This window comes from Pinus tabuliformis, chromosome 8 (assembly GCF_031772625.1).
Source record: "Pinus tabuliformis cultivar Carrire ecotype Pingquan chromosome 8, CPIR1, whole genome shotgun sequence".
NCBI lineage: Eukaryota > Viridiplantae > Streptophyta > Pinopsida > Pinales > Pinaceae > Pinus > Pinus tabuliformis.
In genome coordinates this window covers 1801368363-1801512541 of record NC_142294.1, presented here as the reverse complement: position 1 = coordinate 1801512541, position 144179 = coordinate 1801368363, and positions in this window count along the sequence as shown.

The window sequence follows — 144179 nt, the reverse complement described above, 5'->3', positions numbered from 1 at the left end:
GGAGAGAGGATGAGTCAGCTTGAGATCTGACTAGTATCCTCTCCCTCTGTCAGTTCTTGCTTCCACTTGGAGACTAAGAGCCTCTTACTCATCACTAGTCGAATTCATTGAGGCAAGTGTCATTGGAGAAGATTCTGGAAGCTTCCAGGGTCTTTCCACCTCGTTGAATGAATTTTCCATTTGTCATTTCCCGCTCAGTGCACCCTAGTAGTGCTTCTACCTGCGTTGCAGTGCACCTAGCCAGTGTAATCTCTGCATTTCAGCGCAGACAGCTAGTGGAGCCTCTGAATTGATCCTGAATTGACTTGTTTTTGAGCAGTTTCTGGTGGAGAACTTCTATGAATTGCTGTGGTTTGTTAGCCTTGTTCCTCTAGGGGTAGGAACAACATGTTTAGGGACTTTGGATCCCTTGGATTATGGACATTTCATGCTTATAGCTGTAAGGCACAAAAATGTCTATAACACCACCCACCACAGAACTAACCATATGTCATTTATTGACATAAGGAGAGCTCATGTTAATCAGTGACTGACCATGCATACCTGAAAATGGAGGGGGAACTGTTACATTCCCGACTGGTATGTGAATATTGGGAGTGCCCCTAGATACTTGAATCTGGGGCTTTGAACTATACAATGGATGCCAACCATATTGTTGGTTGAGGGGACTCACGCTAACTGTGCTATATTGAGCATTATAAGGAGTGTTGTATGTAGCACTTGCCGAAGGTATATAGTTTGACACTAAAGGGGTGGAACCCAGTAGAGGCTAGGTTCCACTCGTGGAGGGTGTCATGTGAGGGTTTGTACCTGGGACAAATGGGATAGCAGGGTTTACCATTAATGGTGTGGTAGTGACTATTGACTAGGGAAGTGGTGGGGGATCAAAAGTGTCCATAAAGTTCCACGACCTGTTAGTCATCAATGGGATGGATGGAAATGTTCAAATTGAAGACACGGGGGTTACAGGTGCCACACGAACCAAGAGTGGGTCCAACGGATTCGTGATCGGAGGGTTATAGGGAGGAAGAAATCCTATAGTAAAGAAATCCTCCAGTAATCTTGAATCTTCGATTGTCCAAACAGATTTTGTATGAGATCTTGGAGACTGATTTCCCGAAGATGGGGAATCTGGTTCACTAGAGCTTGGCAGATCTTCCATAATGAGTGGAGGAAGTCCTAACAATCGTCTATATTGATGACGAGGTCCGGGTGTAGCTTCGGTGATTGTTAATTTTTATCAATAAATTTTATCATGATATTTGTTAAAGTCTCAATGATAACACCCAGGTGCCTAAAAAATGAAAAATAAAAATAAAAAACAAAAAATATACTAAGTGAATCAATCAACAAAGAGAGGGAAATGACCCTATGTGATAAGCACCAATCACTGGAGATGAAACCTAGTATCTCAATGAATAACAGAGAAGGCTAGCCAGATGTACAGTTATGGTTACTCTAGAGCTTCACCCGAACCTCAGATTGAGGGGCCAAGTACTCTCGTGAAGATGATCACCCTCCCAAAAACTAAAGACAGAGTAGGTCCATCTGTGTTAGGTACCAGGGTAGCCCGCCCTAGTCACCTTGTGTAAGTCCTTAAAAATTTGGCAACTAAGGATACCTTAGATCACAGACAATACCAAGGGGGGACATAGTCATAGCCAATACACTGTGTGGGTAGGATACCTGAGTCCCCGACTCAGCTCTGAAATCCCCGAAGGGATCTCCAATACACAGAATACCTAAAGGAGTTGTAAGAGAAGGCGGGCTACCTTCACTTACATTCCAATGTTGTCTCGTATTTAGCTCCGCTTTTACTGGAGTGGTCTGGGTAGTATGAGTGTAGAAGGAATTTTTTCTCTTTTAATGACAATAATGTTGGTTTATGATCTTGGGAGGTTTACTCACATTTCCTATCCCAAGATCCTAGCCTAAACTAATGTTTGTTTGCTCAATAAAGAGTTATTGATTTATTTTAGGTAAATTTTGTTTGTACTTTTTTAGTGTCTTTGGTAGGGGTGTTGATGTATGATATGTGGTGGGACTCTGACTCAAAATCATGCAAAAGACAATGCTTAAAAGATATTCAATTCGATGAAATAAGCTGTATTGTACAAGTGAGTGTCTTTCATATATTCATATTTATTCCATGAATCCTAGTCATTATAACACATGCATAACCAACATAAATCTTTCCAGTGCTTTCTAACAACTATTTGAAACCAAAATAATGTAGATTTTAAGCAGATAAGCAGAAGAATGAATAAACAAATGTTGATTTTTCCCTTATAATTTTTTTTAAGGAAGGAACATAAAACTATTTCCTAAAATAAAAATCGTTTAGGACACCGATCTTGCTAACAAAATATAGCTGCAGATCATTTTTCAGTCCATGAGTAGGTTTCCCATCCCTTTGAGTTTACAGACATAGCTGCATGTCAAAATTTGGGTGACTAATGCTCTGTAGAAGGGGCCACAGAGAATTAGTGGCTCCACTAATGCATTGTTTATACAGACACAGAGGTTTATAAAGCTCTGTTTACTCTGCTAACCTGCGTTGGTGTGGGGAAAGAGTTCAAAATAGGGCTTTGGGGATCAGATCCAAGGTTGAATATGTAAGGGAATAATGCATCAATGTCTTGATGGGACAAAAAGGGAATGCAGAAGTATAGGGAGGTCTTAGAAGGATGAGGAAACTGAGAACTGTCAGGGTGAACCGGGAACTAGATGTATAGTCCCTAGCGGAGTCGCCAATTCTGCTATAGGATAAAATGCACAGTGTATGGAGAATGGAGATACCCTCAAAGGTATTCCCGGGACCTTTGTCACACTGTAAGATTATCTGTAGTTTTCACAAAGTTACATGCATGTCCATAAACAATGACTAACTATCAAAGAAAGATAGATTGATTACCTCAAGCCTCCATGTAGATTTGCTAGAGAGCGCAATGCAGCTAGGTGGGAGTCCCCTAAGCCGGCTTCAGATCAAGTCCTGCACATAGAAGGGACAAGCATAATCACATCATACAACCTTGATAACTAATACATGAATATATAAAAGACATCTAGTTACACATAATTAAGCTACTCATGCTAAAAGGTATTGGACAAACAAGTAAATGAATGATAGTACCAACATCGTGGAGTAGATAGTACAACTGTAGTTCTATATTAATGTCAGAAGAGTGATTACAACCATATTTTGCATCAGCCTTCCCTTGCTCCTCCAGCTCCTATCTCTCTCTCCCTTCTTACCAACTTCTTATGCTTAGATTTGAGACTATGCTCAACAATCAAGTAAGTTATCCTTTCAAATGATCTGACCTCTATCATCATAGCCCTACCTTTGCTTATGTAGCAATCGAGTTAGGGTTGCCAAGTTCCTCCATGAGTCTCTTAAGCTAAAAGAAATGATGTTGCCATGCTTTTGAGCTCTTCCCCATTTGCCTCCTTCATTAGGATTAGAAATCCCACAAATAGGTTGAACTTTAGATGTTTCCTTGCTTTTCTGAGTAGATTTAGGAGGGAATATAAATATATTTATGAGTCAATTCACTCCTTTAACCTCTAGATTCTCATTAGGATCCACTAACATTGTCCCCGATCCAACAAGTAGAGTTAGTAGGGTCACTAACACTCCCTTAGGCTTACAGAGAAGCTTTATAAAGCATGTTTTTAGTGTTTAGCCAGCATTAGTGTGGAAACAAGGCTTGTGATCTTGGTCTTTTCTACAGCTATCATGTATTTCCCCTCTGAGCCGGTGAGGGGGTCATTTTGCTATATAACAGGGGACAATGAGAATGATCATGGTGAAGAATAAGGAGAAAACCCCTCTATTTATAACAAAATATTGAGATAGATCTAGATTTAGAAAATTAGAAAATATTATAAACTAAATCAAAATCTAGCTATTATGAATATTTTTTTATATTTTTGAGAGGGAAATATTCTTTGAAGTGATCAAATATCTTTATTTATAATCTGGTTAAAGTAATTAACAAATAAAAAAGTAGTTATCAATTACTTTATTGGGATAAAGTCAAAATAGATTTGAAATAATTATTTAATAATGGTTTAATAATTATCTCAAGAGAGAAAATAAAGGATAAATATGGAATAATAAATAAATAATGATTTATTTAATTATTCCAAAGTGGTTGGGTACAAAATGATTAGAAATAATAATTAAATAATGTTCTAATAATTATTTCTAGAGAATAATAAATAAATTGTGATTTATCTAATTATTCTCATGGGGTTTTTTATATTTTAACGAGAAATAATTTAGGAAAATGGTTCGCTAAATTATTTCCTAAGGTGAAAGGAGGTTTTAATGTGTAAAACCCATCCTACATGGTGTATTTCTATCAACAAAGTAGGAAATGGATAGGTGATCATTTTTTGGGTGATAATAGATTTCCCCCCAATGTAAATTTGTCAAGAGCACAGCGTATGACATAAATACGTTGTAGGTTCACTTTCACAAGATAACGAAGGGGAGTCATAGGGAGAAATAAATATTGTTGAAGAAATGAGAAAGACTAAAAATGGAGGGAGCGAGAGCTACTTGTCAGATAGAAGTCTCCTTGTATGATGAGTACAAGATCTCAATGAGGTGTGGGAGGCATACCCATACCTACTGAGATAACTGAGTGCAAATAATAATGGTGTGCCCAACAATGTTGGTTTGAGAAACATAATACATGATACATGATATGTTGGCATCAATGGGCCAAAAAGTGATACAATGATATAATGACTCCCATAGACATAATTGCTTGGAATACAAAGGTCAAGACTGATATAATAAAATATGCTTATTTGAGTACATAGGACATAATGACCCCTAGTTTGATATGAGGGGATATTATAAACAAATAAGCCCTGTTGAATGATGAACGGGAAAACTGTGGTGAGGCAATTTCCCTTTCATTTCATAATATCCTTACGTGAACCTGTGGATTATGACCCACCTATACAAATCAAAAGCGTTTGAATGGCGTACGTCCCCTAAAACCTAGAAATTAACAAACAACGAATATGAATGGCAACCTGATAAAGAATGTAGGTGCCACTCTAGATGCCAAAGACCGGACTTCAAAAGAAATTAAACTCCTGATCATAATTCGTCGGGTCTGCTCTTTGCCAAGCCTTATCGGCTTCAATCTCTGTCATTAATCTGCTACCCAATCCGACGGTTTACGCTTAGCCTGATCACCAAACAGTCCACTCGATCTCCACCGTTCAATCAACTATCTCTGATCCAATGGTTAATAGCCATATCACATGAGCCACTTGCACGATGATTACCCAGCTGATAAAGAAGTTTCCTCTCTCCTGTGGCGTGCTACATGTCGAATGATAAATGGAATCAGGTCACCACCTTGAATTACCACTTACCACTTAGAGCCCGCGTGATAAACCATTTCTTGTTATGAAAGTACTTTTCTTGCACATTCATGCTCATGCATTTTACACACGCGATAACTGCCGATCTAACGAATCTGTTGATCTAACGATCCAAATCAACTTCTGGTGATTCCTCACCTTTCACCATTAATATCGGTCGATCTAAACGATCCGATGGTTCCCATTCTTTTTTACCTATGCCGTTGATCTACTGTGTATTGATGGAATTCACTTTAAACACGTTTATCTCTACCATCCTCTGGTTAAGAACTCTCATCACTCCTATTAACATTGGATCGCCATCGATCCTTATAGAGTTTGATGGTCGATTAATAATCTACAATATGAATTTTAACTCATACATCTAACTATAGATAAAATAATACACAGACACCCAGAAATTCACATAACACACACATTTTATTATACAAAATTAAGTTACAATCTAAGGCATTTCAGCCTTAATCACAATTTCATCCTTGACTACATTGTACCCAATCACTATCTACCTTTTTTAATCTATCTCTCTGTATATCACTGTCTGTTTCTCTATCACATAACAAAGACTCTTTATAGAGAAATTTTCAAAGTCATGGATCATCTAAGATCCACGATCTCCTCCCACAATCACTCAATCAAATCCCTAAACCTCCCTATATGCTTACATGGTAGATAATTACATTAAATTAAGCCTTGTAGAGACTTCTCAATTCCATCAAATTAGCTCTGTTTTAACTGAATTTTCCTCATTTTACAATGATGGTCCATGTTTCCTCTTTCATAGTTCAAAATTTGAATTTTGGTTAAAGGTGGTCAGATGCTCCTACATCAGACTCCCGAGGTACAAAAATTTATGACCTCCTGGCCATATGCTTCTCCTTCATCCCTTAGTAATTCTACACAACTCCTCAGTGGAATTGCCTTCATGATCTTTCTATGAGCTACAAAAAAAACTCTGCAGTAACAGTCTTCCCTACTACACGATACCTCACCAAGCTTTTCTCTTGGCTTAGTCTTTCGGTATCTCTCTGGTTCTGTCTTTTGTGAACCATTGGAGCATTCCATGCTCTAGGTTGTTTCAATCTTCTCGCCTTCTTCTAAATACCACAAACTCATCAGTATTCAACATAATTGTACCTCCTTATTTCACACACAAAATCTTCTTTCTTCTTGCAGGAAACCTTTCCCTTCTCTGATACCACTTGATGAACGGAAAAAATGCGTTGAGGAAATTCCCCCCCCCCCCCCCCCCCCCTGCCCCCCAAAACTCGGAAATTAACAAACAATAGAAATGCATGGAAAGAAACAATGAACGTGGGTCCCACTCTAGACGTTGAAGATCAGACTTCAAAAGAAATCAAAGTCCTGATCATAATTCGTCGGGTCCGCTCTTTCCCAAGCCTTATCGGCTTTAATCTTCGTCATTAATTTTGTTGGGTGTGGAACCTGATTATCTTTTGTATTCAAAGGTTTCAGCCGGATGTATACCCCAGGAAGACTATACACCCCTCCACGAAGGGGGGTGCTGGGGGGAACCCCAAAGCTAAAAATAGATGTAAAATTGCCTTGTAAAATTCTAGTAATTTATAGTCAATCTAGGTCATTCATTAGGCGGATGATATGATGGTAGAAGTTATGTTTAGTTTAGGGTTTTTTGCCCTAGAAGGAAAACCCTCATTATATATGAGGGAACTATATTGCGTCTATGGAGATCTGTAATCTAAGTGAGGAAGAGAGAGGAGATTGAGAGCGAAGAGGGTGTTACAGTGGATCTGTTGTAGGTTGTATCTCTTCAATTTGCTGGATAATATAAAAGGAAGGATTGGTTGTTTCTCCGTGGACGTAGCCCAAACTAGGTGAACCACGTATATTTGTGTCTCTCTTGTTTTATGCATTTTCTGTGTTTATATTTCTGCAATATTTTATGTATTCCATTGCTCTGTAATATATAATTTTCTAACAACTGGTATCAGAGCCGAAGGTGTATTTGGCTGATAAATTCACAAGAGAGAAGGGTTCCTAGTTCGAGTGGGAGCAATGGCAGAAGATGGTAGGTTTAGGGTCGAAAAATTCAACGGCCAAAACTACCAGCTGTGGAAGATGCAGATGGAAGATTATCCATATCAGAGAGATCTGTACCTACCATTGAGTGGAAAGACAAAGAATCCGATGAGCATGACAGACACAGAATGGGATATTCTGGATAGAAAGGCACTTAGAACAATATGGTTGTGACTAGCGGCGTCGGTAGCATTTAATATTTCAAAGGAAATGACAACACAGGGTTTAATGTTGGCATTGGCCAAACTATATGAAAAACCCTCGGCCTCAAATAAGTTATTTCTTATGAAGCATTTATTTAATATGAAGATGTCAGAAGGTGGATCTGTTGCAGGCCATTTAAATGATTTTAATAAAATTACAATTCAGTTAAGTTCTGTAGGGGTAAATTTTGATGATGAAGTTAGGGCTCTGTTATTTTGTGCTCATTTCCAGAAAGTTGGAATGGTTTAGTTATGGCCATTAGTAACTCTGTCTATGGATCTAGTACTTTAAAGTTTGATGATGTTGTTAGTGCAATCCTTAGTGAGGAAATGCGACAGAAAAGCTCTGGTGAGACATCAGGTAATGCTTTGACTGCAGAGACTAGGGGAAGAAAAATGGAAAGAGGAAAGAGCCCAGGATATTGCAGTAATTCAATAAAAGGAAGATCCAAGTCTAGATCAGGGATAGTGTGCTGGAAATGCAGGAAGAAAGGACACCAGAAGAAAGACTGCAAGTCTCGGAAGCGAACAGAAGGAGATGCGCAGCAAGAAACTAATCATGAAGCGAATGTAACAGGTGATGTGTTGCAAGATGCTTTGATTCTTTCATTAGAAAATATTATTGATGCTTGGGTGGTAGATTCAAGGTCCTCATTCCATGTCACACCTGATAAGAAACATTTTCATGATTATGTTCAAGGAGATTTTGGACAAGTTCGATTGGGTGATGATAAACCCTATAAAATCGTTGGAATGGGTACAGTTTTCATAAAACAGCAAAATGTAAATCAGTGTCTATTGAAGAAGGTAAGGCATGTTTCAGATCTGAAGAAAAATTTGAATTCAATAGGACAGTTGGGAGGTGAAGGTTGCGTAACTACTTTCACAAATAAAACTTGGAAGGTCACTAAAGGATCCCTGGTAATAGCGAAAGGAGAAAAGGTTGGTACATTGTATTTATGCAATGGTATTTATAATTCTGTTAATGTTTTAACCTATACAAGAGAAGATACGACATTGTGGCATCATAGGCTCGGGCACATGAGTGAGAAGGGGATGCAGATTCTTCACTCAAGAAATTTGTTGTCAGGTTTGAAGCATGTTGATTTAAAATTCTGTGAGAATTGTGTTTATGGAAAACAAAAGACAGTCAGATTCCTTAGAGTTGGGAAAGAAAATAAGAGCAAAAAATTAGAGCTTGTGCATACAGATATATGGGGACCTGCTCAGGTATCATCTCTTGGTGGCTCTTGTTATTATGTTACTTTTATTGATGATGCAACCAGAAAAACCTGGATTTATTGTATTCGAAATAAATCTGATGTATTTGATACTTTCAAGAAATGGAAAGCTTTGGTTGAAAATGAGACAGGGAAAAGGTTGAAGTGTCTCAGATAAGATAATGGAGGTGAATATTACAACAAAGAGTTTGATAGGTACTGTTTAGAGAATGGAATTCACAAAGAGAAGACAGTTTTAGGAACACCACAAGAAAATGGTGTGTCAGAAAGGATGAATAGGACAATCATGGAGCATGCAAGGTGCATGAGATTGCATGCAGGATTTCCTTTACAATTTTGGGCAGATGCTGTAGATATTGTTGTTTATCTAATAAACAGAGGGCCTTCAATTTCCTTGGATGGTGGTATTCCAGAGGAGGCATGGACAGATAAAATGGTAAACTACTCATTTTTAAAGACTTTTCGTTATGAAGCTTTTGTCCACATTAACAAAGAAAATAGAACAAAGCTTGAGGAAAAATCAAAGAAATGTGCATTTATTGGATATGGTGTTAATGATTTTGGTTATCGCTTATATGATTATGAAAGTCACAAAATCATTAGGAGTAGAGATGTAATATTCAATGAAAAGCTCTTGTATAAGAATCAGTTGTAGGAAAAGAAACAAGAAGAAGAAAATAGAGAATACATAGTGCTTGACGATTTCACAGGAAAAGCGATGGTGCTTGAAAATCATAATGATCAATAGCCAAAACAACAACCACAACAGAAACAAGCACTTCAAACACCTGAAAGTGGTGTTAGAAGATCTACAAGGATAAGTAGACCCCATGAATGATCCTCTCCTTCATTATATTATTTATTGTTGACTGATTCTAGTGAACCAGAATGTTATGAAGAAGCAATGCAGGTAGAAACTAGTAAGAAGTGGGAAAAATCATGAAAGAAGAGATGGAATCCTTAGCACATAACCAGAATTGGGACTTAGTCAGGTTGCCTGCAAGTAAAACAGCAATGCAGAATAAATGGGTTTACAGGCTGAAGGAAGAAGATGGAGGAAAAAAGAGGTACAAAGCTAGACTTGTAGTGAAGGGGTTTTCACAGAAGAAAGGTATTGATTTTTATGAAATATTTTCTCTTGTTAGAATGACTTCAATCAGAACTATTTTAAGTCTAGTAGTAGCTGAAGATTTGCATCTTGAGCAGTTACATGTAAAGACATCATTTCTTCATGGGGATTTGGAGGAAGAGATATATATGCAGCAGCCACAGGGATATAAGGTAAAAGGGAAGGAGAAAATAATGTGCAGGTTGAAGAAGAGCTTGTATGGCTTAAAACAGGCTCCAAGGTAGTGGTATCTAAAATTTGACAGGTTTATATCTGAACAAGGTTATACTAGATGTCACTCTGATCATTGTGTTTATCTCAAAAGGAAAAATGATGGCAGCTATATTATATTGGTATTGTATGTTGATGACATGCTTGTTGCGGGTTCTAAAATGCAAGAAATAAATGTGCTCAAAAGAAAATTGGCAAACTCATTTGCAATGAAGGATTTGGGTGCTGCAAGACAAATCCTTGGTATGAGAATAACTAGAGACATGAAGAATTACAAATTAACATTGTCTCAAAGTGAGTACATAGCAAAGGTGTTGAAAAGGTTTAATATGTAGAATGCAAAACCAGTTAGTATACCTTTGGCTAGCCATTTCAAATTAAGTAAGGAGGCGTGTCCCAATACTCAGGAAGAAATGGCTCATATGTCTAAAATTCCATATGCATCAACAGTTGGAAGCTTAATGTATGCAATGGTCTGCACAAGGCCTAATATTTCACATGTAGTGGGAGTTGTAAGAGGGTACATGAACAATCCAGGAAAAGAACATTGGATGGCAGTGAAGTGGATTCTTAGGTATTTCAGAGGTACCACAAATCAAGCATTATTCTTTGGTGGTTCAAACATTGCTCTCCAGGGATATGTTGATGCAGATATGGTAGGTGATAGAAATAACAGGAGAAGCACAACAGGGTATGTTTATACTGTAGGTGGAACAACTATTAGTTGGGTTTCAAAAATCCAAAGTGTTGTTGCACTTTCAACAACAAAAGCATAGTATGTTGCTGCTATAAAGGCTAGTAAAGAAATGATTTGGTTACAAAGGTTTCTGGATGAATTGGGCAAGAAGCAGGAGTTGGGCAGGTTATATAGTAATAGCCAGAGTGCCATACATCTTGCAAATAACTCTGCATTTCATTCCAAGACTAAACATATACAGCTCAAGTACCATTTCATATGGTTAGCATTGGAAGATGGACAGTTGAAGCTGGAAAGGATACACACTAGCCAGAATCCTGCAGATATGTTAACAAAAGTTGTAACCAGGGAGAAACTAAGAATCTACTCAGTTTCAATTGGTCTTCAAGTATGATGAAGAATATGAGAAACAACCAGGTCGAAAGTGGAGTCATTATCTAGCAAATGAAGTAGCGGTGGAGTTGTTATAATCAGTCTCCAAGTGGGAGATTGTTGGGTGTGGAACCTGATTATCTTTTGTATTCAAAGGTTTCAGCCGGATGTATACCCCAAGAAGACTGTACACCCCTCCAAGTGGGGGGTGCGGGGGGGACTTGTCCCCCCCACTGGGGGGTCTGGGGGCCAATGGTCCCCCGGCGGGGGTTTGGGGGTAGCGCCCTCGAAGCTAAAAATAGATGTAAAAATGCCTTGTAAAAGTCTAGTAATTTTTAGTCAATCTGGTCCATTCATTAGGTGGATGATCTGACAGTAGAAGTTATGTTTAGTTTAGGGCTTTTTTCCCTAGAAGGCAACTCCGCACTATATATGAGGTAATTGTATTGTGTCTATGGAGATCTGTATTCTGAGTGAGGAAGAGAGAGGAGATTGAGAGCGAAGAGGGTGTTACAGCGGATCTGTTGTACATTGTATCTCTTTAGTTTGCTGGATAATATAAAAGGAAGGATTGGTTTTTTCTTCGTGGACGTAGCCCAAACTAGGTGAACCGCGTATATTTGTGTCTCTCTTGTTTTATGCATTTTCTATGTTTATATTTCTACAATATTTTATGTGTTCTATTGCTTTGTAATATATAATTTTCTAACATATTTGTTATCCCAATCCGACGGTTTACGCTTAGCCTGATCACAAAATAGTTCGCTCGATCCCCACCGTTCAATAAACTATCTCTGATCCAACGGTTAATAGCCATATTGCATGAGCCACTTGCATGAGCATTACCCACCCGATAAAGTGGTTTCCTCTCTCCTGTGGCATGCTACGTGTCGACTGATAAATGGAATCAGGTGACCACCCTGAATTACCACTTACCACTTAGAGCCCGCACAATAAACCATTTCCTGTTATGAAACTACTTTTCTCACGCATTAACGCTCACACATTTTACCCACGCGATAACCATCGATCTAACGGATCTGTTGAACTCACCATCCAAATCAACTTTCGGTGATTCCTCACCTTTTTCCGTTACTGGCCATCGATCCAAACAATCTAACGGTTTCCATTCTTGGTCGTTCCTCTGTTGACTTATCGGTGGAATTACGTTAAACACGTTTATCTCTGCCATCCTCTGGTTAAAGCACTCACATACTCCATACAAGACTCAATCTATCATACCATATAAATATTGGATTGCCATCAATCCTTATAGTGATCGATGGTCAATCAACAAACTCATAACACTGAATTTAACTCACATTAAATGATATATCGGTAAACACAGACACATGAAATTCACACAATATTTCCATTATATATATACAGAACTAGATTATAATCTAAGGCATTTCAACCTAAGTCACAATTTCTCTATCGATTACATTGTATTCTCACTCTCTGGCTATGCTCTATCTATCTCACAGTACAAACTCTCTTTATATATTAAATTACATAAGCATGGATCATCTCAAATCCAAGATATCCTCTCACAAATCGCCTAAATCTCTCTATTCGCATACATGGAAGATAATTACATTAAATTAAGTCTTCTCAATACTTATCAATTCCATCAAATATGCTATGTTTAAACCGAATTTGCGCCATTTTACAATGATGGTCCATGTTTCCTCTTTCATAGCTCAAAATTTGAATTTTGGTTAAAGGTGGTCAGATGCTCCTACATCAGACTCCAAAGGTACAAAAAATTATGACTTCCTGGTCATATGCTTCTCCTTAATCCCATATAAATTCTACCAACTTCCTTAGTGGAATTGGCTCCATAAATTTCTGTGAGCTGTGTTAGTTCCAGTCTTTGCAGCTTGTCACTAGGGATCAACATGAGCTCTTACTATTTCTGGTTTTGTTAGATGTTTTGCACATGATGTTCAGCACAAAACATGTCACAAGTGTGTCCATTGGAAGAAGCTCGTAAAAATATTTCCAACGGCATATCACGCTCCTGTAACTGGCTCCCGGATTAGAAGATATGATCGAAATGAATGAGTGATTCTCGGTTATGCATGTTTTGAGATCTGTTGCTGCACACAATGACAAGTTTAGTACAAAATCAGTTTCTAAAATAATGGCAAGGAATTTTTCAAAAGTGAAAGAGGTTTTTGTTCATCACATACTAAATAACAAAAACCTCCTTCCGTTTATGCACAGGTGCTACTATGTGGGAGATATATGGTGATATTTGGAGCCTACATTAAAACAAAGCAAATTTTTCATATTTTTTACTATTTTAGTCATTTTAGTGTGGGGCCCTTTTACAACATATGGAAAGTAATTTTGCAAAAAAAATGAGTTTTTTTTTAAGAACAAGCCATATAAGAAAAACCTCTTTCATTTTATTCACAGGTGTCATGGATTCGGATATGTGACTAGATCTTTACAGCACATTTTCACAGATTTAAATTTTTAATGATTTTCTGTTTTAGAGATGATTTTGTGGAACCAATTGCAAGAAAATAGAAATGAATTTCCCAAATTTGAGAGAGTCTTTTCTCAATTATGACCTTATCTACAAAAACCTCTTTCAGTTTTGTAACAAGTGCTATGTGTTAGGAGATACTAGTTCATCTTCAACACCTAGTTTTAGAAATTCGGCCCAAGTTTAATGTAACTAATTCTATTTTGAAGAAAATGGTTGAGCTCAATCCCTTAGTAAAAGGATAAGAAAATGTATATATTTTATGAATTTAATAGTGTAGGGGTTGGATTTTGGTAGAGGGTTGGACTTTTGAGAAAGCCTTGAGCTTCATTGTACACTCATATTTTCGTTTTGGCTAAGGAATTGAGACCAGGATTTGCAGCACTCTTGGGATTCATGTGGCAATTTATCTTGGTACAGTGCTTTTCTTTGTAATTGTGAATTTGCTTATTTCATGTATGCCATTCTCTATATTGTTTCTTTTGAACTAAACAAACAAGAGTGTAAGTAGAATACATTGAAAGTGCAGTGCTCTACTTGAAGTTTGCTTTAGTTTCTTGATGTTTTCAGCTGTTTGGGGAGGATACATGATTGCTATTGCCCTCTTCAACACCTCACCTGTCTATTCCTTCCATCTCATTGAATTTTATGTGCCAAAAAAAATTGCCTACCTTGCCCCATTGAGATCTCTACAAGACTGAGCCTCAATCTCCGCACCCAAAATCAACCTTTCCATCTGAACCAACAAAAACATCATTTCATTCAATCAAACCTTTCCACACATATACCTAGCCTAAGATCAGTATTTCTATCAGTCATCTCAATCTCCCATCGATCAAAATTTTCTGAGATTGACCCGGAGAGAGCCCTCTCCTGACCTGGTAGGGCTAGCTACCAGGCTGAGCGTGGTTTGATGTTGGCCCTGGATCCTACCTTTTCAGCCTGAGGTAAATCTAGGCACTAACAAGCTGCAACAAAACCTCTGCAGTAACAGTCTTCTCTACTACATGATACCTCACTAAGATTTTTCCTCTTAGCTTAGTCCTTTGGCATCTCTCTGGTTCTCTTTCCTATGGAACCATATGAGCACTCCATGCTCTAGGCTATTGCAAGTTTTCTCACCTTCTGCTGCCAGGTCGACAGTACAAAAATCATAAACTCTCTAGTATTCAACATAACTGTACCTCCTCCCCTTTTGTTCACATCTTCTTCTTTTGCACGAAATCTCTTTCTTCTCACAGGAAATGTTTCCCTCCTCTAATACCACTTAATGAAAAGGAAAATTACGGTGAAGAAATTTCCCTTTCATTTCATGATATCCTTACGTGAGCCTGTGGGTTATGTCCCACCTACACAAATCAGAAGCGTTTGAATGGCATACTTCCCTAAAAATCGGAAATTAACAAACAACGAAAATGCATGGAAAGCTGACAATGAACGTCGGTCCCACTCTAGATGCCGAAGACTGGACTTGAAAAGAAATAAAAATCTGAATCATAATTTGGTGGGTCCACTCTTTCCCAAGCCTTATCGGCTTCAATCTCCGTCGTTAATCTGCTACCCAATCCGATGGTTTACGCTTAGCCTGATCACCAAATAGTCTGCTCGATCTCCACCTTTCAATCAACTATCTCTGATCAAACAGTTAATAGCCATATCACATGATACATTTCCATGAGGATTACCCACCCGATAAAGCAGTTTCCTCACTCCTGCGGCATGCTACTTGTCGACTGATAAATGGAATCGGGTGACCACCTTGAATTACAACTTACCACTTAGAGCCCGCGTGATAAACCATTTCCTGTTATGAAACTAATTTTCTCGTGCATTAACGCTCACACATTTTACCCACGTGATAACCGTCAATCTAATGGATCTGTTGATCTGATGATCCAGATCAACTTTTGGCGATTCCTCACCTTCTGCCATTAATATCCATCGATCTAAACGATCCGATGGTTCCCATTCTTTTGTACCTACGTCGTTGATCTATTGTGTATTGATGGAATTCTCTCTAAGCATTTTTATCTCTACTATCCTTTGGTTAAGCACTCTCATCACTTCTATTAACAATTGGATCACCATCGATCCTTACAGAGTTCAATGGTCGATCAATAACCTACAATATGGATTTTTTTTTAACAGAAACAGTTAGAGATTTTATTGCCAAAATAGGAGTGAGCTCCAGTTACAAGCAGTAGTAGCTTATGAAAACTATGCTTAATTTCAAAATTACATCGAATACTTTGGCTGCTTTTGATTTCTGTCGTGTTGTCTGAATATTGATTCGTATAGAATTGTTCTTGGTGTTTCTTTTGCTGGTTGTTCTATCAACATAAGACTTGAAATTCCTGTAAGTGAATTTCTGGAGTCTTGATGTCATTCCCAAACTGAAAAGAGGCCCCTAGGATCGATCAACTGAAGTGTGCCTATGGCAGGGGGTGGTTCGAGTAGGGTCCTGCATTGTGTCTGATAGATCCTTCAGATAACAAGCAGCCTTTGTTTGCCATGGAGTTTGTAAGCTTATTGAGGTTCCGTAGAATATGATATATTGTGATAGAGTCAAAATATTTCATTGTATTTTTTATTCTCTGTAGTGTATTATTTAAAACGACATTGCAAAAATGGTTTTTAGATTTTAAGAGCTTAATCAAGAGCTCCAAATCTCCAAAGATTTGGATTCTTTTATGTCCTAACTCCTTCGCGATTTGGCAGGCTTTTAGGAGGCTGTAGCTTTCAGCTTGGTTGTTTGTGTTTATGCTAAGGTGTTATAGACATTTTTGGGCCCTACAACCCCAAGCATGAAATGTCCATAAACCAAGGGCTCCTAAGTCCCTAAAAGTGTTGTTCTAACCCCTAAAGGAACAAGGTCAACAGATTACAGCTTCTCCCAGAAGTTCTCCATGAGAAACTGCTCAGAATTGGTCAAAACAGGATCATTGCAGCTACTCCAGTGGCTAAGTGTGTTGCATCTCACCCAAATACACTGTGAGGGTGTGTTGAATTTAAAAAGTCCCTCCTATGGGGTGCGATGGGCGAGAAATGACAAATGGCAGTGTCATTCCGTGAGGTGGAGAGGCAATGGAAGCTTCCAGAATCTTCTCCTGTGACACCTGCCTCACTGAATTCGACCAAGGATGAGTAGGAGGCCATCAGTCTCCAAGTGGAAGCAAGAACTATCAGAGAGAAGACACTAATCAAATCACAAGTTGACTCATCCCCCTTACAGATATCTATATAAGGATCCCTCATCCTAGAGATCCAGAGGCTGGAATTTTTCATATTGTAAGGAATTGTTGTTGGTTTCTTGAGACAAACATCAGACTGTTGGGTGATCTAAGCTTTGTTTGAGGTGAAGAGGGGCTTCTTTGCTGGGAGGTTGATGCTGGGTCAGAACAACTGGTTGTAACTCCTCTTGGCACTTTTCTTGTTTATCAATAAAATCTATTTGAGTTTTCCTCCATGTTTTTGTGTCATTGATGCTTGTTACATTTGTATGGTCAATTTACATCTGATCCTAGATTGTTTATGATTATAGATCCATGTCTTTGTATAGTGCTATGCTTCTGTGATCTTATAGGCACTTTGTGAAGCTGGGTGTGCAAGGGAGCAGGTAGCTGAGGACTATCAAAGAAGAGAGGGATCAAATCAAGAGATTAGCGCAAGACAAAGGTTGGTCTTTCTGTTCCTCTCTATCTATAATTCATAAAGGAAAAACAAAAGCAGCTTTTCTCTATTTGTTTCTAAGGTAGCTGTCACACCTTAGTGGGATAGAGTAGTTCTATATAGACACTTTCCCTGTAACAAAATGGAAACTCCACTGGGGAGCTAATTAGCTTGTTTGTTTATCATTCTTTGTTGTTTGTTTCATAAACTTACAAGTAGCATTCGAACTGCACTTTCCATAACAAATGCAAAGTAGACAACTCCTACTTCAATCCATCTACTGGATCTGTTTATGATTTAAACAATTGATTCACAAACTATCTGATTGCCCTTGTGATAGCTCTTAGATCCTCCTTAGATCTACCCTTGGTTGTTGCATTACTGATTACTTTTTGCTCGGCCAAAACCCAAGAACTGAACTACAAACTGTGACCTGGAACCCGAACAGAGTCTCATTTCTGGCCCAGCGCAGGTACTATTCAGAGATTCTGAATTTCAGCACACTTCCCGAGTGGACAACTTGCGCTGCATTTCAGGTTCTCTGTGTTATAGGTGCGTTGATCAGACTAGCTCTGTGCAGTTGTGGCTTCTGTGGTTCATTCTTTCCAGTTCTATTCCTGAATTTTGTTGCTTGTGATCAGTATATGTCTGTTTGAAACCCTTTTTCCTTACTGTTATTCCGCCTCCTTTTTACAAAAGAACTGTAGATGTTTTTGTGTGTTTGTTGAGTCATTTACAGTTCTCCTTTGCAAAAGTAGCGTAATCGTACTGTCGTCCTTTGATTTGAAACTGTCCCAAGTGTCGATTTCAATTGTAGGAAAGAGTTTAATTGCTGTTGATGGTTGATTATCCTGTTACTATTGCTTTTGGTCTGAATTTGTAATTTTCTAGTGTTAAGAACGAGTATTTAGTTCAAAATCGTAAAGTGTTGTGATCATCTCCATTTTTTGATTTCGAAAAGAAACTTGTCGATATTTGTCGCTTGAAAAGAAATTCAGATTTGTGCATCAACTTTCTTTTTAGCATTCATATACTAAGAAAGTCGAAAAACAAATACATGCATGTGCATTTGCATATAGACAGTCTGATTGGCTTGATTTAGGAAAGTGCATTTAGAGTGTGCTCTTTTCTCTTTGTGAAAAGATTCTGTCTTTCTTTTCCCTAGTAGCTAGGATTTTCATTGCATAAAGCAGATAAAAAGTTTGTTTATCATCTTAGATTGCATTTTAGGAATTACATCTACATCTCGTGGTGAACCCGAAAGGAAAACTTCATAAACAAGATCAACTTAAAATAAATTCAATGAATCTAACAACGCTTTGGAACTTGATGCACAACATTTAGAAGTCTAGGCTAGAGACGTATTCTGGTGTCGTAAAGCCTGGTAACTGTTGTTCTCACTGATGGTTGGGTGATTCCTCCACTTTGAGACGATAAGTGCCAGTACGGACTTGTGCTCCCACGTACCGTCGAGAATATTTTGGGAGACCCCAATAGGCTTAATCCTTTATCCATAGGAAGCCGTGTCTGCAGCCCTATCGATCGCAATGCACTGAACACATTATTCGGGAAGATTGACTGCCGTACCGTAAAAAGTATTCTGCAGTTTTGCGATTGGTTTGGTAATCCCTCTACCTAGATTTCTAGAGCAGTCCCTTTCGTTCCTTTTCAGACTCCTTAACGGAAAAGGTCCATCTGAGCACTTGTCACTTCAGGCTCATTAAAAATCGAAGGAGACTAGAGTCATCTTTTGTTTTTTCTCGACTGTTAAAAATTGAAAAAACAAGTTGTGTCAAAGCGTCTAAAATTTATTTTAAACGAAATATTCATTACCCTTTCCTACATTGATCTTGGGCTGAGAAAATGGAATCCACCAACCAAGGAATTCCCCTTGGAGGAAATCCTAGTCCCTTCTCCTCTTGGGGAGATGTTGGTGCACCCCATATGGCCACATTGTCACTTCCAGGACTGACAATTGGTTTACCTGTATGGCTCTTCTCAACCTCTGTTGTTCAGAACACCACAATTCCTGAACAATCGAATCAGCAACTAGACGAGTCCAGAGTTACCCACCAACCTTCTACTTCCTCTAATTCTTCCTCTCCTCCTTCCTCTTCGCTTGATGGGGCTAGTAAAGCCAAAAGTCAAGTACCTAAGGAGAAGAAGGAAAGAAGAAGAAAGAGAAGAAGAAGAAGGAGCCAAAAGCGAATGGGGGCAAACGAGTGTCGTCTAGCGAAAATCCACACACTGCACCGACCAGGCCTAAATCGCCATGTGTCATTTGCAAAGGAGACCACTTTCATAGAGATTGTCATTGCATCCCTCAGATCTTAAGGGACTGGTCTCCTCGTTTGCACAACCCGGTGTCGTCAACCTCTGATGATCATGTTGAAAACACACCGTCGACTAGTGAAAGTGAAGCCCCAGGACAAAAAGGAAAATATAGATTTCCTTGTAAACTGTGCGAAGGCGATCATGTCGTCCACCATTGTCCCTTCTTAGACGAAGCTAAAAGAGTTTTGGACGATTGTCCGGTTTCACCATTACGACTTCCTCCTGGATATAAAAAACTCTTGCCGAGTCCGTCACTAGTTGAAAATCCGGCTGACTCGCTCAGGTGGTCGGCCGAAGCATCTGTCATTGAAGATAAACCATCTGAACCCATACCAGACGAAAGTCAAAAGGTCGAGGCGGCAGTTGACCCGGTATTGCCTTCAGAGGTTCCATCTTCAGATGATACAATCATCGAAGATAACAAGGATGACACCGTCCAAATTCTTTTCATAAGCACAGACTCCAAGGAACATGGGGGCAATTTACCCGTTCCTTTACCGCAGGAAGGAAGTTCATCAGAGTCGTACCCGGCCGTCTATTCGGTCCCACCTCCAAGAAACCTAGTTGTCTCCTTCGACTGGAATCATCTAGGCAGACCCCGTTTACCGGCTAGTATACCATTCAGAATCATTGTTCAAATATATAGAATGGTTATGGCCGGTACCATCATAGATGAAGGGGCTTCTGTGAGTATCTTTTCCTCCACTACTTGGAAAGCGCTTGGTTCGCCATCGCTTTTTCCTGAGATGAGAAATCTAACAGGCTTTGATAAAGGAACCAGTCGACCGTTAGGGATCCTTCCCAATGTGCCCATAACATTGAGAGGGAAAACCGTTCACATGAATGTGATGGTAGTTCAAGGACCCCTGGATTACAATCTACTCCTTGGACGAGACTATATTTATTGCATGAGAGCCATTGTCTCATCACTCTTTAGAGTGATGTGTTTTTCGCACGAAGGAAGAGTGGTCAAGCTCGTAGACCAGCTTTCATTTCCTGGATCACGCATAGCAAATAGTCATATACCATCCCTGAATGGTCTTTTCACGCAAGAAATGTCTGAATCCCCAGTTCGTCCACCCGATGAGCGTGAGTGATTCGGGGGACATGACTGAAACCCAAGGGGCATGCACCCTGGTCTGCTTTGGCAGGAAAACTTCGGGTATAGGGTAGGTTTCCGCGAGAAAATATGACTAGTTTGTACTCCCGTCCGTGATTGGAAGAGGGGGTTATTCTAGAACAAGATTCTCTTGTCAAAGTTACGTGAGTGGAGTAACCTCCTCTACTCACCTTTATCTATTTCGATAGACATCGCCGAAGAAGTGTTTTGTTTGTGCTGTGAATAGAACAATCTTTGGGTAACCTGTAAGAGGTAGGCCTCTCTCGGTAAAACAAATGCTTTAACGGACTGAAGAAGAGGTAACCTTAAAACTCTGTTTTATACCTGGGGGCATGAAAACCTTTTGGCGTGCAAGAGAAGAGCGACTATTTATTTTTTAAATTTATAGGACCTCTAACACTTTAAACTCGTAGGATTGGTCGTCTCCTAACTTGCATAAAGAAAGGATGTGGGGAAAAACTCTAAAAGTTGTCGTTTTATATGAGACATTCTTATCACACGACTGGATTAATCGAGTAGTTTTAGCACATAGTTCAAGCTCGTTAAAAAATAAACATAAGCCATGAGAAAATGTTTCCCCCTATGTTTAAGCTCATTAAAAAATGAACTATTCCCCGGTAAATAACCATCGTGAATGTAGTACTTCAGCCATTAAAGCCTTGGTCATGTTTGCACTGTCACCTCCACTTTTTCATTGGCCGATCATTCACCCCCATTTGATTATTTACCCATTTTGAGGAACAGCTGCGAAGAGTGATTTCACTAGCCATCCTTGTAACACTGTCGTGATTGGAAAATTCCAAACCTTACCTGGAATCAGCTGCTACTCATTTTATCACTCGTTCCTCAAAAGACGAGTCTCCTTTAAGCTCTTTTCAACTGACTCGTAAAATATGAAAAGATTGCCGAGCCATTGGCCTCTCCAGCTCGTTAAAGGGACAGGGAGTGCTATCCCTCCTCTAGATTTTAATCTTTTTGGACCTGAGGGATTATTACACAAAACGATCGAGCGCTTGTTTTGTTTGGCTCGTTAAAAGTATCGAAAATTCATACCTTCTGTATTGTTTTATACTTTTTCGGACTTAAGGGATTAGATGACGAAAAATAAATTTTGGAGTTACCTTTACGTTCCTTTTCAAACTCTCTAAAATTGAAATGGACCAAGTTATCTTTGTCGTTAAACTCGTTAAAAAGATTAATAGCGAAAAACTTGTCTATAGACGAGAACGAGTTTCACTGTTGCTAGGCTCGTTAAAACATAGCGATGCGTTTGCCCGAAGTGCAAATTATAGAGCAAGCATATGTTATCCTCCTCAAGCTTGACAAAACTAAAGAGGTACTGGTCAGCAGTGACTGGGGAAAATTGGGAAGAAAACTTGAAGAAACTTTGTTGGTAGCAAGTCGCTCTTGAACATGACACTTCCACTCTGTGTCCGAGTCGGGTTGGGTTGTTTCATTCACCGGTCACATCACCATGGTAACGCCATACCATCCACATTTGGAGTTAGTGCTACCAATCCATCACATCAGTGTCGCTGATATGTTCAAGAGAAGTCATTCAGTGAATTCACCTATGTCTCACCCACTACCATACATTATACTCCATTCTTTCATGACCGCCACCGTGCACCTTATATCACCAGATCGTTTTCACCTCCATTAAAATCATTTGCTCCGTTTCGTGTCATTGATGTGGGATTCATTAAGGCCCTCCTGTGACAGATCACTTCTTGTCGACATCAGCTCATTATCCAAGAAGTTGATCTAGGAACACCCCATTCAGTACTTTGAAGCTTGCATGCCTCAATGGCAAGTTTCTCACTTCCGGCGACAAGTTTACATCAATGGCCTTCGACCGAAAGATTTTGCGTGGTGTTCGACGCCAAGTCCTTTATTCACACCATGTGAATTGTACTACAGTACCTTGAGGGTCATTATCATTATCGGTGATTCCTCTCGCGCTTGTTAACAGTTTACATCATTGACTGGTAATCAAGCGATGTCTTTCCATGTTCGACTTCAGAGCATTTCTCACATGGATCGACTTGTACTTTGAGTGAAGATCGGATGAGATTGAAGACCTCGGATCTAGTTTCATCCATCCAGGTTGCGATATATATTCAAGGAGATAAAGACATTAAATGTACATCATTGTTTCACAGATAATCATCCACTCAAAAGGATGATGGCTCTATCAGAATCATCAGTCTACACTCAGACGATTGTCTGTCCTATGTACATGAAAATGAATTTATAAAGCTGAGCATGGGAATGCCCGCCTCAGCCAGATCATGAAAATATTATGAAGATAATGTATTGTATTGTATCTTATTACAGGTCTCCTCCCAGCATTGAAAGAACTTCGGATCCTCACAATAAAGCATTTCACCCGACATCAAAAGATTAACGGCCTCATGCTTTAGGGGGCAACTGTTATAGACATTTTTGGGCCCTACAACCCCAAGCATGAAATGTCCATAAACCAAGGGCTCCTAAGTCCCTAAAAGTGTTGTTCTAACCCCTAAAGGAACAAGGTCAACAGATTACAGCTTCTCCTAGAAGTTCTCCATGAGAAACTGCTCAGAATTGGTCAAAACAGGATCATTGCAGCTGCTCCACTGGCTAAGTGTGTTGCATCTCACCCAAATACACTGTGAGGGTGCATTGCATTTCAAAAGTCCCTTCTGTGGGGTGCGATGGGCGAGAAATGACAAATGGCAGTGTCATTCCGCGAGGTGGAGAGGCAATGGAAGCTTCCAGAATCTTCTCCTGTGACACCTGCCTCACTGAATTCGACCAAGGATGAGTAAGAGGCCATCAGTCTCCAAGTGGAAGCAAGAAATATGAGAGAGAAGACACTAATCAAATCACAAGCTGACTCATCCCCCTTACAGATATCTATATAAGGATCCCTCATCCCAGAGATCCAGAGGCTGGAATTTTGCATATTGTAAGGAATTGCTGTTGGTTTCTTGAGACAAACATCAGATTGTTGGGTGATCTAAGCTTTGTTTGATGTGAAGAGGGGCTTCTTTGCTGGGAGGTTGATGTTGGGTCAGAAAAACTGGTTGTAACTCCTCTTGGCTCTTTTCTTGTTTATCAATAAAAGCTATTTGAGTTTTCCTCCATGCTTTTGTGTCATTGATGCTTGTTACATTTGTATGGTCAATTTACATCTTATCCTAGATTGTTTATGATTATAGATCCATGTCTTAGTATAGTGCTATGCTTCTGTGATCTTATAGGCACTTTGTGAAGCTGGGCGTGCAAGGGAGCAGGTAGCTGAGGACTATCAAAGAAGAGAGGGATCAAATCAAGAGATTAGTGCAAGATAGAGGCTGGTCTTTCTGTTCCTCTCTATCTATAATTCATAAAGGAAAAACAAAAGTAGCTTTTCTCTGTTTGTTTCTAAGGCAGCTGTCACACCTTAGTGGGATAGAGCAGTTCTATATAGACACTTTTCCCTGTAACACCAGGCCCCAGCTGAAGCTAGTGTTGTCGGCTCTATATGGGGAAATGATCAAACCGCCTGTGCCTAAGTTTTAGGATTCCCCTTCGACGCGCCGTTGAAGAATATTGTGGCATTTAACGTCCCCTGCCACCTCGAAAGGAAGTCCTCTTCAGAGATACACAAGTGCCACGGAGGGTCTGTCATAGGTTTTCTGAGTGCACATTTTCTTTCTCCTGTCCTATTGTGGAGGTAAATCCTCTCCGCGGACAGAGACAATCCCTACTAGCCCAGACCGGGTCTAGCAACAATCACACAATGCTATCATGCAAGTTCCTAATTGCAAATACAAAGTGGATGGTGAGAACCTGCTTGGATTCCAACGCTAGTGTTCGTCGAAGAGATGTCGCCTCCGTTCCTTTGCCTTGGCCGATCACGATCCGCACGATCTCCATGATAGGATACCTGCACACGCAAAGAACAACACGAAAACAAGCGTAAAATCTAGTAGATGCAATTATATATCAGTCAGAAAAGATATAACTCAACATCAAACATGAGACAATGAGAGTGGAACCATAATGATAGTCATCTATTATTAATAAATAACAAAGAAGAATACAACCATTGTTCTGACGTCAAATCCTCCTTTGGCTGGGTGATCAGCTACACAAGTCTTACAAAGCTTGTTGGGATGAGGAACAAGCCTCTCTCTCTTTGGGTGACAAGAATCTCCTTACTTAGATTTTGCCTTATGGGTGCAAAGAAGGCTCTTGCAACTTCAAACTCTTAAACTCCTGGAACTATTGTAATTCTTCTGACTAGCTTGCTCAAGACATAGAGGCAAGCTTTTATAGATGGAGAGGGAAAGAGATAGGATCAACCATGTTACACTAAAATTTGTCACCATGACTATTTGCAGTTAGTATGGCTCCATCAACTGTCATACTATCCTCCTTGGCAAGCCTCATACCTCTGCTCTCCATGTCAAACTTCAAGAAAGAGAGAAAGTCATTAAAAATCTATATATCTCTGGGTACGCAGTTTCTCTTAGCCTTACCTCCGTGTACGCACTCCAAGTTCACAATACCTGCGTACTTGTACGCTCTGTATGTAAAGCAATGGGTGCGTACTCCTGTAAAGGTCAAAAGGCGCAAGTTTCACTCTAAAAAGTTACTTGTGGTGATTTCTAGAGCCTTCTAGAAGCTTGTTTGACGTGTATGAAGCGCCTCCAGATGGTTCATGTATCCCTACCAAAGAGGAACTTATCCCATCAAGAGGGGAGCTATCCCATCCAAAGAGGGGCTTATCCCATTGATGGTGGACCTGAATAACTTCCTCTAGAGCACTATAAATATAGGCATTGGGCCAAAGGGAGAGAGGTTGAAAGCTGAACATTCCTAAGGGTAGATGCTGCTCGAATTAGGACTCCCTTGTAAAGCTTGAGAGGAGAGATTCCCATCCTTTCCTAGCCTTATTTGAGAGTGGGTGAGCTGATCAAAGTAAAGGAAAACTCTTGCTGGACCCTAGGAGGGACTTGCACAACACCAAGGCTCAGGTTGTAATGGTTCCTTTTGTTACCTTTTAATGCAAATGAACTTATTTTTCTCAACAGATTGTTATTCATGGTTTGTTTCATATACTCCTTGGTCTATATGATAGATATGTATTGTTCTATGAGTTTATCAGGTGCTATTTAATCTTTTGGCTTGTTAGTGAATGCAGGTTTCGAAGAGAAGGAGGAGCTCATCCGGATCGGCGAGGCTGGACTACTACAAAGCGTTGGACTAAAGGTATGTTAAAGATCCCCTGATTACTTGTATTTGCAATGCATGTTTAGAGAAAGGTATCTTTATTTGTCTTGTTTGTCACTAGAAAGCTTTTTCTTCTAGGGAGGTCGGTTGTGTCCGCACTAACGAATCTTTTCGCATGACAAAATGGCGACTCCGCTGGGGAATCCATTAATGTGAATGTTTTTTCCTTTGTATGAACTTTTGATCTGAGAAAAGTTATTTGTTTTCTGGTTTTTGGCTGTCTGACTGTGTATTTGGGTGGGCTAGCTTAGGGTTAAATTATATTTTCATTTTTCTTTGTTTTGCTAGAAGTACGCAGCCTCTGAGTTGAGCACAATGCGTACCTGTACGCACTGTCGCTTTGTGCACAGAGCGTACCCGCACCTGTGCAAACAGGTCGCCTGCGTACCCCTGTCAAAACTAAGAAAATTTCATTTTCCTTCTTTTTTGCCTTTTACTTTTTGTTTTTAATTTGTTTTTCTGCCCAGATCCACTAGTTTTCTGCCATAAATCTTCACCTAAGCTTGTTTCGTCAGTGTCGAGGGTTTTAGTGAAATTCATAGGGATTTTGCCTTAGGGTTTGATTTTTAACTGGGCCTGTAGTGACTTTGGCGTTAGAGGTTGTCAAACTTTGGATCTCCTTGGTTTTGTTCAGTCCTCTTAGGAGTCAGGCCTGTCATAGAAATCACCCTTGTGAGAGACCTACCTTTGTGTCTTCTCTTTGCGAATCTTGAAAAAGTTTGTTGTTTGAACTTTGAATTTTATTCTTGAGAAAAGAACAAAAAGATTTTGATTTTTGTTTTGACTAGTTTTTGGTTCTACATTAACTAGTCCTTAGTTACATTTTGACTGAGTAAAACATCCAGGAATCATCTTTAGTAAGCTTTTGACTCGTTAGATTTACTTTTATATTTATTTCTCTTAGATTTGCTTTTGAGTGAAATTGAGTTGATTTGATTTCCATAGCTTTTTTAACTTTGATTTTTGTTAAAGTAAGTTTTACATGCTTTATTAATTAGGAAAAAATACAAAAATATCTTTTGAAGGAAAGTTTGCTTTGGTAGCATTTGTGTCTTTGAAAGAAAAAGGAATTTTCGTGAAGTGATTAGTGGTCATGTGTCGTATGTTTTGAAAAAGATAAAGAGTTTGTTTCTTTGTTTTCATTGCCAAGAAAGTTGTTTTTATATCAAGTTTGCATTCTCCAACTCTCTTAGCTAGGGAATTCATTGAAAAAGGAAAAATTAGTATAAATCATCCTAAGTGCATCTTTTTAGTGGATTTCGGTCGAGTCTACACACCATCAGTTTCATCTCCAGTACCTTTTGTCTTAAAGAAAGCCATAAAATTAACGCTTAAAGTAAAATCAACTTAGTAACTTTTATTTACTAGGGCTCTGAAACACCAATATAGATCAGGCTAGTGTCTTGCAGTAGGAGAGTAATTAACTCTCCAAGACAGCAAAACCAAACAAGTAGCTCATCTTGTGGTAGGATAAATCCAACTGTTTCATTTGTACTCTGGGAAAGCTCCTCTTAAAGGAGAAGCACGAGCTCGTGTCCGAACCAGTGAGGGGATCAATCCTCCCTCGTTGGGAACGACGCCAGACACGCACATATTACAAACGGTAAACCTCGGATTAACCATTGTCGAGGAGCCAGGGGTTAGTTGTCGGTAAACCTTGGATTATTGTCAAGGAGCCGACAAGGGGATTGAGCTTGATACTCTGCCCTTGCGTGCTGTCGGAGTGTAGACTGTTCCCCCAGGTGCATTTGTTGCTGTTGGTAACCTTAGTGACCATTATCTTTAGGATTCTACCGAGGTGACGGTGGAGGGAAGATCCCACTGTACCTGGAGCAGACGTCGGCTAGACTCACTTGGATTTTCCGGGGGGTTCACTTCACTCGAGATGGTTAAAGTGGAGGAACTTGTGTCGGTCTATTCATTAAGCAGGTTGCCCGGGTAACTGTTTCGCCCACCACTTCTGTACTGAATTCGGCGATGTTGGGTTTCATCTCCAACTAGTTTTTTCGGTCCGGAAGGCTACTGTTTGTGTATGGTTTGACGCCCTAGATTATTTAGGCGTGTGATTCAAATTTGCTTGGTTCTTTAGAGACTTTAGGTGGTTTGTTTTGAGATTTTACTTTGTTTGCGTGTGCAGTAGTTAAAAGTTTTTAACTGTGGCTGAATTACTGAGACAGTCCCGTAGACTTCGGGGCAAGTCTCCTGAGATTGTTACCGTGGCTGATTTGTTGAGGAAGTCCCGTAGATTGCGGGGCAAACCTCTTGAAGAGGTCCCGAGTCATTACGAAGGTTTAAAGGTCCTTGTAACTCCTAGTGGCAGTAAAGTAGGTTCACCTGAAGAAGGAGAATCGTCGTTGGTAGTCCATCCAGATTACCAAGGTCTAGAAACAGGTTATAATCCTGAAGAATTTGCAGTTTCTGAGCTTGCTGGTAGATTTTCATCTACTAGTGATATAGGCGAAGAACCTGAAGTATCTGAACCTGTTACTCCAACTTCTAGTGCACCTGATTCACCTAGGGTAGAAAGAGTCATCACCGAAAATCTTCCTGCTGGTTTGATAGCTATTGAAGAACTTGCTCCAGAGGAAGAATTAGGCGTATCTATCCTTGAAGATCAACCTACTATTAATCTAAGAGAGCGTGAATCTATCTTTTACAGTCCTCCTAGAAGTACTACTTGGTACCTTTCGTTAACCAATTATTTAGACAACTCAGGGATAAGTTTTTCTCCACCTCGAAATCCTTTTCCACCCAGAGGTATTTATACTCTTGTAAATATGTCTAGTCAGTCATCCGTGTTCACTCAATCTCCTGAATCTTTCTTGTACGGCGGTCCTTCTGTTCCTTCCGGGTATCAGTCACTTTCTGGTACTTTTGCGGGAGCATCTCCTCAACCCATTGAACATGGGTTATTAGCTGGAAACAATGGTAATAAACCGTTGGGTTTAGGGGACATTTACATGATGTCAGGTTCAGTTCCCGGTTCTCAACCTCAAGGTGGTCAATTACCGCCTGGGGGGCAGCATCAATTAACGCCTGGGGGGCAACCTCAAGGTACACAAATTGTGTTTGGGGGGAAACCTCAAGGACAGTATGTACCCATAGTACAATACATTCCTCAAGGTCAACCCCAACTTCAATATGTACCCCAGGATCAACCTCAGTATCAGTATTTACCTCAAGGGTATCAACCTCAAGGTCAAGGTCAACCCCAGTATCAGTATTTACCTCAAGGTTATCAACCTCAAGGTCAATACTTGAGTCAAGGTTATCAACCACCTCAAGGTCAATCATATGTTCAAAGTATGGGAACTGTGCCTTTCAGTTATCAATCCTATCTCAATCCGGTTATGGATCTCAATATCCTCAACCTGTCATGGGTGAATACCCCGGAATGAACATAGTGTGGGATCCATCGCAAGTTCAATAGGTATTGCAGCCAAGTATACAGTTGTCATCTCAAGCTGGACAACCTTTAGTTGCTGGTCCATCCCAACAACCAGTCCAGTCTAATGTTCAAACTTCTGTAACTTCGGTAGTTACTCAGCCACCAATTGCACCTAGTACTCCATCTCAAACAATGGCTGCTGCAAATACCACAACATCTGCTCCTTCCACCACACTTGATTCTAGAGTATCGACAACTCCGGTTTCTACTGTCTCTACAACTACTCCTCAGACATCTTTACCATTGTCTGGATCTACGATTCAAACTACGGTTCAGATGCCTGTACGACAACCTGGTTTAAGTACGGTTGTCACTAGTCAACCACAATTCACTTATAAACCGTACCAGGGAAAGTACCAATACAGGCCTGTTGTCCAACAGCCGGTTTACCAGTATCAACCGTATCCTGGGTACACTTATCAACAACCTCAGTAACCCCAGTATGGTCCGGTTAATCCTGGTTTTCCAGGAGGATATAATTCCTGAATGCGATTCCTATTCCAAGTTATCCTGGATATCCTCCTCCTGGGACTGGCCTTGTGACCCAGAGTTTTAGGGATCCTAATCGGCAGTTACCGTTTATCGCAACTTTGGATTTACTAGACTTGTCGCGCCTAACGAACGATCCAATACAATATCTTCCGTTCTGGCCGCCAATGCCAAATAAGTTGCCCAGTGATATACCCAAGTTCGAACGTAAGTCTAGAGAGGATCCATCCAATCATGTGATGACTTACCACCTCTGGTGTGCTTCAAATTCCATCTCGGATGATTCGATCCGCTTACGTCTTTTCCAGCGTACGCTCATTGGTCTCGCGGCCAAGTGGTACATTGAGTTACCATGGGCCTCTTTTTATAATTTTAGTTAGTTAGCTACCTCGTTTCTAACTTATTTTCAGTTGCTGGTCAGATATGATAATGGCACGGAGCTACTAACTTCACTAAAACAGTCGACATCCACTTATATTTCCGATCATATACATGAATGGAGACGTCGACGACAATTAGTGAAAGTTTTTATTCCGGACCAAATCTTAGCTGAATGGTTTGTTAAATCATTATTACCGAAGATTACTGAAGATGTAGCTAAAGCTGGAGTAGTTACTGAAGAGCAAGTAATTTCTCAAGCGCAGTACCTTGACTTAGTTTACACTCAGTCAGGTACGTCACATGAAAAGATCCCAGATCTTCCAAAGTCAAATCAAATCGCTGCTGCTCCTTCAGGATCTCATGCTGCTGATGGCATGATTGGTATGGTAAATACTAAAAGTAAGAAGAAATCTTCAAATAATTCTTCGCCCATTATAACCTTACCAGATTCCCCGACAGGAGAGTCTTCTCCTGAAATTTCCGCCAATATTCACGCTGTAGAGTCATCTACGACTAAATCAAAAAACGGTGGGAAGAAGAAGGGTAAGAAGAAGGGTAAAGCAGACAAGACTCCAAAGGAGAAAACAGAAAAGTTGGAAACCAATGACGAAAAGAGCAAACCTCGATATCCTTGTCTTATTTGTGAAGAGGATCATTTTACAAGAGATTGCCCCCATCGGGCCGAGGTTGTGAAAATCGTCAAAGGTTCCTCAACTCCTGCTGTTTTGAAAGATCTGTTTCCAAAGCAGGAGAGTAAGATGATAGGTTCTTCCTCGAGTGCCACTGAAGAACCCCATGATGATGTCTCATGTAAGGATTGCGACTCGATCTCACGATTACGGTAGTAAAAGTCCTGTTGATGGATCGAAAGAAGCAGAATCTTCTCATACAAATCCATCAACCTCAGCTCCCGGTTCCGATCCACTACAGATCGAGAAACCTAACCCTGACTTAGTAATAAAACCGCCCGCCAAGGGTGTACTTCGAAGGTCTGCTTTCAATCCACATGCGAGAGCGACCCAGAATTACAACATTGTTGAGGATTTAGCTGTTTCACCTTCAGCAATGTCGGCTTTAGAAGTGCTGCAATCATGTCCAGCACAACGAAAATTACTTTTGTCGGCTATAGGAGCTGTTGATGTTTAGGACCCAAACCTGATAATCTTTGATCTAGAAAATAGTACACCGCGTCTCCCTCATCAGATGGCTTTCCAGATTCCAATGATAGTCAAAAACATGCCTATTCATCGGACTGTAATTGATGAGGGAGCTCCACGTGTATTATGTCGATTCAGTGTTGGAGATCGCTTGGTTCTCCTTCGCTGAACCAATCCTCGACAATTCTTAAGGCCTTTGATGGCCGTGGGTTCCATCCGTTTGGCATTTTACAGGATTTGCCTATAGGGGTTGAAGGAAAAACCGTTAGTCTAGATGTGGAGGTGGTTGATGCCCCTCTAGACTACAACCTTCTTTTGGGTCGAAGTTGGTCTTACGCTATGACAGCGGTCGTTTCATCGGTCTTCAGAGTAATAAAGTTTCCACATAATGGCAAGATCGTGACAATAGACCAGCTGGCTTATTTTTCATCCGACCCAGCCTCTTCAGAGAGTATCCAGCATGTCGGTAAGATGACTATCCCTTATAAGGATGTTGGCGTAGGATTAGTTAAAGATTCCGGTTTACTGGGAACTTTTCCCTTTCCTCCAATCAACGCAGACCCTTCATTAGCATTCATTCATATGATTACGTCAGACACTATTATTTGCGATGATCCTTGGGTTGTCCCATCTGAATCTGAGATAGACTCATTCGGTGATGCAATGCCTTTGAGTCCATATGAAATTGCTTATGAAGCAGTGCAGTCTTTTTCCGACCCAAGTTCAACCCAAATCGACCAAATGAATGTGGTCCATGAGGAATCCCTTTTTGCGTCAACCTCGGAGTTAATAACATTTCCCAAAGTTGTGTCATCTGACGAACAACTTTGTGAAGTCCTATGTCTAGAAGATTTACCATGGGACGATCTCCATCATAGATCTTCGTTTTTACCTGAGGATGATCATTTTGAAAACGATTTCTCATAAATATTTACAGCTGAATATGTCAAAGACGCTTAGAGTCCAATGAAACATCCTGATTCAGAGCTGAATTTGGGAAACGTTTCTCGCATTATTCCCATTGACATTTCAGTGAAGCCTGGAATTGTTGAACACATTCATATAGGTGCCTCGTGTTTAGATGATGAAATTCAAACATACAAGGCCCTATTTCAAGAATTCCGCGACGTGTTTGCCTGGTCCTATGAGGAAATGCTAGGAATTGATCCCTCCATCGTTGTTCATGAGATCAAGACTTACCCGGACGCTAAACCCGTTCGGCAACGTCTGCGTCAGATCCACCCTCGGAAAGCGGCTGCAATTAAAGCAGAAGTTGAGAAGCTGTTGAAAGCAGGTTTCATTTATCCGATCCCGTTAACGGATTGGGTATCGAATATTGTTCCGTTTAATAAAAAATAGGGAACAATAAGAATATGTATCGACTATAGGGATATCAATCGTGCTTGTCCTAAGGACAACTATCCCACGTCCTATATCGATCAAATAATTGATGATTGTGCCGGTAGTGAAATATTTTCCTTTATGGATGGTTTTTCCGGTTACAACCAAATCAATATTCTACCTGCTGATCAACCAAAAACGACTTTCATTTGTCCATAGGGGACATTTGCTTATTGCAAACTACCTTTTGGACTTAAGAATGCCGGAAACACTTTTCAAAGGGCGATGTCTTATGCATTTCGTGACATCAAGCACATTGTGCAACCGTATCTCGATGATTTTCCCGCTCACTCCTTATGTCGAGCTGATCACCTTGTCCATTTACGAGCAATTTTTATGCGGTGTAGGCATTATCGTATACGGTTGAACCCACACAAATGTGTCTTCTGCATCGAAGTGGGACGATTGCTGGGATTTGTAGTTTCAAAAGCCGGCATTCGCGTCGATCCCTCGAAGGTCGAAGCTATCATCAAATTGCCTCCTCCTTCGAGTTTGCGCCAACTCCAAAGTTTGCAAGGGAAAGCAAACTTTTTACGCCGATTCATTCCTAACTATGCCAAGATTACCAAGGGTTTTACCCGGTTGTTGAAACAAAATGGTCAATTTTCTTGGGATGAGATAGCTCAGAAATCTTTCGATGCGCTAAAGCACGCGTTGACCCATGCACCGTTGCTCCATCCTCCCAACTACAACCAGGATTACTTTTTGTACCTCGCCGCCGCTCATTCCACTATTGGAATGGTCTTAGTACAGGAAGATGAATTCGAAACGGAACATGTGATATATTATCTTAGTAGGACGTTAAATCCAATTGAGCTAAAATATTCGCATGTGGAGAAATTGGCCCTGGCAGCTGTTCAGGCTGTCCAGCGTTTTCGTCATTACATTCTTCTCCGTAAAACTACAGTCATTTCGGATTGCAACCCTATGATTTACATTTTGACTAAACAATTGCTAGGGGGCAAGTACTCTAAATGGATTGTTATCTTACAAGAGTTCGGCTTGGAGTTTGAAAAATCTAAGTCTAAGAAATCTTTAGTTTTTGCGGAATTGATGTGTGACTTCCCGCGTGCTGACACGGAAACTGTGGCAGAGGAACCCATTGCGGACGAATCTCTGTTTCTCATCAGCACTTTAGATCCGTGGTATGGGGATATAATTGTCTATCTCCAAACCCAATCCTTTCGGCCCGAAGCTTCCAAGTCGGAACGCCGAAAAATTCGATTCCAGTCCCAACAGTACAAAATTATTGGGGATACTCTTTATCGTCATGGGGCGGACTTGGTTTTTCGTCGTTGCTTAACTTATGAAGAGGCAGAAAGGGTTATGAATGACTGTCATTCTGGAGCGTGTGGCGGTCACATGTCTGGGTATGCCACAGCTCAGAAGGTGTTGCGTGCTGGCTACTTCTGGCCGTCCATGTTTAAAGATTGTATCGTTGCGGTCCGAAAATGCCACAACTGTCAAGTGTTTGATCGCAAGATGCGCACACCACCTGCTCCTCTCCACCCTATAATTACCGTTGGTCCTTTTGCTAAATGGGGTATCGATTTTATTACATGTAACCCTCACTCGGCCAGGGGGCATGCGTATATCATCCTTGTGGTTGATTATTTTACTAAGTGGGCCGAGGCGATGCCTACATTCGAGGCTGACGGCAAGACAGCTGTGATTTTCGTATTCAATCATATTATTGCTAGGTTTGGTGTCCCACAAGTGATAATCACTGACCATGGGCGCCATTTTCGAAACATTATGATGACAGAACTTACAAGCCAGCTTGGTTTGCGTCATGATAGTTCTACTCCTTATTATCCCCAAGCAAACGGTTTGGTTGAGTCTATCAACAAAGTTCTAGTTATCATGATCCGACGAATCATTGGTATTCATCGATCGAATTGGCACAACATGTTATTTTCAGCACTTTGGGCGTACCGAACCTCAGTGAAAACATCGACAGGGTTCACTCCTTTCCAACTAGTTTATGGTTTGGAAGCAGTGTTGCCCATTGAATGCGAAATCCCATCACTTCAAATGGCTATCGAATTACTTCCAGCTACTTCCGAAGAGGAGAAGCATCTATTATACTTAGCTAAATTAGATAAGACTCGACGTGACGCTGCGTTGGCAATTGAGTCTCACGCAAAAAGGATGAAAGCTCAGTATGACCGCAACGTGACCCCTCGTAATTTTTCGGAAGGAGACCTAGTGCTATTATATGATCAAGCTAACGATAAATTCGGTGCTGGTAAATTCGTTCCTATGTGGCATGGGCCCTACATTGTCAAGCGAAAGCCCTACATTGTCAAGCAAAAGCTAGCAAAAGGGGCCTATGAGCTGGTAGATTTTGATGGGGACTCTTTGGGTAAGCCCAGAAATGGACTTTACCTAAAGAGGTATTATGCTTAAATGATGGGTATGGAGATTTAGTTAGGTTAGTTTTTTCTTTCTAGCTGGTGTGTTTGTTAGTATAGACAGTGTGCTTAGCTTAGAGAGTGTGTTTTTCGTCGTTATTCTGGCTTATCTTGGTTTTACTCTTGATATTGCAAATGTCGACGCCTCTCCAAACGTACATTGGATTTGCTGATGGTGCTTGTCGTAGTACACAGAATATCTCTTCCGCAGCTTGGGTTATCTATTCGCCCTCTGACGAGTTAGTTTCTATGCATGGGGTGAGCCTCGGTCAAACAACAAACAACATTGCAGAATACAGTGCAGTGATTGAGTTATTATCTGAATCTATTTCGTTTGGGATTCGGAGTTTGATAGTGAGGTTAGATTCTGAACTCGTTGTATTACAACTTAATAGAGTATATGCCATTAGAAATCCAGTGTTATTAAGGTTATTTTTGAGAGTGTGCCTCTTGGAAAGTGAATTTTATTACATTGAATATCAGCATATTCCAAGGTCATTACATACATTAGCAGATGCAATTGCTTCTCGAATGTTAGACATACATTTGCGATAATCATAAATGTAAATTTAAAAACATTTCATCATACATGTTTAACAAGATAAGCCGGTAATAATGATATATATATAGATAGGAGTGTGTCAAAAATATACATCGTCTTCGATCATAGGTTGAAAAACACCTTATGATCAGCAAAAATGATAAGTACAAAAAACCAAAAATGTCACATGTGTCTACAAAAAGTGACTAGCCAATCACTGGTGGTGCTCTCTATACAAGACCACTGCCCGCACTACCCTACACAGGAACCTCCTGAAAGGTCCTGGGACTGCAACCACATAGCGCTGAAGTCGGATAGGAATATCGTCTATAGTCGTCTCTGGTATGTCCGCCGTGAGACGCTCTAGGTCCTGTTCCAGCTCGGCTAAGGTCTCTGCGGCCGCATCCTGTGGGGTCGGTGCTGGTGCAACTGGTACTCTTCTCTCGAATGGCCGGAGATTGGCCAGATGCTGTGGACCTACATCTGCATTTTGAAATTTGTCACTGTCAGTTTTGAGACGATATAAAAAACAAAAAGTAAATAATTTAAAAACTTGTGAAAATGAAGTACCTCTGTTGTCCCATTGTTCTCCCTGTGGAAGAACCATGTCCGGATCACCGCGAAAATCTACTCCGGCATAAGGAAAATCCTGAATCGCAAAGACCTAGTCCTCCAACCAGTGAAAGTAACCCGTAGGAAATCGAACAACTCCCGCTCCCTCACCAGGATGCCGGGCCATTACCGTAACCCATCACATCATCTTTGGCTCCTGAGGAGGCCCAGCTGGAACAGTGAGATGCTGTGGGATCAGCATCGGAACCCTCTCTAGGGCAAAGCTCACAACTAGAGGCCCATACCCAAAGGTCTTTAATTGCCCGTTCTTTGCCCTAGTCAGTTGGCCCTTCATATTGGCCAACACAGCGTCACACCAGTTGAAAATGGTGCCTCGGTAGCAATCTATCGCCATCCGCATTTGGGACCCGGTGGTAATGTGCAAAGCAGCTGCGCCGCAAAGTCTGGTAACTGTAAAGGCAATTACCATAAGTTCAGGCAGGGATATGTATTTGATTTCTATCCCTTTCTCCTGGTTTTGATTGTTGCACCACTCTAGCCGGAGGCTAGCAAGGGATTGGCCACCCGGCCTAGTCCCGGACAAAGTTAGTTGCTCGCCCCTATTAGGCAAACCAGTGAGAAAATATATGTCAGAGGGCTCTATCTCGAGCTAGTGCCCTCCGATGTAGAAGAATTGATCCTGAACGTTCCACCTTTCAACCAGCCATTCTAAGAATCGCACCTGGGCCCTCATGCCAGGTATGGCCCAGTATTTGTAGAGACCGCATGCCTTCAAAGCATCAATGGAGGGTTGATGATCTATTGCGGCCAAATCGACATCTTCGTGTTCTCTTTCGCGCCAATCAAGCATGGTGGGCAATCTACACACCAGAAAACATTCATTAGAATTCATTAAATAAAAAATTAATGGTTTAGTTTTGAGATTTGGGGTTTTGAAATTGCTTTGCGCGGAGTACGCACCCCGCGTTCAGAAACAGAGCGTATGGATGCAGTTGTTCTGAAGGCAGGCTGCGTACTCCTGCCATTTTCCCATGAACGGAAATGTCGGGGTATGCAGGTCACCCATGGGGCACCTGCGTACCCCGAAAGGTGAATCCTAAAACCCCAAAGCCCTCAAAAAATCAAAATAGGGCTTAAAATGAATTTCTAAACGGATAAAAACAAAGAGGAGGATGTTGTGAAATACCTGAAAGAGACGGCACTCGATTCCGACGGTCGGATTCTCCGCAAAGTCCACGGGAAGTTTCTTGCCAAAAGCCCTTTTCTCTCCTTCAATAGTAAAATGGTAAAAATGACATGGTAAAAGGTCTTTTTATAGGTTTTTTGGATAAATGAATGCTAAGTTTGTTTATTTTTCACCATGGAAGGATATTTCTCAATGCATTTTTGCTTATCTTAAACAGGTATGAGTAATGTGTCGTTTTTGTGCAGGACAATAGGACATTCAAGGAAAATTATCATTTTTCACGAACCAAAACATCAGAGTCATCTTTTAAGCCCTTTTCTGACTCCTAAAATATGAAAAGATCGCCGAGCATTTCTTTTACACTCGTTAAAACGGAATTAAAAGACGGTCCCATTATAGCTCTTTTCTAACCATAAAAACAGGAAAAGGTTGCCGGGTTTTTGTCGTTTCAAACTCGATACTGGAACTAAAACGACGTGTCCTTGATCGCTTTTTACTTTTCGGATCAGAGGAACTAATCATGAAAGTACTCCTTGGTCGCAAGACTAAGCGGTTCTCTCAGGTATTATTTTATACATTTTCGGACTTGGGAGACACAACTTTATGAAAAAGTTTGACCTGGAGTCTTCTTAAGTTTTTTCAGACTCTCTAAAAATGAAAAACACCGAGTTTCTCCTATACTGGACTCGTTAAAATTTCACAGTAAAGGACCTGTTCGATTACAAACAGGAACGGACCACTCCTTCTTAGGGTTCGAATCAAAACTAAGTTGGACTCATCCGAAGGATGAGCTTATAATCAAGCATATGTTATCCTCCTCAAGCTTGTAAAAAATAAAGAGGTACTTGCCAGAAATGGTGGGGGAAAAGAGAGAAAAATGAGCCCATTTGTTATCCTTTATCTCAAAAGAAGCCTTATTACCACTCTTGAACACGACACTTTCATTCACCTGGGTTGGGAAATCCTTTGCCTCACAGTTGATCAAACACATTGAAAGTCTTTAGCCGGGTATTAACTTTGGGTCAAATGTCACCAAGCCATCTGTCGTGTCGTTATGTGTTCAAGAGGTCTCTGCAATAAACATTCATCTGCAAAATACTCGTCATCCATTTTGACCATCCCTGAGTTAGTCCTTACAGTTACATTTCTTCAACTTGATCTATGATTTCGTGTTGTGGGCTTGCCTGCAACGGGTCGCTTTCTATCGACATCAGCACATTATCTAGAAAGATGACCTAGGAATCGTCAGTACCTTGAAGTCTGCATGCATCAATGACAAGTTTCTCGCCTTTGACGACAGTTTACATCATTGACTTTTGATCGAAGGATTCCGTGAAATGTTCGACATCAACTCATTCATTCACATCTCATGGATTGTACTGGGTACTTTGAGAACCATTGACATCACTGGTGGTCTCTCTCACGCTTGTTAACAGTTTACATCATTGATTGGTAATCAAGTGGTTTCTACCATTTTCGACATCAACTCATTTATTCGCATGGGTAGAATCGTACCTGTTCAGGAAGTAGAAATGAAGACCCTGGATCTAGTTTCCACCATCCAGGCTGCGAGGAGTTTTGTATACATTATACAGTAGACTAACTATAAACAGATGACTGCGTCCATACTGTGTCTACAAAAGTCTATGATTATGATGTACTGCAGAATCATTCCTGTATCAGAGCAGTAGATAGTCAATTAGTTAAAGTTTTCAATCTGAGTATGGGAATGCCTACCTCAGCGGTGATATGATCTTATATATGTATTTTGTGTTGAATACTTGCAGGTTCTGACTGGGCTCTCCACAAGATAATCCTTGAAATGATAAAGTACTTCACCCTTCCTAGATGATATGAAACCCTAACCTACTACAGGCTTCGCACTTTAGGGGGCAATCTGTTACACTAAAATTTGTCACCATGAATATTTGCAGTTAATATGGCTCCATCAACTATCATACTATCCTCCTTGGCAAGCCTCATACCTCTGCTCTCCATGTCAAACTTCAAGAAAGAGAGAAAGTCATTAAAAATCTATATATCTCTGGGTACGCAGTTTCTCTTAGCCTTACCTGTGTGTACGCACTCCAAGTTCACAATACCTGCGTACTTGTACACTCTGTATGTAAAGTAATGGGTGCGTACTCCTGTAAAGGTCAAAAGGCGCAAGTTTCACTCCAAAAATTTACTTGTGGTCATTTCTAGAGCCTTCTAGAAGCTTGTTTGACGTGTATGAAGCGCCTCCAGATGGTTCATGTATCCCTACCAAAGAGAAACTTATCCCATCAAGAGGGAAGATATCCCATCCAAAGAGGGGCTTATCCCATTGATGGTGGACCTGAATAAATTCCTCTAGAGCACTATAAATACAGGCATTGGGCCAAAGGGTAGAGAGGTTGAAAGCTGAACATTCCTAAGGGTAGATGCTGCTCGAATTAGGACTCCCTTGTAAAGCTTGAGAGGAGAGATTCCCATCCTTTCCTAGCCTTATTTGAGAGTGGGTGAGCTGATCAAAGTAAAGGAAAACTCTTGCTGGACCCTAGGAGGGACTTGCACAACACCAAGGCTCAGGTTGTAATGGTTCCTTTTGTTACCTTTTAATGCAAATGAACTTATTTTTCTCAACATATTGTTATTCATGGTTTGTTTCATATACTCCTTGGTCTATATGATAGATATGTATTGTTCTATGAGTTTATCAGGTGCTATTTAATCTTTTGGCTTGTTAGTGAATGCAGGTTTCGAAGAGAAGGAGGAGCTCATCCAGATCGGCGAGGCTGGACTACTACAAAGCGTTGGACTAAAGGTATGTTAAAGATCCCCTGATTACTTGTATTTGCAATGCATGTTTAGAGAAAGGTAGCTTTATTTGTCTTGTTTGTCACTAGAAAGCTTTTGCTTCTAGGGAGGTCGGTTGTGTCCGCACTAACGACTCTTTCCGCATGACAAACCACATTATTCATGGGATTGGCTTTATCACTTAGAAACTTCCATGAAAGGTGGCAAACCACTTTCCCTTTTATGGAGATTCGAAGCCAAACCATCCTAGCTCAACATAGATTCAGTTGGTGAATGGGTTGAAGAGAACCTTTGGGAGTTTGGTCGTTGAAAACTTTACTCAATTCGGTTGGCGTGAGTGCGACTCTGGGACAGAGCGCCAATGGCACGCCCTTTATAGAGTATTTCCCTCATTGGTGCGGGCAGTGAACTGTGAACCCGCGCTAATGTAAAAAGAGCTATTTTCGTGAGGATTTTGCAGGAGATGTCTTCAGGGCAAATGAAGCTCATACTTAGAGGAATATGATGCAAGTGGTTTCAGGCCATGTCACTTCTCACAGGTCCTGGAATGAGTCCTCCAGTGTGTAGGAGAGGGGTAACAGGGACGGTGACAAATGGTGACAAATTGTTGTGTAACATGTCCCATGGGTTCCAAGCCACACAAAGGTTTCTACAGGTAACTTGAAGTCAGACTCTGTGTTGGCAACAATTTCCAGAAGGAGGCATTTGATTTTGGTTGCCATGTCCACCGCATTGGGAAACCTGTCATTGAAAATCCTCTCATTTCTTGCAATACAGACATTCCACCAAAGGCATTTGGGAATTGCTTGCCAAATGTTATTACACTCTACATTTTTTATTTTGAGCTCAGGATTTTGATATGCCCAGGAGGTGTAGAGAGAGACAACAGATATCTATGAAGGGATTAGGATGCTGAGGCCTTGGAGAACCAACTTCCAAACAGCTTGTGTGAAAACACAGTCAACCATCAAATGATCAGTAGTTTCGGTTGCTGAGTTGCATAGGTAGCATCTAAATGGACCATTAAACCCTCTTTTATTCATATTTTCTCCAGCTAGAGCCTTATTGTGCATGAGAAGCAAAGTGAATAAGTTCACTTTTGGGAGGCTTAAGGAGGACCAGACAGATTTCCAGACCTTCGGGTTTAGCAGAGGAGCATGAGTATCTTGTAAAGCGGAGAAGCGACTGTGTAGTTTCCTATTCTTCCCCACCCCCATTTATCCTTGGTTGAAAGGTGGATAGGGGCAAGACCCAAAAGAATCGAACACAGTAAATTTTTTTGTGGTTCTAGAGGGTCAGGGATCCTAGGAAAGGTCCACCCTATCCAATTCCCTTTGCTGTCCCAAGCACATATATCAGCGAGACGAAGGAAGCCTTTATTCACCAGCCACATCTTTAACTCAGAGCAGGAGTCAAGGGTGGACAGTGGGGCTTTCCCCTGAATGGAATCCTCCCATAGAAGAGTTCTCAGTCCATTACCAGGGATTCTATAAAGTTGTTGTTGAATATGATCAATGCTTCTTTTGGCTATTCCAAATTGCAGTTCCTGTAGGAGTAGAAGCAGTGCTAAGATTTCTAAGGGATCCTCCCTTTAAGTATTTCTTCTAGAGGATTTTGCTAACATGATGCTTTTTATCTGCATAAAGTTTCCATATGATTTTTCCTCCTAGAGCTAAGTTTGCCAAGCCAAGATCCCAGATTTGAAGCCCTCCTTGCTGGAGAGGTCTGTTGAGAATCTCCTATCTAACCAAATGAAACTTGCTATGGTTGCCTTTGCCCCCTTTCAAAAGAAAATCTTGAAGGATTTTGGAAATCTAGTTCATGATAGAATTTGGAGCCAGAAGAAGGGAAGTCTGGAAAATGGGAAGGGTGGAGAGGACTGCCTTGATCAAGACTAATTTCCCAGCCTTTGTAAGCCATTGGCCTCCCTAATAGGCTATTTTATTTTTTATCTTGCTAATTACTTCAGCCCACGAGGAGGAGCTAGGACCCAAGGTTAATGGGAGGCTGAGGTATTTGATCTTTTCCCATTTGTCAAACCTAGGGAATCCCAACAAGTAGGAAATTCTGAGCATAGTTGGGTGATCAACATTCCATCCATACACAACGCTCTTTCTTTTATTGATCAGGGCTCCAGTGATTAAGCAGAACTGTTGGAGAATTTCTTTGAAGGCCTTTGCAATCTTAACCGAGGCCCCTCCCAATAGGAGAGAGTCATCTGCAAAGAGGGCATGATTTATGGGATCAACACCTCTAGCAGCCTTGATCCCAGGGATAGCACCTGAATCCATTTCCACTGTCAATTTTCTGCTCAGCGATTCTGCCAAAAAAATATATAGAAAGGGAGACAATGGGCAACCTTGGCGGAGCCCTCTAGAAGCTTGGAAAAAATCAGAAGGTTTGCCATTGACTAGGGGCACAATCCAGGGTCTATGAGTGCAAGATTTTATCAAATTGATGAAATCAACACTGAAGCCAAACGAGAGAAGGATTTTATAGAGAAAAGAGAGTTTGACTCGCTTGAATGCATTGGACATATCTAGTGTAATGAGCATGCCTTTTTCCTTCCGAGAATGGCTAGAGTGAAGGGATCATGTTGTCTATGAGGTTCCTTCCTTTGACGAATCCACCCTGCAAGGGGGAGATCAGATTCCCCAACAAAGGTTTGAGTCGATTAGCTAGAAGTTTGGCAAGAATCTTGTAAGAGGCGTTGTAGAGGGAGATGGGCCAGAACCTGTCAAATGACTCTGGGTTAATTTCTTTAGGGACTAAGGTAAGGAAGGTGGAGTTGGTATTACCTCCCATTTTGGCTTCTTTTGAAAGGTTTTTATCATTCTGAGGAGGTAAGATTTTATAACATTCCAACACACCCTATAAAAATGGATGGTAAAGCCATCCAACCCCAGAGCTTTATCTGGTTTCATTGACCATATAATTTCCTCTGTCTCTTTTTCGATGAAGGGTTTCATAAGACCATCATTTACCTCTGTAGTGATAAGAGAGGGAATTTTAGACAAAAAATCAGTAGCCAGCTCATCATCGGAATTTCCTCTGTCTCTTTTTCGATGAAGGGTTTCATAAGACCATCATTTACCTCTGTAGTGATAAGAGAGGGAATTTTAGACAAAAAATCAGTAGCCAGCTCATCATCGGAAGAATCCTCCTCCTGAAAAAGACTCTTGAAATGGGAAGTGGCAGCCTGATGAATTAAGGCCTGATCTTTGATGATAACCCCTTCACTGTTTTTTATTTCTGAAATATGATTCTAGGAAAGGCGAGCTCTACATTGTCTATGAAAGAAAGATGTATTTTTTCTCTAGATTTGAGCCAGAGGCTACAAGACTTAAGATGCCAATATTCCTCTTCCTAGTGAAAGGAGAGAAAAGAGTTAAACTGGCCAGTTGGTTCTATGAGCAGCTGATCTTTGGTAATTTTAGTTCCTTCCATGCCTAGTTGAATCTTGACAAGAGCCTGAACTATCTTTTGTTTATTGCTCATAGGGGTGAAGAGACGTTTTTTTTTTTTGCCCATGCTTTTAATGCAGACTTGGTTTGTTTAAGTTTCTTCTCCCACACAAAGCTGGGGGATCCTTCAATAGTTTGCGACCAAGCATGGACCACTATATTTAGGAAGCCCTCTCTCGATACCCAAAGAGGATTGAATCTGAAGGGAATTGGGCCCAGATCCTCCTCTTTCTCTATCAACAACAAGATGGGATTATGATCAGAAGTTAGTTTGGGTAGAATTTTAGAGGAGATTATGTGCTTTCCCTCCATGAGAGAGCTTTGGACAAGAAACTGGTCTAGATAGGCTGGTATATTGGCTACACCAACTCAATTATTGGTCCAAGTATATCGACCTTTCTTGGGTTTATGGTCTAGGAGGTCCCATGCAAGGATCAACAACTCCACCATGCCTAGATAGGGGTGTTTACCCCATGCTCCTCCTTTCTTCTCATTTGGTGCCATAGTAATGTTGAGATCCCCTGCCAAAATGCTATTTGAGGGGGAGTAGGTTTCTAGGAAATTTGTTAGCGTATTCTAGCAATCCTTCTTTTCCATGAAGTTAACAGGAGCATACAGATTAAAGAGGGCTAGAGAGGTCTTACTTGGGAGATGAAGCAGGTCTATGTAAATCCAATGTTGGGTAGCGAAGGAGCTTTTAAGCTGGAAACTGTCCTCTGACCATAAGGTAGCAAGGCCCCCTGAAGTTCCACAAGCACTGATTGCTTTTCCTATGTTCTTTTTCCATTTAGTTTTGCTTGTAGATAGAAGTGCATCCTCTTCTATCTTTGTCTCTTGGAGCAGGAGAATGTCTGAGAATTCCATTCTAGTTAGATCTTTGATTGCTTCAACTTTCAATGGTTTTCCTAGACCCCTGCAATTCCAAGAGACAATCTGAATTATTTATTGGAGAGAGGAGGAGCAGGCGCTCCCTTTGGGAGACGGGTCCATGTATTTTTGCCTAATGATATTTCAATTATGAACTAAGAGTGTTGCATCTTTAATCGCTCTTCTTCTTCTTTTCTGATCTCCTTGTGGGACTTCCTTCCTACCTTTTTATTGGATTGTTCAAGGGGTTCATATTTGGAAGAACATGGGCTCTCTATCAGCTTTTTATTTTTGTTCATCTCTACATAGGATGGAGGGGAACTTGTAGCTAATGGAGCCCCCTGGATTTCTTGATGGATTGCATCTACACATGGGGTTGGTATGGCTTCTGCAAATTGTTCCTGAGGTCATTCATTTGTTCCATCGTCTATTACCTGCTCCATATGTTGTTGCACCTCTCCTTCTTCTAAATCTGGTTGATCTTCTGGGGTATGAAGAGCAGCAAAGGGATTTGAGAAGGTTTTCACATTTTCTTCTGCTTAGCCTTCTGATAAACTCATCCCAACAGAGGGGCCTCCGTTCTCTTGATTCCCTCCTTTCTTTTTTGTTTTGTAGTTTTGTTTTGTTGTGCTAGTTTTTCTGACTTGTGTCCACTGTTCTCCCTTTTCCTTTTCAGAGTCTTCATCAATTTTCTTCTTACAGTTTCGAGTGAAGTGACCATAGCTGTGATAAAGATGGTACTTGAAAGGAAGCTATTCATTGTTCGGTTCCTGAATATGACACCAGCCAGCTATGGTTAGCTTGATCGCCTTTGGTAGTCCTGTCTCTAGGTCTACTTCAACACATATTCTGGCACACGAATATTGATCTCTCCTTTCAGCCCTGTCTATGTATTTACCTAATTTATTCCTAATTATTTCCATTGATTCTGAGTTCCAACAGTGAAGGGGCAGATGTGGAAGCCTTACCCAGACTGGAATGGCAGAAGGGGTGTCCTGAGCGGGATCAAAGTCCGGATTCCACTTATTTAGGTAAAGCCCTTGGGGACCCATGAAATAAGTACTGTTTATGAAGATAAGGTCTCGATCTTCTGCAGATTTGAAAATAAAGACATAATAACCTCTGCCTACTAGATGATTTTGAATACCTTCATAGACAAGAGGCCTCCAATTTTGCTGGACCCATCCTTCAATAGCTTTTGGAGAGGGCCCGAGAACCGTAAATTGGCCGATGAGTCCTCTTTCTGCTATATTCAACGCAGTCCTACATGGTTGGTCTGGTGGCAATTTGATAGTGGGGATGGAGACTGATTTCTTGACGAACTTCTGTTGATTTGTGTTCAGTTTCTTTTTTCCACTGGAGGCTACTAGTCTTTTAAAGGTTTCGATCTCAGAGGGGAGTCACAATTTCTCTATCGATTACATTGTATTCTCACTCTCTGGCTATGCTCTATCTATCTCACAATACAAACTCTCTTTATATAGGAAATTACATAAGCGAGGATCATCTCAGATCCATGATATCCTCTCACAAATCACCTAAATCTCTCTATTCACATACATGGCAGATAATTACATTAAATTAAGTCTTCTCGAGACTTATCAATTCCATCAAATTTGCTATGTTTAAACTGAACTTGCCTCGTTTTACAATGATGGTCCATGTTTCCTCTTTCATAGCTCAAAATTTGAATTTTGGTTAAAGGTGGTGAGATGCTCCTACATGAGACTCCCGAGGTACAAAAATTTATGACCTCCTGGTCATATTCTTCTCCTTAATCCCATAGAAATTCTACCAACTTCCTTAGTGGAACTGCCTTCATGATATTTCTATGATCTGCAACAAAACCTCTACAGTAACAATCTTCTCTACTAGATGATACCTCACCAAGCTTTCTCCTCTGAGCTTAGTCCTTTGGCATCTCTCCGGTTCTCTTTCCTGTGGAACCATATGAGCACTCCATGCTCTAGGCTATTGCAAGTTATCTCACCTTCTGCTGCCACTGTCGACAGTACAAAGATCATAAACTCTCCAGTCTTCAACATAACTGTACCTCCTTCCCTTTTGTTCACATCTCCTTCTTTTGCACAAAATCTCTTTCCTCTCGCAGGAAACCTTTCCCTCCTCTGATACCACTTAATGAAAGGGAAAACTACGGTGAGGAAATTTCCATTTCATTTCATAATATCCTTACGTGAACCTGTGGGTTATGGCCCACCTATACAAATCGGAAGTGTTTGAATGGCATACTTCCCATAAAACTTGGAAATTAACAAATAGTGAAAATGCATGGAAAGCTAAAAATGAATATTGGTCCCACTTTGGATGCCGAAGATCAGACTTTAAAAGAAATCAAACTCCCGATCATAATTCGATGGGTCCACTCTTTCCCAAGCCTTATCGGCTTCAATCTCTGTCATTAATCTGCTACCCAATCTGACGGTTTACGCTTAGCCTAATCACCAAATAGTCTTCTCGATCTCCACAGTTCAATCAACTATTTCTGATCCAATGGTTAATAGCCATATCGCATGATCCATTTCCACAAGGATTACCCGCCTGATAAAGTGGTTTCCTCACTCCTGCGGCATGCTACGTGTTGACTGATAAATGGAATCGGCTGATCACCCTGAATTATGACTTACCACTTAGAGCCCGCATGATAAACCATTTCCTATTATGAAACTACTTTTCTCATGCATTAATGCTCACGCATTTTACCCACGCGATAACCGTCACTCTAACAGATCTGTTGATTTAACGATCCAGATCAACTTTTGGTGATTCCTCACCTTTCGTCATTAATATCCATCGATCTAAATGATCCAATAGTTCCCATTCATTTCTACCTACACCGTTGATCTACTGTGTATTGATGTAATTCTCTCTAAACATGTTTATCTCACCTTGCTTTGGTTAAGCACTCTCATCACTCCTATTAACATTGGATCACCATCGATCCTTACAGAGTTTGATGGTTGATCAATAACCTACAATATGGATTTTAACTCATACATCTAACTGTAGATAAAACAATACATAGACACCAAGAAAGTCACATAACACACACATTTTATTATACAAAATTAAGTTACAATCTAAGGAATTTCAGCCTTAGTCACAATTTCTTCCCCGACTACATTGTACCCAATAATTATCTACCTTTTTTATCTATCTCTCTCTATATCACTCTTTGTTTCTCTGTCACGCAACACAGATTCTTTATAGAGAAAATTAAAAATTCGTGGATCATCTAAGATCCACGATCCCCTCCCACAATCGCTCAGTCAAATCCCTAAACCTCTCTATACGCTTACATGGCAGATAGTTACATTAAATTAAGTCTTCTAGAGACTTATCAATTCCATCAAATTAGCTCTATTTTAATAGAATTTGCCCTGTTTTACAATGATGGTCCATGTTTCCTCTTTCATAGCTCAAAATTTGAATTTTGGTTAAAGGTGGTTAGATTTTCCTGCATTAGACTCCCGAGGTACAAAAATTTATGATCTCCTGGTCATATGCTTCTCCTTCATCCCTTAGCAATTCTACCGACCTCCTCAGTGGAACTGCCTTCATGATCTATCTGTGAGCTGCAATAAAACCTCTGCAGTAACAGTCTTCCCTACTACAAGATACCTCACCAAGATTTTCTCCTGGCTTAGTATTTCGGCATGTCTCTGGTTCTTTCTTCTGTGAACCATTGGAGCACTCCATGCTCTAGGTTGCTGCAATCTTCTCACCTTATTCTAAAGACCACAAAGTCACTAGTTTTTAACATAACTGTACCTCCTTCTTTTGCACACAAAATATTCTTTCTTCTCGCAGGAAACTTTTCCCTACTTTGATACCACTTGATGAACAGGAAAACTTTGGTGAGGTAATTCCCCCCCTAAAACCTGAAAATTAAAAAAACAACGGAAATTCATGGAAACCCAGCAATGAATGTCGGTCCCACTCTAGACACCGAAGATTGAACTTCAAATGAAATCAAACCCCCGATCATAATTCGTCGGGTCCTCTCTTTCCCAAGCCTTATCGGCTTCAATCTCCATCATTAATCTACTACCCAATCTGACGGTTTATGCTTAGCCTGATCACCAAATAGTCCACTCGATCTCCGCCATTCAATCAACTATCTCTAATCCAACGGTAAATAGCCATATCACATGAGCCACTTGCATGATCATTACTCGCTCGATAAAGCAATTTCCTCTCTCCTACGGGGTGCTACATGTTGACTGATAAATGGAATTGGGTGACCACCCCGAAATACCACTTACCACTTAGAGCCCGTGCAATAAACCATTTCCTGTTATGAAACTACTTTTCTCACACATTAACGCTCATGCATATTACCCACATGATAACTGTTGATCTAACGGATCTGTTGAGCTGATGATCCAGATCAACTTCCAATGATTCCTCACCTTTCACCATTATTGTCCATCGATCTAAACGATCTGACAGTTTCCATTCTTGGTCGTTCCTACATTGACTTATCAGTGGAATTAGGTTAAACATGTTTATCTCTGCCATCCTATGGTTAAAGCACTCACATACTCCATACAACACTCAATCTATGATACCATATAAACATTGGATTGTCATCTATTCTTATAGTGATCGATGGTCAATCAACAAACTCATAACACGGAATTTAACTCACAGTAAAGGATATATCTGTAAACATAGACACACGAAATTCACACAATATTTCCATTATATATATACAGAACTAGATTACAATCTAAGGCATTTCATCCTTACTCACAATTTCTCTATCGATTACATTGTATTCTCACTCTCTATCTATTTGAAAATACAGACTCTATTTATATAGGAAATTACATAAGCATGGATCATCTCAGATCCATGATTTCCTCTCACAAATTTCCTAAATCTCTCTATTCACATACATGGTAGATAATTACATTAAATTAAGTCTCATCGAGACTTATCAATTCCATAAAATTTGCATGTTTAAACAAAATTTTCCCCATTTTACAATGATGGTCCACATTTCCTCTTTCATAGCTCAAAATTTGAATTTTGGTTAAGGGTGGGCAAATGCTCCTACATCAGATTTCTGAGGTACAAAAAATTATGACCTCCTAGTCATATGCTTCTCCTTAATCCCATAGAAATTATACCCACTTCCTTAGTGGAACTCCCTTCATGATCTTTTTATGAGCTATAACAAAACATATGCAGTAACAGTCTTCTTTGCTACATGATACCTCACCAAGCTTTCTCCTCTGAGCTTAGTCCTTTGGCATCTATCTAATTCTCTTTCCTGTGGAACCATATGAGAACTCCATGCTCTAGGCTACTGTAAGTTTTCTCACCTTTTGTTGCCGCTATCGACAGTATGAAGATCATAAACTTTCTAGTCTTCAACATAACTGTACCTCCTCCCCTTTTGTTCACATCTCCTTCTTTTGCATGAAATCTCTTTCTTCTCGCAGGAAACCTTTCCCTGCTCTGATACCACTTGATGAAAAGGAAAACTACAATGAGGCAATTTCCCTTTCATTTCATAATATCCTTACGTGAACCTGTGGGTTGTGGCCCACCTATACAAATTAGAGGCGTTTGAATGGCATACTTCCCCTAAAACCTGGAAATTAACAAACAACGAAAATGCATGGAAACTTGACAATGAATGTCGGTCCCACTCTAGATGCTAAAGACCGGACTTCAAAAGAAATCAAACTCCCGATCATAATTCATCGGGTCTGCTCTTTCCCAAGCCTTATCAGCTTCAATCTCCATGGTTAATCTGCTACCCAATAACACAGTTTACGCTTAGCCTGATCACCAAACAGTCCGCTTGATCTCCATCATTCAATCAACTATCTCCGATTCGATGGTTAATAGCCATACCGTATGAGCCACTTGCACGAGGATTAACTGCCCGATAAAGAAGTTTCCTCTCTCCTGCAGCGTGCTACATGTCGACTGATAAATGGAATCAGGTGACCACCCTGAATTACCACTTACCACTTAGAGCCCGCGCGATAAACCATTTCTTGTTATGAAACTACTTTTATCACTCATTAATGAAAATATATTTTACCCACGCAATAACTGTCGATCTAAAAGATCTGTTGATCTGATGATCCAGATCAACTTCCGACGATTCCTCATCTTCTATCATTAATATCCTTCGATCTAAACGATCTAACAATTCCCATTCTTTTCTACCTACATCATTGATCTATTGTGTATTGATGGAATTCGATTTAAACACGTTTATCTCTTCCATGCTTTGGTTAAGCACTCTCATCACTCCTATTAACATTGGATCGCCATTGATCCTTACGGAGTTCGATGGTCGATCAATAACCTACAATATGGATTTTAACTCATACATCTAACTGTAGATAAAACAATACACAGACACCCAGAAATTCACATAACACACACATTTTATTATACAGAATTAAGTTACAATCTAAGGAATTTCAACCTTAGTCACAATTTCTTCCCTGGCTACATTGTACCCAATCACTATCTACCTTTTTTTATCTATCTCTCTATATATCACTCTCTGTTTCTATGTCACACAACATAGACTCTTTATAGAGAAAATTACAAAGTCGTGGATCATCTAAGATCCATGATCTCCTCCCACAATCACTCAATCAAATCCCTAAACCTCTCAATATGCTTGCATGGAAGATAATTACATTAAATTAAGTCTTCTAGAGACTTATCCATTCCATCAAATTACCTTTGTTTTAACAGAATTTTCCCTTTCTTACAATGATGGTCCATATTTCCTCTTTCATAGCTCAAAATTTGAATTTTGGTTAATGGTGGTCAGATGCTCCTGCATCAGACTCCCGAGGCACAAAAATTTATGACCTCTTGGTCATATGATTCTCCTTCATCCCTTAGCAATTCTACCCACCTCCTCAGTGGAATTGCCTTCATGATCATTTTGTGAGCTGCAATAAAACCTCTGTAGCAATAGTCTTCCCTACTACACGATACCTCACCAAGCTTTTCTCTTGGCTTAGTCTTTCAGCATCTCTCCGATTCTCTCTTCTGTGAACTATCTCACCTTCTTCTAAATACCACAAACTCACCAATCTTAAACATAACTATACCTCCTTCTTTCACACAAAAAATCTTCTTTCTTCTTGCAGGAAACATTTCCCTGCTCTGATACCACTTGATGAACGAGAAAACTACGTTGAGGCAATTTCCCCCCCTAAAACCTAGAAATTAACAAACAACGGAAATGCATGGAATCCCAACAATGAATGCTGGTCCCACTCTGGACGCTGAAGATTGGACTTAAAAAGAAATAAAACTCCCGATCATAATTCATCAGTTCTGCTCTTTCCCAAGCCTTATCGGCTTCAATCTCCGTCGTTAATCTGCTAGCAATCTGATGGTTTACACTTAGCCTCATCACTAAATAGTCTGCTCGATCTCCACCATTCAATCAACTATCTTCGATCAAATAGTTAATAGCCATATCGCATGAGCCACTTGCATGAGCATTACCCATCCAATAAAGCGGTTTCCTCTCTCCTATAGCCTACTACGTGTCGACTAATAAATGGAATCTAGCGACCACCCTAAATTACCACTTACCACTTAGAACCCGCACGATAAAACATTTCCTATTATGAAACTACTTTTACCGCACATTAACACACACACATTTTACCCACGCGATAAACGTTGATCTAGCGGATCTTTTGATTTGACGATCCAGATCAACTTCCGGTGATTCCTCACCTTCCGCCATTATTGTCCATTGATCTAAATGTTCTGACGGTTTCCACTCTTGGTTGTTCCTTCGTTGACTTATCAGTGGAATTACGTTAAACACATTTATCTCTACCATCCTCTGGTTAAAGCACTCACATACTCCATACAACACTCAACCTATGATACCAATAAACATTGGATTGCCATCGATCCTTATAGTGATCGATGATAGATCAACAAACTCGTAAAACTGAATTTAACTCACAATAAAGGATATATCTCTAAACACAAACACATGTAATTCACACAATATTTCCATTATATATATACAGAACTAGATTACAATATAAGGCATTTCAGTCTTAGTCACAATTTCTCTATCGATTACATTGTATTCTCACTCTCTGTCTATGCTCTATCTATCTCACAATATAGACTCTCTTTATATAGGAAATTACATAAGAGTGGATCATCTCAGATCCACAATCATTAAATTAAGTCTTCTCAAGACTTATCAATTCCATCAAAATTTGTTATGTTTAAACCGAATTTGCCCCGGTTTACAATGATGGTCCATGTTTCCTCTTTCATGGCTGAAAATTGAATTTTGGTTAAAGGTGGTCAGATGCTCTTGCATTAGACTCCCGAGGTACAAAAATTTATGACCTCCTGGTCATATGCTTCTCCTTAATCCCATAGAAATTCTACCCACTTCCTCAATGGAACTGCCTTCATGATCTTTCTATGAGTTGCAACAAAATATCTGCAGTAGCAGTCTTCTCTGCTACATGATACCTCACCAAGCTTTCTCCTCTGAGCTTAGTCCTCTGGCATCTCTCTGGTTCTCTTTCCTATGGAACCATATGAGAACTCCATGCTCTAGGCTGCTGCAAGTTTTCTCACCTTCTGTTGCCACTATCGACATAACTGTACCTTCAACATAACTGTACCTTCTCCCCTTTTGTTCACATCTCCTTTTGCACGAAATCTCTTTCTTCTAGTAGGAAAACTTTCCTTGATTTGATACCACTTGATGAAAAGGAAAACTGCAATGAGGCAATGTCCCTTTCATTTCATAATATCCTTATGTGAACCTGTGGGTTATGGCCCACCTATACAAATCAGAAGTGTTTGAATGGCGTACTTCCCCTAGAACTCGAAATTAACAAACAACGAAAATGTATGGAAACCTGACAATGAACGTCGGTCCTACTCTCAACGCTAAAGATTGGACTTCAAAAGAAATCAAACTCTCGATCATAATTTGTCGGGTTCGCTCTTTCCCAAGACTTATTGGCTTCAATCTCCGTTGTTAATATGCTACCCAATCCGACAGTTTACGCTTAGCTTGATCACCAAACATTCCGCTCGATATCCAACTTTCAATCAACTATCTCCGATCCAATGGTTAATAGCCATATCGCATGAGCCACTTGCACGAGGATTACCCACTCGATAAAGCAGTTTCCTCTCTCCTGCGGTGTGCTACGTGTCGACTGATAAATGGAATCAGGTGACCACCCTGAATTACCACTTACCACTTAGAGCCTGTGCGATAAACCATTTCATGTTATGAAACTAATTTTCTCACACATTAACGCTCATGCATTTTACCCATGCGATAATTGTCGATCTAACGGATCTATTGATCTCACGATCCAGATCAACTTCTGGCGATTCCTTACCTTCTGCCATTAAAATCCGTCAATCTAAATGATCTGAAGGTTCCCATTCTTTTCTACCCTACGTCATTGATCTACTGCTTATTGATGGAATTCACTTTAAACACATTTATCTCTTCCATCCTCTGGTCAAGCACTCTCATCACTCCTATTAACATTGGATCGCCATCAATCCTTACAGAGTTCGATGGTTGATCAATAACCTACAATATGGATTTTGACTCATACATATAATTGTAGATAAAATCATACACAGAAACCTAGAAATTCACATAACACACACATTTTATTATACAGAATTAAGTTACAATCTAAGGCATTTCAGCCTCAGTCACAATTTCTTCCCCGACTACATTGTACCCAATCACTATCTACCTTTTTTATCTATCTCTATCTATATCACTCTCTGTTTCTCTGTCACACAACATAGACTCTTTATAGAGAAAATTACAAAGTCATGGATCATCTAAGATCCACGATCTCCTCCCACAATTGATCAATCAAATCACTAAACCTCTCTATACGCTTACATGGCAGATAATTACATTAAATTAAGTCTTCTAGAGACTTATCAATTCCATTAAATTATCGTTGTTTTAACAGAATTTTCCCCGTTTTACAATGATGGTCCACATTTCCTCTTTCATAGCTCAAAATTTGAATTTTGGTTAAAGGTGGTCATATGCTTCTGCATCATTGAATGGGAAAGGGATCTAAAGATCTAAATGGACCATCTAAAAGAGAGGTGCATGGTGTGGGTTATGTGATCGGCATAAATGGACCTAGTCAAATAAATGGAACTACATATAAGGCTAGATCATGAAATGCAAACATCCGGGCATGCTGGGGGCTACCTGAAGGGCCACCCGTCATGAGGTCTAGAACATCTCACACACACCCAGGAAATGTTGGGACAATCTACTGGATCATTGGGTCATCAAGTGTATGATTCTCAATCAGGAAATAAGGAGATGAATTCAAGCACGTGAGAAATAACCAATTCAAAGGGTAATGATGATTCCTTTACTTGATATAAGGTGTGGAATAATGATTAACAATGGAACCGAGGTACATGAACCTTTAGACCACTCTCCTAGAATAGATGTCTTGAAGTCGACAGAAGAGGGCCCACCAAAGTTGAAGTAAAGAGGATTCCTCAACAAAGACATGAGGATCATATTAATGCACTTTGTAGAGACTGAAACCAAGGATGATTATGGGGAAATAAGGGGACTAGTCAGCTTATGACTTCCCTTGTCAGAACACAATATGCAAGGAGGACATAGCAGTAATTGATATGATATCGAAGGGGATGGTCATTTTCTCAGATGGAGGATTTTGAAAGAAATATCAGAATAGATGGAGGCCAAATGTGAGAAAAATGGGATGAATGCAACATATAGAGGAATAATATATTGTAACAGGGTGCAATGGGATGTTAAATAGACTCCATGGGTGCAGAGGTTACTCATTTCTAATGATATAAACAAGGGTGACTCTATGATGCTACCAAATGGGAAAGGCCCAAGGGGACCTGTTGATTCTTGGAAATATCATGGCTCAATGCCTGAGGAATTCTTGGTCAAAATATCAATTAGACTCATTTCCATTGTTATGGAAACCCTGACTGGTTCAAAAGGGTTTCCAGTTACCCTAAGACTATCCTAGGTTAATCTAACCTACGTTATCCTAATATGTACAATATGCACAATGATGGCTTTTAGTTTATCTGTGAGAAATAATGCTTGAAATCAACAAACTAAAGGCAAATATAATCACCTATATGATTTTGATTTATAGAAGATGATCCTTTAAGTGTGACTAAAACTAGGGCTCAGTCTGGCCACTATGATGCTTGCTCCTATGTAAAAAGACTTTAAATAATAAAAGGAATCAATTCAAAATAAAGTGCAAATTAGTTCTACAATGTGAGTGAACAAAAAGAAAATATAGTCGAAGAATGAGCCTTACTACAAACCAAGAATAATTACTTTGCAATAAGTGTATATGGATATGATTAAAACTAGGGTAAATATTAACTTGTTAAAGCAGACATGTCATTAAATTATTCACTAAATTATTCGAACTTTCCTTCTTTTAAAGTATATCTCGTCGAATTGAGGGATACTTCATCATTGTAGCATGCAATTCAATTTGATGCAAGGAATACACATTAATTTTGAAGAGTGTCAAATCCTTTTGCATATTTTTATTAACTAATTTGGTTAAACAATTATTCATTCTCTGTGTGCGAAGTTTTGTTGTATGTATCATATTAAACAATTACAATTATTTACAATATGACTTGCTTTTATCTTGATTTAGATATCTTCTAAGTCAGATAAAGTCTAATGTGGAAAGGGAGGTGATGTAGAGGAGATGCCAACGAGCATACCAAATGCAAAATATGAAGTGAAGTGGCAAAATGTGTTATGAAACCAGCTCAAGAAAAGATAAAAAAGATAGATCAACGCCTTAGAATTCAGCCTCTTCAAGGGGGCAACCTCCTTTACATTACATAAATGAACAATTCTAGGATGATTCAAATGACAAAACCTCCTTTCTATATATAGGAGTCTAAGGTGTCACAATATAATCCAGCCGACCTAACAATAATAATATAAAGCCAGAAAAATAACAATAGAGGGATTCTATGGGGCACAGTAATAACAATATGGGGGCAATAGGGGCACAACAATATTAATAAGGGGTATAACTACAATAGTAATGGGGTAATCACTAGTATTATAGGGACCCAACATGCCCCTCTCCTTCAAAAAAGTGTTGTCCTCAACGGTTGAGTAGTTCTGGATACTTCTGCATAAAATTCTCATCCTCCCATGTGGAATCTTCAGCGGGTAAGTTCTTCCACTTGATAAGATACTCTGAAATTGAATGATTTCGTAGCTATCAAGTTCTTGTTTCTATGACTGCTTTTGGTTCCAATATAATTTTTCCTTCCTCGTCAAGTTCTAGCAATATTGTTTGAACTGGGAGCTTGTCGCCTATAACCTTCTTTAAACATGAAACATGGAAAACTGGGTGCAATCGAGAAGCTGCAGGAAGCTCCAATTTGTATGCCATAGTACCAATCTTTTGCAACACCTTGTACGGACCATAATACTTTGGTGATAATTTATTATCCTTCTTAGCTTGCTTGAGGGACATTTTCTTATATGGTTGTAGCCGTAGGAATACCCAATCACCTACATCAAAACTTCTTTCACTGCGATGTTGATATGCCTGTTGTTTCATTCTATTTTGTGCCAACACGAGGTTATCCTTTAAGAGTTGGAGGACTTGTTGTTGATGTTCGATGTGATGTTCCACTGCTTGAACCTTAGAATTTTCTCTTAAATATGATGTGATGGATGGTGGTTGATACCCATAAAGTGCCATAAATGGGGTCATTTTTGTTGTTGTATGAAAGGAAGTGTTATACCACCATTCAGCCAGAGGCAACCATTTGACCCATTGTGTTTGTTTATCAGATACAAAGCAACGAAGATATCCTTCCAAACATTTGTTTACTATCTCAGTTTGCCCATCAGATTGAGGATGATAAGATGAGCTATGAGCTAACTGAGTACCAAGACAAGAAAATAATTATGTCCAAAAATTTCCAGTGAAAATGGGATCTCTGTCACTTACAATAATCTTTGGGTTTCCATGTAGCTTTTGAATTGTTTCCATAAATGCAGTAGAAACTGTACTGGCTTTAAATGGATGTGATAATGCACAAAAGTGTGCATACTTGGTAAGTCTGTCAACTACCACCATGATGACACTCTTTCCCTCAGACTTGGGTAAACCTGTGATAAAATCCATTGAAACCTCCTCCCAACGTTGGCTTGGAATGGATAAAGGTTGTAATAGACCCGGTGTCTTAATTGTTTCAACTTTATTTTGTTGGCAAACCAAACATTCAGCCACAAACTTTTGAATATCTGATTTAAGGCCATCCCAAAAAAATTCCTTCTTAACCCTGTGGTAAGTTTTTAAAAATCCTGAGTGCCCTCCTAAGGGAGAAGTGTGCAATTCCATAAGAATCTTTTGTTTTAGCTGGGAATTCTTACAGAGGTATAAGCGATCTTTGTACCATAACGAATCATTTTGCCAGCTAAATGTATCAGACGTACTGGAATCTTGTTGTAACTTTCGAATAAGTGCCCACACTTCTTCGTCATTCTTCCATTCCTCCCTTGCTTCATTTATCCAATCTGGTTGGATAATAGAAATGGCGCACAACAATGCTTCCACATCCTCATCCTTTCTTGAGAGTGCATCTGCCACCACATTTTGCTTCCCTTTTTTGTAGATGATTTCAAAGTCATAACCCAACATCTTTGTGACCCACTTTTGTTGCTCTTCAGAGGATAATCTTTGTTCTAAAAAGTATTTAAGGCTATCATGATCCGTTTTTACCTTGAAGTGTCTTCCCATTAGGTAGGGTCGCCATTTCTTAAGTGCATGGAGTATTGCCAACATTTCCTTCTCATAAATAGCTTTGCTTAAAAACTTTCCCTTGATTGGACGACTTTCAAAAGCAATGGGTCTTTCATCTTGCATTAGAACAGCACCAATTCCATTTCCTGAAGCATCACATTCCACAATAAAGGTTTTTGTGAAGTCCGGTGTAGCTAAGACCGGTGCTTGGCACATTGCCTCTTTAAGATGTTCAAAGGCCTTTGTTGCTTCCGGAGTCCATGAAAATGCATCTTTCTTCAATAATGTTGTTAGAGGTGCTGCTATTCTCCCATAATTCTTAACAAACTTGCGATAATACCCTGTCAACCCAAGAAATCCTCGCAGATGCTTTATGGATGTGGGATTTTCCATTCCTTAATGGCTTTAATTTTGCTAGGGTCTACCTTAACTCCTTCATGAGATACAATATGACCCAAATATTCCACCTCCTGGACTCCAAAGAAACATTTGGATCTTTTTGCATATAATTGTTTCTCCTCCAATAGTTGTAGCACCCTGTCAACATGTTCAACATGATCCTTCCAAGACTTGCTGTAGATTAGTATATCATCAAAAAATACTAACACAAATTTTCTAAGGAATGGTTTGAAAATTGAATTCATCAAACCTTGAAATGTTGAAGGTGCATTGGTAAGGCCAAAAGGCATGACCAAAAATTCATAATGACCCTCATGAGTTCTAAATGCTGTTTTCGGAATGTCTTCAATCTTCATTCTGATTTGATGATATCCTGAACGAAGATCCAACTTGGTGAAGTAAATTGATCCATGCAATTCATCCAGTAATTCATCAATGACAGGAATGGGGAACTTATCTTTAATAGTGAGCTTGTTGAGCTCCCTATAATCTGGACACATGCGCCATGATCCATCCTTCTTGTGCACCAATACTACTGGAGCAGAGAAAGAACTTTGACTCGGTTGAATTATACCAGCCTCTAGCATTTCTGCAACCATACGTTCAATTTCACTCTTTTGGACATAGGGATATCTGTACGGCCTGATGTTTGGAGGAACACTTCCTGGAATCAGATGAATAGCATGATCATGATCACGCATAGGTGGGAGACCTTTGGGAGTCTCAAATACCTTGGAATGATTGTCCAGGACTTTTTGGAGATCTGGAGAAATAGATGATTCCGATGTGGAAACATCTAGCGAACATAATTGTGCAATTACACCTCTTTGCTCCTTTTTTAGAAGCTTTGTCATACCATTAGAGCTGATTATCTTTCCTGGTTTCCCTGCAATACCCCTTAATTCAACTTCCTTTCCTTCCATAGAAAATTTGATGAAAAGTTCTTGAAAATTAAAAGCTATTGTACCCAGGATTGTAGCCATTGGACTCCTAGTACAACATCAGCACCTCCCATTGGAATGGAAAGCATTGGGCTAGTCAATACATATTCTCCCATGGATAGCTTGATATTATGGCACTTTCCAGAGAAATTTATTGTTCCTCCATTTGCAATCATCACTTGACACTCTGGTGCTGGATATAGGAAGCAATTCAATTCTTTTGCTACCTTACAATGAATAAAATTGTGGGTGCTTCCTGAATCAATCAACACTATTACCTTTTTCTTCTTGATTTGTCCTTCTATCTTGATGGTTTGAGGAGTGGTAATTCCCACCAATGCATTACAAGATATGGTCGGATTTATTTGTTCTTCATCTAGGCTTTGTTCCTGGAGTATATCCTCTTCTTTTGACCTTTCTTGCTCCTTTTCTTCTTCCTCTTCACAATCTATGTAGAATAATTTCTTCTCAGCACACTTATGACCTTTAGTGTATTTGCTATCACAACTGTAACAAAGCCCTTTTGCTCTTTTTTCTTCCAATTGTTGTGGTGTCAACCTTATAGGTTGTGGAAGACTAGGGGCAACAACACTTCCGTCTTTATAGTTGTGAGTGGTATGCTTCCTGGTTGCCATAATTTTGCTTTCCATTTTTCTTGCTAACCTGAATGCCTTCTCTAATGAATCAGGTTCCCAAAGGCGAACATCATGTTGGATATTATCCTTTAAAGACCCTATGAACACATCAATCCTATGCTCCTCTGGAATATCTTTTACCCTTATGTTCAATTTTTGGAACTCCTCAATGTGCTCCATTATTGAACCCTTTTGTTTGAGACTTATCAATTGGCTAAAAAAAGTGTTGCTTTTTGTATCCTCATAATGTGCTATCAATTCTTCCGTAAAAATTGCCCAAGTGATAAATTGTTTACGAGAGCAAAGCCATTGATACCATACAAACTGATTTGGTTCCAAATATAAAGTTTCCATACGTACCTTTTGTGTGTTTTGCACATTATTGAGATCGAAGAATTGCTCCATCTGTAATATCCATGTGGCGGGATCCTTGCCATCAAACTTCCTCATATCGATTTTTGGAATATGGTGAGTCTTCGATCCAACATTAGCATCTATGGAATCATGATTAACATTTCTTTTGTTCTCATCATGAGTTTCCTTTACACCCTTTCACCTTAGGGACCATTTCTTGTAGCAACTTATTCATATTTATCTTCAATTCGTCCATGCCTGTCTTCAAATCTATCTTCAAATCATTCATCTTAGCTTCCATGTCAATCATCTTAGCTTCTACGCCTTTCTTTAAACAGTCCATATTAGCTTCTACACCTTTCTTTAAACCATCCATCTTAGCTTCTACATCTTTCTTTAAACCATCCATCTTAGATTCTGTTCCTTTTTGTGCAAGGGACAGTTGTTGCACTTGGTCTTGTAATTTTGATATATCATGTTGCATTTCTTCCTCTTCTTCATGAGTCATGCTAGAGCTTTCAGGTTCCTTACTAGGTGTTTGCATTTTCTTTCCTCGGGGCATCATTTACTGATAATAATGCTCTACTATGCCCTTTGAATTCCTTCAAAATAAATTTTCAAACCAAGTTTAAGCAAAAATTTAAGAAAATCTACACACCTTTTTTCACTTTGTAGGAGCTCAATATTGCCTCTGATGTATCTCTGTACTTTCCAATCATCTAGTTCTAAATTTGTGATCTATAGTAGCCCTCTGTGTCCTCTTTCCAATGCCACAATTCTGACCCAAATTGGATTCTCCAAGGAAGAGTTATGTGAAATCTCCCACAGTGACTTTCTTATAGACTAGTTCAGTAGAGCGAACTTGTATGACGTGCCACGAGTCACTGTTTCGGCCTTTGGATCTGAAGCATGCATACAAGAAACTACAATCCGTCCTATTTCTGTACCTTCTTATGAAATTTCATTCTAATCCCCATAGAGAAAGTTATGACGATTTTCCCCAGGTCACCTGTTTTGAATGTAATTCAGGAGTCTGCAAAAAGACCAACTTCCTCAGATCATATCTCTGCAAATATCGCGCGAAAAGCTCTGAAATTTGGACCCAAGGTTCAGCGCGATTTCTTCTCAAATGGTTTTTTTTTTGCGACTTCTGAAACGTCACAGAAAAAACGTTATAGTGAAAATACCACGATGACCTGTTTGGAGCAGCGAAACCTTAGAATCCAAAGCTCTGATACCAAATGTTATGAAACCAGCTCAAGAAAAGATAGAAAAGATAGATCAACGCCTTAGAATTCAGCCTCTTCGAGGGGGCAACCTCCTTTACATTACATAAATGAACAATTCTTGGATGATTCAAATGAAAAACCTCCTTTCTATATATAGGAGTCTAAGGAGTCACAATATAATCCAGCCGACCTAACAATAATAATATAAAGCCACAAAAATAACAATAGAGGGATTCTATGGGGCACAGTAATAACAATATGGGGGCAATAGGGGCACAACAATATTAATAAGGGGTATAACTACAATATTAATGGGGTAATCACTAGTATTATAGGGACCCAACAAAATGAGACCAGTGAAGCAAGTGTCATTTTGTGGAGAAGAATGATAACGTGAAGTGACACAAGTGTCGTCATGCAAGAAAGAGGTCATAAAGTAGAAAATGACACTTTACACTAATGAAATCATGACCAAAAGCAAACTTAAAGTGAAATGAGAAGCAATTTGATCAAAAAAATAGAAGTGTCCCCATTTATTGTTAAAACACCAAACCAAAATGCGGGTTGTTGCAGCTACAACAGGACCATAAATACATGAATAAATAGTGGTTACTCATGATGAAACTCTACATATAAGTCAAAAAGTGCAAAGTAAAGTGGTTCCATAGTACAAGTGACTCATATGGAATGATTCAATTTCATTAGGCAACAAAGTGAGACCTCATGGAAAAAATGGCTTCCCATCAAAGTTTCAAATTACCAAATACGAAGAGAGACCCATTATAGAGCTCGATGAGAGCTTTCTAATGGTGTCGATGGTTCATCATACCGAGCTACATTTTTCTCGTAATGGCCAAGGGAAAAAATAGGGTTTTCCTATAAAAGGGATTCTTGCCACCAAATCCAATTCTTTTGCACATTAAGCTGTTGGAGAATTTGGAGAGGAGGAGGAGGCCCTAAAACTTGGTGAGCTCGTAGTGGAAAAACCTCGAGGGATATATCTAGATGAGTTTGTGGAGCACCATTATGTTCTAGGTTCTCTAATAAGTGATTCAAGTATCTTTCCATACTAGTACTAGATCCTCCATAGGATGAAGAGTAGATGTAGTGGCATAGGTGCCCCCCAGTTTTGTGTGTATGGTTATAGCATGTGATGGACATGCCAGATGTATTTGGAATAATGGATTCCAAACATATGTATGGATGGTTTTGGTAAATAATATGGTCATGCACATTATTGTGGCATCACCATTTGTTGTTATGCTTGTATTCTTATGAGAAGAGTGGATAGATACAGTTGGAGAAAGGAAATGGTCAATTGTCAATTTCACTTGGAATTGCATATATGAGTCGAATGGACTCAATTTTTGGGTTCACATACATGGTTTCATCATACCAAAGAGTGGATTCAAATATAATGAATTGATTCTCACCTAGATGACATATAGGTTGAACAACAACAATGTCTAAGGGACTAGGTTGTTGTAACAAGATGGAGGAATGAGGAGGAGGTTCACTACGAGTGGTATCTGGTTCACGAAGCACATGAAGTGTATTGTGAAATATGTAGAGATGAGGAAAATGATGTGAGTAATTTTTCTACATATCACACAGAGCACAAGGCTGGTTCATGTGTAACATTTTTTTCTTCTTGGCAGACTTAGGTAAATTGATGTGCACCTCTAATATATTAAGGTTGGCTTGAATACCAAATTCAAAGACCATGCTCTTAAGATGGAAAAGGTGAGGGAAGTTATTAATGGCATGATTGGGAACCTCACATAAAGCACATGGAAGGTTATGCTTCAGTAGTTTAGGAGGGATGGTTTCCACTTGGGTTGCCTTGTCTTAGCCCCCTTTTTTTGGGCTTTGCCTCCCTCACTAGATGCTTTCACAATAGGAGTGGCTTCATACATAGGTTGTTGTGGAACTAAAGCAAAGGAAGAGGTGGTAACAACAGGTTGAACTAGATTCAAATCCATGTAGGGATTGATTTGGTCAGGAGGAGTGTTTGTAGGGGGATTGATGCACCAAACTAGTATCCCCAATGTTAGGCTATGAAGACTCAACATAGCCATTACGGGAGTAGAATAGATTCCCAGTCGTATGAATAATAAGGGAATCTAAACAAAAGGATAATAACCTTGAGGATCTCCTCCTGAGGAACGAGGTCTAGAAGAAAACCCACCTAAAGGGAAATGGCCTAGAGGAATTGTTCCTAAAGGACGAGTTGATACTTGAGCAAGAAATTATTGGAGAGATGGCTACTGGGAATATGTATTCAACTACTTGTTGGAAACCTGTGACACTTGAAGCATGCAAACACTTGAAGAATTAGGCTTAGGTGAAATAGGTGGTGGGCCATTATAAGCCCCAAGCAGTGTGGAATATTTTTAGACTCCGGGGGAAACATGGGTGAAGGTGGAAGTGGTCTTGTTCTTGCCATTTATGGAATGATGTTTTTAGGAGAGGTTTTTTATTGAGGGTCATAGCAAGTCAGTTGATCAATGGTTACGATATTTCCATTATGAGGAAATAAAATATTACAAAATGCGTAATATGTGATAGCTAACATGGCATCCATATAATTACAACCAGGTAATAGGTTATAGTCTAAGGGGAATTGATAACTTCAATAACGAGCATCACAGTATTTCCAGCAAGAATGATGAGGAAATTTTGATATAAACCAAGATATTGCGAGGGGTGACCATCCCATACACGAAGAGTGATGGTTGATGATGACAAGTTTGGGGAGCTAAGATGCTTGCATACAATAGTAGTCATCAAACAAGTGGAGGCACCTTTGTCAATTATACATTGTTGAACAATGGCATTTTTTATAGAGACTAGTATCTAAAAATAAACATAAGAGGGAAGGTGGGATGATCCAATTTATTAACATCAAATACGATAATACGATCAAAAGAAGGATCCATAATTCCCAAAGAAGATAGTAAATATTTCCATTGGGATGGGAACATATGGAGAAATTACGTGAATGACATGGTGGCAAGAGACTATGCCAAGTCATCTACTATATTGTATGTGTGGGTGCCTTAAGAACTAGTAGCATTTCGACATAATGGTACTTCGGTGATCTTACATGTAACCTATACCTTAGGATGAGGGATTTGTAAGGTATCATTTGGTGATGAAAGGGGCTCAGTGGAAACTTTGGGTTGAGAATTAGTCATTGATTTGTTAGGAGGATTATTATATTTGCGCAACCGAGTTTGTAGGTCAATATCTTCAAAATTCATAATGAGAATCTGATAATTTCCATTCCCTAGTTGAGAATGTGGATTAGGTGGAGGATTTTGGCTTGGTTAGGAGGCAACATATCCTTGGTGAGGAAATGGATTTATAAGTATTGTCGGTTGCATGGAAGGGGCTACTTGCCTCTAGAAGTAACTTCTTGAGCTTCCCATGCTTGACGCATCTAGGGAGAAGGGGACATTATTAAGTGTAATGGCCATAAGTCCTACAATAAGCACAAGGTTAATTTTTACTAAGAGCCTTGTTTTGCTTGGGCTTCCCGCCCTATTTATAAGTTTCAAGTTTAGACTGATCACCCTTATTGGCATTAGGTTTCCTAACTTAGTTACCTTGATTACCTTGAGGCAACTGAATATGGTTACCCTTCCCCTTATTTCACTTCTTGGAGTTGGGGGTAATGGTAGCACTATACTAAGCATACACTTGAGTTTGTGGAGATAGTTGTTGTTGTGGCAAACATGGTTGAGGCAAGGGAGGTGGAGGTGTTGGTGTAGTTGGTTTTGGAGCACTTAGTGCATATTGATAATAAGGGTTCGCGGTAACATTCTGGTAAATAGGTTAAGAAAAAACAAGCCTTGGCATCAACTGATGTGAATGGGAAAATGCATATGACGTTCTAATACCTTGGTAAGATTTTATGCGTAAAGGATCAAGAGAAGGATAACTGTAGGTGGAACTGGTCCCCCCTAGGGTTGACCATAAATTGTAGGAGGTTGAGGATATCGTGATGGGTGGAGGTAAGAAAGGGATCTAACAATACCATAAGTGGCATGAGATGCCTATTGGGCGTGGGATCCCCCAAGGGAAGTTTTGGGGCTTAAAGCCCAGAATTTGACTAAATCTGATGTAAAGACTTCACATTTTGTGGGTGCGGAGAGCAAAATTGTAAATGAGTCATAGGGTTGTCCGCCCTCATTTTTGTAATGTAATGTCATCTTTAGAGATCTACCCATGGTCCGCAGACCATGGGATTGTATAAATAGAGTGAGGCGCTAAGTTGGGAATCAACCAAATCAATGGAGGAATGAAGATGAAGAATTGAGTCTTATCTAAGTGTAGTGTCAAGTCTTTGGTTGTAAAGTAGGAGTAGGCTCTGCAGCTGAGTGCGCAGAGGCCTAGTAGTCCGCAACTGAGTGCGCCGATCCCTGCAGCTAAGTGCGCAGAGGCCTAGTAGTCTGCAGCTGAGTGCGCTGATCCCTTCAGCTAAGTGCGCAGGGAGAGTCGAGTCTATAACCTTTCGAGAAGTAATAAAGAGAAGTTTCATATCATTTCTATGTATCTTTTTCCTGTTTTTTGCATTGAATGTATTGGGTATAAATTGCAATTTCATTGCTTATATGGTGTGAGAACTTATATGATTGTGTTGATTAAGTAAATATAAGATAAAGTATTTGTTTACGCAAAGTTAACTAACAGTAATAAGAAGATAAGTAAGATCCATGGTATAACTTGGGGAAATAGCTTGGATCATTGATTTAGCAATGCGAAAGAACCTCAGCCCTTGGTTAGGGTCGCGCGAAGGTGATCATAATAGTTCGTGAAGGCCTCACAGGTCAGGGTAGTGTGCGAAGTGACCTGCACGAAGCCATTCACAGTTGGACTAAATCGACCCCTCATACATCTCAAGGGTGTGGAAACTTGGTTCCAGCATCCCCCTATACTGCTTCAGGTGAGACCTCAATCTGTGCTCCGCGGGATTTTGCCAAAAGGGCCAGTAGTGTAGGGATTTGTTTTCCTAATTAACTCCAAGCCAACAAATGGTTCTGTTGTCTAGACCAAAATCTGCATAGAGATGTCTGATGTCATATCATTGGAATCCAACTAAGAAGGAAATTAGAAACTTCAGTCAGCTATAGCGAGGCAGAGCGATGCTTCCTCAATGGACCGTGGGGTAAGTACGTAAAGTCTATGAATACTTGGATTAAAATGTTATTGTGTCAAAAGAGGATTATGCAATTACATTGATGTTCGGGGCTACACGAAGTGGAAACACCTACAGGAGCGAAGTAAGTAAGGGACTAGAGAATAGCCCTTTGATTTCACCTCCATGAGGGGATGAAGAAGAGCTCACGAAGGTCTCTCCGCGAAGTGTGATCCATTTGATAAGGAAGAGGATTTAGCGCATACCACCCCCACCCACACCGCCACCAGCTTCACCACCATCACCTCCATCTTCACCCGTACCACCATTGCAATTCAGTATGGCAAGGATGATAAAGTTGCCTATGTTCAAGGGATTGGGAAATGAAGATCCAGACCAGTTTTGGTTCGTTGTAAAAGTTGTATGGGAAGCACAGGAAGTTATAGATGATAATATCAGGAAAGAAACATTGGTTAGCACCCTGCAGGATCATGTGTTGACCTGGTATATTAAGCATTCTAATGACGACCCGAATGCGGGAATTTCAGATATCCAAATTGTGCTAAATAAGGAATTTAGCAAGTCGAAGTCAGAAGTGCAGTTGATCATTGGGTTCAAAGAGATCACAATGCTACCAGGTGAGACTCCTGAGGAGTTGGATCAGAGGCTAAAGTGTACAATTTGTGAAGCTAATATGATTTTGATGAATGGAAAATGTTACACTAAAATTTGTCACCATGACTATTTGTAGTCAGTATGGCTCCATCAATAACCATACTGTCCTCCTTGGCAAGTCTTATACCTCTGCTCATGTCAAACTCCAAAAAAGAGAGAAAGCCTTTAAAAGTCAATATAACTCTGGTTACGCAGTTTCTCCTACTCTTACCTGCGTGTACGCACCTCAAGTACATAATACCTGCGTACTTGTACTCTCTGTCTGTAAAGGGGTGGGTGCGTACTCCTGTAAAGGTCAAAAGGCGCAAGTTTTACTTCAAAAAACTTACTTGCAGTCGATTCTAGAGCATTCTAGAAGATGGTTTGATGTGGATTGAGCGCCTCCAGATGGTTCATGCATCCCAAAGAAAGAGGAACTTATCCCATGAAGAGGGGAGCTATCCCTTTGAAAGAGGGGCTTATCCCATTCATGGTGGACCTGTTTAACTTCCTCCAAAGCATTATAAATACAGGCATTGGGCTAGAGGGAGGAGAGGTTGAAAGCTGAACATTCCTAAGGGTAGATGCTACTGAAATTAGGACTCCCTTATAGAACTTGAGAGGAGAGATTCCAATCCTTTCCTAGCTTCATTTGGAAGTGGGTGAGCTGATCAAAGTAGAGGAGAACTCTTGCTGGACCCTGGGAGGGACCTGCACAACACCAAGGCACTGGTTGTAATGGTTTCTTTTGTTTCCAATTAATACAATTAAGTTCATTTTTCTCAACAAGTTGTTATATATAATTTGTTTCATAAACTCCTTGGTCTTTATGATGAATATGTGTTATTATATGAGTTATTTAGGTGCTATGTAATCATTTTCTTGTTAGTGAATGCAGGCTTCAAGGAGAAGGAGCTCATCTGGATCGAAGAGGCTTGGCTGCTACAAACAGCGTTGGACTAAAGGTAAGACTTGGACACCTGGTTACTTTTATTTTATATGCATATTTAGGGAAATATAGTGCTTGATTGTTTTGTTTGTCACTAGAAAAGCCTTGTTTTTTAGGGAGGTTGGTTTTGTCCGCAAAATTGACTCTTTCCGCATGACAAAATGGTGACTCCACTGGGGAATCCATGGATTTGATTGATTTCTCTTTTGATTGATACTTTGATTTGAGAAAAGTCGATTTCTTTCTAGTTTTTGACTGATTGACTGTGAATTTGGGTGGAATAACTTAGGATTGAGTTAGTTTTTATTTTTCTTGTTTTTGAGAGCAGTACGCACCCTCTGTGTTAAGCACAGTGCGTAGCTGTACGCACTTCTGCTTTGTACACAGAGCGTGGCCGCACCTGTGCAAACAGGCTGCCTGTGTACCTATTGTGCCCTACAACAACCCCCCATTTCATAATATTTTTATCACAAACAATTAACATATGAAATGGGTCCCTTTTAAAAATTTTAATTGGCATTAATGAATTTGTTCGAAAAAGGTATGATAATCAAATGAATTTGTTAACAAAAGCCTTTTTGAACAAATAATAAGCAATTTTTGGTTAAGTCTGAAAAGGCAATCGCAAGACCGTTTGCTACCTTGGTTCTTTCCGATGCGATATCGCTATCGGCCATCGGCGATAGCCAATGCACACACAGAAAAAGCACACATCTTTTCCCCGATGCGATATCGCTATCGGTAGTCGGCAGAATCCCATACATCTTCATAAGACGTTCAGATCTTTTTCCCGATGCGATGTGATATCGCTATCGGTAGTCGGTAAATCAATTGATATGCATTTAGGGATTATGTTCGCGCGCTAATATGATACAATGTCGCCATCGGCATTCGCCAAGATATCTCCCAAATGATAATGTCACTCACACTCCCGATGCGATGCGATGACGCTTAATGATGACCAGAACTCCTAATAAAAGGATGATTATTTCAAAGCATTAAAGTTATATTTAAATCCGATTTGACAAAAGTACAAATTTCAAAATGCCGTTAAGTAAAGGGATAAGGTAATGCATGCGTATTTAAAGCTTTGCCCCTTCGAATTAACGAGCAATTACGATTAGACCTTGGAAGAAATCTATTGCACGCTTTAAGAGGTCATTCGGTTTAATAACTTAAGTAATGGTCATTTATGAAGCTGCAGGCCGTAAAATCACCATCATTGCATCTGCGGTGCCCTCTCAAATCATTAGATCCACAGCCACTCTTAGAATTAATCTCACCACGCTTCAAGTTATATATCTATCCCGTTATGGATCGTCATTGTTATTTCTTTGTTACGATTTCTCTTGCATTTGTGTAGAATTCAACCGAGAGGAGTCTGAATATGATGGGAAAGAAGTTCAAGAAGGTGGCAGGTTCTACTCCAACACCTGTCTCAGGCCAAGCTGCTATGGTTTCAAAGAAAGGCTTAATCTCATATACTACATGCACTGGTCTTCCTGGTACTACATGGCAAGGTACATACAATTTGCTAGAAGCAGAACAACCAGAACAGACAGTAACGGAGGCTAGTGTGGATGAACTAAGAAAGTCTGAGGCAACTCTTAAAGATTTGGCTGACTCTTTTCTGCACAGAATAGCAGCCAGAGAACAAGTCTTGCCTTATACTGATGTGGTACGCTGGGCAATTGAAGAAATTACTCTCACTGATAGAACCTTCCATACTAAGGATGGAAGGATTTTCGGTTCCTTCAAGCCTGATGACTTGAGACGGATGTATCATTTGCCTCAACCCGAGCTAGTCTATAATAGAGCCTTTTTGGAGAAATTCGCGAAGGAGAATGAATCGCCATCCGAACCTCTCCGAGAGTGGAGACAGAATCCAGCTAAACACAAGCATGATATGTCGGGTAAGTACTCCAATGCTTCTTTGGCTTCACCTTATTGCTACGCCGGGATTATGATGTGTAGATTGTGGGGATTTCATGACTCTGCAAATATTCATATTGATATGGTTCCTTTAATGGAAGCGGCCGTCAATAGTATAATCATGGATTGGGCCACTATTTTGTCTGATAAATTGGTCATGGCTATTCGTGAGTTTAGGGCCAAAACCAGAGTCACTGAGAGAAAAATCCCACCCTTCTATTACTCTGCTTACATTATGGATACCCTTTGTTTTAATTCTGAGTTTCCTGTCCTTGGTTGGAGATGGACAACCCATGACCCAACACCCATTCACTTGTACCATCGAAAATTGTGGAAACCCTCTCACAAAGACCATTTATATCAAATCTGCAATGGTTTTATGGTTCCCGTTCACTATTCTATTTTTGACAGACCTATCCCTAGAATTTCCTATGAAGCTTCTTTTGATCTCCCAGCCGTAGCCCATTGGTTCGGCGAAGAACATTTTACCTATATTAGAGTTTTTGGAAGCAAAGCTAAGCCACATGTCCTCCCCCTGTACGTCCCAGATAAACTGTTAGCCCGGGAAATCTCCTACCAGATTATGTCTGAGAGTGTCACACAAACTCTCAAGGAGGAGAAGAAGAGAGGATGGCCCTCTTTTCCTTTAAGAATTGGAGTTTATATGCTGATGAATTATAAACATGCAGAAAAGGAAGCAGCAAAACTCCAATTGATATCCCTGGCTTCTATTCCCAATAGACTCTATGATCCAAAAAAGACTGCTTTCATTGCCTTGGAACAGGCCAAACTGTCAAAGGTTGTTCATCAAGAAGACCAGTTTGACGACCTGTTCATGGGTGCCGATTCAATAAGCCAAGTTAGACAACTTGCTAAATTGAGTTATGAAGATGAGGAGTTAACTGAATTTAATAAACTTAGAAATCAAAGGTTGCAAACTTTGCCTCTAGATTTATTATCCACAGCCCAAACATCCTCCTCAAGCGAGCCTGGTTAGCAGCAAATACGCCTATCTCCTGTTACAACTAAAGAATATGATAGACAACAGGAGGAAAGGCAAAACAAGCTGCAAGCAGAGAAGCAAAGAAGAGAGCAGATAGAAAGGCAGCAAAAAGCACAAATTGAACAAGAGCAAAGAAAGCAAAAGGAGTTAGAAGAACAGAGGAAAAGAGAAGAAGAAGAGAAAGCAAAGAAAGAACTGGAAGATAGGCAGAAAAGGGAATTGGAGAAACAGCAGCAAAGAGCACATGATGAGCAACGGCGGAAGGCACTGGAGGAACAACAGAGGATTGAACGGGAGAAAGAACAAAGTAAAGCTCAAACAGAACAAAGTGAGCAAGTCTCTACTGATCCTGAATTAATGAAAGAATGGAACCAATTCGATTCCATCATAAGTGGTAAGGAAGCCTCCAAAGACTCAGACGCCTCTAAGACTCCCAATACTACTACCCATGGTACAGAATGTAGAGGTAATCACTCAAGACCCATCCGATCAAATTGATCTTCAGGTGGAGGAAATTCCTCCTCTAGACATTTTCTACAGCCCAAAGCATAAGGCCGTTGTAAGGCGCTCGAGCAAAAGGCGAAGGCTTGATCAACCTTCTATTGTGCCTGAGCAAACAATCACGGGCAATGTGGTCTGGAAGGGAGAATTGAATCCCTCTGAAGATCTAACAAAGCTATCGCAATTTGCGGGAGCTTATTCAGCGGCAACTATTGACAAAGCATCCGAAGTAAGTCTTCTTTTGAAGACTAAAGAGCATGAGATATACGCATTGCAAGCAGAAGTGATAGAGGCAAGGAATAAGGCAGCACAGGCAGAGGAACAATTGCTGGCCCAACAACAAGAGAATCATTTGTTAACCCAGCAAATTGAACAACTGAGGATAGACCAAAGTGACATTCAGAAAGCAAAAGAATTGTCAGAGGCATTATCCCAGTTGAAGGCATCGAATGAGCTGATGATACAAGCTAAAGACGAGCAAATAATTCAGCTATCAGCTCAGCTTGAAGGTATTAAGAGCGCCAAGAGTATCGATGATTTCAGAGCAAAGGCAACTCGAATAAATAGCGCACTGATATCTCAAATCAGGATCTTATGCCAACAACTTGTGGAAGCTGAGTCACTATGTGAAACATCTACAGCAGTGTGTCAACAAATCGAGAAAGCCAGAAGTAAGTTGGATCAGGCTGAAGACGATATAACAGAATATATTGAATGGCAAGATTCTCCAGAAGGGCAAGCCACAAATTTCTCCCGAATCTGTGTAACATACAAGGACATACTCTTCATGGAATGGAACACACAGATGATGAAAGCAGAAAGAGCAGCCTCCAGATGCAAAATGATTGCCAGTAACATGATCAATCTAGTCAATGATACATTGTATATGGCAAACATGATTTCACAATGCACACCTGGAAACATAACAACGGCAAATATGCTGGAACTCAGGAATTACCCTGATCTGGAGAAACAAGGGCGGTTAATTACTGGAGTAAATACCTTGACCGCCGATTCATACTGGCTTTTCCTGATTAAACCACATTCTCAAAGGTCGGCTCTTAATTGTCTAACAGATGCTCTCCGATACCTGATTGCCGATATTCGAGATGCCACATATGATGCACAGCTGACTTCACGCCTCAATACTCCGCCAGAAGTAGAGCCAATGCTGGCGATATGTCAGCAAAGGAGTAAAGGCAAAGAGACCTCTGACTGAAACATCGCTGCCGACTGCCGAATCACCAAAATACAAAATGATATTTGTTAATGCCGATTTAGTTGTTTTTCAGTTTTAGATATTTAGATATTTTAGATTAGCATAGTATTTATAGACCCTTTCATTGTTTTGGAAAGGGTCGTAAAATTTTGTAAAAGACTTAAAGGCTGAAGTTTGCACTATTGTGCTTCAGTCTATATTCTTTTTGAAACTCGACCACTGGTTCTTAATTTTACTTGGAAGGCTGTTTTAAGTAAATTGTGCACTATTGTCATTTGCTTGGAATGCTTTCTGGTCTGAAGGAGGAACCGCGACATAGCGATTAATATATTGGATTGATCAAATAGCTTGCATGGTACTATTATCTGTATCTGTTCTCTTTTCTAGTATATGAATTGCTGTGTTATTACTTTTGCTATTGTTGATTACATGTATGCAATATAACAGCAAGTCTGCATTTCATATCACTATTGAATGTTTTGTGATTTGTTATCTCTTTTAATCATGTGTGTAACAATGATATAAATGACTGAGTACAGTAATTCGCTATTATCGCTCTGCATAACTACTTATGCAGAGCAATCTTAAATGATTTAAACATTTATGCTTATTGTTAGTGTCATCTATATGCCTGCCAATAAGCCTAAATTATCAAACGCTGTATTCAAATGAATCGATAAGTCCCGGGATTAGCTTATAGTTATTATATTTCTTTTGTAGTTTAGTTATTTATTTATTATCACCTTACGTCGTAAATCATTCCTCCATCCCATTTACTTATAATCTTTGGGAAACTGGTCCCATTATCCCTAGTCGGAGCCACTATTCCAAACAGAAAAGGAGCTGCACTAAGTTCCGGACCGGGTGGTTTCCCCGATGTTGTTGCAACGAATTTCGGGGCATCAACATTTTTGGCGCTAGAAGGAGGGCCATCGACTGTGAATGGCAAGTAGGTCCAAATCTGCAAACCATTCTAAGAGTAATTCTCCCTCCAAATCCTCTTCACCTTCTCAATCACATGCTGGTTCTCCGGCACACAATCGAGAAAAAGAGGAATCAACCACCACTGCTCATACCCATCATATTTCAAAACATTTAAGTCTTGAATCCCCTGAAGTTCAGTCTCTTATCCATAAACTTCAGAGCTTCTCGATTTCACCTCAGAAATCTGAAGTATCACAAAGCAGTGTGACCTCGCAGTTAAACTTATCCCATCCACTTACCAGACTTCAGAGCGAAAAACTCGGTATAGAACCTACTGAGTTCCCTTTACCGAAAAGGAAAAAAGCTAAGAAGATTACTGAAGTATCTGATAGTGAAGATCTTTCTTCCATATCTTCCATCTCAAGTCCTCCTCTGCGAAGTCAACCATCCACTCCTCCGTTACATATTGTTGTTCATCAGGGAATAAGTACTACAGCATCTCAAGCTACTCTTGCTCCAGCAACTTCTTCTCCTCAGTCATCTGGAATACCAATAGTAGTAACAACTATTATCTCCAGCATAATGGCAGATCCATGGACTACGCCAGGTGCAGTCAATATGCCCGGACCATTACATGATCTACCTGATGCTCCCGAAAAATGGTTGCCTAAATTTAATCCAGATAGCGGAACACAAGATGAAGAACATATTAACAATTTCATGTTAGCAGTTAACTTAAAAGGAGTGACAGAACAAGATGTTGTTGTCAGACTTTTCCCTTATACCCTGCAAGGATCGGCAGGATCCTGGTACTTCTCATTACCTTCTGGTTCTATTACCAGCTGGACCACATGCCAAGAGCAGTTCCTTACCAAATATGGAGATGACAGGTCTCTAGCGACTTTAATAAACGACCTCTCCAATTTGAGAATAGAGCATAGGGAACCAATAAAGGAGTTTAATGCTCGATTCAACAAACTCCTAAATAAAATCCCCACCGCTTCGAAACCAAGTGAACAAATTAGGAGCGAATGGTACATTACTGCCCTCCCTTCCAATATAGCTATTTTTGTTGACAGGGCTGGCAAACCTACCTTAGCTGAAAACATGAAGGAAGCACTTGCAGTTGAAAAGCGTATTAATGCTCTAGAGAAGAAAGCTGCCTTGGAGGATAGAAAATCCAAAAAAGTTTCATTTAAAGAAGATTCTAAGAAAAAGACCCCAAAGGACCCATACGACATGGAAGGTTTACAAAAGGTCCTTAAAACAATGTCTAATGAAATGGTTGAAATTAAAAAACAGGTGGCCGAAACTTCGAACAAAAGACCATTTAGAACTTTCAAGAAAACTGAAACAAAGCCACCCAATGTTATATCTAATGCAGACTCTGAACAGGAAGAAGAAGAAGAGGAATTAACCTCTCAAACGGATGATGAAGAAGAACTAGTTGAGTGTCACGGCATGTGGGATTTCATACTCCCAAATTCTGACACCGAGAATCAAGAAGAAGCTTTTCCTGTTACTACAAGAAGTAAAATCGCTTCTGAACCTACTCAAACAACCACAAAAAAGAGGAGTGCAGGTGCTGCCACACCAAAAGAAAAAGTTCTTCCAAAGAAGTCTCCGGTAGCAGCCCCTCAAAACCAGCCTCCAATTTCTAACTCTCCTTCAACATCCAAGACACTAGTGGTATCTGACTCCATGGAGTATAATATTGTTGATGATATGAAAAAGACTAAGGCAAACATAACCATGTTTGAACTAAGTAAGTTAAAACATCAGCAGAAATTGCTCCTAAGAGAATTTAACGCTGTCCCCTCTTCTCCTCTTCCCAGTTCAAAAGCTGCTAATGATTCAGGACAACCCCCTCCAGATATGGTCGAAGCTACCGATTCGGTTCTGATCGGAGATAGATCCAATTCTCATACCCCACCTTTCTTGCTCACCTATGAAATCTACAATCGAAATCTGCATAACTGTTTAATTGATTCAGGGGCTTCATCTAATATTATGCCAGCTTCAGTTTGTTCTAAACTGAACATAGAACCCCAGAAGTCCGCAATCCATATTGTACAGTTAGACAGAACCAAAGTACAGGTTATTGGAGAAATTAATTCCGTGACTATCAAGTTGTCTGCTGATCCCAGAATAGTACAGAGAATAGATATTTTGATTGCTGACATACCTGAATTCTATGGTTTAATTTTGAGCAGAGATTGGTTTGAGAAACTGCATGGATACATTTCCACAGATTGGTCACATATGTGGCTCCCCTATAAGGGTAAGCCAAATCAAATAAGGATCGACCATGAGAAACACATGACTCACACAGTAACCGATTTCGAACAAGAAAACTAGCCTGTGGCCTTCAACAACAACATTTTGGGAAATTATTCCTCAGAATCATTCTTTGGCAACTTTGTTGCCCAACCTTCCCCTTTTTTAGTTAACCATTGTACATCTCAAGTAGAAAAATTTTCACAAACCAATTTATCCAAATGCTTCAACGAAAATCAAAAAGATGTAAATACTTTTGTTGATTCTCCTTTATTTTGGTCTTTGTATTTTGATGGCTCTAAGTCCAGTGAGGGATCAGGAGCAGGTTGCATCTTGGTTAGTCCGCAAGGCGAAAAAACAATGCTATCCTGTCGATTAGAATTTGAATGCACCAATAACACGGCCGAATACGAAGCTCTAGTGCAGGGACTATATAAGGCAATTGACCTTAAAGTCCAATATATAAAAGTATTCGGTGATAGTGAGATCATTGTTAAACAGGTAAGAAATACAATTCATTGCCTTTCAAGCCACCTTAAGCATTATCAATCGCTAGTCCAAGATCTTACTTCGCATTTCTCAGCATTCAACATTTCTTCAATTCCAAGATCACAAAACTCGGCTGCTGATTTACTAGCCAACGTAGCTTCCAAACTCCTCCCTTCCGAAGACTATAGCCTTGATAGATTTTCTATAGAATTAATTTTCAGACCTTCAGTTCCCGATAACATCACTAACTGGAGGGTTTTCAACCATGACGAGGACATCTTGCAATTCTTAACCTCTGAAAAGTCTTATGACAATCAAATCATTGAAGAACATGACCATGATTCTCAAATGAAAGAAACATCTCAAGATAACGCGATTCCTAAGCCTGTAGTAAAGCTCGAAGACCTTTATGACATTAAAGATAGGTTCAAACCTGTAATTAATGCAAAACTCCAAAGCTCTACTCTTAGGTTTGAATCAATCAATTTGGGAACAGATCAAGCTCCTCAAAATATCAACTTAGGACTAGGACTCTCTATAGAAGAAAAGGAAGCATTCATCAAACTCTTAAGGAAAAACAAGCAAGTTTTTGCTTGGAAGTATGACGACCTCAAGACATATGATACATCTATCATACAACATACTATTCCTATGCTTCCCGATCAAAAACCTATCCAGCAGAAGTTAAGAAAAATACACCCGAATTTGGAGAGCCAAATAAATTCGGAACTTAATAAGCTCCTAAAAGCTAAGATTATCTTCCCTGTCCGACACTCAAACTGGGTCTCCAATATGGTCCCAGTTAGGAAGAAAAACGGCGACATTCGAATCTGTATTGATTTCAAAAACTTGAATAAGGCAAGCTTGAAAGATAATTTCCCACTGCATACCATGGAACAAATCCTCCAATCAGTAGCAGGATCTGAATTAATGTCCTTTCTCGACGGTTTCTCAGGATATAATCAAGTGTTGGTCCATCCTGATGACCAACTAAAGACTACATTCAGGACAAAATGGGGAACTTATGCATATCAAAAGATGCCTTTTGGACTCATAAATGCAGGAGCGACATTCCAAAGAGCCATGGATACAGCCTTTAGAGGGTTAATTAATCGCACAGTAGTCGTCTACCTCGATGATATTATTGTGTATTCTAAAAAGAGATATAACCACTTGCATGATTTAAAACAGATTTTTCAACGATGCAAAACATATGGTATCTCTCTCAACCCGAAAAAGTCTTTCTTTGCTCTCAACCAGGGTAAGCTTCTAGGGTTTATTGTATCTAAAGATGGCATTTATGTAGATCCTGATCGAATTAAGGAAATTTCTGAAATTCCTTTTCCACACAACAAAAAATCGATGCAGTCGTTTCTAGGGCAGATTAATTTCGTTAAACGATTCGTTCCAGATTTTTCACAGATTGTACTACCACTACAAATGATGATTAAAAAGAATTCAACCTTCAGATGGGGAATAGAGGAAAAGCAAGCTTTTAATGATATTAAGCAATCAATAATCAATGTCCCAGCTCTGAATACTCCAAATCTTTCTAATCATTTTATATTATACACCATTGCATCCGACTTATCTTACGCAGCAGTGCTCACCCAGTTGAATGATGACAATTTGGAAGCGCCCATCTCGTTCTTCAGTTCAAACTTTCAAGGCGCCGAATTAAACTATTCCGATATTGAGAAACAAGCTTTTGCTGTCTTTAAAGCAGTCAAACATTATCGACCCTTTCTTTTAAAAACCCATACTAAAGTGATAGTTCCTTTCTCAGCAGTTAGGCAACTATTAATCCAAAAGGAATTGGGAGAAAAGAGGGCAAATTGGGTCGCAGCTCTCCAAGAATATGATCTAGAAATAAAGCCAGCAAAGTTTGTTAAAGGTCAAGGTTTTTGCAGGATATTAGCAGGAGCATCAAACATTCCGGAATCAAGTGATACAGAGCAAACCCAAGAAGTTAATCAGCTAAGTATTCCTGATTCCGAATCTCAATATGCAGATCTGATCTTTTATTTAAAGAATGGTTATGCACCTACCAATTTGTCCTACAAAAACAAAAGAGCCATTAGATTGAAAGCTAAGAATTTTTCCATTATTGGCGATGTACTCTTCAGAAGAAACTATGATTCTGTCCTATTAAGATGCCTTGAGAAACCTGAAGCTCAAAAAGTTTTGCAGGAGCTACACGACGGACCAGCAGGAGGACATTTCGGAGCTGATACAACAGCTCATAAAATCATTCATGCTGGATACTATTGGCCTACTTTGTTTAAGGACGCTCACGAATATGTAAGGAAATGCATCAAATGCCAAACTGCCAGTGGAAGACAACAAAAACCAGCTTTCCCTTTGCAACCAATCAACATTGAGCAGCCTTTTGAACAATGGGGATTGGACATCATTGGAGAAATTCATCCTTCTTCTTCCAAGTAGCACAAATATATTCTTACAGCAACTGATTACTTTACAAAGTGGGTAGAAGCAGTTCCGTTAAAAACAACAAACTCTGAGGCGATCATTGAATTTATAGATCAGTTCATCATTACCAGGTTTGGTGTTCCAAACGCTCTCGTCTTTGATAATGCTTCTTACTTCTCAGGTAATGCAATGATTGATTTCGCTATCAAAAGGGGATTTAAATTAAAGTATTCTGCTAATTACTATCCTCAGGGTAATGGCTTGGCAGAATCAACAAATAAAAACCTAATCAAAATCATTAAGCGAACAATCGAAGAGAATCATAAGAATTGGCATAAATCCTTGGTATTTGCATTATGGGCTGATAGGATAACACAGAAAGCTTCCATAGGGACCTCTCCGTTTAATCTTGTCTATGGAAAGGAAGCAATCGTACCAACCAATCTTCTTTTTCCATCTCTAGCCCTAGTGCAATTTATTGACGAAACTCCTTCTTCCTCTATCCAGTTTAGATATGATCAAATTCTTAAACTTGAAGAAGAAAGGGAAAAAGCCAAGGTCACACACGCTAAACATCAGCAAGTCATTAAAGCAGCTTTTGATCTGGCCTCATCTAGTCCTAAACAATTCCAAGTCGGAGATCTAGTCCTGAAATGGGACAAAGCCCATGAAGACAAAGGTAAACATTCCAAATTTCAAAAGATGTGGCTCGGACCATTTCAGATCTGTGAAAAAGTAGGCCATTCCACTTTTATACTACAAAATCTATCAGGGGTCAGGGATTCTCTCCCTGTCAATGGTCTGATCTTGAAGAAATTCTTTAATTGAGGAGGTAACCCCTTCTCTATGTAGTTTCATAGTTTTTATATAGTTTGTAGGATTTGTAGAAATAAGCACGTGGGACATCTTCCATTGACCTTTTGCGGTAATTAAAAGTTGTCTCGCCACTACACTATTAATATTTACTTTTAGATAATAGCGTCTTAAACTAAGAAAGATCATTTCTAGGAAATTAGACATCTTTTTATTCCGAACATCACAGTCTAACTTTTGTAAACTTCACTCTGAACGAAGTTCTATGAGTCATCTTGAGTTTTCAAAATAAGTCTCCAAAGGTTATCTATACTAAAAGAGGAGCTAATCCATCTTCAGCATCTTTAACTCTTAAACCTGTCATCCGTTTACTCTTGAGAAGATAGTTGTTCATCCCATTCACTAAAAGTTTATGATTTCTCAGAGTGTAATTCTAAAATATAAAAGATCAAAGATAAGAGGTCTTATTACAAGCCTGCTTACCATGTTCATAGGAAAATAATTTAACTAACATTACCAAAACTGCATACCAAACAGGGTAATGGCTTGAAATTTCAAGACAAGGGGTCTCATCACGAGCCAGCTTGTTCAATTTGATTACTACTCGTGAATGGCATTGTCGTTATCTGGCCACCAAACCAGGACAATGGCTTTTATCTTAAGAAAAAAAAGAAAGTGAAATTCAAAAAATACAAAAATATCTTTTGAATTCATTCTGTTTAGTCACACTCTTAAGTGAATGGAACAATGGACAATGACATGGTTAAAAGGTAACCCTGTCGAGACTATGAACGTTTGCTGGCAGCAGAGGCTCTACCTGTGACAGAGGAGTTTATTTTAAAAAGCTGATATGGAGAAGTTTTCTATTTTACTTTTATGAACCAATAAGGACTTGTTTCAAAACTCAAAGTGTGTTTATAAAAAGAGGAAGTCAAATGAAGAAACCTGTTTTATTCAGAATCAATAGACATCTAGTTATATTAGAAGTTTCCTTTCTTTATAAAGATTCTATTTAAAAAGGTGTAAGTATATTTATTAGTCCAGAGATAACTGGTTCTACCAGCGAATCGCCAATTGTTGTGCCCTACAACAACCCCCCATTTCATAATATTTTTATCACAAACAATTAACATATGAAATGGGTCCCTTTTAAAAATTTTAATTGCCATTAATGAATTTGTTCGAAAAAGGTATGATAATCAAATGAATTTGTTAACAAAAGCCTTTTTGAACAAATAATAAGCAATTTTTGGTTAAGTCCGAAAAGGCAATCGCAAGACCATTTGCTACCTTGGTTCTTTCCGATGCGATATCGCTATCGGCCATCGGCGATAGCCAATGCACACACAGAAAAAGCACACATCTTTTCCCCGATGCGATATCGCTATCGGTAGTCGGCAAAATCCCATACATCTTCATAAGACGTTCAGATCTTTTTCCCGATGCGATGTGATATCGCTATCGGTAGTCGGTAAATCAATTGATATGCATTTAGGGATTATGTTCGCGCGCTAATATGATACAATGTCGCCATCGGCATTCGCCAAGATCTCTCCCAAATGATAATGTCACTCACACTCCCGATGCGATGCGATGACGCTTAATGATGACCAGAACTCCTAATAAAAGGATGATTATTTCAAAGCATTAAAGTTATATTTAAATCCGATTTGACAAAAGTACAAATTTCAAAATGCCGTTAAGTAAAGGGATAAGGTAATGCATGCGTATTTAAAGCTTTGCCCCTTCGAATTAACGAGCAATTACGATTAGACCTTTGAAGAAATCTATTGCACGCTTTAAGAGGTCATTCGGGTTAATAACTTAAGTAATGGTCATTTATGAAGCTGCAGGCCGTAAAATCACCATCATTGCATCTGCGGTGCCCTCTCAAATCATTAGATCCGCAACCACTCTTAGAATTAATCTCACCACGCTTCAAGTTATATATCTATCCCGTTATGGATCGTCATTGTTATTTCTTTGTTACGATTTGTCTTGCATTTGTGTAGAATTCAACCGAGAGGAGTCTGAATATGATGGGAAAGAAGTTCAAGAAGGTGGCAGGTTCTACTCCAACACCTGTCTCAGGCCAAGCTACTATGGTTTCAAAGAAAGGCTTAATCTCAGATACTACATGCACTGGTCTTCCTGGTACTACATGGCAAGGTACATACAATTTGATAGAAGCAGAACAACCAGAACAGACAGTAACGGAGGCTAGTGTGGATGAACTAAGAAAGTCTGAGGCAACTCTTAAAGATTTGGCTGACTCTTTTCTGCACAGAATAGCAGCCAGAGAACAAGTCTTGCCTTATACTGATGTGGTACGCTGGGCAATTGAAGAAATTACTCTCACTGATAGAACCTTCCATACTAAGGATGGAAGGATTTTCGGTTCCTTCAAGCCTGATGACTTGAGACGGATGTATCATTTGCCTCAACCCGAGCTAGTCTATAATAGAGCCTTTTTGGAGAAATTCGCGAAGGAGAATGAATCGCCATCCGAACCTCTCCGAGAGTGGAGACAGAATCCAGCTAAACACAAGCATGATATGTCGGGTAAGTACTCCAATGCTTCTTTGGCTTCACCTTATTGCTACGCCGGGATTATGATGTGTAGATTGTGGGGATTTCATGACTCTGCAAATATTCATATTGATATGGTTCCTTTAATGGAAGCGGCCGTCAATAGTATAATCATGGATTGGGCCACTATTTTGTCTGATAAATTGGTCATGGCTATTCGTGAGTTTAGGGCCAAAACCAGAGTCACTGAGAGAAAAATCCCACCCTTCTATTACTCTGCTTACATTATGGATACCCTTTGTTTTAATTCTGAGTTTCCTGTCCTTGGTTGGAGATGGACAACCCATGACCCAACACCCATTCACTTGTACCATCGGAAATTGTGGAAACCCTCTCACAAAGACCATTTATATCAAATCTGCAATGGTTTTATGGTTCCCGTTCACTATTCTATTTTTGACAGACCTATCCCTAGAATTTCCTATGAAGCTTCTTTTGATCTCCCAGCCGTAGCCCATTGGTTCGGCGAAGAACATTTTACCTATATTAGAGTTTTTGGAAGCAAGGCTAGGCCACATGTCCTCCCCCTGTACGTCCCAGATAAACTGTTAGCCCGGGAAATCTCCTACCAGATTATGTCTGAGAGTGTCACACAAACTCTCAAGGAGGAGAAGAAGAGAGGATGGCCCTCTTTTCCTTTAAGAATTGGAGTTTATACGCTGATGAATTATAAACATGCAGAAAAGGAAGCAGCAAAACTCCAATTGATATCCCTGGCTTCTATTCCCAATAGACTCTATGATCCAAAAGAGACTGCTTTCATTGCCTTGGAACAGGCCAAACTGTCAAAGGTTGTTCATCAAGAAGACCAGTTTGACGACCTGTTCATGGGTGCCGATTCAATAAGCCAAGTTAGACAACTTGCTAAATTGAGTTATGAAGATGAGGAGTTAACTGAATTTAATAAACTTAGAAAGCAAAGGTTGCAAACTTTGCCTCTAGATTTATTATCCATAGCCCAAACATCCTCCTCAAGCAAGCCTGGTCAGCAGCAAATACGCCTATCTCTTGTTACAACTGAAGAATATGATAGACAACAGCAGGAAAGGCAAAACAAGCTGCAAGCAGAGAAGCAAAGAAGAGAGCAGATAGAAAGGCAGCAAAAAGCACAAATTGAACAAGAGCAAAGAAAGCAAAAGGAGTTAGAAGAACAGAGGAAAAGAGAAGAAGAAGAGAAAGCAAAGAAGGAACTGGAAGATAGGCAGAAAAGGGAATTGGAGAAACAGCAGCAAAGAGCACATGATGAGCAACGGCGGAAGGCACTGGAGGAACAGCAGAGGATTGAACGGGAGAAAGAACAAAGTAAAGCTCAAACAGAACAAAGTGAGCAAGTCTCTACTGATCCTGAATTAATTAAAGAATGGAACCAATTCGATTCCATCATAAGTGGTAAGGAAGCCTCCAAAGACTCAGACGCCTCTAAGACTCCCAATACTACTACCCATGGTACAGAATGTAGAGGTAATCACTCAAGACCCATCCGATCAAATTGATCTTCAGGTGGAGGAAATTCCTCCTCTAGACATTTTCTACAGCCCAAAGCATAAGGCCGTTGTAAGGCGCTCGAGCAAAAGGCGAAGGCTTGATCAACCTTCTATTGTGCCTGAGCAAACAATCACGGGCAATGTGGTCTGGAAGGGAGAATTGAATCCCTCTGAAGATCTAACAAAGCTATCGCAATTTGCGGGAGCTTATTCAGCGGCAACTATTGACAAAGCATCCGAAGTAAGTCTTCTTTTGAAGACTAAAGAGCATGAGATATACGCATTGCAAGCAGAAGTGATAGAGGCAAGGAATAAGGCAGCACAGGCAGAGGAACAATTGCTGGCCCAACATCAAGAGAATCATTTGTTAACCCAGCAAATTGAACAACTGAGGATAGACCAAAGTGACATTCAGAAAGCAAAAGAATTGTCAGAGGCATTATCCCAGTTGAAGGCATCGAATGAGCTGATGATACAAGCTAAAGACGAGCAAATAATTCAGCTATCAGCTCAGCTTGAAGGTATTAAGAGCGCCAAGAGTATCGATGATTTCAGAGCAGAGGCAACTCGAATAAATAGCGCACTGATATCTCAAATCAGGATCTTATGCCAACAACTTGTGGAAGCTGAGTCACTATGTGAAACATCTACAGCAGTGTGTCAACAAATCGAGAAAGCCAGAAGTAAGTTGGATCAGGCTGAAGACGATATAACAGAATATATTGAATGGCAAGATTCTCCAGAAGGGCAAGCCGCAAATTTCTCCCGAATCTGTGTAACATACAAGGACATACTCTTCATGGAATGGAACACACAGATGATGAAAGCAGAAAGAGCAGCCTCCAGATGCAAAATGATTGCCAGTAACATGATCAATCTAGTCAATGATACATTGTATCTGGCAAACATGATTTCACAATGCACACCTGGAAACATAACAACGGCAAATATGCTGGAACTCAGGAATTACCCTGATCTGGAGAAACAAGGGCGGTTAATTACTGGAGTAAATACCTTGACCGCCGATTCATACTGGCTTTTCCTGATTAAACCACATTCTCAAAGGTCGGCTCTTAATTGTCTAACAGATGCTCTCCGATACCTGATTGCCGATATTCGAGATGCCACATATGATGCACAGCTGACTTCACGCCTCAATACTCCACCAGAAGTAGAGCCAATGCTGGCGATATGTCAGCAAAGGAGTAAAGGCAAAGAGACCTCTGACTGAAACATCGCTGCCGACTGCCGAATCACCAAAATACAAAATGATATTTGTTAATGCCGATTTAGTTGTTTTTCAGTTTTAGATATTTAGATATTTTAGATTAGCATAGTATTTATAGACCCTTTCATTGTTTTGGAAAGGGTCGTAAAATTTTGTAAAAGACTTAAAGGCTGAAGTTTGCACTATTGTGCTTCAGTCTATATTCTTTTTGAAACTCGACCACTGGTTCTTAATTTTACTTGGAAGGCTGTTTTAAGTAAATTGTGCACTATTGTCGTTTGCTTGGAATGCTTTCTGGTCTGAAGGAGGAACCGCGACATAGCGATTAATATATTGGATTGATCAAACAGCTTGCATGGTACTATTATCTGTATCTGTTCTCTTTTCTAGTATATGAATTGCTGTGTTATTACTTTTGCTATTGTTGATTACATGTATGCAATATAACAGCAAGTCTGCATTTCATATCACTATTGAATGTTTTGTGATTTGTTATCTCTTTTAATCATGTGTGTAACAATGATATAAATGACTGAGTACAGTAATTCGCTATTATCGCTCTGCATAACTACTTATGCAGAGCAATCTTAAATGATTTAAACATTTATGCTTATTGTTAGTGTCATCTATATGCCTGCCAATAAGCCTAAATTATCAAACGCTGTATTCAAATGAATCGATAAGTCCCGGGATTAGCTTATAGTTATTATATTTCTTTTGTAGTTTAGTTATTTATTTATTATCACCTTACGTCGTAAATCATTCCTCCATCCCGTTTACTTATAATCTTTGGGAAACTGGTCCCATTATCCCCAGTCGGAGCCACTATTCCAAACGGAAAAGGAGCTGCACTAAGTTCCGGACCGGGTGGTTTCCCCGATGTTGTTGCAACGAATTTCGGGGCATCAACAGTACCCTGTCAAAAGTTTAGAAAATTTCAATTTTTTCCTTTTAACCTATTTAGATTTTGTTTATAATTTTTTTATTGCTGCCCAGATGCACTGGTTACCTGTCAGAAGTTTTCATCTAAGCTTGTTTCATTAGCATCAAGGGTTTTAGTGAAGTTCATAGAGATTCTAGCCCTAGGTTTGATTTTTGCATTGGTCTTGTAGTGACTCTGGCTTTAGAAGTTGTAAAAACCTTGGATATCCCTGGTCTTTTCAGTCTTCTTAGGAGTCGGACCATTCGTAAAATCCACCCTTGTGAGAAACCTACCGTTGTGTTGTCTCTTTGCGGAATTTCGAGAAGGCTTGTTTGTTAAGCTGTGAATTTCATTCTTAAGAAAAAGAACAAAAGCTTTTTATTTTATTTTTTGACTGATTTATGATTCTGCATGAATTAGTCCTTGGTTGAATTGTAACCGATTAAAACATCCTGGAATTATATTTTGTAGGCTTTTACCTCATTAGACATTAGATTTGCTTTTAGGTAAATTTCTCTTAGATTTTCATAGATCTTAAAATTGATTTTTGTTAAGTAGTTTTACATGCTTTGTTAAAATAGGAAAAATACAAAATCTCTTTTGAGGAAAGTTTGTTTTAGTAGCATTTGAAGTCTTTGAAAAGAGAAAGGAAGTTTTTGTGAAATAATTAGTGGTCATGTGTTGTGTTATCACAAAATCGTGTACTAAGGGCTGCTACTTAGCAAGATCTCATGTAACTATTTCAAACCAGGCTTTAGACTAAGGCTTAGCCTCCTTAGTCAGAGAGGGCTCTCTCACAGATTTTGATAAAAATCATTCACAACAACAGATGGCTAACTCTTCACACATTCATGAAAACAAAGCTGGTTGGACACATATCAAATTGGTCTTCATTGGGCTATGGAGTCTCACACATTTAGTAAACAAAATCACAGTCATTTCATGGAAGTCAAGGCTCTTTGCATCAGATGTTCAAACATATTTCACATAAACCACAGCTTGCCAAACATACAGGAAGTCAGAGCATTAAAAATGAATTCTGAGTGATTATGCTATAACAAGGCTGTAAAAGAACATTAAGAGAATAAACCACCATCATATTTGAACAATTTAATCCATTGAGAATCTTGAGAAGAAACAACCACTGCTTTACTATTACTGTAATAAGTCTTTACATTGGCCCAAATAAACTCTGTTTTTGTATAAAATCTCCAACCCTTATTACATCCTAATCTGATCCCTTTATAGGAATCTATTCTTCTCTCTCTAGAATGGGCTCGAAGGCCCTATTAACTACTCCTACATGCTATTTAACTAATTCATTAATTACAAAGTGCTGAACTGTAATTACACAAAATCCTAATCAAACTAAAACACTAATTCCATTCTCCTCGTATGCTTGATTCTTCTTGGATCCTTGACAGCTGTCCTCCTTCAGTTGTGGCTGAGACATGTTGAGGAACATTCACTGAACGAGCTGACCCTCGGGTGCTAGCTGTATAGATAACTCATAAATTGGCAAACCTGAACACCCTATTTTCATGGTCCCTGTCTTCCACTTTTCTTTACCATTTACTAGGGTACTGAGAAACTTATAAGCTGGCAACTGAACAACTGTTTGTGATGGACCAAAAAGGCTCTGGTATAGCTCTAAACACTGCAGTGTCAATAGTAGTAAGCACCATTCGGGCAGGAACCTTATCATCAAAATTTAGTATATGAACCTTCTGCTGAAATCTCGAGCCAATCCCCAATTTCGTAGCGCGCTACGAAACCACCTAAACAGGTAGCGCTGCGAAACTGCTAAAAAGGGTTCATATGCTTATTTGCAGACATTTAGCATTTGAAATTTTGTCAGTGATAACATGTTGTGTGCTTTGGAAAAGATAAAGAGATTGTTTCTTTGATTTTCATTGCGAAGAAAGTTGTCTTTATAAATTTTGCATTCTCCAACTCTCTTAGCTAGGGAATTCATTGAAAAGGAAAGATAGTTTAAATCATCTTAGGTGCATCTTTTTAGTGGATTTGAGTCGAGTCTACACACCATCAGTTTCATCTCCGCTACCTTTTGTCCTAAAGAAAAGCCATAAAAATTAACGCTTAAAGTAAAATTAACTTAGTAACTTTTTATTTACTAGGGCTGTGATACACCAACATAGATCAGGCTAGTGTCTTGGAGTAGGAGAGTAATTAACTCCCCAAGACAGTAAAACCAAACAAGTAGCTTATCTTGTGGTAGGATAAATCCAACTGTTACATTTATGCTCTGGGAAAGCTCCTCTTAAAGGAGAAGCACGAGATCGTGTCCGAACCAGTGAGGGAATCAATCCTCCTTCATTGGGAACAACGCTAGATATGCACGTACTACAAACGGTAAAACTCGGATTAACCATTGTCGAGGAGCCTGGGGTCATTTGTCGGTAAACCTTGGATTATTGTCAAGGAGCCAGCAAGGGGATTGAGCTTGCTACTCTGCCCTTGCGTGCGTATCAGATCATAGACTGTTCCCCCAGGTATATTTGTTGCTGTTGGTGACCTTAGTGACTATTATCTTTAGGATTCTTCCTAAGGTGACGGTGGAGGGAAGATCCCACTGTACCTGGAGCAGACGTCAGCTAGACTCGGATTTTCTGGGGGGTTCTCTTCACTCGAGACGGTTAAGTGGAGGAACTTGTGCCAGTCTATTCATTAAGCAGGTTGCTAGGGTAACTGTTACAACCGCCATTTCTGTATTGAATTCTGCGACGTTGGATTTCATCACCAACTAGTGTTTTCGGTACGGAAATTTACTGTTTGTGTGTGGTTTGACTCCTAGATTTGATAGCACGTGTTAATTTGTTTGTTTTTACTTTTAGAGACCATAGGTGTGAATTGTGAATTTTAATTATTAGGTGTGAATTGTGAATTGTTAATTTTAGTTTTAAATTCACTGAAGTTGAATATAATGGCAACTGTTTCAGAATTTACCAACCAAGGAACCCCTCTTAACGAGAATCCTAGTACTTTTCCTTACTTTGGAAATGTTGGTCCGCCTTACATGGCTACTTTGTCATTACCTGGATTTACAATAGGTTTACCGATATGGTTATTTTCAACTTCGTTGGCCCCAAATACTCCAATTGTTCCACCTCAACCGAATGCTTCACCTCAACAGAGTTCACCATCTCAACATCACCAACCTTCTGTTGACCCTTTACCTTCTTCGCCTAATTTTTCTTCCTCCATTTCTTCCTCTTCACTTGGTAAAAGCCTTGATGCTAGTAACCAGGTGTCTAAGAAGAAGAAGAAAGGGAAGAAGAAGAAGAAGAAGAAGAAGAAGCAAGATAAGAAAGAAGTCAACCAACCAACTATGGCTGTAAGTGTTAGTTGTGTTGAGGAAAACTCCGACATGCATCGTAAACCCAAATACCCTTGCAACCTTTGTAAGGGTGACCACTTCCTTATCAATTGTCATGGTATTCCAAAGGTCTTGGAAGTATGGTCAGAAAAATCTCATCAACTTTCCATTGATCCATCAACCAGTGATAGTCAGGTTCTTGGGAAAAAGGGTAAAGTTAGGTTTCCTTGTAAGTTATGCAAAGGGAGTCATCAAAATCACATTTGCCCTCACATGGATGAAGCCTCAAAATTGTTGGAAAACCTTACTGTTCCACATCAATATTTTCCAACTGGTTACCGTAAACTTTCTCCCAACCTACCGTCAACTGACGGAGTCATTGATCTAATTTCAAGTACATTCGATCACACTCTTCCATTGGAGAGTGAAACTCATGTCACTCAGGTTGATGATCCGTTAGTTGATCAAGTGGTCGATTCAATTTCACGTTCAGTCGATCCCACTTTCCCTTTAGAAAGTGAACTTCATACTGCTCAGGTTCTTCTTGTTACATCAGATTCTTCTATGCCGGGGGGCATTTCACCTGTTTCTACAGAACCCCCTCCAAGCACTGAGGTCTTTTCCTTTGATTGGAATAGACTGACAGAACCTCGTCTTCCTTCCTCCATCCCTTTCCAAATCATTGTCAAGGTTGGTGGTAGGGACATATGCCGCACATAGGTAGATGAAGGTGCTTCTGTTAGTATTTTATCCTCAACTGCTTGGAAAGCTTTGGGTTCCCCTCAGCTTGCACCTATTACGCAGAATCCGAAAGCTTTTAATAGAACCATTAGTGAACCTTTAGGGATCCTTCCTAATTTTTCCATTACCTTGGAAGGTAAAATTGTCTGTATCGATCTTATGGTAGTTCGAGGTCCCTTGGATTTCAATTTACTCCTTGGGCGAGACTATGTTTATGCAATGAAAGCTGTCATATCGACACTCTTTCACGTAATGTCTTTCCCTCACAATGGAAATATTGTGACTGTAGACCAGCTTTCGTTCCCTAGTCTTGCTTCAACTACCAATAATATGACAGCCCTAAATGTTTCTGATTCTCAAGTGGTATCTACCCCGCCACGGGTTAATTATATGGCAACTGGTCCCATGTTTTCAGTTACCGATGTAAGTGAGCCTCTCACTGTTTGCTCATCTTCCTTTGATTTAGATCTGGTAATTGACATGGAAAACTCTATGGGATTATTTGAACGCGATGTTCTTATCCCTTTGGAGTCCCTTGACATGTGTTCCTTCCAGAGAACTATTCTTCCTTCTGATGAAGACCTCTTGGAAGCCATGATCAAGGTGTGTCCATTGACATGTCTTTCTTCCAGTTGGAAGCCATGATCAATGAGTTACGAGGATAGCTTTTTCTTGTATCAACCTCGTTAAAAAATGAAACAGGCTGTGCGAGGATAGTTTTTTCCTGTATCAACCTCGTTAAAAAATGAAACAGGCTACCATGAGGAAAGTTCCTTATACTGTGTCGACCTCGTTAAAAAATGAATCAGTGAGTATGAGGACAGTTCTTTTCCTGTGTTAACCTCGTTAAAAATGAATCAGTTGGCGAGGATAGTTTCTTCCTGTATCAACCTCGTTAAAAAATGAAATAGGCTGTTACGAGGAAAGTTCCTTTTACTGTGTCGACCTCGTTAAAAAATGAATTAGTGAGTATGAGGACAGTTCTTTTCCTGTGTCAACCTCGTTAAAAAATGAATCAGTTGTTCGAGGAAAGTTCCTTTTACTATGTCAACCTCGTTAAAAAATGAATCAGTTGGTCAGAGGATAGTTCTTTTTACTGAGTCAACCTCGTTAAAAAATGAATCAGGGGTGAGGATAGTTTGTTCCTGTCTCAACCTCGTTAAAAAATGAAACTAGATGCGGTGAGGAAAGTTCCTTTTACTGTGTCAACCTCATTAAAAAATGAATCAGTGTGTACGAGGATAGTTTCTTTTTTAGTACCAACCTCGTTAAAAAATGAAACAGGTGACTACGAGGAAAGTTCCTTTTACTGTGTCGACCTCGTTAAAAAATGAATCAGTGTGTGTGAGGATAGTTTGTTCCCGTCTCAACCTCATTAAAAAATGAAACTGGATGTAGCGAGGACAGTTCCTGTTACTGAGTCAACCTCGTTAAAAGATGAATCAGGTTAGTGGATAGTTCCTGTTACTGAGTCAACCTCGTTAAAAAATGAATCAGGTTAGAGGATAGTTCCTGTTACTGAGTCAACCTCGTTAAAAAATGAATCAGGTTAGAGGATAGTTCCTGTTACTGAGTCAACCTCATTAAAAAATGAATCAGGTTCGAGGATAGTTCCTTGTCTTATGTCAAACTTGTTAAAAAATGAAACAAGGATAGGTTATATAGGTAGATTGTAGAGAGTAGTTATGAGCATAGTTCCTTGTCTTGTGTCAAGCTCATTAAAAAAAGAAACAAGGATTTTAGAGCATAGTTCCTTGTCTTGTGCCAAGCTCGTTAAAAAAAGAAACAAGGAGTCTTGAGCATAGTTCCTTGTCTTGTGTCAAGCTCATTAAAAAATGAAACAAGGGTAGGTTAAGTAGGTAGATTGTAGAGAGTAGTTGTGAGCATAGTTCCTTGTCTTGTGTCAAGCTCGTTAAAAAATGAATCAAGGATTTTAGAGCATAGTTCCTTGTCTTGTGTCAAGCTCGTTAAAAAATGAATCAAGATTTTTAGAGTATAGTTCCTTGTTAGGTAGATTGTAGAGAGTAGTTATGAGCATAGTTCCTTATCTTGTGTCAAGCTCGTTTAAAAAATGAAACAAGGGTTTTGAGGATAGTTCTTTTCCTGTGTCAACCTCACTAAAAAATGAAACAACTCCCACGAGTCTTTCCAAGATTTCGAAAGTAAACCTTCATTTCATCCACCTAGTTGAATGCAATGAAGCTTGGGGGGCATGTACCTTGATTTGCGTCATTATGATGGGGGCATGCGAACTTATAAAAAGCATAGTTTTTCGTTTCAAGCTTGTGCAAACATGAAACCGAATCTGAGCATAGTTCTTTTCCTGTGTGAAGCTCGTTAAAAAATGAAACAAATCCTCCTCTACTTGAGTCGAGAGTTTGACTAGATCTCATAAATGTTAAGTTGTATATTTAGGTTAGTTATTTCAGTGTTTTGCATAATTTTCTTACAGTTTTAGGTCGAGTCTTTCAAATGATCTCGTCACTGAACCTTCATTCCATCCAGCTAATAATTACCATTAGTGTACTTAGTTGAATGAAATGAAGCTGGGGGGCATGCGCTCTAGCGGTTACGCTTAGGGGGAATCAAGCACAGTTTTCTCTATGTTTCAAGCTTGTGTAAAAATGAAACTACTTCGAAGCATAGTTTTTCTCTGTTTCAAGATTTTGTAAAAATGAAACCTATCTCGAGTCAATTTCAGTTATTTTCAAGACTCATTAAACTCATGAAAATCCCGAGATTATTTTGTTATCTTTCATTCTCGTAAAACAAATGAAAATGCCGAGTTCTTTCTGTCTTTTCCTACTCGTAAATTAAATTGAAAGTCGGCCATATGAGTACATTTTTATCATTTTTTCGAACTCGTTAAAACTTACGAAAAAGTGAACCCTTAGAGTCATCTTTAAGCCCTTTTCTGACTCCTAAAATATGAAAACATTGCCGAGCGTTTCTTTTACACTCGTTAAAACGGAATTAAAAGATGGTCCTCTTACAGCTCTTTTCTGACCGTAAAAACATGAAAAGATTGCCGGATTTTTGTCGTTTCAAATTCGATATTGGAAATAAAACGACGTGTCCTTGATCGCTTTTTACTTTTCAGGTCAGAGACACTAATCATGAAAGTACTCCTTGGTCGTAAAGATCAAGCGGTTCTCTCAAGTATTATTTTATACTTTTTCGGGCTTGGGAGACACAAATTTACGAAAAAGGTCAACCCTGGAGTCTTCTTAAGTTTTTTCAGACTCTCTAAAATTGAAAAACGCCGAGTTTCTCCTATACTGGACTCGTTAAAATTTCACAGTAAAGGACCTGTTCGATTACAAACAGGAACGGACCACTCCTTCTTAGGGTTCGAATCTAAACTAAGTTGGACTCATCCGAAGGATGAGCTTATAATCAAGCAAATGTTATCCTCCTCAAGCTTGTAAAAAAATAAAGAGGTACTTGCCAGAAATGGTGGGGGAAAAGAGAGAAAAATGAGCCTATTTGTTATCCTTTGTCTCAGAAAAACCTTATCACCACTCTTGAACACAACATTTTTCATTCACTTGGGTTGGGAAATCCTTTGCCTAATAGTTGATCAAACCACATTGAAAGTCTTCAGCCGTTTTCTGGGTATTAACTTTGGGTCAATTGTCACCAAGCCATCTGTTGTGTCGTTATGTTTTCAAGAGGTCACTGCAAATAAACCATTCATCTACAAAATACCTGTCATCCATCTTTACCATCCCTGAGTCAGTCCTTACACCTACATTTCTTCAACTTGATCTATGATTTCGTGTTGTGGGCTTGCCTGCAACGGGTTGCTTTCTATCGACATCAGCACATTATCTAGAAAGATGATCTAGAAATTGTCAGTACCTTGAAATCTGCATGCATCAATGGCAGGTTTCTCGCCTTTGACGACAGTTTACATCATTGACTTTCGATCGAAGGATTCCTTGACATGTTCGACATCAACACATTCATTCACATCTCACGGATTGTATTGGGTACTTTGAGAGCCATTGACATCACTGGTGGTTTCTCTCACACTTGTTAACAGTTTACATCATCGACTGGTAATCAAGTGGTTTCTACCATGTTCGACATCAACTCATTTATTCGCATGGATAGAATCGTACTATTTCAGGAAGTAGAAATGAAGACCCTGGATCTAGTTTCTACCATCCAGGTTGCGGGGAGTTTTGTATTCATTATATAGTAGACTAATTATAAACAGATGGCTGCGTCCATACTGTGTCTACATGTGTCTATGATTATGATGTACTGCGAAATCATTCCTATATCAGAGCAGTAGTTAGTTTGTTAGTTAAGTTTTTGATCTGAGTATGGGAATGCCTACCTCAACGATGATATGATCTCATATATGTATTTTTTGTTGAATATTTGCAGGTTCCGACTGGGCTCTCCACAAGATAATCCTCGAAATGATAAAGTGCTTCACCCTTCCTAGATGATATGAAACCTTAATCTACTACAGACTTCGCACTTTAGGGGGCAATCTGTTACACTAAAATTTGTCACCATGACTATTTGCAGTCAGTATGGCTCCATCAATAACCATACTGTCCTCCTTGGAAAGTCTTATACCTTTGCTCCTCATGTCAAACTCCAAAAAAGAGAGAAAGCCTTTAAAAGTCAATATAACTCTGGTTACGCAGTTTCTCTTACTCTTACCTGCATGTATGCACCTCAAGTACATAATACCTGCGTACTTGTACGCTTTGTCTGTAAAGGGGTGGGTGCGTACTCCTATAAAGGTCAAAAGGTGCAAGTTTTACTTCAAAAAACTTACTTGCGGTCGATTCTAGAGCATTCTAGAAGATGGTTTGACGTGGATTGAGCGCCTCCAGATGGTTCATGCATCCCAAAGAAAGAGGAACTTATCCCATGAAGAGGGGAGCTATCCCTTTGAAAGAGGGGCTTATCCCATTCATGATGGACCTGTTTAACTTCCTCCAAAGCATTATAAATACAGGCATTGGGCCAGAGGGAGGAGAGGTTGAAAGCTGAACATTCCTAAGGGTAGATGCTGCTGAATTAGGACTCCCTTATAGAACTTGAGAGGAGAGATTCCAATCCTTTCCTAGCTTCATTTGGAAGTGGGTGAGCTGATCAAAGTAGAGGAGAACTCTTGCTGGACCCTAGGAGGGACCTGCACAACACCAAGGTACTGGTTGTAATGGTTTCTTTTGTTTCCAATTAATACAATTAAGTTCATTTTTCTCAACAAGTTGTTATATATAATTTGTTTCATAAACTCCTTGGTCTTTATGATGAATATGTGTTATTATATGAGTTATTCAGGTGCTATGTAATCGTTTGCTTGTTAGTGAATGGAGGCTTCAAGGAGAAGGAGCTCATCTGGATCGAAGAGGCTTGGCTGCTACAAACAACGTTGGACTAAAGGTAAGACTTGGACACCTGGTTGCTTTTATTTTATATGCATATTTAGGGAAAGATAGTGCTTGATTTTTTTGTTTGTCACTAGAAAAGCCTTGTTTTCTAGGGAGGTCGGTTTTGTCCGCAAAATTGACTCTTTCTGCATGACAGAAAACACCGCGAATGGTTTTTAGCATCTCTAATGCCACATTTGAGGACCACGCTGTCGCAACAGAAGTTAACGACTTAGGCAGAGGCCCTAGAGATCACAATGAGACTTCATGAGACCCAAATACAAGATCCTAACTTAGGAGTTCAATAGATCCACATGCAGTTGAAAAACTTATGCCTTGAGATGCAGAGTCTAAAACAGGACAGGGCAGCTCGACAAGAAGTGCGTGAAGAGGTGTGGTGCATAAAATGCAAAGGTCAAGGTCATGACAAAGACCACTACCCAGTGTTCGCAAACTACCTCATGGGAGGAGAATTGATGCCGTTAAGGCCAGAACCATAAGCGAGACCTAGTGGGAAACCTACTTTGTGGTGCACAATTTGTCAAATAGGTGGAAAGCATGCTATGGGCAGCTGCCATTTGTTACAGAAGTACACACAGAATGTGCAACAGTTATTCTATAATTTTTGTAGATCGTTTGGGCATGATGAGTGCACTTGTAGAAGCTATGAGCTAATTATGGATAGAACTCTCACCTACAGAGTTCAAGCCAAAATGCAACCCGTAGAACAGAGTACAGAGATGGCCCAAACTGGATTTCAGGGGCGTAGACAAGGCTGAGGCGGAGGAGGACCTGGAAGAGGTCACAGACAGTTGATATGCTACAATCGCAGAGGGCGAGGACATTATTCTTGCAATTGTACAAATCCAACGCATCCATCATGTCTGTATTATACCTTTTTTGATCATGATATGGAGGAGTGTCATACGCTGATAGCTAGGATACATGACAAGGGAGCACTACCATCTCCCCCAACTCAGAACCTGTAGGTGATGAGGTCTGCGCCGTGCGAGGAATATCCAAATGTGAATATTGTGCTCCGAAGTGGAATTACGATGGGAGATGATAAAGGAAAATGACCAGAAGATATCACTTGAATTCGTAAAGCTCCAGCAAAAGAAGCGGAGTTTGATTTGGAGCACACTCGAGAAACCTTTATGGAAGCTAAGAAGAGCTTTGCTGATGCCTCCACTTCAAGAAGCAAAGATAGACCAAAGCCATAGATGGACCCATAGATGCTCACAATGTTCTTGGAAACATGTATGAAGCTACTGCGTGACATTAAGGCTATAAAATTATTATAGGAACTCATTAACAGATGTGCTGAGAACACGCCAGGAGAGCTACACGTAGTTTGAAAGATTGTAAAGCATAAGACTAGAATAGGAAGAGAAATGAGGTTAACCACACAGATTGGAGAATATGAGATGGACCAAGTAATTCTAGACTTAGGTTTAGATGTGAATGTTCTACCAAAGTATACATGGGAGCGCATGGGGAGGCTTACGCTTCAATGGTCTCCTATTCAGTTGTGAATGGCGAACCAACAAAAGATAATACCCCTAGGGCGATTGCATGGAATCACAGTGGATATTGAGGGAGTGAGCGTGCTAGAAGACTTTGAGGTGATAGAGATTGTTGATGACAGAAATCCCTACCCTGCGCTCTTAGGAATTGATTGGGCCACTGACATGAATAGGGTGATCAATCTGAATAAGTGCAAGGTGATTTTTGAGAAGAAGTCTCTGCATGTAATGATATTCTTGGACCCTGCTGAGGGATCACGCTACACAGAACTAGTGTGTGACTATGGAAGTGAGGATGATTTGCACTATATCTACAAGATAACCACACGAGAGCAAGACTGGGTAAATCCCACCGTGAATGGATGAATTTCATGGGAGCGCGAGAGCTCCTTTACTTCAGATTTAGATGAGGAGATAGAGTGATGGCAGAACCAATTACACAAGGAGATAGAGCGATGGCCGAACTTCGTGGATATTTCAGAGGGTAAGAGCAATGACTTGGCCATCGCGGAGGCCATGAAGGAATTCAAGCTGGAGAAGAAGAAGAGAGTGTATGTGATCTCTAGTCTTAACAATAAGGTAGTCAAAGTTGCCACCCAAATACTGGCTGGCAAGGTTATGCGGAAGTGCTGCATGGATGAGGTGCCCGTGTCGGTGATAGCATTTGTCACGCAGTGCGTGGAGGGGGTCCAGTTTAACTGGTCAGAGTACTTGTGCAAGGAGTTCCTGGAGAATTGTCACGAGGCATGGCTTCTGGTATCCATAGTGTTGGTGGCTTGGGAATTGCCCGAGGACAACCAGTTCCCCAAAATTGTGTGGGAACTTGTAGAGGCATCAAATTACGCTGTGCTATGGGCCACTAAAGATGCATAAAGGATCCAAGACAGTAAGATATTCTAGGTGTTCATGGAGATGAACATTAGGATGGGGATTAAACATAAGTCGTGGTTATCTCCCACTGTCTTTAATAGTCTACAGAGCTTCATGGAGTTCAAGGCAGACTTCCATCATGTGTATATCAGGGCATGCGAGGACCCCGCAAAGAAGTGGAAGGAGCTCCCATACCTAACCACGAACTATGTCATATTCACCATACTTGAGTTGTGGCTTCCGGAGTGGCACACTCTAGCCCCCTCTGCATTGGAAATGGAGAAGTCGACAGCATAAAGGGAGAAGGAAGAAGCAAAACTGTGGATGGTGCAGTTAGCAGAAAAGAGAAGAAAATAGGTAGCGCAGAACAGAACAAGGAAGCCGTAGAACAATAATAGGCAGCAAAGAAGGAGTGCGATGGCCATAAGTCATCGTCACCTGAGGAAGAGCCTGAGACAGAGAAAGGTGGTGTGGACCCATAGATAGCATCTACACAGTTGAAGCGCCAATGCCCGAGAGAGCAGGTGGGGCCGTGGAAGAAGTCAAAATCCTCCAAGACTTATTTCAACCTAATCACCCTCACTGAAGGGGATCTACATGATATATGGGAGACGGTGCGTGACGTCACCATGGAGGCCCTCCAACAGTTCGCATGTAGGTTTTAACCCCATACAGAAATTCCCTGCATATGAATTCTAAAACACAGAAAATAAACAATTGGAGAGCATAACACATAAAACACATATACACAGATATTTTCCCCTGGATCCCAAAACCGGGACTACCAGCTTGATTTTTCATTATGTTCCTTTCAATGTTACAATACATATTTATACATGTCGAAGCATCTAATACCATGGACCAAAAACCATCATGTCCAAAACCATGGACCAAAAAACATCGCGTCCAAAACCATGTGTGAAAATCATGCACAAAACCATAAGTAGGTCCACCCAACCTAACATAGGGTCCAAAACCAAAATTTTCCAGGGCGCTACCCTAGACCCCATAGAGTGGGGTTACCTGCACCCCTCAAACCCCCTGTGACTCCCCCCACTACACAATTGGCGTAACGAAGGGGGGGGGCTCTTCCCCCCTTCTAACCCCCCGATTAACTATGTGGGCTAGTCGTGGAAAGAATATAACACAACCCAACATTCTCCCACTTGTTGTTTTCTTTCCACAGTGGGCCACAAGAGAGCTTAGTCATTTATCCAGCCCTGCAATGCCCATTGTTTCTCTACACCAAGAGAACTTCTCAGAGCTCACATATTTTGTCAATGCATTTGTAGTATTCTTCAAAGTGTCCACCTTTACCAGCAACACCTTTTTGTCTCATATCATATCCCTCACAAAGTGATACTGAACATCAACGTGCTTTGTCTTTGAATGGAAAGCAGCGTTCTTTGCCAAGAAAATTGCACTTTGGCTGTCACAGTCTATCCTTATAGCTCCCTGTACTAACCTCATACTTGAACACAATCTCTGCAACCAAACCGCTTCCTTGCTTGCATGAGTGGCTGCCATGTATTCTGCCTCTATAGTTTATAGTTCCACTACAGATTGTTTCTTACTCATCCAAGTGACTGCACCTCCAAATAGGTTAAACACATACCCACTTGTAGATCTTCTCTAATCCATATCTCCAACCCAGTTCACATCAACAAAGCAATGGATATCCAAAACTCTATCCAATCGTGGTCTTCCTTGGTAGCATAAACCATAATCACTAGTGCCACGCAAATACATAAAAACATGCTTCACTGTTGTCCAATGCTCCTTCCTTGGTTTTGACATAAACCTTCTCAATACTCCCACTACATGTGCAATGTCTACTCTAGTACAGACCATCACATACATCAGGCTACCGACTGCACTTGCATATGGAACATAGGACATATCATCTTCCTCTTCTTGTGTCTTGGGACACTATTCAGCAGATAACTTTATACCTGTAGGAATAGGAACCTTCACCGGTTTACTATCTTGCATATTAAACCTCTACAATATTGTCTCAACATAATTCCTATGGTTTAACCAAAGCTTCCTCTTTGCACAATCTCTTTTAATTTCCATGCCCAAAATATAGTTTGTAGCACCAAGATCTTTCATGTCGAATTTGGAGGACAATTGGGTCTTCAAATCCTAGGTAATTTCTTTGTCATTTCCAACCAGCAACATATCATCCACATACAAGACCAGATAAATAACACAGTCACCAATTAATTTAAAGTACACACAGTGATCTTCTTTGCTTCTAGTGAAGCTAAGCCCTCGTATAAATGTATCAAATTTATGATACCACATCCTTGGTGACTGTTTTAACCCATACAAAGACTTCTTTATCTTGCATACCATTTCTTTCTTACCCTTCACCACAAAGCCTTTAGGTTGCTTCATGTAGGTCTCCTCTTCCAATTCCCCATGAAGAAATGTTGTCTTCACATCCATCTGTTCTTCCTCAAAATCAAAAGCAACAACAATAGATAAAAGTAATCTAATAGAAGTTACCTTGGCAACAGGAGAAAAAATATCACCAAAATCAATTCCAAACACTTGGGAATAAAATTTTGCTACCAACCGAGCTTTGTATTTCTCCACCTTTCCTTTCACATTTGTCTTCTTCTTGAACACCCAGTTGCTACCAATGGGTTTCCTTCCTGCCGACAACTCCACCAGATCCCAAGCCTCATTTTTGTGCAAAGATGCCATTTCATACACCATGGCCTCTTTCCAAAGTTTTCCATCCTCTGAATCTACTGCTTCCTCCATAGTTCTGGGATCAGCATCAGTAATAGGTAAAGCAACATTTGAACAAAAAGTAGATGGACTATACCTTTATGGCTGCCTTCTTTCTCGAATTGATCTTCACACACCCAGAGTTTGTGGCTCTTCATCTTCTGATTCCTCCTCTGCTGTAGAGTCTAATTCTTCCTCCTTTAGGTCAAACTCTATCTTCTCAGGTTCCTTTGGTTGGAATTCATGTTTAATAGCATCTTTCACCTCTCTGAACACCACATCTCGGCTGTACACAACCTTACTTATTACTGGGTTCCAAAGCTTATAACCCTTTAAACTATCCTTATACCCAATGGATGCACTTTTTAGATTTACTATCCAACTTGCTTCGTTTCTCCTTTGGAACATTTACATATGCATCACATCCAAATACCCTCAGATGTGAAAGAGAGGGTTCCTTACCAGTCGATACCTCTTGTGGAGTCTTATCCTCCAACGCTGATGAAGGTCATCTGTTGACTCGGTAACATGCTGTCTCCACTGCCTTTGCCTAGAATTATTGTCCTAACCTGGCACCACTGAGCATGCTTCCTTCCCTTTACATCAATGTCTTGTTCTTTCTTTCTGCAACTCCATTTTTCTGAGGTGTATATGGAGTAGTCTTCTACCGTGCTATACCACACTTCTTACAGAATTCTTCAAATTCCTTACTGCAAAACTCTCCACCGTTATCTATCCTCAACACCTTTATCTTCTTTTCTGTCTGGTTTTCCGCCAGAGCCTTAAATTCTTTAAACATGTCAAAGACTTCAGATTTATTCTTAAGGAAATATATCCATGTATTCCTTGAGAAGTCATCTATAAATGATACATAGTACACAGACTTACCCAATGATGGAACCTTCACAGGTCCAAACACGTAACTGTGCACAAGTTCTAATATATTTTTCGCCCTCTTACCACCAGAGGGGAAACTCACTCGATTTTGGTTCCCATATACACAATTTTCATAGAAATCAAAATCCAGAGATCTATTACTCATACCTTCTACCATACCTTTACCATGAAGTATTCGAAGGCCCTTCTCTCCAATATGTCCAAGCCTTTGATTCCACAGGATGGTCTTCTCTCCAGATACCACTAGATTTTCTACTCCACTTTCAGGAACCATGAAACTGTTGCACCCATCAACAATAGTGCTACCTTGCAGCTTGTACAGAGTTCCAATATGAACTCCCCGCATCAATACCAGTGCTCCCCGAACCATCTTGTAGGTATCCTTCTCGAACATTGTTTTTACACTCGCATCATCCAGCTTGGTAACATAAATTAGATTTCTAGACAATGTAGGAATATTTAGAACACACAGAAGTGTTCTAACCCTTCCACCTTTCAACTTCAACTTTACTCTTCCGCGACCAATGATTCTAGCCTTCCTATCATCCCCTAAGAAGACATCACCACCATCATATTTCTCATACTCGCAAAACCACTCTCTATGGGGAGTGAAGTGAAAGGATGCACTCAAGTCAATCATCCATGCCTCATGATCTACATGTGTACTTGAAGAAGCCAAGTACACATCCCCACCTTCATTTGAGGTGGTTTTCGCCTTTGCAGAAGGAGCATCATTAGATACCTTTCCTTTGTCAAAAGCTTTAGATTTATAGTCTCTATTATAGTGCCCTTCATTTCTACATTTCCAACACACCACCTTTACAGATGGTGAGCACCAGTATTGTAGAAATAATGTTGCAACTCCTGGGCTACTTACTTTACTCTTATCAACCCGGTAGTTCGTAACAAACTTGGAAGCGATAGTGTTGTATGCAAAAGTACTAGTTCTTATTGCAGGCTATCACTTGGTCAGCTAGCGCAAGATCACTAGGAGCTCAAGCCAACTTCTATGGATTCCAGAAGAAGCTCTATATGTGATGAAAGAAAGGAAAGCTTACACTATAGAGGCTACTCTAATTGCAGAAAGGAAAAAGACTAAAATGTAAAGTAAACCTAACAAACCCTACTTAACCAACTAATCCTACTTTTGCAGAAATCACTATGAAAACCATGGAATGAATGCCATTACCTACTCAAGGAAGTAAAAAACATCTACTCACGCTATTTCTAGAAGTAAATGAGCAAAAAACATAATTTTTGGATTTCTATGTATTTTCATGTGAAATTGACAGGCATGTATTTTATTGTGTGTGAAGGTGGAAGCGAATAGGTGGTGTTGAAGGGCGACTTTGGGGTTTGAGGAGGTGTAGGATGGTGTAGATGGGTCCTGGGAGGCCTCGGGTGGCCTTTTGAAGGCTCTTCCCACACTCGGATTTCAAAAGAAAGCCTACAGGAAAATCTACAAGAGGACACAGGGGATCTACAAGAGGTCTACAGGGGGATGCCAAGAGAAGTTTTGAACGTTTTTAAGGTGTGAGAGTGGGTGGAAAGGGTAGATGAAGGTTGGGATGATGTGTTTGGCACCTAGGGTTCACCAAATATCACTAAGAGAGGGAGAGATTGTCAGAAGAGAGGAAGAAATCCTATGGAAAAACATGGGAAACTAAGGCATATTTGATGTGAACTTTGGGCAACCTGTAGGGCATAGATCATGGAGAGAATGTGATGGCTGATAGGCTTACCTACTGTAAAAAGAGATCTATTGCAAAAGAACTTACAGTCAGAAAATGAGATCAAGCAAGAAAGGAAATTAAGTACATCAAAAAAATAGAATTTTGCATCAAGATAATCTAAATTATGAGCTATGGAAAGAAATGTGGAAAAATGATTTAAGGAGAGAAAGCATGGAAGAATACTTATTGCAAAGATAGAAATGAGCATGGAGGAAGAGATCTAAAGAAAATCATTAACCTTCTAACAAACTGCAACACTTGAAATCCTATGAAGAAGGAAAATCTATGCTTTTGGGGCAGCAAGAGGGTCTTTGCCTCAGTTCATGATCCCAAAGGGAGGAAAAGAGGCCAAGGCACTATTTGCTAACCTTTTGAATATTCTTTCTATCACTGTTTAACCTACTATAGAAAACACAAATGGAAAAAACCTTCTAAATCACCACAAGCAACCTATTCTTAACCAAGAAAGAAATTCATCTAACAGCAAGTAATCCATAAACTGAAACAAAGCATATAAATACAAACAAGAGGAGCTTGGCTGCTTGGATTGGGCCATAAACCAAGAGCTTCAACCCTCTGAGATAACTCAGTGCTTGCTCAAGAAAGATCTCATATTCATTATCAAAATAGTAATAGGATTACATGAAACTGTCACCAAAAGTAAGCTCAAAGTTTAGCAGAGTTCTACAATAGCAATACTGCAACAAAAATTCCACAAAAATTTGACCCTAGTGAGGCCCTAGGCCTCTCTACTTATACAACTGAAGCTCCCAACAGCTTCCTTAAAATCAAGGAGGCTTGGCTTCCAAAACTCGAGATAAACATAAGTTATCCTCCACTTGCTCGGATGCCTCCTAGTGCATTGATTTGGCTGTTTGTACTCCAAGATGCGTGAAGGGGAATTCAAAGTGGGGAGTAATAAATGAGGGGGATTCCCTCCTATAAATCCTCTCCTTTGTCCACTTCGAATTATTGCTGCAATTGTCCATTGAATCTTTGACTTTGTCTTCAAAATGCATAAAAAAATCGCATTAAACACACATTAGACCTCATGGCATCATAACTAACTCAACTCACTCCATAAGCATAAATATAATACAAAAAACATGAAATAAGCTAAGAGAATGGTTGATTTAACTATGTTAGGAGGAAAAATGAGCCCATATAATTACCCATTTATGGGGCTCATCATCACCCCCTACTGAAGGTGTTGCTCATCCTCTGAGCAACTTAGTCCATCTCCTCATCTTTGATGGCCCTGGTGGCCTCTCTAGAATCCCAAGATTCTGATGTTGTTTCCTCTTCCTTGTCATAGAAGCCTACTTTTCTGTCTATCTCTTCCCACTGCCTCTACTCTTCTTCTTCGGTTCTCCCTTCTAGCATGCCTAACAGCAGTGGTGGACTCAGTTTGAGGCCAATCCAATTCACCTGCAGCCTCTACATTGAGTGCTTGTACATTGGCACTCTCCTTGGTGCCTCCTTCATCCTCATTGGGGAATGATATTCCTTGATCTTCAGACTGTGTGGTAAGGTATTCCATCTCCTCATACATGCATGCACACAGTCATCCCCAAGTAACCTTTCCATGTCCTCAAAATGTGTAATGTCTTGTGCTTGATCACTTATATATCTAGGGACAATTTGAGGATTATTGTCAAGCAGCTGGTGTGTTTTGATGAGAGCCATGGGATCTGATGGCTCAGCTTTGATCATTAATGGCTCATTCTGCTCCCTTATCATCAACCTTTTTACTTCTGTTTCCCTTAACTCTTCATGGTTCATCCAAGAAGCCATGGCCATTAGTTGTAGGTCCCCTAGCCTAGCATTGGGTTCCCACACATTCTTGTCTGTGAGGGCCATATTATGTAGGTAAAATTCTGCCATCTTTGCCTTATCTTCTGCTGTGATTTGATCACACAAGTCCATAAACTGTCTGTAATATTGAAAAGGCATTGTGCCTCTTTGTGCCAAAGTCATGATCTAAAATTGTAATCAATGGTCCTTGAGGTATAATTCATAGGATTTTTCTGGTGTTCTACATTGCAATGCCTCCATGGATAAGCTAGCCATGCATGACAGTTGGGTCTCTTTCTCCTTTAGCTACCTCCTTAGCAATTCATTTTTAGTTTGAATTCGATTTCTTGCAATTTCTTCTCTATCTCTGACAGCACTTAGCTCTTTTCCCATTTCTCTACGTTTGGTCTCCATGTGACCAATATCTTCAACTACCTTGGATTTGGCTATTTGCAGCCACCTATGGCTCCTTATTCTTTCTTTCTCCAACTCAAATAATAGTGGAATTGCAAATTTTTTTGGAATGATTATCCCTCCCAAGAAGATTGTAGTAAGAGCCAAGACTAGGTTGGTGGTTAGGTTCTTGTGCCTCTGTTGCTTCCTCCTTCCCCTGTGGCTGTCCTTCTACCCTTTTTTCAAGTTTTTCGGTCTCCTGTAGTTTTGACAGGGTCTCCTGTAGAACAATCTGTGCCTCCTGTAGAACTGTTTTTGAGTCCTGTAGTTCTACTTTTTCTTTCCATGTGGGAGATCTAGGAGTCCCTCTTTCATAAGTGATAGGTGCCTTGGAAGGGGATTCTTTTCCTTGGGTAGAGGGTGAATCTTCAATAACAATTGGCACTTTAGAAGAAGGCTGGGGTTTCCCTATTTTGATCCTTGTGCTCTTCCTAGCCCTGAAATACATTGAGGTCTACCTCTTCCTCTTTTTCTTTGGTTTAATTAGTGTGCTGAGAGTAGTGAGAGTAGTTGTTGCCTCTCTTTCTAGGGTCTCAAGAGACACTTCTGTCTTTTCTACCCCTTTTTCTCCTCCTTCTGTCTTCTTCTCTGTCTCTGTTTGTTTTGTTTCTCCCTACTCTATTTTGGTTTCTTCCTTCTTCCCTTCTTATTCCTCAATTTCTTCTCATTTTCCCCCTTGCTACTATTCTTCCTCACTATCAGAAGGATTGATATCATAGGTGAGGGCCTTTATGTCATGTTCTGTTGTCATGTTTTGAAAAATTCCCATGCTATGGGGATCGTGAAAGTATGGAGGGATTCTTCCACTAAAATTTTGATTTACCCATGGTAAGCCAGCTGATCTGGACTCCCTGCCTTGAACTTAATGCTGGAGTCTATGAGGGACTGTAGGAGAAAATAGGGGATGCTGAGTTTCTGGGGTGTTGGAGTGTCCATGCCATATCTCAACTCACGGAGGATTCTAAAATGGTAGCCATAGACTATGTTATACCTACCTTCACAGGAAATATATTTGATGATTTCGTAACTAACCTCATCCCAAGGGTAGGGTATGCTTGTCCTTCTAACGCCATTTTTATCTTCTACAGGATATTCATTGTTTTGGAAGAAGTTTTTCTTGGCAAGTCCAATTGGTTTTTCATCTTTGCTCCAAGGTAATCCAAGAGGAACGGTAGTAACCCTATTCATAAATTTTGTGGTTATTTCCATGGAAAGACCTCTAAAAGTGACAGTGGCATGGGTTCTTGAGTGAGGGACTAAAGAGAGGGAAAATTCCTTAGCAACTTCCTCATCAAACCCTCAGAATTTCTCAAAAAATGTCATCCAATTTTCCCTGGTGAATATGGCTACTACTTGGGGATGTTCATGGAGCCTGGTTGAATTAGTGGGATCCTTCGTCATGAATCCTTCTGTCACTGTGCTTATACCCATTTTGAACACCAAATGTAGAGATGGAGACAAGAATTTTGAAGAAAACAGGAAAACAGAGGAAAACTGTGTTTTACAAAAAAAAAATAGGTAGAAAATTTTTATGTAATTCTTCTTCTTCTATGGACTCAATTCCTTCTTAAAATGATATCATTCCTTGCACATATTGATAACCAAGGTGGGTATGCATGGAACCTACCTCCTCAAGCCAGAAATCGAGCAAAAAAACCCGTGTTTTCTCCTTAAAAACAACTCACTGCCCCTCCTGTAGAACTGCCTGTAGGTGCTCCTGTAGAACCTGTAAGTGCTCCTGTAGAACGCTGATAGCAGGAGGATGGATGAAAGTGATGGAGAACGATGCTCTCAAGGCTATGGGGTGACAAGGAGCTTGTTGCAGCTAAGTGGACGAGGATAGAATGAAATAAAAGGTGGTGAGAGTGTTTTGAGGACAATACTTATTACTTCTTTTAGATATTTCCGGTGATGGGGGTGAGCTGGAAGAAATGTACATTTGCCATATTTGGACCATTGGTACCCACCTACCTTGTCATCATGGTTTATTCTTGCAATCACCTCTCATCATTACATCAGAGTTTTCAGACCCTCCACTACCTGTCCTTGGGATCTTTCTCTGAGTTGACTATGCGCACGTGTGGGTGAGATCTTCGGATGAGTGCAGTCAACTAGATGAAGGCGGCGAAGTTAACTCACCACCTTTTCTCATCCAACCTCAACCATATGGGTTAGTCACTTACATGTGAGTCGAATGTATGTGACGTGAGGTATTTTGTCTCCTTTTACTATTGCATGCTTGTATTCCCTTGTTGCATGCTCTCTGCTTCCTAATGTGTGGTTGTTTGCCCTGTGCAGGTTTCCTCTAGCTAGATCTAAGCTTAATATGTCTCATTCAATCCTCATGGTTGCACCTCTTTTACTGCTATAGCTTGATTTTAGTGGGATCAGTTGCTACAGGAATTCCTACAGGAGCTCCTATAGCTACTTCTCCCTTTGAAATTTTAGCTTATTTCTATGCTAGGAGCTGTGAGGATGATGCCAAAGATGATGATTGAGATGGAGAGGTAATAGGTAAGCTGCAGGTGAGATTTGAGGTGTTTCTTCCTTTCTTATTTTTGTTTTTTTCTCTTTTCACTAAAAACTATTTTTTTGTGTTTTTTTGGTACAGGAAGCGAAAAAATGGTGATGATGATGTGATGCGGGTGTGGAATGGATAACAAGATGGGTTGATAGATGTAGGAGGGCTTATATGATCTTCATGAAGCTTCCTAGCCCCTCAAACTATTTTTTGGAACCATTTCTAGCTCTCTGTAATTCCTACAGGAGCCTCCTGTAGAACACCCAGTTTCCAGAAAAAAACACAGTGGGGTGGAAGAAAGGTTAGAAATGATGGAGAAGAGTGTGGAGGAGATGAAATAGGTGCTGGTGTGAATGTCAGGGCTCTATGGCATCTCCTCTTGCTCTCTATGGTCCTCCTGCAAACCTGCAATGCACACTAAAATTCAGTTTTCTTTTTCTTTTTCCTCTTTTTTTTGTGTGTTTTGAAAACAACTAGGGTTCCTCAACGATGTTTTCACCCTAATTGCTTGCCCTGGGTGCCTCAAAGGGAGGTTTTCACCCAAGGATCTTATTCTCTTTTTTCCTTTTCCTTTTTTCTCTTTTTTTTGGACATCACTGGGCCACCTCAGGAGAGGTTTTCAACCCAATGATGGGACTTCAAGCACCTCATGGAGGTTTTCACTTGAGTCCTTATTTTTTCTTCTTTGTTTTCCTTTCCTTCAGTGAGTGGGTGAAGTGGAGGCTAAGACATGCTCAATTACCATCACTATCTAATTCAAATCTTCAATGAACTCTTGCTTGGAGACGGGTTTCTTGTAAATTTTTAACTGATGTCCATTGACAAGCATGGGGATGGCTTCATCATCAATGGTTCTAATTAGGATTGAACCATTGTCATTACATTTTTCCATAGTGTAGGGCCCTAGCCATCTTGTCCTCAGCTTGCCTTTGAAGTCTTTATACCTTGAATCATAGAGCAGTGCCCAATATCCTTCTTGAAATTGCTTCTCCTTGATATTTTTGTCATGCCATATCTTACTCTGAAGCTGAACTACCTCTATGTGGATAAGGGACTGCAATCTTTGTTCATCCAATCCATTGAGTTGGAGTAACCTTTCCTTTTGTGCATGGCTGAGGTCTAGGTCTAGTTGAGCTGCCATCCTTAGTGTATTGAATTCAAATTCTATTGACATCAAAGCCTTCTTCCCATAGACCAGTTCATAGGGTGTGAACCCTATAGTGGTCTTCCATGTTGTGTTGTAGGCCCAGGTGGCCTCAACTAATCTCTCCGCCCAGTCTTTTCTACTACTGCTCACTACCTTGGTCAGAATTCCTTCCAAAGCTCTGTTAGTGACTTTCACCTACCCATTGGCTTGTGGATGGTAAGGGGTGGAAGTCATGTGTTTGATTTTATGATGTGTGAGCATGTCTTCAATCAAATTGGAAGTGAACTGACTGCCTTGATCTGTGACCAATTCTCTTAGATACCAGAACTTGTAGAATATGTTTTCTCTCAAAAACTCGGCTATGTTTTCCATTGTTGCTGCTTTGATTGCTTTTGTTTCTGCCCACTTTTTCAAGTAATCGGTGCACACAATGATGTATTACTTCTGTTTTGAACGATGGTTGATAGGACCCACAAAGTCCATGCCCCACTTCTCAAATGGCTCAAAGGTCACTTGAGGTTGCATGGGCATCTCATCCTTTGGAGTAGGTTTCCCCATCCTTTGACACTGATCACATTGGCTGGTGTATCTCCTCACATCTTGATGAAGAGTGGGCCAATAGTAGCCTGCTTGCAAGATTTTGAAGGCAGTTCTCTTCGCTGCAAAATGACCTCCACAAGGCCCATCATGACAGGTCAGGAGGATGTCAAAAACTTCCTCCTCCCTGACACATCTTCTCAAGATCTGATCTGGGCCAAGTTTGAAGAGATTACCCCCAATCCAAGTGAAAGGGGTGCTTTTCCTCACTATCTTGCTCTTCTCCTTTGAGGACAGGTGTGGTGGGAACTGTGTTGAAACCAAGTAGTTTGCTATATCATCAAACCATGGAGAGAGTACTGAGATAGAAAACAGGTGTTCATTTGGCATTTGATCATCCACCATTCCTTCTTCACCTGCAGGCAAATTTACTCTAGATAAAAAATCAACAACAACATTTTCTTTACCAGGCTTATCAACAATGGTCAAATCAAACTACTGCAGTAAAAGCAACCATCTAATAATTCGAGCATTTACATCTAGTTTGTTCATTAAATATCTAATTGTAGCATGATCAGTGTGAACAAAGGTTTGATAGCCTGTGATATAATGTTTGAATTTTTTTAAGGAATGCACTACAGCTAGGAGTTACTTCTCGGTTACCCTATAGTTCAACTCCACCTTTGACAAGTTTTTGCTTATAAAGTATATGGTATAAGGTAAATTTTCATCAATTTGTCCTAAGGCTACTCCTATTGCTTTGTTCCAGGCATCTGTGTGAATGTGGAAAGGTAGGGCCCAATTTAGGCCTCTCAAAATTGGGGCAATCACAAGTTTACTCTTCAAGGTATCTAAGGCTTCTTGATAGTTTTCCGACCAAATAAATTCGACATATTTACCTAAAAGACCAAATAACGGAGAGGCTAGCTTGCTGAAATATTTAATGAATCTTCGATAATACCCAGCTAAGCCTAGGAAACTTCTAAGATCTCTCACCTTTTGAGGAGGTGGGACCCTTTGGATGATGGCAACTTTGTTGGGGTCCACCTACAATCCTTGTTGAGATATTACATGACCTAGCACGGTCCCTTCAGTCATCAAAAATTCACATTTTTCTAGACTAAGGGATAGGTTCATCTCAATACACTTGTCCAAAACTTTTCCTAGGTTAGATAAAGCTTCCTGAAAGTCAGAACCATAAGGAGTAAAATCATCCATATATATTTCTACTGCATCATGAGCCATTTCAGAAAATATACTCAATACCGCTCTGTGGAAAGTGGTTGGAGCATTGCACAAACCAAAAGGAAGGACCCGGTATGCAAAGGTACCCCAAGGACAAGTGAAAGTGGTCTTATCTTAGTCTTCTAGGCTGATTTGAATCTGATTGTACCCACTGAGCCCATCTAAGAAGGAGAAAAACTTTTTCCCCGCCATACCATATAACACCTGATCTATGAATGGTAAAGGAAAATGGTCCTTTTTTGGTGGTTTTGTTCAATTCTCGATAGTCGACACAGATTCTCCACTTGCCATTTTTCTTTGGCACTAACACCAAAGGAGAGACCCATTCACTGTCAGAGATGGGGTAGATGAATCCTGCATCAAGCAATTTTTGCAATTCTTCCTTAACAATGTCTTTAAGTGTTGGATTCATCCTCCTTTGAGGCTGCCTGACTGGTTTGCAATATTCCTTAATGTATATATGATGAGTACATACTGAAGGGTGCACTCCCTTCATCTCCTTATAACTCCAGGTGAAGGCATCTAAATGTTTTCTCAATAAGTTGCACAGCTCCTTCTCCTGGGAAGTGGATAGGGATGGATTAATTTTCAAGGTTCTTTCTGGGTTGAACTCTATATTATTAACACGAAGAGAGGTCGAGTCGGCCACACAGAGATCAGTTGAGGGGTTGTTTTTTGTTTCTCTCACTATGTCCTCTAATGGTAAGACACTAGGGGGTGGATTCTGAATCAAATTTTTAATCATATCATCCTCATCTTGCAGTTTTCCCTCCATGACAGTTTCTAATGCGCAAAGTGGTGAAGAATAGACTTCATCCTCATCCTCCTCCTCCAACCAGAGAGGTAGATCATGTTCTAGCAAGGGTTGCGCAGGAGGGTATAAGATTAACTGCTTGGACATATGCCCATTCTTGATGGTCATGTTCCCAGCACAACAGTTGATGTAGTGTTATAGACATTTTTGTGCCTTACAGCATGAAGCATGAAATGTCAATAATCTAAGGGATCCAAAGTCCCTAAACATGTTGTTCCTACCCCTAGAGGAACAAGGTCAGCAAACCACAGCACTAAATATCAGTTCTCCACCTGAAAACACTAAAAAACAAGCAAATTCTGGATCATGTCAACTGCTCCACTGAGCATCTGCGCTGAATGTCAATTGCTCCACTCTGTACCTGCGCTGAATGTCAACTGTAAAGAAGGCTACCTGCGCTGGGCGAGATTGGCCAAGTGGCACAGTCATTCCTCAATGTGTCAATGCCCAGGAAGCTTCCAAAATGACACTTGGATCAGGGAATTCGCCTTGTGATGAGTAAGAGGATCTAGATCTCCAAGTGGAAGCAAGAACCTCCAAGTGGACTCAAGAACTGAAGAATAACTGAAGTGGGAGAGGACACTAGTCAGCTTCATGCCAGCCTCAAGCTGACTCATCCTTTCTCCAAAACTCCTATATATAGAGCTCTCTCATGAGGTCTAAGGAGGCTGGAATCTTGTGAATGTAAGGAAGTGTTGTTGGTTTGAGTATAGAACTATTGGGTGATTTGCTTGAAGGAGGTGAAGAGGAGATTTCTTTCTGCTGGGAGGTGTTGCTGGATTGGGCCTCTTATGGTTGTAACACTCTCAGAACTTTACTTCTTCCATTAATAAAGCATTTGAGGTTCTTCTATATGCATGTGTCTCAATGGTGTATTGTTATACTTGTGTATTTGATTTATTCTAATCCTTGAATCAATTATGAATGTATGCTTCTTGTAGTTTCCCTCTCTTGCCTTTTTGCAGGATCTTTGTGTAGCTGGGCCAGTGAAAGAGCAAGGAGCTGGGAGCAAGCAGCAAAGAGGGAAGATTGGATCAATCATTAGCGGAAGATAACGGTTAGTGGATCTCTTTCTCCTCTCTCTTACATCTCATAAAGAAGTAATCTCGAATAGCTTTGCATTCGGTTGTTGCTGAGGTACTATCACCCTTAGAGTGGGATAGGGTCATTCCGTATTGGATACTTTTCCCAACAACAAATTGGCGACTCCGCTGGGGATCGTATCTTGTTGGTTGTTTGTGTTTTTGCTATTCATTTCATAAACACAGGGAGTACCGAATCGAACTGCATTTGGATCTTTCAAATGCAAAGTAGAGGGCAGCTACTCTAGCTCAGTTTCTGGGCAAGTTTATGATTTGAAGAGCTGATCCACAAGGACTCTAAATAGCTCTTAGTGATAGCTTTTCATCCTCCTTTTCATCCCTTAGTGTGTACTTGACTGATAGCTTCTGATTTGGCCAAAAACTGTGAATTTTTGAGCAATCTGTGACCCGGAAACCAAGAGAAACGAAAGTTTCGTTCTTCAGTGCAGGCTGTGTGAAGGCTGTCTGCATTTCAGCGCAGTTCCCGAAGGGGCTACCTGCGCTGAATGTCAAACTGACAGTGTACCACCTGCGCTGAACCAGTCTTGCCTTGTGCTACTGGGGTTCCCTGCTGTTTCTTGCCCTGTTTTCACCCTTGTTTTTGCAGCCTGTTACCAGTCAATGTACCTATCTGAAACCAACTTTCCTTGCCACTATTCCGCCTCGGTTGTATAAAGAAACTGTGTTTGTTCTTTGTGTATTTCTTGTATCATTTGCAGTTTCCCATAACGAAAGTGAACTAGTCTTGCTGTGGCCTCTTAGATCTAGACCTGTGATAAAGTGTCGTTTTGATCTTAAGAGTTAGTTTGTTTGCTGTTCATAGCTGATTGAGCTTTTGCTTTCGTCATATGGTTTGAATTTATATATTTCTAGTGTCGAAACAAGTAAATCTTAAGGTGTCTTTTGATTTTGGACAAGCTTGTTTGCTTTCACTTGAAATTGAATTCAAAGTTATACAACAGCTTTCTTTTTGTATCGCACCAACATTAAGAAAGAGAAAAGAAATACTTGCATTGTGCATGTGCATTATGACAGTTTGCATGTTGATTTAGGAAAAAGTGCATTAGTGTGTGCTCTATGATCTGTGTGAAAAGATGTTGTCTTTCTTTTCCCTCAGTAGTTAAGATTTTCAAAGTTGAAAGATTGAAAAGCTTGCTTATCATCTTAGACTGCATTTAGGAGTGTTACTATACATCTCGTGGTGATCCATAAAGGCAAACTGCTAAACAAGATCAACCTTAAAATAAATTGAATTTACATAACAACGCATTGAAACATAACGCAAACACATAGAGGTCTAAGCTAGAGACGTGTTCCGGCGTCGTTAAACGTGATATCTTAGCGTTGAGTGGTTGGGTGATTCCTCCACGGTGAAGCGATAAGTATCAATACGGACTTGTGCTCCCACGTACCGTCGCGTATATATTGGGAGACCCCTATAGGAACAAAGCCTTTATCCATAGGAAACCGTGTCGGCCGCCCTACTGATCGCAATGCAGTGAACACAGCATTCACGAAGATCGACCACTCGTACCGTAAAACGTATTCTGTGGTTTTGCGAAAAGTTTGGCACACCCTCTGCCTAGAACTCCAGAGCAGTTTCTTTTGGCCTTTTTCAAACTCTATAACTGAAAAAGTCCATCCGAGCATTTGTCACTTCGGGCTCGTTAAAACATCGAAGGAGACTAGAGTCATCTTTAGCTTTTTCTCGACTCTTAAAAAGTGAAAAAGCAAGTTGTGTCTAAAGCGTCGTTATAAAATTTATTTTAAACGGAACATAATCACCTCCTATTCCTGCGTTGATCTGTAGGTTGAGAACATGGAACGCCCCAACCAAGGAATTCCACATGATGGAAATCCTAGTCCTTTCTCCTCTTGGGGAGAAGTTGGTGCGCCCCACATGGCCACATTGTCGCTTCCAGGACTGACAATTGGCCTGCCAATTTGGCTATTCTCAACCAATGTAGTTCAGAACACCATGGTTCCTGAACAGTCGAGTCAACAGTTAGATGAGTCTAGAGCTGCCCACCAGCCTTCTACTTCCTATAACTCTTCCTCCAATCCTTCATCTTCGCAAGGTAGAGCCGGCAAAAGCCAAGCTCCCATGGAGAAGAAGGAGAAGAAGAAGAGAGAGAAGAAGAAGAAGGAGCCTAAGGCGACTGGGGGCAAGCAAAAGACATCTGACAAAAATCCACACACAGCACAGACCGGGCCTAAATCGCCATGTGTCATATGTAGAGGAGACCACTTCCATAGAGATTGTCCCTGTATTCCCCGGATACTAAGGGACTGGTCCCCTCGTTTGCACAATTCGGGAGCATCAACCTCTGATAGCCATGTTGAATGCTTACCGTCAACCAGCGAAAGTGAAGGTTCAAGACAAAGAGGGGGAGCAAGATCCCCCTGCAGACTGTGTGAAGGCGATCACGCCATCCACCGTTGTCCCTTCTTAGACGAAGCGAAGAGAGTTTTGGAAGATCGCCCGTTTCACCGTTGAGACTTCCTCCTGGATACAAAAAACTCGTGCCAAGTCCTTCGTTGGTTGAAAATACAGCTGGCCCGCTCAAGTGGTCAGCTGAAGCGTCAGTCATTGAAAATGAACCTACTGAATCCAGACCAGACGAAAGTCTAAAGGTCGATACGGCAGTTGACCCGGTTCTTCCTTCAGAGGTTTCATCCTCAAATGACACCGTCACTGAAGATTCATCTTCAAATGACACCCTCACTGAAGAGAATAAGGATGACACCATCCAGATTCTTTTCATCAACACAGACTCTGATGAGCATCAGGGCAATGCGCCCATTCCTTTATCGCAGGAAGGAACATCGTCAGGGTCATATCCGGCCGTGTATTCGGTCCCACCACCAAGCAACCTGGTTGTGTCCTTTGATTGGAACCAACTAGGCAGACCCCGGTTGCCAGCCAGTATACCATTCAGAATCATAGTCCAAATTTATAGAATGGTAATGGCTGGCACTATCATTGATGAAGGGGCATCTGTGAGTATCCTTTCCTCTATTGCTTGGAAAGCACTGGGTTCCCCGGAGCTTTTGCCTGAGATAAGAAATCTCTCGGGTTTTGATAAAGGAACCAGTCGACCATTAGGGATCCTCCCCAATGTGCCTGTTACATTGAAAGGGAAGACCGTTCAAATGAACGTGATGGTTGTTCAAGGACCCTTGGATTATAACCTACTCCTTGGACGAGACTATATATATTGCATGGGAGCTATAGTCTCCTCACTCTTTAGAGTAATGTGTTTTCCACACGAAGGAAGAATGGTCAAGCTCGTAGACCAACTTTCATTTCCGGGATCACGCATCGCAAATAGTCACATACCAACCCTCAATGGTCTATTCACCCAAGAAATGTCTCCACCCCCAGTCCTCCTTCCCGATGAGTGCGAGTGATTCGGAAAGATGGGACTGGAACCCAGGGGGCATGCATCCTGGTCTGCTTCGGGCAGAGGAAACCTTGGGTATAAGGTAGAATTTCCGCGAAAGAATATGACTAGTCCGTACCCCGTCCGTGAATGGAAGAGGGGTTGTTCTAGAACAGGATTCTTTTGTTAAGGTTACTTGTTTGACAAAGGTCATTCACCATTGTCTACTTCGGTAGACAGTGCCGAAGAAATGTTTTCGTTTGATGGTGTTAACAAAACAATCTTTGGGTAACCAGAAAGAGGCAAGCCTCACCCTTTAAAACAAATGTTTTATCGGATAAGTAGGGGCAGCCTTGAAATTGTACTTTATACCTGGGGGCATGCAAACCTTTTGGAGTGCAAGCTAAGAGCGGTTATTTATCTGTTTTTGGGATTAGCCGTTTCCGAACTTGCATAAAGAAAGGATGAGAGGGAGCAAAGCTTAGTGAAGATGAAGCTCTATAAAAAATAGAGATCTCACAGGAGACATTCTTATCTTATGACTGGTATAATCGAGCAGTTTTACCGCGGAATTTATGCTCGTTAAAAAATAGAAAAGCGAGATCCGAGCAGTTTTAGCACATAGTTCATGCTCGTTAAAAAATAAACATAAGATTGAGCAAGAGTTTCCTCCAGAGTTTAAGCTCATTAAAAAATGAACCTATTCCGGTAAATAACCATTGTGATCGTAAATTTATTAGCCATAAAAAGCCTTGGTCGTGTTTGCACCTGCCACCTCCATTCCATTTGGCCGATCGTTCACCCCCATATGATTGTTTACCCATTTTGAGGAACAGCTGCGAAGAGTGATTTCACTTAGCCATCCTTGTGACACTGCCGTGATTGGAAAATTCCAACCTGTACCTGGAATCTGCTGCTATCCCTGTTTATCACTCGTTCCTCAAAAGACGAGTCTTCTTTGAGCTCTTTTCTCCTGACTCGTAAAATATGAAAAGTTTGCCGAGTTTTGGCCTTCCAGCTCGTTAAAGTGACCGGAAGAGCTATCCCTCCTCTAGATTTTAATCTTTTTGGACCTGAGGGATTATTACACAAAAAGGTCGAGCGCTTGTTTTATTCGGCTCGTTAAAGTTATCGAAAACTCATCCCTTCTGTATTGTTTTATACTTTTTCGGACTTAAGGGATTAGATGACGAAAAAGGAATTTTGGAGTTAACTTTCTGTACCTTTTCAGACTCTCTAAAAATGAAAAGGACCGAGTTTTCTTTGTCGTTAGACTCGTTAAAATGATTAAATAGCGACAAACTTGTCTTTAGACGAGAACGAGTTTCCCTATCGCTAGGCTCGTTAAAACATAGCGATGGGCTTGCCCGAAGGGCAGGTTATAGAACAAGCATATGTTATCCTCCTCAAGCTTGACAAAAATAAAGAGGTACTGGTCAGAAATGACTGGGGAAAAATTGGGAGAACCTCAAAGCTTTAATGGTAGCAAGTCGCTCTTGAACATGACACTTTTCCTCCGTATCACATCGGGTTGGGTTGTTTCATTCACCGGTCTCATCACCATGGTCTTCGCCAAACCATCCACATTTGGGGTAATGCTACCGATCCATCGCATCAGTGTCGTTATATGTTCAAGAGATGTTGTTCAGAAAGAGTCAACCGTGTCCCATCCACTGCCATACATTATCCTTCATCCACCCATGATCGCCACCCTGAATCATATTTCACAGATTGTTTTCACCTCCACTAAAATCATTAGCTCCGTTCCGTGTCACTGATGTGGGATTCATTAAGGCCCTCCTTTGACGGATCGCTTCTTGTCGACTTCAGCTCATTATCCAAGAAGTTGATCTAGGAACACCCCCCTCAGTACTTTGAAGCTTGCATGCCTCAATGGCAAGTTTCTCACTTCCGGCGACAGGTATACATCAATGACCTTCGACCAGAAGATTTTGCGTGGTGTTCGACGCCAAGTCCTTTATTCACACCACGTGAATTGTACTGCAGTACCTTGAGGGTCATTATCATTATCGGTGATTCCTCTCGCGCTTGTTAACGGTTTACATTATTGACCGGTAATCAAGCGATGTCTTTCCATGTTCGACTTCAGCGCAATTCTCACATGGATCGACTTGTACTTAGAGTGAAGATCGAACGAGTTTGAAGACCCCGGATCTAGTTTCATCCATCCGGGCTGCGATATATATTCAGGAAATATAAAGACATTTGATATGTACATCATTGCAGCAGATGATCATCCTACTCAAAGGATGATAATTTCAGCAGAGAATTATCAGTCTACCATCAGACGATCGTCTGTTCTATGTACCAAAATGAATTTATAAAGCTGAGCATGGGAATGCCCGCCTCAGCTAGATCATGAAAGCAGAATGAAAAATAATGTATTGTATTGTATTTTATTACAGGTCACCTCTCAGCGATTGAATGAACTTCGGATCCTCCTGATAAAGCATTTCACCCGATAAACGACCTCATACTTTAGGGGGCAACTGTTATAGACATTTTTGTGCCTTACAGCATGAAGCATGAAATGTCAATAATCTAAGGGATCCAAAGTCCCTAAACATGTTGTTCCTACCCCTAGAGGAACAAGGTCAGCAAACCACAGCACTAAATATCAGTTCTCCACCTGAAAACACTCAAAAACAAGCTAATTCTGGATCATGTCAACTGCTCCACTGAGCATCTGCGCTGAATGTCAACTGCTCCACTCTGTACCTGCGCTGAATGTCAACTGTAAAGAAGGCTACCTGCGCTGGGCGAGATTGGCCAAGTGGCACAGTCATTCCTCAAGGTGTCAATGCCCAGGAAGCTTCCAAAATGACACTTGGATCAGGGAATTCGCCTTGTGATGAGTAAGAGGATCTAGATCTCCAAGTGGAAGCAAGAACCTCCAAGTGGACTCAAGAACTGAAGAATAACTGAAGTGGGAGAGGACACTAGTCAGCTTCATGCCAACCTCAAGCTGACTCATCCTTTCTCCAAAACTCCTATATATAGAGCTCTCTCATGAGGTCTAAGGAGGCTGGAATCTTGTGAATGTAAGGAAGTGCTGTTGGTTTGAGTATAGAACTATTGGGTGATTTGCTTGAAGGAGGTGAAGAGGAGATTTCTTTCTGCTGGGAGGTGTTGCTGGATTGGGCCTCTTATGGTTGTAACACTCTCAGAACTTTACTTCTTCCATTAATAAAGCATTTGAGGTTCTTCTATATGCATGTGTCTCAATGGTGTATTGTTATACTTGTGTATTTGATTTATTCTAATCCTTGAATCAATTATGAATGTATGCTTCTTGTAGTTTCCCTCTCTTGCCTTTTTGCAGGATCTTTGTGTAGCTGGGCCAGTGAAAGAGCAAGGAGCTGGGAGCAAGCAGCAAAGAGGGAAGATTGGATCAATCATTAGCGGAAGATAACGGTTAGTGGATCTCTTTCTCCTCTCTCTTACATCTCATAAAGAAGTAATCTCGAATAGCTTTGCATTCGGTTGTTGCTGAGGTACTATCACCCTTAGAGTGGGATAGGGTCATTCCGTATTGGATACTTTTCCCAACAACATGTAGGCATCGACAGTAGCCAACTAGGGTCTTCCTAGGATGAGAGGATACCCAATGAGCTTTGCCTTTGGCTGGAGAACTAAGAAATCATCAGGGTACTCCAAAGAATCAATGGATACCATCACATCTTCCACAATCCCTTCAGGGGTCACAGTGGAGTGGTCTGCTAGCTGCAGTACTATCGTGGTCTTCCTCAAGGAGCCCTAGAGGTTAAGTTTGAGAATTTTTTACTTTGTCATCACATTAATGGCATCTCCAAAATAAATCAAGATACGTGGGATCATGGTGCCATTGATGTGGACATCAACTACTGGGCTTCCAGGGTCAAAATATTTCAGACAGATTACCTGCCCCAACATTAGGTCGAACAGTTGTCCTATGACATTGATGGTTGGGGCATCTCTCTTGTGCCTTCCTAGATGTCTAAAGTACTTCTCTTTGATCAACCTATTGTAGATAGGCACATCTTTTATGGCTTGGAGAAGTGGTATCTTCACACATAACTTTTCCAATTCTCCCAAAAGTTTAGTTTCTTTTGGGGTAGGCTGCGTTGTCCCAGATAATCTCTCAGGAAAGGGTGGAATTGCTTTATGTTCACTTTCCTCTTTATCTTCCTCAACCTTCCTAGGTGGTGGCTGGCTATATGGCAGAACCTTCCCAGATCACAGGTTAATCTCCTCAATCTCCACAGCATAAGTTGGGCATGATGGTTCCTCACTATATACTTGTTGAGCCTATCTGTTGTTTGGGTTCAGGTTTGGCTAGGAAAGCATTTGGAGTTGCCTTGGTGGAGCATAAGGTAATGGTTGTAGTTGAGCAGGTGGTGGAGGAAAAAGAGTGGGAGGAGAGTTGTACTGGGGCCTCCACCCCTGATGAGATTCATTCCACAACAGTCGCGGCTGAATATAGGATTGAAATGAATGAGCGGCTAGTTGGGCATGATATTGAGATGGAAAGGATCAAGGAGGAGGCGTGGACCAGGAAGGATGAGCAGGAGGGCCCCAAGAAGGTATGGAAGTAACTTTTTTGGGGTTGTAGTATGCCTGAGATGTCCCTTGCATCCCCTGTTGGTATGGTCTAGGTCCATGTGGTCTCCTTTGGTTCATGAAATAGAGTGGTTCAGTGGCTCCTTTAGCCCCTTGGTATACAGCTTTAAGTCTGGGAAAAGAAGGGCACTTATCTATAGAATGATATTCTTCATAGACTAAACAAACCTCTATAGAGTTCAATGGACATTCGTTCCTAGGATTCTCCTGGTGCATCTAGGAAAAAAGATGGCCAAAGCCCTCTCTACTTCCTATTGTTTTATTTTGATATGAAAGGTATCCATTTGCATGGCAAGAGTTTGTAGAATCTCACTTTTGAAGTCTTCTAGCATGTTTCCAATTTCACCTTTAATGGATGAATTGGAAGAGGAGGTACTGGCTATGGGTTGACCCCCCCTACCTTTCTTTCTAGCTGCTCTAGAATGGTTTCTAAAAACAGTCATTATGTTTGCATAAGAAAGTTGGTAGATGTCTCCCCCAGCCAACAGATGGAGGGTGTCTAGAAGGTCTTCCAGAATTCCCCTAAGCAGGACTAACTTCAGAGATTTAGGGTCAAGTGTACACCGGCCCCTTTTGTAGCTGAGCTGGAACCTCTCTTCATAATTTTCTAAGGATTCATCACTTCCCATGGTCATTCAGAAGATTTCTTCTTTGGTATCTTTTGCCCTACAGTAGTCTCGATACTTGTCATTAAAGGCCTACTGCATCTGAGCCCAAGTTGTGATGCTATTGCCAGGTAACCCCATGAACCAGTGCAATGTTTCATCGTTGATAGTAAAAGGGAATAGCTTCAACTTTTTCTCATCTTTTGCATAGTCATAGGTTCGACAGATGACAACAAACTCAAACAAGAAGGTGTCAAGATCTTCTGCAGTCAAACCATGGAAGTGAGGTAGGGTTGAAGGGCTTACATTCTTCATTTTGGCGTCCCCATTGGTCTCCCAAATGGGAAAGGTACCCTCTATTCTCTCTCCATTTGCCCTAGCATTTCTATTTTCAGCCATTGGCTCAGGAGGGATGTTTTCTTCTTCTTCTTCCACTATAGGTTCTTCAAATATCTCTGGTTGTTCAGCTAAAGGTTCTTCTTGATTACTTCCAATGAAGAAGAGAGAAGGCTAGTTGTGTGATGTAGTGGGGGTGTTGGGAAAGAATTTTCCTCAATTATCTCTATTCCTACGAGGCATGAAAGGAAATATTTTCAGTTTGTTTTTGTTTTTTTTTTCACTGATTGTACTTGAAAAACTGAAATGGATTGAACAATACAAATTGCAACTAACTGAAATGAACTTTGCTGAAATGAAATTTGCAAGATTGAAACAGAAAGCAAGGAAATGCAGAAGCTGAAAGAAACAACTATTCTACTTTTGCTGAAATGAAATTTGCAGAATTGGAAAGGAAAGAAAGGAAATGCAGAAACTAAAAGAAACAACTATTCTAGCTTTGCTGAAATAAACTACTTAGCAGAATGTTGCGATAGAAAATAGAAGAAAGTAGTAATCACAAAATACTCTGACGCTTCCCCGGCAACTGCACCAAAAAGTGGTGAGCACCAGTATTGCAGTAATAATGCTGTAACTCCTGGGCTGCCTACTTTATTCTTATCAACCCGGTAGTTTGTAACAATCTTGGAAGCAACGGTGCTATATGCACAAGTACTAGTTCTTACTACAAGCTGTCACTTGGTCAATTGGCACAAGATCACTAGGAGCTCAAGCCAACTTCTATGGATTCCAGAAGAAGCTTTATATGTGATGAAAGAAAGGAAAGCTTACTCTACAGAGGCTACTCTAATTGTAGAAAGGAAAAAGACTAAAATGTAAAGTAAACCTAGCAAACCCTACTTAACCAACTAATCCTAATTGTGTAGAAAGCACTATGAAAACCATGGAAAGAATGCCATTACCTACTCAAGGAAGTAAACAACATCTACTCACGCTATTTCGAGAAGTAAATGAGCAAAAAACATCTTTTTCGAATTTTATGTATTTTTATGTGAAATTGACAGGCATGTATTTTATTGTGTGTGAAGGTGGAAGCGAATAGGTGGTGTTGAAGGGTGACTTTGGGGTTTGAGGAGGTGTAGGATGGTATAGATGGGTCCTGGGAGGCCTCTGGTGGCCTTTTGAAGGCTTTTCCCACACTTGGCTTTCAAAAGAAAGGCTACAGGACAATCTACAAAAGGACACACGGGATCTACAGGAGGATGTCGAGAGCAGTTTTGAAGGTTTTGAAGGTGTGAGAGTGGGTGGAAAGGGTAGATGAAGGTTATAATGATGTGTTAGGGTGCCTAGCGTTCACCAAGGATCACTAGGAGAGGGAGAGATGGTTGGGAGAGAGGAAGGAATCCTATGGAAAAACGCAGAAAACTAAGGAAGATTTGAGGTGAACTTTGGGTGACATGTAGGGCATAGATCAGGGAGAGAATGTGATGGCTGATAGTCTGACCTACTGTGAGAAGAGATTTACTGCAAAAGAACTGACAATCAAACAATGAGATCAAGCAAGCAAGGAAATTAAGTACATCAAAAAAATAGAATTTTGCATCAAGCTAATCTAAATTATGAGCTATGGAAAGAAATGTTGAAAAATGCTATAAGGAGAGAAAGCATGGAAGAAGACTTATTGCAAAGACAAAAATGAGCATGGTGGAAGAGATCTAAAGCAAAGCATTAACCTTCTAACAAATTGCAACACTAGAAATCCTATGAAGAAGGAAAATCTATGTTTTTGGGGCAGCAAGAGGGTCTTTGCCTCAGTTCATGATCCCAAAGGGAGGAAAACAGGCCAAGGCACTATTTCTAGCCTTTTGAATCTTATTTCTATCACTGTTTAACCTGCTATAGAAAACACAAATGGAAACAACCTTCTAAATCACCACAAGCAACCTATTCTTAACCAAGAAAGAAATTCATCTAACATTAGCTAATCCATAAACTGAAACAAAGCATATAAATACAAAAAATAGGACCTTGGTTGCTTGGATTGGGACCTAACCCAAGAGCTTTAGCCCTCTGAGGTAACTCAGTGCTAGCTCAAGAAAGATCTCATCTTCATTATCAAAATAGTAATAGGATTACATAAAACTATCATCAAAAGTAAGCTTGAAGTTGAGCATAGTTTTACAATAGCAATACTGCAACAAAAATCCAACAAAAATTCGACCCTAGTGAGGCCCTAGGCCTCTCTACTTATACAACTAAAGCTCCCAACATCTTCCTTAAAATCAGGGAGGCTTGGCTCCGAAAACTTGAGATAAACATAAGTTATCCTCCACTTGCTCGGCTGCCTCCTAGTGCATTGATTTGGCTATTTGTACTCTGAGTTGCATGAAGGGGAATTCGAAGTGGGGAGTAATAAATGAGGGGGATTCCCTCCTATAAATCTTCTCCTTTGTCCACTTCGAATTATTGCTGCCAATTGTCCATTGAATCTTTGACTTTGTCTTCAAAAGTCAACAAAAATCTGCATTAAACACACATTAGACCTCATGGCATCATAACTAACTCAACTCACTCCATAAGCATAAATATAATTAAAAAAACATGCAATAAGCTAAGATAATGGTTGATTTAACTATGTTAGGAGGTAAAATGAGCCCATATAATTACCCATTTGTGGGGCTCATCAATAGGTTTTCCTGGAGATTTAGATCTCCCACTCGATGACTTATTTTTGTTTCTGTTCTAGGACCTTCCTCATACAGACAAGGCATCACCATTCTAACTCTCCATATTTTTCTGTCCCATCTCCTCTATCAGCAAGGATGAGACTATTTCATCAAACTGCAAGGTAGTTCCATTGCTACCTATTGCAATAACCAGACTATCCCATGAATCTGCTAGAGAACATAACAAAGTAATGCACTTATATTCATCTAAAATTTTGATATCAACAGTGATAACTGACTTACCACAGTATTAAACACATTCAGATGCTCTATCACCAAGTTTCTATCTTTCATCTTGTACCAACTGCAGGATGGGGTCATCGTCGAGCTCTACGCCTGGGAAGGTCGAGCAATCCAGGTCCTGCATGAGCAGAAAGTCAACATGGACCATCTCATCATCCAAATGGATGAGTTGGGGGTGCAGGTTCACCAATTTTTAGTAGGCCGTAGACGTTGCATGCATGAGCATTCCAGAGTTGGCTGTGCCGGCAGAACTCCTAGCAGCAGAGCGGGTATATAGATTAGCGGCCAAAGTCCGCGAGGCCCGGGAGGAAACGACAAAGGTTCAGTTGGAGCTGAACTTGCAGATTGCTGAGCTGCGATTGTAGGCACAACCCTCCACACCCCAGAATTCAGAGAGTAGTGCGCCCACACTATCTAGATGGGGTTGGAGTAAATTTCCTAGGCAACATAGGATTGCACCAGGCTGTTGGAGCAAGCACTCACCATGGTTACGCCCTTGTAGGAAGACCCGAATCTAGAGTGCCTAGAGATCGAGGCACGCAAGTTGCAGCAGGAGTACGACATTGTTTGGGGTACCGTGCAGACAGTTGTCCCTACTCAACGACTTCCCAGACTACAGCAGGCAAGGGCACTGAAGGACCAATTAGACGTCGTGCACCAAAAAGAAGCCCTGCTCAAAGAATGCATCCAACCATGGATCGATGAAGTGTTCACAATTATAGCTACCATTGAAGGGAAGCTGACACAGATGCAGGAATTTTATACAGTTGGACAGGAAGGTGACCCCTCTCACAAAGTTTTGGAGATAAGTATGCAGCAGATACATCAGACAGCCAAATAGTGTGCTGCGGATACCCAAGCTGTGTGCGACCTCTTGGATGGACTTCGTGCAAAGATCGTTGCACTAGCTGAGTGACTCGGGATGAGTCATGATGATTGTGTTGGGGGCCTATTGGGCAGCGGATCCCCCCACAGCAAATTTTTAGGGCCTAAAGCCTGAGTTTTGGTCAATGTAATGTAAAGACCCTGCGAAATGTGGGCGCGGAGCGCGAGATTCTAGGGTTGTCCACCCTAAAATAATGTAATTTAATGAAAATTTGGGTCAGCCTACCCATGGTCTGCGGAACATGGGATTGTATAAATAGAGCAAGGCTCTAAGTGTAAAGGGAGTTCTGAGTTTTTGGCAAGTAATAGCTAGATGCGAAGGCATGGTTAGCGGATAGAAGTGGATCTGAAGGTATTGGGTCATAGTAGTACGTAGAGGCTTTGCAACTGAGTGCACATAGGCCTAGTAGAGCCTGCAGCTGAGTGCGCAGACCCCTGCAGCTGAGTGCATAGGGTGGAGTCAGGTCTATATTGTATTGGACTTAAAAGGGATCATTAATAAAGCTAAGTTGATTCGGCATATTGTACATCTGTTTCATAGATCTATATTTTGATGTTTGGAATTAATGGTATCTATTTATTTATAAATGTTCATTTGTATGTATGTTTATGTATGAAAACTTTCTAAGTAATTAACGAACAAAACCTAACTAAGGAATACTTGAGTAATTAATATTGGTCGCACTGCGGCTGGATCTGCGTGAAGGTAGTCCCGCAGGACGCAAGGAGCTTGTGGGTGCGTGTAATCTAGTAAGCGCAAAGGTTGAATCAAATATATATCACCCATATCAGACATCCCTAGGGTGTAGAAACCTAGTTCCAACACCCTCCCATACTACTTTGAGTGAGACCTCAGTCCACGCTCCGCGGACTATTGTTGAAAGGGTCAGTTGTACCGGGATTTTCTTGGCTAAACTCACTGTTGAACCTCGGTCATGCCCAATGTAGCCAACACTGGCTCTCCATATTTTCCATCTCATCTCCTCCGTCAATAAGGATGAGACTATTTCATCAAACTGCAAGGAAGTTGCATTGCTACCTATTGCAATAACCAGACTATCCCACAAATCTGTTAGAGAACATAACAAACTAATGCACTTATCTTCATCTGAAATTTTGATATCAATAGACGATAACTAACTTGACACAGTATTAAACGCATTCAGATGCTTTTTCACCGAGTCTCCATCTTTCATCCTCAGGTTATACATCGTTTTCCGTAGGAACAATTTATTCACCCGAGACTTAGATTGGTACAAAGTCCCTAACTTGTCCCACAATGCCTTCATTGTAGCTTCTCCTAATACATTCAACAATATTAAATCTGAGACACACAATTGTATTGTTCTCTTTGGCTTCCGATCCAACTTCTTCCATTCTTCATCAAACACTCTTGTTGGTTTAATACCCGAATCTACCATGATCCACTGATCTTTATCCACCAATAGATCCTCCATCTTAAGTTTCCACAACTCAAAACTCTGAACATTAAATTTCTTGATCTCTATCTTTCCACTACTCGCCATCTTCTTTCACCACCGAAATCGATCTCATAGATCTCCCACTGAACAAGATCTACCATAGGCCCGAGTGAAAGCCCTTAGCAAAAAAGACATCCCCTTGTAGCCAAAACAACTATGATACCAAATGTAGGTTTAAACCTTGTACAAAAATTACCTGCATACGAATTCTAAAACACAGAAAATAAAAAATTGGAGAGCATAACATATAAAACACATACACACAGAGATTTTCCCTTGGATCCCAAAACTGGGACTGCCAGCTTGATTTTTCATTATTTTCCTTTCAATGTTACAATACATAGTTATACATGTCGAATCATCCAATACCATGGACCGAAAACCATTGTCTCCAAAACCATGTGCAAAAATCATGCACAAAGCCATAGGTAGGTCCGCCCAACCTAACATAGGGTCCAAAACCAAATTTTTCCAGGGCGCTGCCCCAGACTCCATAGAGTGGGGTTACCTGTAGCCCTCAAACCCCCTGTGAGTCTCCCCGCTATGCAATTGGCGCAACCAAGGGGGGGCTCCACCCCCTTCTAACCCCCTTGTTAACTACGTGGACTAGTCATGGAAAGAATATAACACAACCCAACATCGCGGAGGAAAATTAGATCGAATTGGGGGTTGTCCGAGCACAGATATAGGAGTTGCAGGTGCGCACTCCTCGGACTGGTACTCTGTTGACCAACCTCGCAGTAGGAACGGTCATAGCTAAGGAAATGTTGCGTGCCCGCATGACCAATACTATAGTGTTGCTGGAGGGGGCATTGGTTATAGAAAATGAGGTTGATAAGCCTATGGTCAGTGCACTAAAAGGAGTGGGGATCAACATGGCTATGCTCCCTTAGGAGACACTCTATGTTCTGCAGGATGGAGTAACTACAAAACTGTGGGCTAGGGAGGGCCGCACGTTACAGGTGTTGAGTGAATAGAAAATTAACATGAACAACTAAGCCTGTAGTGCGACGAGGTCGTAACACAGAATAGGAAGCTAGTACAAATGGTTGAAGAGGCCTACTAGATGGTCCCTGAGTTGGCCATCCCAAAAAAGGCACCAGTAGGAGTGTGCATCCGAAGGTTAGCAGTAGGGGTGTACGATGCATGAGAAGAAATGGCTAAGGTTCAGCTCGAGTTGAACCTTCAGACAGTTGAGCTACAGTTGAAGGCACAACCTTCAACTCCACCAGAGGTGAGGGAACAACACTCCAGTGCCATCACAACGGGAATAGAGGAGATCAACAATGCAGTGAAACACTGCACCAAACTTTTCGAAGATTCATTTGAGGTCCTCACCACTCTGCAGGAGGACTAGAACATACAACACTTGGAAACAGAGGCAAGTGAGTTGTAGAAAATATATGATGATATAAAAGGGACTGCGCAGACGGTGGCCCTTACACAGAGGCTTGCGTGGATGCAATAGGCAAAAGCTCTCAAAGAGCAGGTAGATGCAGCGTGACATAAGGAAGCAGTGTTGAAGGCATGCGTCCATCCATGGATTGATGAGGCCTCCTTTATTATAGCCTTGATCGAAGCCAAGCTCACACAGATGCAGGGAATGCAGGAGCAGACGCAAGGAAGCAGTTCAGATACTGCGGTCTTTGAACAACAGGTGCAAGAGGTACAACAGGCAGATGGTCAGTGCATTGCTGACCTTGCAGTGGTCTGGGAAGAGTTGGGAGGTCTCTACGCGAAGATCTCTGCATCGAGAGAGTGACTTGAGGGTGAGTCACGATGTTTGTGTTGGGGGCCTATTGGGCGCGGGATACCCCAAGGTACATTTTGGGGCTTAAAGCCTAGATTTTGACTAAATCAAATGTAAAGACTCCAAGTTTTGTGGGCGCAGAGCGCAGACTTGTAAATGAGTCATAGGGTTGTCCACCCTCATTTTTGTAATGTAATGTCGACTTTAGTGATCTAGCCATGGGCTGCAAACCATGGGATTATATAAATAGAGTGAGGCTCTAAGTTGTAAATCATCGAATGAATTGAGGAATGAAGATGAACAATTAAGTCTTATCTAAGTGTAGTGTTGATTAAGTAAATATAAGATAACATATCCGTTTACTCGAATTTAACTAATAGTTATAAGAAGATAAGTAAGATTCATGGTATAACTTGGGGAAATAGCATGGATCGTTGCCTTAGCAACGCAAAAGCACCTCAACCCTTGGTTAGGGCTGCGTGAAGGTGATCATAACAGATCACGAAGGCCTCACAGGTCAGGGCAGTGCGCGAAGCGACCTTTGGGAAGCAATTCATAGTTGGACTAAAACGACCACTCAGACATCTCAAGGGTGTGGAAACTTGGTTCCAACATCCCCCCATACTACTTTGGGTGAGACCTTAGTCTGCGCTCTGCACCCTTGAGATGTCTAAGGGGTCGATTTAGTCCAACTGTGACTGGCTTCACGTAGGTCACTTCGTGCACTGCCATGACTTACCAGGCCTTCGCGATCTATTATGATCGCCTTCACACGACCCTAACCGAGGGCTGAGGTGCTTTCGCACTGCTAGGGTAGTGATCCACTCTATTTCCCCAAGTTATACCACGAATCTTACTTATCTTCTTATAACTATTAGTTAAATTCGTGTAAATAGGTACTTTATCTTATATTTACTTAATCAACACAATCATAGAAGTTCGCGCACCATATAAGCAGTGAAATTGCAATGTATACCCAATACATTCAATGCACAAAATAAGAAAAAGATACAAAGAAATGATATGAAACTTCTCTTTGTTACTTCTCCAAATGCTACAAACTTGAATCACCTTGCGCACTCAGTTGTAGGGGTCCACGCACTCAGCTACAAACTACTAGGCCTCTATGCACTCAGCTGCAAAACCTACTCCTACTCTACGACCCAAGACTCAACACTACACATAGATAAGACTCAATTCTTCATCTTAATTCCTCCATTGATTCGATTGATTCCCAACTTAGAGCCTCGCTCTATTTATACAATCCCATGGTCCATAGATCTCTAAAGTTGACATTACATTACAAAATTGAGGGCAGACAACCCTATGACTCATTTACAAGTTTGCGCTCCGCGCTCACAAAACGCGGATTCTTTACATCGAATTTAGTCAAAATCTGGGCTTCAAGCCCCAAAACATTCCTTGGTGGATCCCGCGCCCAACAGGCCCCCAACACAAACATCGTGACTTGCCATCGAGTAACTATGTCGGTTGGAAGATCTTCACGCGGAGACCTCCCAACTCTGCCAGGATAGCTGCAAGGTCAACAACACACTGAGCAGCTACCTGTTGTACCTCCTGCTTGCATTTTTCAGAGACCACGGTATATAAACTGCTTCCTTGCATCTGCTCCTGCGTTCCCTACATCTGTGCGAGCTTGGCTTCAATCGAGGCTATAATGACGAAGGCCTCATCATTCCATGGTTGGACGTGCACCTTAAACACCGCTTCCCTATGTCGCGCTGCATCTACCTTCTCTTTGAGCACTTTTTCCTATTGCATCCGCGCGAGCCTCTGTAAGAGCCACTGTCTGCATGGTCCCTTTTATATCATCATCTCTTTGCTGCAGCTGACGCACCTTTGTTTCTAAGTGTTGTATGTTTGGGTCCTCTTGCAGAGTGGTGAGGACCTCGAACGACTCTTCCAAAAGTTTGGTGCAGTCCTTCACTGCACTGCTGATCTCCTTTGTTCCTGTTGTGATGGTGTTGGTGCATTGTTCCCTCACCTCTAGTGGAGTTGAAGGCTGCGCCTTCAACTGTAGCTCAGCTATTTGAAGGTTCAGCTCCAGCTAAACCTTAGCCATTTCTTCTCGCGCCTCACACACCCCTGCTGCTAACCTCCAGATGCGCGCCTCTGCTGGTGCCTCTGATGGGATGGCCAACTCAGGGACCATCTGGCAGGCCTCTTCAACCACCTGTACTAGCTAACTATTTTTTGTTACGTCCTTGTCGCATTGTAGGCTTAGTTGTTTCATGTTAATTCATTTTTCACTCAACACCATTAGTGTGCGGCCCTCCGTACCCCACAGTTTTGTAGTTACTCTGTCCTGGAGAACATAGAGCACCTCCCGAGGGAGCACAACCATGTTGATCCCCACTCCTTTTAGTGAACTAAAAATAGGCCTATCGGCCTCATTTTTTGTAACCAGTGCCCCCTCTGGTAGCACTATAGTATTGGTCATGTGAGTGCGTAGCATTTCCTCAGTTGTAGTCGTTCCTACTGGGAGGCTGGTCGACAGAGTACTAGCCTAAGGAGTATGCACCTGCAACTCTTGTATCTATGCCTAGAGGGCCCCCAATGCCATCTGATTTTCCTCCTTGAACTGCTAGAGGGCCTCCATGGTGATGTCGCGCACTGTCTCCCCTATATCATGTAGATCCCCTCAGTGAGGGTGATCAAGTCAAAATAAGTCTTGGAGGCTTTCAATTTCTTCTGTGGCCCCACCTACTCTCTTGGGCACTAGTGCTTCAACTGTGTAGATGCTACCTGTGGGTCTGTGCCACCTTCCTCTATCTTGGGCTCTTCCTTAGGCGACAGTGACTTATGGCCCTCACGCTCCTTCTTTGCTGACTGTTTTTGTTCTACAACTACCTTCTGTTATTTTTTTGCTGCCTTCGCAGTGTCCTACTCCTCTTGTGCCTTTACTACTACTTCCTTGTTTGGTTGTGTTATATTCTTTCCACAACTAGCCCATGTAGTTAACCTAGGGGCTAGAAGGGGGGCAGAACCCCTCCCCCTTCATTGCATTGATTGCATAGAGGGGGGAGTCATAGGGGGTTTGAGGGGTGCAAGTAACCCCACTCTATGGGGTCCAGGGTAGTGCCTCGGAAAATTTTGGTTTTGGACCCTATGTTAGGTTGGGCGGACCTACCTATGGTTTTGTGCATGATTTTTTGCACATGGTTTTGGACGTGATGGTTTTTGGTCCATTGTTTTGGATGTGATGGTTTTCGGTCCATGGTATTGGATTCTTTGACATGTATAAATATGTATTGTAACATTGAAAGAAATATAATGAAAAATCAAGCTGGTAGTCTCAGTTTTTGGATCCAGGGGAAAATCTCTATGTATATGTGTTTTATGTGTTATGCTCTCACATTTTTTATTTTCTGTTCTTAGAATTCGTATGCAGGTAATTTCTGTACAGGGTTAAAACCTACATTTTGTATCAGAGATGTTTTGGCTTCAAGGGGACGCCTTTGTTGCTGAGGGGTTTCACTCGGGCCTGTGGTAGACCCTATTTAGTGCAAGATCTCCGGGATCAATTCTAGTAGTGAAAGAAGATGGCGAGCAGTGGAAAGATAGAGATTAAGAAATTTAATGGTTAGAGTTTTGAGTTGTGGAAACTCAAGATGGATGATCTGTTGGTGGATAAAGATCAGTGGATTGCGGTAGATCTGGGTACTAAACCAACGAGAGTGTCTGATGAAGAATGGAAGAAGTTGGATCAGAAGACAAAGAGCACAATATGATTGTGTGTCTCAGATTTAGTATTGATGAATGCATTAGGGACTTTGTACCAATCTAAGTCTCTGGTGAATAAATTATTCCTACGCAAAAAGCTGCATAACCTTAGGATGAAAGATGGAGACTCGGCCACAAAGCATCTGAATGCGTTTAATACTCTGGTAAGTCAGTTATCATCTATTGATATCAAAATTTTAGATGAAGATAAGTACATTAGTTTGTTGTGTTCTCTACCAAATTCATGGGATAGTTTGGTTATTGTAATACGTAGCAATGCAACTGCCATGTAGTTTGATGAAATAGTCTTATCCTTGTTGACAGAGGAGATGAGACAGAAAAATATGGAGAGCCATAATGGTGATGCCTTGCCTGTACGAGGATGATCCCAAAATAGAAACAAAAATAAGTCATCGAGTGGGAAATCTAAATCTAGAGGGAGATCTAAATCTCCAGGAAAACCTGTAAAGGTGGTGTGCTGGAAATGTGGAAAGGAAGGGCACTACAAAAGGGACTGTAAATCTAAAGCTCCTGATAAAGGAAAGGGATCTGATGACGCTCCTTCTGTAGAGGCGAAAACCACCTTAGATGAAGGTGGGGATGTGTACTTGTCTTCTTCAAGTACACATGTAGATCATGAGGCATGGTTGATTGACACAGGTGCATCCTTTCACTTCACCCCCGATAGAGAGTGGTTCTGCGAGTATGAGAAATATGATGGTGGTGATATCGTCTTAAGGGATGATAGGAAGTATAGAATCATTGGTTGCAAAAAATTAAAGTCGAAGTTGCAAGGTGGAAGGGTTAGAACACTTCTGGGTGTCTTGCATATTCTTGCATTAGCTAGAAATTTGATTTCTATAAGCAAGTTGGATGATGCAGGTGTAAAAACAGTGTTCGAGAAGGATACCTACAAGATGGTTTGGGGAGCACTAGTATTGATGCAAGGAGTTCAGATTAGAACTCTATATAAGCTATAAGGTAGCAGAGCTATTGATCGGTTCAATCGTTCAGTGGTTCCTGAAAGTGGAGTAGAAAATCTAGTGGTCTCTGGAGAGAAGACCGTGCTGTGGCATCAAAGGCTTAGACATATTGGAGAGAAGGGCCTTCGAATACTTCATGGTAAAGGTATGGTAGAAGGTATGAGTAATAGCTCTCTGTATTTTTATTTCTGTGAAAATTGTGTATATGGGAAGCAGAATCATGTGAGTTTCCCCTCTGGTGGTAAGAGGGAAAAACATATATTAGAGCTTGTGCATAGTAATGTGTTTGGACCTGTGAAGGTTCCATCACTGGGTAAGTCTATGTACTATGTATCATTTATAGATGACTTCTCAAGGAATACATGGATATATTTCCTTAAGAAGAAATTTAAAGTATTTAACAGGTTTAAAGAATTCAAGGCTCTGGTGGATAACCAAACAGAGAAGAAGATAAAGGTTCTAAGGATAGATAACGATGGAGAGTTTTGCAGAAGGAATTTGAAGAATTCTGTAAGAAGTGTGGTATAGCACGGAAGAAAACTACTCCATATACACCTGAGAAAAATGGAGTTGTAGAAAGAATGAACAAGATGTTGATGGAAAGGGCAAGAAGCATGCTCAGTGGTGTTGGGTTAGGACAGGAATTCTGGGCAGAGGCAGTGGAGACAGCATGTTACCTAGTCAATAGATCACCTTCATCAGTGTTGGAGGATAAGACTCCGCAAGAGGTATGGACTGGTAAGAGACCCTCTCTTTCACATCTGAGGGTATTTGGATATGATGCATATGTACATGTTCCAAAGGAGAAACGCACAAAGTTGGATAGTAAATCTGAAAAGTGCATCTTTATTGGGTATAAAGATGGTTTAAAGGGTTATAAGCTTTGGAACCCAGTAATAAGGAAGTTTGTGTAAAACCGAGATGTGGTGTTAAGAGAGGTGAAAGATGTTATTAAACATGAAGTCCAACCAAGGGAACCTAAGAAGAGAGAGTTTGAGCGAAAGGAGGAAGAATCAGGCTTTACAACATAGGAGGAATCAGAAAATGAAGAGCCACAAACTCCAGGTGTAAGAAGATCAGTTCCAGAAAGAAGGCAGCGAGAAAGGTATAGTCCATCTACTTTTTGTTGAAATTTTTCTTTATCTATTACTAATGATGATCCCAAAACTATGAAGGAAGCTCTTAAAAGAGGCCATGGTTGATGAAATGACATCTTTGCACAAAAATGAGGCTTGGGATCTAGTTGAGTTACTGGTTGGAAGGAAACCCATTGGTAGAAAATGGGTGTTCAAGAAGAAGACAAATGCAGAAGGAAAGGTGGAGAAATACAAAGCTCGATTAGTAGCAAAAGGTTATTGCCAAGTGCTGGGAATTTATTTTGGTGATATTTTTTTTCCTGTTGCCAAGGTAGCTTCTATTAGATTACTTTTATCTGTTGCTGCTACTTTTTATTATGAGGTAGAATAGATTGATGTGAATGTTGGGTTGGGCGAACCTACCTATGGTTTTCGGTCCATGGTATTGGATGCTTCGACATGTATAAATATGTATTCTAACATTGAAAGGAATATAATGAAAAATCAAGCTGGTAGTCCCGGTTTTGGGATCCAGGGGAAATCTCTGTGTATATGTGTTTTATGTGTTATGCTCTCGCATTGTTTATTTTTCTATGATTTAGAATTCATATGCAGGTAATTTCTGTACGGGGTTAAAACCTACATTTGGTATCAGAGCTGTTTTGGCTTCAAGGGGATGCCTTTGTTGCTGAGGGGTTTCGCTCGGGCCTGTGGTAGACCTTGTTCAGTGGGAGATCTACGAGATAGATTCCGGTGGTGAAAGAAGATGGCAAGCAGCGGAAAGATAGAGATTGAGAAGTTCAATGGTCAGAGTTTTGAGTTGTGGAAACTCAAGATGGAGGATCTGTTGGTGGATAAAGATCAGTGGATCGCGGTAGATCCAGGTACTAAACCAACGGGAGTGACTGATGAAGAATGGAAGAAGTTGGATCGGAAGGCAAAGAGCACAATACGATTGTGTGTCTTAGATTCAGTATTGTTGAATGTATTAGGGGAAGATACGACGAAGGCTTTGTGGGACAAGTTAGGGACTTTGTACCAATCTAAGTCTCTGGTGAATAAATTGTTCCTGCGGAAAAAGCTGTATAACCTGAGGATGAAAGATGGAGATTCGGTGATAGAGCATCTGAATGCATTTAATACTATGGTAATTCAGTTAGCGTCTGTTGATATTAAAATTTTAGATGAAGATAAGTGTATCAGTTTGTTGTGTTCTCTACCAGATTCGTGGGATAGTCTGGTTATTGCAACAGGAAGCAATGCAACTGCCTTACAGTTTGATGAAATAGTCTCAGCCTTGCTGATGGAGGAGATGAGACAGAAAAATATGGAGAGCCAGAATGGTGATGCCTTGTCTGTACGATGACGGTCCTAGAATAGAAAAAAAAATAAGTCATCGAGTGGGAGATCTAAATGTAGAGGGAGATCTAAATCTCTAGGAAAACCTATAAAGGTGGTGTGCTGGAAATTCGGAAAGGAAGGGCAGTTCAAAAGGGACTGTAAATCCTAAAGCTCCTGACAAAGGAAAGGGATCTGATGATGCTACTTCTACAGAGGCGAAAACCACCTCAGATGAAGGTGGGGATGTGTACTTGGTTTCTTCAAGTACACATGTATATCATGAGGCATGGTTGATTGACTCAGGTGCATCCTTTCACTTCACTCCCCATAGAGAGTGGTTCTGCGAGTATGAGAAATACGATGGTGGTGATGTCTTCTTAGGAGATGATAGGAAGGCTAGAATCATTGGTCGCGGAAAAGTAAAGTTGAAGTTGCAAGGTGGAAGGGTTAGAACACTTTCGAGTGTTCTGCATATTCCTGCATTGGCCAGAAATCTAATTTCTGTAAGCAAGTTGGATGATGCAAGTGTAAAAATAGTGTTCGAGAAGGATACCTACAAGATGGTTCAGGGAGCACTGGTATTGATGCGGGGAGTTCGGACTGGAACTCTGTACAATCTGCAAGGTGGCACTATTGTTGATGGATGCAACAGTTCTGTGGTTCTTGAAAGTGGAGCTGAAAATCTAGTGGTCTCTGGAGAGAAGACCATGCTGTGGCATCAAAGGCTTGGACATATTGGAGAGAAGGACCTTCGAATACTTCATGGTAAAGGTATGGTAGAAGGTATGAGTAATAGCTCTCTGGATTTTTATTTCTGTGAAAATTGTGTATATGGGAAGCAGAATCGGGTGAGTTTCCCCTCTAGTGGTAAGAGGGCGAAACAGATATTAGAGCTTGTGCACAGTGATGTGTTTGGACCTGTGAAGGTTCCATCACTGGGTAAGTCTGTGTACTATGTATTATTTATAGATGACTTCTTAAGGAATACATGGATATATTTCCTTAAGAAGAAATCTGAAGTCTTTGACAGGTTTAAAGAATTTAAGGCTCTGGTGGAAAATTAGACAGAGAAGAAGATAAAGGTGTTGAGGACAGATAATGGTGGAGAGTTTTGCAGCAAGGAATTTGAAGAATTCTGTAAGAAGTGTGGTATAGCATGACAGAAGACTACTCCATATACACCTCAACAAAATGGAGTCGCAGAAAGGATGAACAAGACGTTGATGGAAAGGGCAAGAAGCATGCTCAGTGGTGCCGGGTTAGGACAGGAATTCTAGGCAGAGGCGGTGGATACTGCATGTTACTTGGTCAACAGGTCACCTTCATCAGCGTTGGAGGATAAGAATCCACAACAAGTATGGACTGGTAAGAAACCCTCTCTTTCACATCTGAGGGTATTTGGATGTGATGCATATGTACATGTTCCAAAGGAGAAACGAACCAAGTTGGATAGTAAATCTGAAAGGTGCATCTCTATTGGGTATAAGGATGGTTTAAAGGGTTATAAGCTTTGGAACCTAGTCACACGGAAGGTTGTGTACAGCTGAGATGTGGTGTTCAGAGAGATAAAAGATGTTATTAAACATGAAGTCCAACCAAAGGAACCTGAGAAGATAGAGTTTGAGCTAAAGGAGGAAGAATCATACTCTGCAGCAGGGGAGGAATCAGAAGATGAAGAGCCACAAACTCGAGCTTTGAGAAGATCAGTTCAAGAAAGAAGGTAGCCAGAAAGGTATAGTCCTTCTACTTTCTATTCAAATTTTGCTTTGTCTGTTACTGATGATGATCCCAGAACTGTGAAGGAAGCAGTAAATTTAGAGGATGGAAAACTCTGAAAGAGGCCATGGTTGATGAAATGGCATCTATGCACAAAAATGAGGCTTGGGATATGGTGGAGTTGACGGTTGGAAGGAAACCCATTGGCAGCAAATGGGTGTTTAAAAAGAAGACATATGCAGAAGGGAAGGTGGAGAAATACAAATCTCGGTTGGTAGCAGATATTCCCAACTGCCCGGAATTGATTTTGGTGATATTTTTTCTCCTGTTGCCAAGGTAACTTCTATTAGATTACTTTTATTTGTTGCTGCTTGTTATAGACATTTTTGGGCCCTACAACCCCAAGCATGAAATGTCCATAAACCAAGGGCTCCTAAGTCCCTAAAAGTGTTGTTCTAACCCCTAAAGGAACAAGGTCAACAAATTACAGCTTCTCCCAGAAGTTCTCCATGAGAAATTGCTCAGAATTGGTCAAACCAGGATCATTGCAGCTGCTCCACTAGCTTGGTGCGTTGCATCTCACCCAAATACACTGTGAGGGTGCGTTTCATTTCAAAAGTCCCTTCTGTGGGGTGCGATGGGTGAGAAATGACAAATGGAAATGTCATTCTATGAGGTGGAGAGGCAATGGAAGCTTCCAGAATCTTCTCCTGTGACACTTGCCTCACTGAATTCGACCAAGGATGAGTAAGAGGCCCTCAGTCTCCAAGTGGAAGAAAGAACTATCAGAGAGAAGACACTAATCAAATCACAAGTTGACTCATCCCCCTTACAGATATCTATATATGGATCCCTCATCCCAGAGATCCAGAGGCTGGAAATTTTCATATTGTAAGGAATTGTTGTTGGTTTCTTGAGACAAACATCAGATTTTTGGGTGATCTAAGCTTTGTTTGAGGTGAAGAGGGGCTTCTTTGCTGGGAGGTTGATGCTGGATCGGAACAACTGGTTGTAACTCCTCCTGGCTCTTTTCTTGTTTATCAATAAAAGCTATTTGAGTTTTCCTCCATGCTTTTGTATCATTGATGCTTGTTACATTTGTATGGTCAATTTACATCTGATCCTAGATTGTTTATGATTATAGATCCATGTCTTTGTATAGTGCTATGCTTCTGTGATCTTACAGGTACTTTGTGAAGCTCGGTGTGCAAGGGAGCAGGTAGCCGAGGACTATCAAAGAAGAAAGGGATCAAATTGAAGGATTAGCGCAAGGCAGAGGTTGGTCTTTCTGTTCCTCTCTAGCTATAATTCATAAAGGAAAAACAAAAGTAGTTTTTCTCTATTTGTTTCTAAGGCAGCTGTCACACCTTAGTGGGATAGAGAAGTTCTAAATAGACACTTTTCCCTGTAACAAAAATGGCGACTCCTTTGGGGAGCTAATTAGTTTGTTTGTTTATCATTCTTTGTTGTTTGTTTCATAAACTTACGAGTAGCATTCGAACTGCACTTGCCATAACAAATGCAATGCAAAGTAGACAACTGCTACTTCAATCCATCTACTGGATCTGTTTATGATTTAAACAACTGATTCACAAACTATCTGATTTCCCTTGTGATAGCTCTTAGACCCTCCTTAGATCTACCCCTGATTGTTGCATTACTAATTGCTTTTTACTTGGCCAAAACCCAAGAACTGAACTACAAACTGTGACCCGGAACCCAAACAGAGTCTTGTTTCTGGCCCAACGCAGGTACTGTTCAGAGATTTTGAATTTCAGCGCACTTCCTGAGTGGGCAACCTGTGCTGCATTTCAGATTCTCTGTGTTATAGGTGCGTTGATCAGACTAGCTCTGTGCAGCTGTGGCTTCTGTGGTTCATTCTTTCCAGTTCTATTCTTGAATTTTGCTGCCTGTGATTAGTATATGTCTACTTGAAATCCCTTTTCCTTACTGTTATTCCGCCTCCTTTGTACAAAAGAACTGTAGATGTTTTTGTGTGTTTGTTGAGTCATTTACAGTTCTCCTTTGCAAAAGTAGCATAATCGCATTGTCACCCTTTGATTTGAAACTGTCGCAAGTGTCGTTTTCAATCCTAAGAAAGAGTTTGATTGCTTTTGATGGTCGATTATCCCGTTACTATTTCTTTTGGTCTAAATTTGTAATTTTCTAGTGTCAAGAACAAGTATTTGTTTCAAAATCGTAAGGTGTTGTAATCACCTCTCCATTTTTTGATTTCGAAAGAAGCTTGTTAATATTTGTCGCTTGAAAAGAAATTCAGATTTTTGCATCAACTTTCTTTTTAGCATTCATACATTAAGAAAGTCAAAAACAAATACATGCATGTGCATTTGCATATAGACAGTTTGGTTGGCTTGATTTAGGAAAGTGCATTTAGAGTGTGCTCTTTGCTCTTTGTGAAAAGATTATGTCTTTCTTTTCCCTAGTAGCTAGGATTTTCATTGCATAAAGGAGATAAAAAGTTTTTTTATCATCTTAGATTGCATTTTAGGAATTACATCTAAATCTCGTGGTGAACCCAAAAGGAAAACTTCATAAACAAGATCAACTTAAAATAAATTCAATGAATCTAACAACGCTTTGGAACTTAACGCACAACATTTAGAAGTCTAGGCTAGAGACGTATTCTGGCATCGTAAAGCCTGGTAACTGTTGTTCTCACTGATGGTTGGGTGATTCCTCCACTTTGAGACGATAAGTGCCAGTATGGACTTGTGCTCCCATGTACCGTCGAGTATATTTTGGGAGACCCCAATAGGCTTAATCCTTTATCCATAGGAAGCCGTGTCTGTCGCCCTATCGATTGCAATGCACTGAACACAGCATTCGGGAAGATTGACTGCCGTACCGTAAAAAGTATTTTGCAGTTTTGCAATTGGTTTGGTACTCCCTCTACCTAGATTTCCAGAGCAGTCCCTTTCGTTCCTTTTCAGACTCCTTAACGGAAAAGGTCCATCTGAGCACTTGTCACTTCAGGCTCATTAAAAATCGAAGGAGAGTAGAGTCATCTTTTTTTTTTCTCGACTCTTAAAAACTGAAAAAACAAGTTGTGTCAAAGCGTCTAAAATTTATTTTAAATGGAACATTCATTACCCTTTCCTACATTGATCTTGGGTTGAGAAAATGGAATCCACCAACCAAGGAATTCCCCTTGAAGGAAATCCTAGTCTCTTCTCCTCTTGGGGAGATGTTGGTGCACCCCATATGGCCACATTGTCACTTCCAAGACTGACAATTGGTTTTCCTGTATGGCTCTTCTCGACCTCTGTCGTTCAGAACACCACAATTCCTGAACAATCGAATCAGCAATTAGGCGAGTCCAGAGTTACCCACCAACCTTCTACTTCCTCTAATTCTTCCTCTCCTCCTTCTTCTTTGCTTGATGAGGTTGGTAAAGCCAAAATTCAAGTGCCTAAGGAGAAGAAGGAAAAGAAGAAGAAAGAGAAGAAGAAGAAGGAGCAAAAAGCGAATGGGGGCATGTTGGGTCCCTATAATACTAGTGATTACCCCATTACTATTGTAGTTATACCCCCTATTTATATTGTTGTGCCCCTATTACCCCCATATTGTTATTTCTGTGCCCCATAGAATCCCTCTATTGTTATTTTTGTGGCTTTATATTATTATTGTTAGGTCGGCTGGATTATATTGTGACTCCTTAGACTCCTATATATAGAAAGGAGGTTTTGTCATTTGTATCATCCAAGAATTGTTCATTTATGTAATGTAAAGGAGGTTGCCCCCTCGAAGAGGCTGAATTCTAAGGCGTGGATCTCTCTTTTCTATCTTTTTGTGAGCTGGTTTCATAACATTTGGTATCAGAGCTTTGGATTCTAGGGTTTCGCTGCTCCAAACAGGTCATCGTGGCATTTTCGCTATAACTTTTTTTCTGTGACGTTTCAGAAGTCGCAAAAAAAACCCATTTGAGAAGAATTGCGCTGAACCTTGGGTCCGAATTTCAGAGCTTTTTGCGGGATATTTTCGGAGATATGATCTGAGGAAGTTGGTCTTTTTGCAGACTCCTGAATTACATTCAAAACAGGTGACCTGGGGAAAATCGTCATAACTTTCTCTCTGAGGATCGGATTGAAATTTCGTAAAAGGTACAGAAAGAGGACGGACTGTAGTTTCTTGTATGTGTGTTTCAGATTCAAAGGTTGAAACAGTGACTCGTGGCACGTCGTACAAGTTCGCTCTACTGAACTAGTCTAAAAGCAAGTCACTGTGGGAGATTTCACATAACTCTTCCTTGGAGAATCCAATTTGGCTCAGACTTGTGGCATTGGAAAGAGGACGCAGAAGGCTACTACAGGTAGCAATTTCAGAACTGGATGATTCGAAATTACAGAGATACATCAGATTCAATATCAGGCTTCTATAAAGTGAAAAAAGGTGTGTAGTTTTTTTTAAATTTTTGTGTAAGCTTGGTTTAACGGAATTCAAAGGGCATAGTAAAGCATTATTATCGGTAACTGATGCCCCGAGGAAAGAAAATGCAAACACCTAGTAAGGAACCTGAAAGCTCTAGCATGACTCATGAAGAAGAGGAAGAAATGCTACATGATATATCAAAATTACAAGAACAAGTGCAACAAATGTCACGCTCACAAAAGCTAACAGAAGCTAAGATAAATGGCGTGGAATCTAAGATAAAGGGCATGGAAGCTAAGATGGAGGATTCGATGGCAAATTTGAAGATAGATTTGAAGACAGACATGGAAGAATTGAAGAAGTTGCTACAAGAAAGGGTCACTAATGGTGAAAAGGTAGTAAAGGAAACTCATGATGAGAACAAAAGAAATGTTAATCATGATTCCATAGACTCTAATGTTGGATCAAAGACTCACCATATTCCAAAAATCGATATGAGGAAGTTTGATGGCAAGGATCCCGCCACATGGATATTACAGATGGAGCAATTCTTCGATCTCAATAATGTGCAAAACACACAAAAGGTACGTATGGCAACTTTATATTTGGAACCAAATCAGTTTGTATGGTATCAATGGCTTTGTTCTCGTAAACAATTTATCACTTGGGCAATTTTTACGGAAGAATTGATAGCACATTATGAGGATACAAAAAGCAACACTTTTTTTAGCCAATTGATAAGTCTCAAACAAAAGGGTTCAATAATGGAGCACATTGAGGAGTTCCAAAAATTGAACATAAGGGTAAAAGATATTCCAGAGGAGCATAGGATTGATGTGTTCATAGGGTCTTTAAAGGATAATATCCAACATGATGTTCGCCTTTGGGAACCTGATTCATTAGAGAAGGCATTCAGGTTAGCAAGAAAAATGGAAAGCAAAATTATGGCAACTAGGAAGCATACCATTCACAACTATAAAGACGGAAGTGTTGTTGCCCATAGTCTTCCACAACCTACAAGGTTGACACCACAACAATTGGAAGAAAAAAGAGCAAAAGGGCTTTGTTACAATTGTGATAGCAAATACACAAAAGGTCATAAGTGTGCTGAGAAGAAATTATTCTACATAGATTGTGAAGAGGAAGAAGAAAAGGAGCAAGAAAGGTCAAAAGA